Below are 121,896 nucleotides of genomic sequence, written 5' to 3'. Positions count from 1 at the left end.
CTCGAGTGTGTTTTCCTTTAGGAGCTTCTCCACCTAGATGTCATCTGTTTGGGTCTGTACACCCATCTCACGCTTTAACAGACGTCACGGTGACATACCTGGTCATGAGGACCCAACTCCCTCAGTGCTGCCTCCAGCCTGGTCGTTTTGACCTCATCATAATTCATCTTGATAACATCTCACTAACTAAAACATTCTCTCTTCTTGGATCCTAGACAGATTGCAGTCAAAAGGTCCCTGTTCCTGTAATTATTTTTTCTTCATTTTGCAATAAAATCATTACACATTTATCTCCTTTCTCAGTGTGTTTCTGAATGTGGAATTAAAAAAACTCAACCCAAACACGACAAGCATTTTTTTAAGGGGGGTGCATTTAACTGATTCTGTATCTCGCATATAAAATTAAATTATAAAATTGTCCATTGATAATTATCTGCTTTTCTGGGGTTTTATATAATGCTCAGTAAAATTCAAGCAGAAATCAGCAAAATAAATGGCTTATTGTGCTCCCCATACTTTCTGTCAGACATTTTTTGGGGGGAGATTGTTATAATACAGTTATGTTTGTCTTGATTGTTTCGTGTAGTTTTTCTTATCTGATTTTATGATCTGATTTATTCAGAAAACACTGAAGGGATCTGAGTTGTTCGGTGTTTGGCTGATTCAGTGTGGTGTGTTTGTGTGCCCTGACATGTGACAGGAGTAGGAGGAGGAGTGAAGCAGGGCAAAGGAAAGCTATGAACGACACACAGCGAGAGAGAGGGGGAAGAAGGGAGGGATTACCACTTAACTTTACTTATTTACATAGAATATAGTAGTAAACAATTTTTTTTTCATGTTTACACTTTATCCTCCTGGCTGCAACACGAAGGCCCAACTCTGTCTTAAGTTTATGTTAGTTAGCTGTCCTGACATTAGCTCTTGTTTATTAGCCTTCAAACAACTTGTCAACAGCCGATCGATCCGAGGACTGCGCTGCTCTCCCTGCTGGTTTACTTTAGCTGACTGCCGTAGCGGGAACATCCCCAGAACCAGAGGCGCTACAGTGGGGAAGGTAAGCCAACACGGTAGCCAGAAAATGCTGTCTACCGCAGCGGAATGTGAGCTAACTGCTAACAGCTAGCCAGCAGTACTCAGTCAATATCAAGGTTAGGAGCTAACTAGCTGAGATGGCTAATAGAAGCAAACCGAGAGACTAGTTCTGAGGGTAATGTAGTTTGTTGTTGGACATTTTAAACCTGGTCAGACGCGTCTATCCTATTTTTCATTATTTCTCAGTCGCCTGTATCCGATTACAGTCGTGGTAGTGACTCAGTGCTCAGTAAGTTAGCAAATACTTCCGAGAACCAGTGTGACAGGTTGTCTGCGCGAAAACCGGGAGTGTGGACTCAGCTCCACACGCCCGGTGTTTAATTTCTGGAAACCTGACAGAAACCTTTGTATGCCATTGACCCTCAGTGTATCCGCTTTGTCTGTTGACTTCTAATAAACAATGTGTTTTTCAATCACGGCTCAAAAAGCTACGAACACTGATGGTTTCATCCGCTAGGGGGCTCGGGAGGTAAAAATACTACCTCCCCTTAAAGCTCCTCTGTTCCTCCCTCTCCTCCGGCCCATAAGAGCAGCGCAGTGTGTACATAGTGCATGCACCCTTTCCCCTTAAAGCAGCTCAAAGACACACTGTGCACCCTGCCAAGCGGCTGAGGCAAACAATAATACAGATGTTGCCATGCAGCAGCAGAGAGAGCAAGCTTTGACACAGAGGAGGAAAATGAGACATGTGCAGGATGCAAACAGAAACTGGGTGGTTTGCTGATCCTTTGAGATTTATACATCTAAAGTCTGGTTATTATTTCGTAGACATGTTGTCTTATTCCTGTTGCTTAGCCACTCCTGAACCAGAGACGATGTCATTAGTGTCTTTTTTTTTTTTATAGGAAATTATGGACCCCGAGTTTGGAGGTAACAAATCAGAGAGACACATTATCCAAGCTTGAAGTTTCCACAGTGAGTAATGATTTGAGGAGCCATGTCACCTGCTGGGGCTGGTCCTCTTTCTGAATTGTGGGAACGTTCTTTCAGCTAGCTGAAAAGCAATCTGCAGTAGTAGCTGGGGGAGAGACTCATAGCCAGATATCTGTGGTCACCCCAATTTTTTTTCCTGGCGTCTTTTAACCCCAATATCTGTATGATGGAAACCTGTAATAGTTCTGAAACCATAGCTCTTTTAAACTCTTGGATGCATCTCTGAAACTAGCAACGAGGCCCCTTCATGGCTTATACTCGTGCTGTTATTTAGTTATTTCAAGCTGGATTTAATGTGGTGAAGACCTTGCTTGTGTCTTAAATGTTCTGTAAATCTGGATGTAATCTCACAACATGTCCATCAGCATCTTGAGCTCTTCAAACAACAACAAAAAAAAGTAGTGATAAAGAGACGGCACTAAATACATAACGAGGGATTACAAGATCGCTCAAAGCGTTTTTCAGATACCTTACCAAGATAATGTGAGTCTAGAATTGCTTACAGTGTTTTTACCTGCATATTTATACATAAAACAGAAATTAAGAGGACTGTTTTGGGTCTGCTGCATGTCATGCTTAAAATCACAATGTTAACCCCTCACGTCCTGGATATTACATCGACAGCTAGTTGATACGCAGGCATGTGGAGCCACTTAAATGTTGGCAGCTGTACATTCTTGCTCTGTATATAGTCCACATGAAACATACATGCGGTTATTTTTGTACTGAAACATAACAAGTGACTTTGTTTTTAGAACGTCAAGCTGTGATGGCTACGTGACATGAGATGAGCCGCCGAGTCAGCTTCAACAGGAACCATGGACGGGTTTCAGCAAACGGCCACAGAGCAGCACAGCAGGGTGAATGGCTACTGCGAGGCCAAGTCTCCTCGGGACAAGGCGGACGCCAGGTGGACGCCTCCGGAGGTGGAGTCGGCAGGCTCGGACAGCTGCGGGGCCGCCAGCGCGTCGGAGACGACGGACCTCAGAGAGGTGAAGACCAGGGAGAGTGAAGACGAGGAGGACAAGGAGGAGAAGGGGGAGGCGCTTCCTTCCAGAGGCCGGAAAGGGGAACAGAGGAAAAAACAGAAGGACGGTGAAAATCAGGATAGCAGTCACAGCAAGGACAACGGCGCATCATCAAGCTACACAGGTGAAAACACAGAAAGAAGGCGGCGAAAAGAATATGCGGAAACAAAATTCACGAGCTATAACTTTCCTGCTTTCTAAAAACGGCAGATCTTTCCCAAACGTCTTCGCCGTCACTATCGGAGCAGCTTCGTCTTGGCAGAGAAGACAACGCGGCTTCTGGGATCAGCGTGGAGTGCAAGGTCTGTGGGGACAAGGCGTCTGGCTTCCATTACGGAGTACACGCCTGTGAGGGCTGCAAGGTAACAGTTTAACCGTCTCAGCAGGAAACATTGCAGGCTTACAAATATCGATAACAATGTTTTCTTTGTGTGTGTGTGTGTGTGTGCAGAAAGTTGTAGTTGTTAAGCCGGTTGCATTGTCTCTGACTCAGGGCTTTTTCCGACGGACCGTGCGGATGAAACTGGAATACGAGCGCTGTGAGCGTTCTTGCAAGATTCAGAAGAAGAATCGCAACAAGTGCCAATATTGTCGCTTCCAGAAGTGCCTGTCTTTGGGAATGTCCCACGATGGTGAGAGGGGAAGAGCATTCAAGGCTAAATAACAATTGTGTTCATCGAAGACTTAAAACATTTAAAACTGCAGTGTGTAACTTTTACAAGACGATGTTGTTTTTGAACATATTTGTTAAAACTCTCACCATGTCGTGACAGTTTAATATGAGACAGATGATCTGTGAAAAGATTGATCCTCCTCCACCTCCTCCCTGAGCTGCTGTTGCTGTTTGAAGAAATGCACCAAAAACAACCAATCAGAACCAAGAGGAAGGTCTTAGTGCTGCCAGTCATGCTTGTGTACATGCTGCTAAATGTACTATTGATGGAAAAACAACTTACTGTTCCAGAAAAGCTGTTTATCCACCGTCATTGGTGGCCTTGCTAACTAGCCTTAGCGTCAGGCTAAGTTGTGGTGAACCAGCTGACAGAGCAAGGAGGGGGCGAGGAGTGAGCACCAGAGTGATTGACGGCGCTAAGACCCTATTCCTGGCTCTGATTGGTTATTTTGGACTCTGGAAGAAGGCAAAAGAACTTGATTTTTCTCACAGGTTACCTGTCATGCTATACTGCCACGTCATAATGATGATTTTAACAAATATGTAAAAAGCATATATTTTCATAAAAGTTACATACTGCAGCTCTAACATGGCATTTTCTTAAATAAAACCTGACTTTGACTGATTTGTAATTGTGATATCCATGTGTGCGTGTTTCCTCAGCAATCCGATACGGACGCATGCCTGAGGCGGAGAGGAAGAAGCTGGTGGCGGGCCTGCTTGCAGAGGAGCTGAACCTCAGCAAACCGGGCGGCTCCGACCTGAAGACGTTGGCCAAACAAGTGAACACAGCCTACCTGAAGAACCTCAGCATGACCAAGAAGAGGGCCCGCAACATCTTGACTGGCAAAACCAGCAGCACCGCAGTACGTTTTGGTTTTAGGCGGAAAAACGCATTAAATTCAGTAACAGCTAAAACTTTCATCAGACTTTGTCTGTTCTCGGCACTGTGAGTTGAAACTGTTGCTTCTAATTTTGATTTTACTCAAATCTAAAGGATGGTGCACATTTCTGCCGTTGGCAAAAATGTAAATTATTTAAATAAGGTCAACTTTATTTACTTTTTGTATCAACATTTTCTATCCATAAATAGTTTCTACAAAGTCTGAAAAAGCACGGAATTCGATCTAAGTATTTTCCAGCCTTGAATGAGTTTGTATAAAGAAAATATTTGTAATTCCAGGTTTTGTTCTGCCCATTCATTCGTACATCCATTCTGACATTTAACTTAGGAGAAGTGTGAAATTTGACTTGGAAAATGGGGGAATCCTGAGTGTCTTTTTGTTTCCTATATGCCACATATCGCTCCCTTATTATTGTGCCAGAACTTGGCTCAAAAATATTAATTTAGATTAAATTTTTCAAAATATTTCAAAATATTTTATGTTATACAATTGGTAGTTGTGTGAAGTCATGTCACTGTGAGTTAACTAATGAATGCATATGTTGCAAGTCCAAGCAAAGAAAGGGAAAATTCACCCATCATAGGAGATAGAGCAAAATTATCATGTGTTTTAATGCGTCCATGGAAAATAGCAGCTTTCCTGACATCATTTTAATTTGTGAGTGAGTTTTTACAGAGTAGAATAAGCTTCTTTTGCTCTCTGGGTGCTTTGAGGCCTGTGGTTTTACATAGTATTTTAATTATTTGTTTTTAATTTTTGGATAAAATGCTAAACCTGTGATTTTAGAAATATTATAATTACTGAAAAGATTAAGCGGTCTGGCATTTGGTAAGGATGCCTCCCTGGTGAGGCGTCTCTGGCCACATTTCACTGGTAGGAGACCCAGGACATGCTGGAGGAGCTGGCACAAGTGGCTGGGCAGAGGGAAGTCTCTGTTTCTCCGCCTAGGCTGCTGCCCCTACCACCTGACCTGACCCCAGATAATAGATGGATGGATTGAGAAAAATTAAGATTAAGTCATTTTTTATTATTATAAATGTCAGTGCACAGAGGTGCATGCATAATATACTGTATAATGCTCAAATAAAAAATGGTCAACAATGTTGGGTAAGCTTCATTTGAAAAAGAAAAGACCCAGAGAGTGATTTAAATGCAGGTGCATAATTCTTGTATTTATTGTACACTCTAAGCTGGTATTTCTTAGAGGTGGTTTCTGACATTGTTTTTGTCCATGGCAGCCATTTGTGATCTACGACGTGGACACGCTCTGGAAGGCAGAAAGCGGGTTGGTGTGGAGCCAGCTGGTTCCAGGCGCACCGCTGACCAAGGAGATCGGCGTTCATGTGTTCTACCGCTGTCAGTGCACCACGGTGGAGACGGTGCGAGAGCTCACGGAGTTTGCCAAGAGCATTCCAGGATTCGTGGACCTCTTCCTCAATGACCAGGTGAGTCACTGTCTCCTCGCTTTTCTGAAACAACGGGCAGGCTTGTTTTCGGATGCGCAGAAAGCACAAATGGACACCTGTGCGTGGCTCTCTGCAGGTGACGCTGCTCAAATATGGTGTTCACGAGGCTATTTTCGCCATGCTGCCGTCTCTCATGAACAAGGATGGACTTTTGGTGGCCAACGGGAAAGGCTTTGTGACGAGGGAGTTTCTACGCAGCTTACGGAAGCCCTTCAGTGAGATCATGGAGCCAAAGTTTGAGTTTGCTGTCAAGTTCAATGCTCTGGAGTTGGATGACAGTGACCTGGCCCTGTTTGTTGCTGCCATTATTCTCTGTGGAGGTGAGATGGAGAGTTGGTGGGTGATGTGTGGTGCAGGTAGTATTTTCTTATTTATTTTTTTTTTACACCTTAATTTTCAAAGAAAAAAAAGAACACATATTTCCACCCATGTCTGCCTTTAGTCTGACTTTAAAGAGTCTGACCAACCACAGTCTGTAATTTTGGCTCTTTTTGGTGCTTGTCAAAACCAAACATGCAGTTTATTTCATTAGTGGTCTGTGCCTTATATCAACACAAAGTAGAGTAGAATTACTCCTGGAGAGAAGCATTGTACTCCCATCTGCCAGTGTAGGTTTACAGCCACGTCTGGTAGGGGTGCAGTTCTGTCACATTCATCTCATTAATTTAACAGTGCTTCCTTAGATGTCCAAAGTGCCAGATTTTGTTTTATTACCGACCTGTGCAGATTATTTCCTGACCTATCTGCTGTGCTCCTTGGTTTTCACGATGGCATTTGTTCTCTAATGTTCTCCAACAAACCTCTGAATTTATACCGAGGTTACATGACACCCAGGAGAACTCTGTTTACTAATTAAGACACTTCTTAAAGAAATAGTTTGGATTTTATTTAGGTGTAGCAAAGTAAAGGGGCTGAATATATTTGCATTACTGAAAATTCAGATTTTTCTTTCATAAAAAAGCAAAAGCCGTGTTTTTTTTTTCTTCTTCTACAATTAGACCCTATTCTGTGTTGGTGTTGCCCCAGCACAAAAAAAATCTCAAGCAAGACAATAAATCTGAGATTGTTTTTGAGGGAAAATGTGGAAAAGTTCAAGGAATGTAAATACTTCTACAAGGCCATGTTCTTGGTGTCTAGTTGCGGGCTGGCTGATGTAAGCCTGATGATGAATGCTAATAACATTGTTTCTTAGCACTTCAAATGCCCCCGAAGTTCACTCAAATCTGTATTTGCTTAGATAAAAAGCTTGTTATAAATGTTTAAAATTCTTCTACATGTCCTTTTCAATCCCAAACAGTATTAGCATCTCTTTCAAGAGTTTGAGTGGGCCCCAATATTGTTTTTGATTAAAACACCAGTTCTTACTACAGTACAAAGGTTCTTGGCCGTGATGTTGGCAGTCCTAAGCTCTTGACTTTGCCCTACTTCGCTGTGGTCCCTCCTCTATCTTCCTTTGGTGGCAAGCCATCAACGTTGTTGTTGAGTAAGGCAGCTGTTTTTTATAAAGTCAACAAAGAGCCTCAGTGTGTGTTTTTAACTGTGACATCCACGCTGAATGACCTAAACCACTTCCACGCTTCCTCTCAGAAGCATTGGCATCGTTTCTCTGTGTCTGGTTCTGGACAGATTTGCCCGTCGGATCTCTCGATTCCTGTAAGAATAAATGCAACACCAGTTCAGATTTTGACCTTTCTGCCGCTATATAAAAATGAAGTGTCTTGGAAAAGAGTTTCTGGCATGAGAGTGAAAAGAAATAAAAAAGTGGCCGACACAGCATTTGACTAGAGCAACACAATTTCTGCATCCTGAATCCACCCTATTTCTGGTCAAAAAAACACATACGAAAGCAGTTATGTTCTGTCAGCCAGGATGTATAAAATATGTCAGGAAGGCAAAACTGTTCAAACCCCTGTGATGTTAACATCATAGCTGCTCCTTGTGCTTATATGGCATACATAAATATTAGTAAATGATGATCCAGGATCACTTTTCTGCGTATCTTAGCTAAGCCAGATTGCCATGGATCTTTCTACATGGCAAACTATTCTTCCAGCTATGCTATTCTTGATAATGTTAATACATTCACTTTTAGGAAAAAAAAAAGTAAAAAAATCAGCATCTACACTGTCCGGTATTCCATCCAGACATTCAGAAATGCAGTAACAAATGTTGCACCAGCAGGTGGCGATACTGTCTTCAAAATTCAAACAAAACCGATTTCTAGCATGACTAAAGCAGTGCAAGGCTAACGATTCTCAGAAAACAGTCGTAGCTTCTGTTTTCTCTGAAACGGACTACGCCTTCCCTCACTTATTTTCTTCTTCAGATCATTTCAGACTTAATAAAAACAGAATGAGAGCAATGAGTCGGGGGGAGGGGCGAATTGCTCCACTATTGTTATGGTTTTTAGCACCAAAAGTTGTAATGAGGATGTGAGCGTCTACATCATTACGAATTATCTCTCGATAAACAGATTACACGTAAGCCCCGAATAATTCATACTACTAACACATTTAGATTTGAAGTAATCTATTAATTTTAAGAACAAACTGTTTATGTTTTGAAGTGGCCCAACTTGAATTCCGTGGGTTAATTAGGTTGATGGCTAGGAGGCCTTCCAACCTTAAAGAAATAGAAATCATTGCAAAATATGCATTATTACCAGTGAAAAAAATTTTCTTCTAAGGAGTATTTGTTTGCTCTAATGTCAATGTAAATTGATTATTTAGGGTGTAAATAATTTTTAACATGCAATATTTTCATGCAATGTAATGTTATTTAAAAATGTATAATGACGTTATATTATTACATTTAAAAGATACCATCTCTAATATAATTTTCTTCTTGGTTGAATGAAACGTTTATTAATAATATTCAACAAAGATCTTGATCTGATAAGTGTGTATACTACAGCCTTCAAATCAAACTAACTCATCAAAATGTGAATTGAGCTTTATTCACAATTAATTTATGAAGACAAAGTTGATGCCAGAAAGTGACATTTAAACATTAAACAGTGTTACTTTGCTGTCTTCAGATGTCTTTAAATACATTTTGTATCATTCATTATTAGATCCAGATAAATACAAAGAAAAAATGTGATACTGGAAAATTGTTTGAATAGCAGAAGGCTACTAATGCCTAATAAGAGCAGTAGGTTTTCTTATATTAAATTAACATGATTTTATATTTGATTTGCCACATTACAGCTTGATTCAAATATTTTTCCCATTTATATTTTAACTGTTTTACTTACAGATTGAAGTCTAATTCAGAAAGCAAATAGAAGGGCAAGTTCACTACCTGGTTGGTTAAAATAACTAAAGTTCAGCAGTTTCTTTGGAATTTCTCTAAACAGCTTTTATTTACCAAGTTCACAAACATTGCTAAAAATAACCTGTATTTAGTTTAGGATCTTCCATTTCTATTTTTTTCAAGTCCACTAGTTTGTAACAGAGAGCTGTTGCATGTTAGTGGAGATGCCACAAAAACAGCGAAACAATCCTTTATTGCAGTACAAAGTAATTTTGTTGGTTCATTACTTGAAGAACCTACGGATCATAAGACAAAGTTAGTTGTTCTTAAATGTCCAGAAAATATTATAAAAATTGGAGTCTGGAAAGTTGATGCATGCTTGGTTTGTTACGACTTCACGTTCCATACCAATTATCCCCGCATAAACTGAATCGTGAACTAAAAGCTGCTCAGATGGGAGTCTATATTGATTTCTTTCACACTGACAGAAATGTCTAAAAAAAAATAATTAAAGGATCTCATGGTGTGACTTGCAACAGAATTCATGCAGGATTGTGTTATTTCATAAGTATTTTGTAGCCTGGGCAGCCAAAGAGAAGCAGATGCACTTGAGTCAAAACGTGCAACTTCTGTTCTCCAAATTAGGTTTTAATGTCATATAATCTCTGCTTTATCTGTATCATTATTGTAGTCTTAGGTTGTTGATTACTGTAAAATATCTTCCTGTTCTTTTAGATCGTCCCGGTCTAATGAACGTGAAGCAGGTGGAGCAAAGTCAGGACAGCATCCTCCAGGCCCTGGACCTCCACCTCCAAGCGAACCACTCTGACTCTCTCTACCTCTTCCCCAAGCTGCTTCAGAAGATGGCCGATCTTCGCCAGTTAGTCACGGAGAACGCTCAGCTCGTCCAAAAGATCAAAAAGACTGAGTCGGAGACCTCGCTCCACCCTCTACTACAGGAGATCTACAAAGACATGTATTAGAGAAATCTCCAGCACAGAGTGATTTTGAAGCAATACTGTTACAAACAGAATCGTTCGGTTATATAATAACACACTGCATTCAGTGCAAGCACTGTTTTCCATACGTTGGCATGGATTTGAACTCACAGATGAAGCAGATTCACTTTGTTAGGGCTATCACAATCAGAAAAAGTCCCACAGTATCAGCATTGCTCTCCCCGTGCGATGAGCATCTGGAATCATTTGCTGCAAAGCCTTAGTTTCCCACAATGGCCACCTAACAGGAAGAGTGATATGTTTTCTTAAAGAGGCTGCTCCTGTTTCATCCTCATAGCAAAGCTGACCCCAGAGCAGTGTTTTGGGAACGAGAGAGAGAACTTCTCCTCGCTCATCCATGCTTTGCGTTTCGCTGCAAAGGGAAAACATTTCATGTTCCTACGCCAGTGGTACAGCTGAAATGGAAGAGGGAAATCAGGGTCTTTTTTCTTTTTAGAAAGAGTGATTGTAATTATTGTCAGAATTGTATTACAACCGAAGATGCACAAATTGGTATTTGTTTACAACATCATCACCATCATCATCATCATTAACCCTTCCACCTTGCCATTTGGTTTGAAGAACACAAACTGGGCTGGCTCCAGCAGTGTAGAGCTCTCTTAGTGTCTGTGCAATATCATTTCTGTTTGTCAATAAATGTGAAATCCAAGTCATTTAGGTTTTGTCTTAAAAGCCATTAATCCAAGTGAAAATAGTTCAACTTAGCTGACACTATAAACATGTGACTTCCAAAAGTACGAGAGACGACAAGCTTTCTTTCATTTGTGCGGGAAACTGAACTTGCCATTTTCTGGTTTTGTTAGCGCATTTCTCTGTGATTATGTTACAAATTATTTGTGTTTGTTGACGATATTGTTAGAGCAAATGATGAATTACGCCATTTCATGGATTTAAGTATATTTGTATATCCATGCCTACCTGTTTAGATTAGGTTTTACCAAATATATCATCATGCAAACCAACAAACTTTTCTTGAACATGAACATGTTGAATTCCATGGTGCAGGAGGACTTTATAGGAAACCGGCATACAGAACCATTATATTGTGACTGGCAGATTCTATCATAATTGAAAGTCTAACTCAGTTTCTGAACCTTTGTATTCAAGATATACACAACCCCAAAGTACTGTTCACTTTTGTGTGTCTGATTTATGTTGCAGCTTGACAGTTTTGACTTTTTCCTACCAGTTCTGATTTATGCAATTCACCTTTCAGTAGTCTCTTGTGCTTTTGTCTTTATCCCCATCTACCTCCAAATGTATGAATATTTCACTGTCTTATCGAATATTTGACATTTATTTTTGCCTTAATCCCTATTATTAATGCACCTTGCAAAATTTTGTATCATCGGCTCACGTCAAGTGTGCTATGCAAAGCAAAGGATGTTGGTTGGGTCTGTGCACGTCATGGTAACTGGATTTTCTCACCAGAAAACAGTAATGGGGGGCGGAGGGAATGAGGAGTTATTTGATTTTTGTTTTAAAATGCGAATTATTCAATGCAACCAATTTTTGCTATCGTTGTGGTCAAAAAAAAGAAGGAAGTTTTTGTTATATTTAAGATGGCGAAATAGTTTTTAAAATATGCTAATTTTCCTCACCTTCCACATCTTAACGTGAGAGAAATATGCGTCACTGCGTGATGTCATTTCCTCTAGGGATGAATGAGGCTCAACAGTTGTTTTTTAAACACGTATTCTCATCCAAACCCTTCAAAATTTTATATATCGTTTCTTTTCATATGTTCGTGTCCATTCCTGTTTGCTTGTGGTGATAAGCTAAGTGGAACAATACCTGTGAGTTGTAAGATGCAGCACCTCCGAAAATCACTGCAGCAGTCGCACGTTTAGGTGCCTGTTAGGAAATTTTAAAACTTTATTTTTGGTTTGTTTGTTTTTTGACCACACAAAAACACAAACAAAACAAAACAAAAAAACAGGCACATTTTAAAATAAAAATATAATACACACATGCTCTTTTTTTGGAGTTGTTTTTTGATTACTGGTTTCTAATAAGAAAATCCATTTACCGCGGACATCTGATAAAGCAAGAAATTACACCAAAAAGTGTAAACAAAAAAAAAGAAAAGCTACCTCTGTAAATGATGGGTTGAATAATTTGTTTGCAGAAAGCATGTAGTAGAACTTGAAATATTTTCCTATTGTAACATGTATAACCTATATTCACTTTTTAGTTTAGTGATTTCTCACATATAAAATAGAAATGACAACACTGATTTTTCTCTCGTTTCTAACGGCGCGTGCATGGCAAGCCTAGCGCGTGCGCTTAATGCCTTACCGGAACTGTTATGACTGACGCATGCGTCGGCCAATGAAGTGTTGCGCACATGACGTAGAACCGCCCAGTTCAAATTCCCATTGGTCGGTTGCCATGGTAATTAGTGAGTAAAACAGCTGTTAGCTATTTAGAGAGAAAGAAGGAGGTTGTCTCGGTTGGCGGCTAGCTTAAAAAAAAAAAAGGCAGAAAAACGCGTTGACAGGATGGACTCGGTTCGTAGTGGAAACATTTGTAGGTAAGCAGATGAAATCACATAATGGACAAAAAAAATAAAAAATATTAAAGGTTAATTTGCACTTTAGAAGTGGTTGTAAGTAACAACTTTTACCGGACATTCAGTTCAAAACTGAGTGACATTTAAAGCTGTTTGAATTGTTAAACTCTGCGTGTTTCTTGCTACCTTGTCCTTACATTGAGACAATTTTTTAAATGTATATCAAACCGTTTAAACATTTTATATTTGCTGGCCGTTATTGTTTCCATGACACCGATATTCTGTCCGTGCAAGCGTCGAATGTTTAGGTTTAAAATTAGATCAAATACCGGGGGAAATACTTAATTGGGTTAATTGATCTTTTTTTTTTTTTTTTTTTTTGTGGGTACGTTCATTTAAAACTGCGCGCCAATTAAAACATAATCCTAAACGACTTCTTTCTGGAACGAAAATGAATATCAAAACGCTACATGACTGCTGATGGGGAACATGTTTTAGTGTTTAAAAGTATTTGCAGAACAACGTTTTCCCTTAAAAACACAGTTTGATGGGGTCAAGACTGCGTACATCAGGAGGACGGCTCCTGTTAAATGTTTTGGAGATGAAGGCCAGACTGAGAGTTTGGGCAAGAGGAGACCTGATTCTATCTAAACGTTTTAGCCTCGGGGCAGGAGGGGCAGAGGAAGCCCAAAAAGGAGATTTATTGATGTTGAAAGAGACCGTTAAGTTGGTTGGTGTGAGGATGCACTAATTACTGTAAACTGAGATGCACAACTGGCCTTTCAGTTTCTGCAGCCCGTTTGAGACCAGATGTTCTACAAATTGAGTTTTTGTACGTAGCCTGGGTAATGTCACAGAGGTGACCACGGTCATATAGTGTGATAAATTAACTGCATATAACAGATAAAATGCATAGTAAGAAATTCATCTATAAAACTGTGGAGATTTCAGAGAAAACATCTGCACATCATGAATCAATGAATGGGACACAAGGGACATTAGATCCAAACCTCTTCTGCGTCTTACTGCAGTAGTTTTTGTTGCCGGTAGGTGAAAATGGAAAAAGCCGTTTCTGTTTGGCTTGAGATTAGGAAATGAAGTCAGTTCTGATAAACCATTATATTTGGACATTGCTGTCGCAACTTTATTTTTCTATTTTATTTTTATGTAGCTAACTCGTGCATTTATAACTTGTGGTCATAAATGCCAAATTTACTGTTTTCTTTTTATTGCTTCACACTTCTATTTGATCACACAGTTGCATTACATCTTAGTTCCTCCAACTGTAAATTGCTGCTATAATTTATTAATATTTTTTGTTATCTTGCACAGGCGCTTCATAAATGGCTCTTGCAGATTTGGCCGAAGGTGCAAGTACAGACATGAGTTCACCCCTATACCTGCATCCCAGATATGTCGGTACTTTCAGAAAGGTGGCTGCTGGTATGGTGAACGGTGCAGGTAACCCCCACCCAACACACTCGCACACAAGTTAGAATTTGTATGTTTTTATTTTGTCTGAACTTTTAAAGGACTATGAAGCTCATTTATTTCCCACCACTAGGTTCTTTCATGTCCTTCTGCCTCAAGTTGGACCAGTGTTTCCAGGAAGAAGGGGTTCAGTGCCTGTAGCCTCCCCCTCTGGTATGCCCCACTACTCTGAAAGAAGAGGGTCAGAACCATCTCTTTGGCGCTTTAATGTCCCATCCAGGCACAGATGCAGTGGATCACAGTCAGCAATTTATCCCTTCAATCTTCAGCAAGAAACTGGGAATCTGCCAGAATATGTTTTGGAGGAACTGTCACAAGGTACAGGAGGTTAATACAAGAAACTGAGTTATTAGTTAACATTTTAATACTGTTCCCTAATTTCTCTTGGCAGAAAATTATTTGGAGTCAGCCCCAAGTTCAGGAATTGCTGAAGCAAGTGCATGGCAGGGAAGATATGAGGTTGGTACTGGATTTGATGGCTTAATTGTAAATGGGGATCCTTCTCTATACCACGAATCTAAAAAAGGCTTAATTGGTGGTGACTATTTTCTGTTTGTGCATATAGAGAGCCTCTAAATCCGAAACATGTGAAGATGGAGCTGCAGCAGCTTGCAATGAAAAAAGTGAAGAAACTTTGGCTTTCCTGCAGAGCAAAAATGTGGTCTGTGGGATCTGTATGGACAAAGTCTATGAAAAGGAGAATCAGAGAGACCGGGTCTTTGGGATTTTGCCAAACTGCAATCATCCCTTTTGTTTAGACTGCATCGCAACCTGGAGGAAAACAAAAGACATCGGACTTGATGTCGTAAGGTAGGTCTTTGCTATGACAGCAAGTTAAAGTTGCATTCACAAGTGTTTTGACCTTTGTGTATTTGCAGGGCTTGTCCTCAGTGTCGAGTCAGGTCTGCTTTTTATGTGCCAAATAAATACTGGGTGGAAGGTCAAGAGAAGGAAACTGTAATTGGTGCTTTCAAGAAAAAATTTGGGTAAGATGCTGTTTTGATTGCACTCAAAGTAATTAACCAGTTTACACAACTGCAATGTAACCTTTTGACCAGCTTTAAGTGTCTGCAATATATTTAAGTTTATAGTTGTCTAGTTCCTGCCTATAAACCCTTATGAGCCTATTGTACTTTTTATTTTCTTTTTATTTTTTATTTTCTTGATGGCATTTCTCCAGATGGATTTAAAAATGGATACTAGGTACCATAGTTGTATTTTAAATGTTTGAAAATGGGACATTTATTAGACATACTAAAAGTTAATGGTCTTTGAGTGGCCATTAAATGCAGATGCATTTGGAAACACAAAGTAACTGTGTATTATACCTGGGCTTCATTTGTAGTGAGTTGAAAGTACAGACAGTAAAACTTAAAAACTAAGCTTTATTTATTTTTTTTTAGTCAATGAAAACGGTAACTGATCAGTCTGATTAACATGTGTTGAAGTTATTGACATATTTTTTTCCAGTAAGAAGAGATGCTGCTTCTATGACCGATATGGATGCTGTCCCTTCAAAAAGGAGTGTCTCTATCGGCATGTTGGAGATTCTACTAACAGTCCAGTGTTTTCAGTAAGCGCACAATGCTTTAATATGCTTTAGGTCACAGGTGTCAAACTCCATTCCTGGAGGGCCACTTTTAGATGTGCCTCTGCTGCACCACACCTGAATAGAATAATTAGGTCATTAGCAAGACTCTGGGGAACTTATCTACACAACAAGGAGGTAATTAAGCCATTTCATTCCAGTGTTTTGAAGCTGTGGCACATCTAAAAACTGCAGAACACCGGCCCTTGAGGACTGGAGTTTGACACCCCTGCTTTAGGTGCTTTCCATGGTGGTGTATTTATGTTCCTTCTTTGCCTCCTCACAGTACCTCTCAGAGGAAGAGGATGACAATTTTACTGATCTGCTTGGTTTTTTCATAAGCATGAGCCTTCTTGGTGGTGAAGAAGCGGACGAAGAACTTCTCTTTTGCCTCACTGAAGATTACGGGTTTTAAGCATTTTTTTTCTTTTTTTTTTTTTTCTTGGTAGTCTAAAATACAGAGTCAATCCACCTTTGACCACTGCCTCTGTTGTAGTCTGTACTAAGCCAGCTTTGGAGTAGCCTTCTGTCAGGATTGGGAATTAGGGCTGTGAATCTGTGACTTGACTTGATCACAGAAACCAAGTTATTTAGGATTTTGAAACAAATGAAGGGGAAAAATATCAGCAATAATTGTATTGGTGTATGCACATGTCCAGTAGAGTCTGATGTGGGTCTAAGAATAATTGAAAGTGTCTTTAGGTTTTTTTTTGTGATCTTGTAGACATTGGTTTTTGGGTTGAGGATTTTTTTTTTTACCCTCTCAAAGCTTTGATTCATGTGCATGTTTAGCCCTCCCCCTTCCCTAACCTCAGCCTCTTTTCCTTAACCTCTCCCAACAATTTAAATTTGTTCCACTCACTGAAGGCAATCTTGATATTTTAAAACATTGTGTGGTTGGTTTTAATTGTCAAAGTAAAAATTGTGCCAATATACATCTTCAATTGTGGTGCCAACCTCAAGATTTGTTGTTTCCTAGTTTTTGGCAAGAACATAACATGTTTGGCTTTTATTACTTTTTAAAAAAAAAAAAGTGCACTGAAAATAAAAAATTCTCACCTGTCTCACTGAAAATGTGCCTTGTTGTTTTTAAGTCGCCAATAATTAGCGGTAAATGGTTTACTTTGAAATACCATCCAAGTAATGAAGGGGAAAATTTTATTAAGAATTCTACTCCAGGACGGTAGGTGGCGCTATGCAATTATACAGTGAAATATGTAAACAAATGGTTGAGTTGTCATGGCGGGGAGACAGCGTTTCTGTGGACAGGGATTATTTATTCAAGCTACTACTGGTGTGAACACCAGTACGCTGCTGGGCCGGTTTGACGGACAGTCCAGGCTGCTGCTCACTACATTGATGTCCGGAGTTTCCGGGGCCAAAGCCGCACTGACTGTCTTCCAGAGACAGCAGCGGGCTAACTCAGAGTCTACCCTAACTAACTTCATACTGACTCTATGCAGAGACGAAATTGCCTCATCAGCTGAAGCTCTGACACTTTCAGTGTAAGTACACGGCACTGCTCCCTATAAACTCAAAAAGAATAAATATTTCCTACATGCGTCTAACAGACTGTCTGCTTTGTCGTTCATGTCAGTCCTGCTGGTGTTGCTGCACAACATGACATTTGTACAGGTTTTTGAGGAAGCTGAAGCCAGACTTGATTTCAGACGATCCCTGTCTGGGCTAAGTTGTCTAAAAAAAAAAAAAAAAAGTCAATCTATAAGTTGCTGGTAGAAATATTTTGAAAGACTTGAGCTCTAATCGCAGTAAAAGATGTTTCTGCTTTATTTTGGCCTATATCAGGGATATTAAATCTTTAAAATTACAAAGAGCCACGTTTCCCCTTAGTCCAGCTAAATAAAACTCGTTCAGAGTCACGCCCATACATACATACGAATCTACGTCAAATACGTGACTGTTTGGGGGAAAACAAAAAAAGAACACCAGGCCTAAAAATAGATCTTCATTCTACTATTGGTGTCATCTTATTTGGGAAAATCTAAAACCAAAATCCTAGAGGTGGAAAAAAAAAAATACCCGGATTAAAAATCTTTAAAAACAAATGTTTCGTTGAAAGTCCGAAGTAAGCTGCAGAAGAGTGGTTGTACTCTGACAGATGAAAATGTTTTAAGGATTATGAATACTTTTGCAGTACACTGTATACAGAACAATGTGCTTAATTCAAGAATCAATGGAAACTAACCTTTTCCTACAGTTTGCAGTTTTGAAACGAGATTTAGAGCTGCAATCCTTGCACAACTTGTATTCTTGTTTCATTCTGTTTTGTTTTAATAACGTATTATAAATATACAGAGAACTAATTGCCTCCTAACTCAGAAAGAAAAGGTTGCATGTGGGTTCATCACAATTAACATCGTAATACTTGTGCAAGAAATGTTTTTCTTAGATTTTGCAACCGTCATTAAAACATCTCTTAAACTCCACTGCTCTAGTAATTCATGTATATTTTCCATTTCTGCTTTTAAAATCTTTTCTAGCAAACCACTCGTCTGCCTGTTTCCACCAGTGTTTAAACAGAACCTGCTGATCTTCCTCTACTTGGTGAATTCTGCTATTCCTGGGCCCACCGTCCTGCTGCTGCTCAGATGTCTTGCTCAGGACTCCAATCCAACCCCCTGGGTGAGAGCTCTGGGCAGACAGCTGGAGAGGAAACTGGAGATGAACGTCAAGGATCCTCTGTACTCTGAACATTGCAGGCAGAAACTGAAGCAGCTATCGGAGAATTTGGGAGGTTCTAGTGAGGCTGGAGGTTGGGCTGGATGCTTCAACAGTCAAAAAGAGGAATCTGAATCCTATTGTAGACTTGATTTGCTCGAGCATGGGACACAGCGGAAAAGACGGGCCAGTTTTGATGCGGACGTGGATGCAGACGGAGAGGAAGCAGTGCAGGAGAGTAAAAGGTTGAAGATGGACATGCATGTTGATGAGCCAGTAGATGCAGAAGACGAAAAAGTGAGGATGGACACACAAGGGGGATCTGCAAGTGCTGCTGAAACACCTGCAGACAGACCGCATGATGGTCTACCTGAATACATCAGGGTAAACATTGTGAGGAGAGGGAGGCTTTACATTTTTCTTCAGTTTGCATTTTTAAAATAATAATCACGATCTATTTAAAGAAACCAGACCAAATCATATTCAGTTGCCTTTTTTTTTTTGCTCACATAGGGCTCTGTTCTTCACATGAAAGAGTTACTGGAAGGTCAGGCTGAGGTAAGAACAATGTTTTCTCCCTCATGGAGTTGATGTGAAATTTAGTGCAGCTGTAAGCATTTAGTGTATTTTCTGTTTTCAGTGGGACCAGAGCGCCACAGATGTGTTCAAAGTGTTAAACGAATGCAACCCAACCCAAGTATGTCCAGAAAGATTTCATTTTTTTATACCTATTTTTTACTTTTTCTATAAATTGCTGCAGATTTTATCCATCTCAGTTGTTCTGTTCACAAATGGAGTCAATATAACATTGCCAAAGCACCAAGTACGTGCGAGGTGTAATATAGCTAAATGATAAATTTAAATTTTTTTTCTTTACTTGCTACATTCATAACCGTATAAATACTTTTTTAAGGCTGAAGGGCCTTCAGATGATTATTTGTTCTTCTTAGGTGGAGATGTTGTGTGAGACACTGAACTTTCCCATCTTACCTGAACACACCCTGCCTAAGCTGTGCAACAGCATTTTGTCCCTCTCTCCTGATCTGAGCTACAGTACTGCAGCATCCCTCATTAGGAGCATCCTGCTGCAGAAGGTAAATCCCTGAATGTGCAAGGCAGATGTGTATATGTTCCTGCAGCACTCAGAATTAAATGTATTTATTATATGTATATATATCTTTCAGGTCTCGTCCCTGTCAGAGCCGGCATCCAGGTGTTTGGTAACGGCGGTAACTTCACTGTGCAGCCGCTATCCCCGGCCAATGTGCCATGCAGTAATCGAACCAGTTCTGGAGGACAGGAATATAGGTGAGATACTGGTGGTGCTGCTTATTTCAGTGAGCTGGCATGGATATGCAGCAAAAGCTAGCACAAAAATCTGCTCCAGTGTTTTGGCTGCAGATGTGTTGACCATTAGCACTGATACAACAAACATTTTCCATAAGTTTTCTGGCACAAAATAAGTGACCTGATCTGCAGCTGGTAGCATTTGGAGATGGTTGAGTGTAGACTGTGTTTCAGGCAGTATCCTGGTTTGCGTACACATTAACTGAGCTGATACCGCTGGTATCAGCTTTCATGTCAATAACCTTTTTACTCAGTGTTTGGCCTCAAAATAAGCGGATCCTGCTTGAACTTTGTGTTGTTTTCAGGGCCACCTCAGACAGAGCTGCTGAACAGACTGATAGAAAGCTGCCTGGATTCACACTACAGACTGCTGATGCTTCAGTGAGACCAATTACATAAAAACTACTTTAAATAGTAAATAAGCATCCAGTGTGTAGAATACATTATATCTATTCATATATGTATTTTTTTTTATTTTTAGAATGACATTCAGGATTCCTTGGAGTGAAGCAGTCCTCTCCATTATCCACAGCTTGCTTGACTCCAAGGTACTTGGTGGACTTATAATAGAAACCATATATTCACATACACTGTCTAAAAATACACACTCAGAAATTATTGGCGAGTGTAAGCAGCTGAAACTAAAATTGAAGTGGTTGGCCACAGTAATCAAAATGGGAAAAGTCTGTAACTGTGAGAACACCAACCCAAGTGTGAAGTATGAGGTGGCAGCTTCATGGTGTGTGGATGTTTTGCCACTGAAAGGACTGGTAAATTTCACAAAATAGATAACGTTATGAGGAAAGAATAATCTGTGAAAATATTGAAGCAACACCTCAAAACATCAGTCAGGGTGTTAAAGCTTGGGCACAATTTAAAACGGACGAAGACCCTCATCATACCTACAAATTACTTACAAAATGCCTTAAGGACAACAACTCAATGTTTCGGAGTGGTGGCTATCATAAATTCCCACTTTCATTTTTGATAAGGTTTATTTGAGCAACAAGTTCAACAAACCTGACTCAGTTTTATTCGGTGGAATGGTCCAAGATTTCAGCAAACTATTGCGAGAAACTTATAGAAAGAGACCCAACACGTTTGGTTTCCTGAGTGTTCTGCCAAATACTTAGGAAATGTATGTACACCTCTAAATATGAAGAACGTAATAGTTGTCCATAGAGAAATGAGACTTTCAGTATTTATTCGACAATAAAAATATTTTTGTATTCTAATTAAGTAATTAAGCTAAAATAAGACAGGATATTGTCCAATTTAAAATTAGACAGTAGGAGGAAAGAGTTTGTATTTTTACAGTGAATGCAAACATCTGCTTTCAGTTGATGATAATTATTATTGTTAATGTGTTTTTTATTTTTTGCTTTTTTAATGTGTTTGTTCTGCAGCTGCTCTTGAATGAAGAAGTTTTCACACAACTCACAGAGGAGCTTATCAGCCAGGGACCTCACTTCACCAAATCTGTGAAATTTGCCAAAATGATGTTAACAGTTCTCACCAAACACAGCAGCCACGTACGTCTATAAGCCTCTTGTTCCGTACTACACTGATAAAAGTGGTATTTGAAATGCACTATTAGTAAATCTATGTTTTCCAGGTGACTACTGCACAGAAACATTCTCTGACGAGCTGCCTGAATTCAAATGAGACATTCCTGAAGAAATCACTTCAAGCTTCTTTGAAACGAATCCCAGACGCATGACTCCAGATTTGACTTTATTGTCAATAACCACCAAAATAAATCAAATCCAAAAAGATAACATACATTGTCAGATTATGTTCCAACTCATCCATCGCTAGACATGAACTGCCTGGAAGTTTTCTTGCTGTATTTATTAATATATGCAAAAGCGACATAAGAAGGAGCATGTAAGCAGATACAACCAGAAAACAGTATTTAATTTGAATTACTTTTACTTATAAAAATAATCGAGCAGGGTTTTTCCAAAGAGCTACAGAGGGGAAGAATGTTTCCCTCTCAAGTTTAAAAAATATTGTTGTGGGTACTTATTTTCCTATTTATGGGTTTTTCAAGTATGATCCCTGCAAACATCCCAATACCTCAACTAATTTTTACTGATAGATAAAACAAGTAACACCTGGATACTTACAGTTAGCATTAAAGTTCAGCTTTGCCAGAATTTGAATTCAGATGAAATTCTTGTTAAACTACAATGAATATCTTTATCTGAAATATCTAAAACATAAAACATTTAAGTTGGTTAAAAAAAGCTATTTTTTTCCACTGAACTGTATAGAAAAGGAAAAACATATATATATATATATATATATATATATATATATATATATATATATATATATATATATATAAATAATTTGATTATTTGACACCATTTTCAGTGTTCAACTGTCAATACTCATATTTTTACAGGTGGCACGATCTAATTAATTAGAAAAAATAAAATTACATGATGTTGAACTTTATTATTCACTAATATCTAACTATTTACTGTTGTGTTTTTAAATAAATATTAAGTACGAAACCTGTGTAATATTGTACTGTTTGAATAAAGTTTACTTAAAAAAAAGCGCTCTCTGAATGACGTAGCTCGTCTTTATTTTGCGTAACTTCCTCCAGCACTTCCTTTTTCAGCGTAGCGCGACGTCGGGGACAAGCCGCTAAAATGAGGTTAGCATGATTTAACCAACTAACATGTTAAACAGAGATTATACGTTTGTAATAATGCAGCCGAATTAGTTGTATGGGGTTTACAAACTTATTAAAGTGTGAAAGTTTTGTTTTTGTTCGGTATTTTTTCTTCTAATGATCTAAATCTTGGAACATGCGACCGGTGAACCCGAAGGAAACGTCACTCGTCTTTTTTAACAAACATCCAAATCCATCTGCAGGGTGTCGAGCATTTTTTCACTACCTTTTGGGGTTTTATAGTTTCATCGCTCATTTCAGATTATATCCATCTGATTTTTACCGCACTTTGAAGCCGTTTGAAGAGTTTTAGCGTCATATCTTTGCAGCGACCCACGATTAGCTCATACCGAATGTATTAGTACAGATCATTTCATATACCACGTTATATTCACTTTAACACCTGGGTTTTCATCCTAACAATCAGTGTGTTTGTTGCTCCCTCCACCCCAAATATATATATATTTACAAATATAAACCATACATCTGTTCTATAATAAATGTTAGCTGCGTTTTTTTACTAGTTAGAAAAGGTTTAATTACTAAATTGACAATAGTCCATTATTATTCCTAAAAGTCGGGCTTGTTATAGTAGAAAACAACATTTTCACTATTTAAATAGTGACACTTGATGGCACATGAAACAAAAGGGCATTTGTGAGTTAGTTTGCCCCGGTTGCTTACACACATATTCTTTAAATCGTAGAATGTTACTCAAATGCCAGAAAGAAATTGAAAGATTTTATTATTGTGCACATGGTCGATTGTCCTGCTCAAACATCTCACTAAAGTGTAATTATACCAATTATCTACTTTTGAAAAGAATGCAATCTGAATGCCTTTGTTTCAAGGGAGAATATTTGTTAATGATGAAAACATAATATTAAGAAAAAATGTTTGAAATGTTTGCAGACATACCTGCTCATCCTAAAAATGAAGTATGTCAAACTGTAATTTTCTAGAGTCGGCATGTCTTGCTGGGTTTCTGTATCTTGGGTGAAACTGAAGACTCATAGACTTTCTGGTATTTTTTTTGCACAGTAAGGTTTCCAGGGATACGTTGTATGAAGCGGTGAAGGAGGTCCTGCAGGGCTCCGTGGCCAAGCCAAGGAAGTAAGTACATGCTTCTGAAGTTAGAGTTTGTACTTTTGTAAAATGTACTTAAAAATAAAGAAAAATTTAATACTTGATATTTGTTGTTAGGTTCGTGGAGAGCGTGGAGCTGCAGATCAGCCTTAAAAACTACGATCCTCAGAAGGACAAGCGTTTCTCCGGCACTGTCAGGTTCGGCACTTCACTGTTTCACCCAACCTTTTCCCTGTTTGCTTCCAACCCTGTCTGAGGTCAGATTTAGCCGTTTTTCTAAATGCGGAAAACAAAAGGGTAAATTCTCGAAAGCCCAGACAGGACAGGAACAAGCATGGATAAGTAGCTGGGTAGTCTGACTGAGCCCACTCAGTTTCGGCTGGTGTCGGCGAAGCAGACGGACCCCCACCCTGGGTCTTAAAACATGAGGGGAGGCTTTGAGTGGCTGCACGCCCTCATGCCGACCATGTTACTGTTACCATGAGGGTCAGCAGGACACCAACCACTGCAGTGGTTTGGGTAAGACTTTCTCTTTATTACAGAAAAAAATCAGGGAGGTGAATCTTGGAAATGACATTTGTTCCCTGCAGTTTGTCACTCCGCAATCTGTCCCCGACGCTCCATCCTGTACCGCTAGTTCATTTGCTAACAAAAAAAATATTTCCTGATCATTACAAGAGAAAAGAAAAGTAGATCTACAAAGCAGAACATTTATGGCATTAAGTAAAATATTACTTCACACATCAGTTTTTTTTTTGTTCTTTTTTATATGCTTTTTCCTACATGTTCTCTTAAGGATATGATAAGCTAATAAATTAGTATTGTGTTAATATGCTGCTGTTTTATAGTGTAGTCAGAATCCAGTTTAAACTTTGAAGTAAAATGCACCTGGTGGGGATGTTGTGCGCTCCATGGATGTCCTCCCAACATCAAATCCATATTTTACGATATTGGTAATTAATCTGTAGTCAATTACGGGTATGCAGTATGGTATGTAAGTATATCACGAATATCTAGATGAAGAAACCAGCTTTTGAATAGGGGAGGTGATTGCTGTGCATGAATGGTTTAAAAGATAATTGCACTTTTCACAACACTTCGGTTTCTTGTACAGCAAAATAAGTGATGTTTGATGGATCTATTTGACTATAATTTTAGAGATACATGTTAGATGCTTTCTTTCAGAAGATTGGAAGATGCAATCAGTGTTGCTGCCGTTCAGTGTCCTTGTGTTTTGGTTTATCCTGTGGTTCACTGTGGTTGACATGCAGGCTGAAGACCCTCCCCAGGCCCAAGTTCTCTGTGTGCGTCCTGGGAGACCAGCAGCACTGCGATGAAGCCAAGGCCGCAGATCTTCCCCACATGGACATTGAGGCTCTCAAAAAGCTCAACAAGAACAAAAAGCTGGTCAAGAAACTCGGTAGGTTCAGTCAGCTGAATGACAAACTTGATCAGTTTGAGGTCAGATTGAAACTTCATAGTTACGTTTTTTTTTTTTTTTTTCGTTCCCTCAGCCAAGAAGTACGACGCCTTCCTGGCCTCCGAGTCTCTGATCAAGCAGATTCCTCGTATCTTGGGTCCTGGACTGAACAAGGCTGGCAAATTCCCTTCCCTTCTCACCCACAACGAGAACATGAACACAAAAGTGGACGAGGTCAAATCCACCATCAAGTTCCAGATGAAGAAGGTACCGTCAGCAGCTCTTCTAGCAGCTTCGGTGAAGCATTTAAAGTCCTGTTGGATGCCGTTACTCTAACGTTGGCTGTGTTGTAGGTGCTCTGTCTGGCTGTGGCTGTCGGACACGTGAAGATGACTGAAGACGAACTCGTCTACAACATCCACTTGGCCGTCAACTTCTTGGTGTCTTTGCTGAAGAAGAACTGGCAGAACGTGCGCGCCCTGTACATTAAGAGCACCATGGGCAAACCGCAGCGCCTCTATTAAACGCTCGTTTTTCTATGAATAAAAGCAGAGAAACTCCAATATGTTGCTCAATTTGATTTATTCACTTATTTTAGGGGTGTAGTTGCTTTTCAGTTTAACACTGTGTTTTATTTCTATCTTTTGTGCTTCAATGTTAAGTCCACTTGTAAAATCTTTCTGTGCACAAGGTCAAAAGGATATATTCAATTTTGTGTATCTTTGCATGTAGCCTAGCGTAGCGCCACGTAGCTTACTGCAGGGATGTCCAAAGTGATGTCCATTACTCCAGTGCCAGTCTTCTGCATGTTTTCTTTCCTTCCCTGGTTCAACACACCTGAGTCAAACAAAGGTTCATTAGCAGACCTGCAGAAGCTTTCCATGCAGGGAGACTCATCTAAAACTGTCAGGGCAGCAACACCTTACTGCATTTGAAAATAGGTGGGTTTGAATCGTTCTGCTGTTGCTGGTCAAAGCATTTTTCTCATCTCTAACTGTAAGCGAACAAGTTGACATTGAAAACCTAAAATTTGACCTCAAGAGTGTAGAGGTATAGTGGAAACTCGGACCTTGTTCACACCACAGGTCTTTGTGCTCAATTCAGATTTTCTTTTATTTCTAAAGTAAGATTTTGTACTAATTAAGTACAGCTACAACCAGACTTGAGTGTGAACGGTTTAAAGCGACCCGCATGCGCAGAAGAAAGTTGACGTCACAGGGCAGCGCACTGTTTACGGAAGTAATGGAAGTCAGTCTATGGCTGACGGTATTGTCATAACATGGAAGAAAGTGAATTTAAAAAAAAGCACAACTAGAGAGATGGTACTTAGTAGAGCATTAACTGTAACTTTTGTAGAGAAGTTACAGTTTGTTTGGATGTATAATCAGACCCAGAAGTGGTGGGTTAGGATGTGATGCACTTTAAGTTGAGAAGTTTCATAATTAAACGAGTTTCTAAAGCCATCATTTACACCATGGTCATTTTCACACCTACCGAAAGTTAATTATTGCTTTTAAGTATATTGGTGTGTTTGTTTCCTCCAGCTCTTAACGCACATAAACATTTAGACAGCTGAGAAAGTGTGTGTGAGCAAGGAGGCTCACATCTAACCCAGTTCTGTCAGGAGGAATGAACCAACATCTGAGAAATCCGTGGAAGCAAACCAAACACATTTAACCCAAATCTTGCAGTGTAAAAGGTAATTCTACAAAGATTTATATTTTGTAGAATTATTTAAAGAAAACCTTATGTTTTGAAGAGCTTCACCATTTCTTAAAACCAGGTTAGAAAAAAGGGGCATTTCTTAACTATGCTTTTTCAAGACTGAAACGATAAATTATGAACAACCTCTTTATTTAACGGTTGTATAACAGTGTCTGCAGTCAGAGCCTTCTTCAAATTTGTTGTAACACAGGCTGCTACAGGAAATCGTCTTCCCTCTCCCTGTCCACAGCCATCAGCTTCCACAAGAGAATTGTGTAATATGATTTAAAATAACATTTACTAACCCTTTGGGATTAGTAAAGTATTATTGAATGGAATAAAACACCAACTTCAGTTTTAAAATCAGGAAGTTGGCACCTAAAGCTGGTTCGCACTCTTTTTGTAGCCATCACATAGCTTTAGGCACAACTCGGGCTGGATGTTTCACCACAGTCGTGTTCAACAAGTATGAAACACAGCTTCCCATGAGCCTCTTGGGTGAGTGATCCTGCTCTCCTTTGACTGTGGATCTCTTAATGGGATTATCTATTCTCAGGGCAGGAGAAATGCAGAGTGAGGAATGTATCGAGGGCAGACGTCTGATAGTAAACCTCGCACCCTGACACGCGAAATCAGCTGATGCAGACCTTTTACTCTTGTGTACACGGCAATGATGAGCGTGGAGGTGAGTCGAATTATCTACCATCAGCTGCCACATTTATATCTATACACACACACACACATGTTTATATCTAATACCTCTAACTGCGTTTCTGTAGGGCTTTGCACCTGACGCAGAGACAAACGGACACAATTTTTCCACCATGCCTGACAGCAATGATAGTGAGGAAGGTAGAAGCTGAAAGACAGATGAATAAAAGGGTCAGTGGGTGATCTGGCTCTTATGTTCAACCTGGGTTCATGTTTCTGACAGAAAGCAGTCAGGAGGAGCCACCGGTGCCCTGCTGGAGCGAGCTGTCCATCATAGAGCGTGTAGGCCTCAACAGGTGAGACACATAATGACGGTATACTGCACATAAATTAGTTCAAACCTATTATTAAACTTTTGCCTGTTTTTTTTTTTTTTTTTTTTTTTTTTAACAGTGTGGACATGACAGAAAAGGACTTGGAGGTAAAACTTTTACAAACAAGTTATTTAACATTTTCATCAGCCTGATTGTATTTGATTTGTTGTATTAAGTTTCTTATTATGTTAAATACATTCTAAGCACTGAAAGCTGTGTATGTGCCCAGACGGCCTTCTCTCAGATCTCCCTGGCCTTCCGCTGCGATCAGTACACCCTGAAACAGAGGCTGCAGTCGGAGGAACACGCACGCAACCTGGCCGAGGAGAACATCCACCTGGAGCTCAGCCGAGGCAGGGAGACCCTGGAGGTACGCTGTGTGGATGTGATCAAGATGCTCGCAGTTTTCTAAAATGTTTCGCAAAAATGCTCACACCTCTTGGAGTTTTTCTTTAAGTCACAGCCACAAAATTCAGTGGCATTTTGAAATGCCGACAGGACGTAGAGGCTTGTTGTGAGGTTGAACCAAGCGTGCATTTGTAAACTTTTGCCCATATTTCTGCCCAAAAATACCTCAAACTCAGTCAGAATAAATGGTGAGCCTCTGGGAACATTAACTATCGAGTGTTGCCACAGATTCTCAGTTGGATTAAGGTCTGAACTTTGACTAGGGCTTTCTAACTCATGAATATGCTTTGGTCTAAACCGCTCCATTGTTGTTCTTGTTGTATGTTTGGGTTTGTTCTGTTGGAAGGTTGAAGTTTGGATCACAACCTTTTGCTTCTAACAGGTTTACTTCTGTGATCGGCCTGGATTTAGCTCCAAAAATGAAAAAATAGGTCTTACATGACCAGAGCAACTTTTTTCTCATTTCTCTTATGAATTTTCTGTTACAGGCAGATTTGTGGAGTGCATGACTCATTGGTGTCTTGTCAACAGATTCTCATACCTGAGTTGTGTATCTCTGCGTCTGCTGCAGAGATACCAAAGTCTTCTTGGTTGCTTCTCTGATTGTTTTTGATGGTTGATGTTTACATGTGTTTATGAAGGCATATGGATGAACTGGGTTTATTACTGGTATCAGATTAAAGGGGGTTGAATATAAGTGAATATCATACTCTTCAAATGTTTTTTTTCCCCTAAATTTTCTTCTGCTTCACAATTCTCTATTACTGTGGGTCTAAACAGCTTTAAAAGTTTCTAAGAGTGTGAATACATTTACATAAACTGTAGCCGAGCTCACATAAGAACAGCTTAAACTAAGCTGAAAACTTTACTTTGGGAATGTAAGAGTTGAACTCAATCAGAGGAAGTAGACGTGATTGTGTGTGTTTACAGACATTGAAGGGTCTGTGTTTGGACACTAAACGCAGCAGCATCCTGCAGAGGCTGGAGCTTTCTCTGGACATCCTCGGAGGGACAGTAGAGCGGATCTCCAGCACAGCCGAGGTGCTCGGTGCCGTCCACCAGGTACATGAAGGTTATGTTTATTACTGTTAAACAGCATTAAAGGGGACCAATGATGATTCTTGCCTGTTTTGAGCTCCCTTCAGAATGAGATGTTTTTGGGCCTCCTGTCTCTTTACATCTGCTGCTGGCCACGCCCTCCATTTCAATGCTTACATTGTATACAAGTGAAAATGGTGTAAATAGATGCAACCGTGCATCTTTGACCCTTAAACAGAAGACGTAGCGTCTCCTCAACCATCAGAACGCAGCAATAACAAGTCGACAACAAAACTCTTGTCTTTTCATTGTACGTACAGCAGTAAAACTAGCTGATCAAACCTGCGTGAGTTCATCTTGGGTTGCTAGGTTAGCCTCTGCTAGAGTTGCCAGGCGAGTGGCTCAGCTCGACTGGAGTTGCTAGGTAACGGGATGCCTGGCGATTGCAACTTAATAATCGAGAGATTTTTGAAACGGTTAATTTTAAAGACGGCAAAAACACATCAAGTTATTGCCAGAATATGGCCGGGTAGTCTTTTTTAAGCACTTGCATTGTTTCTAGAAGTAGTTGAGGCCTGAAAGGAAGTACACAAGTAGTTGTAAAAAGTGAATTACTCATAATAGGTCCACTTTTAAAGAAACAATATAATGTGAATCTCCTTCACTGAATTACAGTTGTTTAAGATTATTAGTTTTTAAGTGATTTATCTACAGAGATATAAAATCTTTTTCCCCTCATAGCTTCAAATTGTTGTAACTTGTGGTTTATTTTCACCACGACTGGATGTTTAACTTTCATAGGAGGCTCGGGTGAGTCGGGCTGTGGAGCTCATGGTGGCTCACGTGGAGAGTCTGAGGAGGCGTCATGACCGAAATTTAGCAGAGCTGGAAGAAGCCAAAAACAATCTGCAGCAGCAGCAGCAGCTGAACTCCAGCAGACACAGCATTCATCCCAGAACCACCCCAGGTTCGTGGCGTTTCTGTTCATCCACTAGTGTTTTGATGCTGTCTAAATAATGCCTGGCCATTTCTCTCTTACAGTTGAACCAGAAAGACAGGAGGACAGGAAGAGGAGAAACTCTAATCAGGTATGCAGGTTTCAGCTTACCGAAGAATGGATCTCCTAATTAGATCCGCCTTCTTACTCCAGTGGTCTGTTTCTTCCAGAGCATCTTACGAAGGAGAGTCAGCGCATCAATCATTTCCAGCCCAAATCTGGTAAGAAGGTTTCCTTGGTGAACTCTCCTAATGTCTTGCTGCCATAATTAGCATAATTTCCTTCCAAACAGGAGAAGAAGAGAGATTCAAGGAAGAGAACCTCTTCCTGGAAGAAACACTCTCCTCCACACTTGTCTCCATCCCTGAGCTTAGATTCTTGTAGCTTTGTGTTTACCCAAGAGGACAGCCACCTAATGAATGAAAGGTACACTGTGAAATAAACGTTCTGCTTTCATCTGGACCACATGTTTGCAATTTTCTTTTAACAAGTTTTGTTTTCAGACAACCAGACCCAGATCCACCAGGGGATTGTCTTCTGGACCTTTCTGCTCCCAGCCCAGAGAGCCATCCGACAGAGGAAGTGATTCCTTCAAATACGCAGAACAGAAAGTATGGGATTCTCTCAGTAGCCATAATAATCTAATTAGAGGTTGTAGTTAAATTTTTCTTATGAATGATGCCCTGCTCCTGCTCTGGAAACTAAAAAAAATTCTCTAAAGCAATTATTTTAAAAATGTTTTTTAAGATACCAAAGAGCTTTTAATTTGCTTTTGCATATTGGTTCCATTTCCCAATTTATTGAGATCAACAAACACCTGCTCTACTTGAAATTAATTTAAGATGATATAAGTTCTTGTATTACTGATTAAACATTTGCAAACAGACTGAGCAACTGAAAAAGTGAAACATAGCAATAATAAAACTGTTAGTTGTATTTTTTTTCTAAGAATTTTTTGGCGTGACAGTAATTCTGGCATGAATATTTAAAATAAATCATAAATTTTCCCCAGCTAATTTCAAACTAAAGTTTGGATTTGTTTTTCCAGTGTGGGATTACACTACTGCAATAGAAGTTACATTTAAGGCTTTTCACAAATTTTTTTTTCAATTATCCCAGTAAGTATACTTGAACTTATGTTTTTGTTAAATATTTTACTTGAAGCTTTTGCTTTACTCGGTTTTCACTTTACATACAGCCTTTTGTCCCTGAGATGGGCATTTGGTTTACTTTTTTAACTGGTTCCCTTCTTGTCCATAAAAGGGGCTTAAGCAAATAGGTAGTAAGGGTTTTTGTGGTTATTTTTGCGTAACTTGAGCAAACATTACATCGTTTTAATAGCAAGCCTTTGTGGCTTTGCTGCAGCCTCTCTCTGGAATCTCTGCGACAAAGACAGAAAGCCAAAGCAGCTGCATTGACCAAAGCGAAGGAAAGAAAAACAACAATCCAGAGACAAATCTCCATTGGCACGTAAGTAAATGCGACATCGCTTTAAAAAAATTAAAAAAAATAAATTAATAGGTGATAGCGATCGTTTTATGTGGACAAACAATGAATGTCTGCCTCCTTCAGGTATGGGTCTCCATGCAAGCAGCATCCTCTGCTGGTCCGGCTGCACCGCTGCCGATGGGCGTGGATCTGCACCAACCTGTTTGTGCTTTTCTGCGTCGTAGTGCTGACTTGCATCATGTGGAAGATTCACGAAGGAGAGGCTGAGCCATGATCCGTAAACACTTCGGGATACTTCATCCTCTTCAAGGGTTTAGCTTACAGAATAAAACCGTTTTCCATCACTTGTTTTAAATGTTTTATTATAAATATACAAAAAAGAATTCTCAACACTCACACAATCATGCGGTTAGTTAGAGCACGGCATACTGCAGTTAAAACATTCATCAAACCACTCTAAAAGGTGTCAGCAAGTCATAAAAATAAAAATAAACCATTTAGGTAGGTCCAATAAGGTTTGAAAATTGTTATAAATCTATTTTGCAAGGGAAAAACTTTTTAAATAAATATAGTCAAAATTTATATTAATGTGAAAACCTATATGATGGCTAAAGGAGGTGATGTTTGTGTATAGAAATGTGTGCCAGCCAACAAAAAAACAATCTATGGTCCATTTAACAAATCTTTAAGATTGCATGAGCCTTGCTTTAGCTACAGTCTAATATGAGAGGACCTAAAATAAATAAAGCTGGCGTTCCACCTTACGTTAAATTATAAATAATTACCATACTGGTACCAACAGGTCCGCCTTCTTTGCACCGTGTCAACAATCTCACAGAGAGTCTAAAGTCTCAATAAATACAGAGATAAATAAACGGGAACAAGCTGGACAGGTGCAGGTTACACCTGGCTCACGATTTCAGCATCCTCGGCCACAAACCACTGGACTGGAGTCCCGTCTGAGGCTCTCTGGAGGACCAGGTTACCCGAACCCTGAGGAAAAGGCCATCACATCAGTGACACACACTCAGCAGATGCTGTACGCTGTTTCGTTTATCATGTTATGATATGATACAGATGTTCATGCACCGTGTTTTTGTGATTTTCTTATGTTACTACCACATCATCTATGTAGTTTTAGAGGATCTTATGTGATGGATGAACCCAAGCAGACGGATAATTATACAAAACACTCAGGTGGGAGAATCTGTCAACATTATCTGTGTGACATTTCTGGATGTGCAGCAAACTGCGCAGTTTACTACAAGCCAAGTAGATACAGCGTGGGAAAAGGTCTTCTGGACCAAGATTTAACGACTTGGCTAACATGCTAAACACTATGTGTAGCAGAAAGTTAACACACCCATCATCCTGAATACCTGACACCCACAGTGAAACATGGTAGTCGCAGAGTTATGCTGTGGGGATATTTTTCTTCAGCCGGGACAGAGAAGCTGGTCAGAGTTGTTGACAGAGAACCCCTCCCTCACACTTTCACCACCCAGCTCCACTAGACTAGCAGCAGCAACAATTAGCAAACACCTGGTGGAAATGCGCACCTGCTGAGTCCATCGTACGGACTACTTCTCAGTCTCACTCTTCTAAGTACAGTTGTAAATTACATAATGAAAAGCAGAGTTGTGATGACGCGCTGAAGGTAGAGTGACAGAAAAAGTAGGAGCTTCTTAAAGAGACAGACCAATTTCAAGACATTAAATTACTTAGATTTATTTTATAGGTATTAAAGGTGCCTTAATTTTTAATGAATAACACTCCGGTAATTAAAAATCCAATTAGAATTTAACAGTGGTTGCTACTTTATAGACCCAGAAATGTAGCATAAATCTATGCCATGTGGTTTTTATGCAAAACTGTAAATTAATTAAATTTAGTACGGGTATGTACCAATTTCCCTATAATTACAAAACAGAGATTTTTAGCTCTGCAGACGCAATGGATGGCTACTTATTCCTGTCAGTCACACAGATGTTAACGGTACCAGTGCTTGTTCAGTACCGACCTGTTCAAAGGGGGGCAGGTGAGGAGAGGTCGGGCTCATCACGCTCTGATGTTCTCCACAGCTCGGCCAGAACTTCTGCAGCTGATTCCTCTGGTGCCAGGACTTCAGCTCCTCTGACACGATCTCTCGGGGCAGCAGCCTGACGCTGTGGTTCGGGTAGTCTTTCAGCGAAGGCGTTCGGACCAGCCTGGTGTACGGTGGGGGGGGCTTCAGGATGCTCCTCTGGCACGGAGTTCCTCTTTGCAGATTGTGGACCCCTTGAGTTGCAGTCGGGAAGTCCCTACCCATGTCCGTATCTCGAGGCGACAGAGGCCCGTTTCCTGGTGTGGGTCTGACCTGTCCGGGGCTTTTGTGGGGGCCGCGGAAACAGGACAGCTCCTTCGTCTGGGCCCTGAAGTGGAATCCGTAAGGCGGGGGGCAGAGCTTGGGTATATCGGTGGGTCTGTCCCTTCCAGGAGAGCAGATGAAGGAGGAGGATGAGGAGTGCTCTGAGCTGCTGTCCTCTGAGCTGCACTGGTACGGCCGTGGAGGGGAGAACTCTGGAGAGCGCACCGTGGTTTGTGGGCCGCACCGCTGCAGAGGCGGGCGGACCTGGCCGCTCTCTGAGCCGAGCCGCTCCATGTCGACAGTCAGCTTCTTTTTGGGAAGTCTGTGGAGACATAAGACAATCATTAACTGTAAAAGTACCAGCATAACAAATATGGCAAGCCAGTTTATGACAGTTACACATTGTTTTGAGTATCTATTTTTTTTTTATTCAGTTGTTAATTTTTAGTCTGAGAATGTTCCTCAAACCAGCTGTTCCTCAAACCAGCAATTCACAGTTTTTATTATTTGACTTTGAGTTCTCTTACTTCTGATCTAGCTGAAAATGCTTCGTTTTCATAAATGATAAAAAAAATTATTAATGGATAAAACTTTGTTCATCTGCTCGGCTTTTCATTCAGCAACAAAAGCTGACTTCCTCTCTACCGCCGATTACAGATGCACTTCTCTGATTTTGTAGATAAACCTTCTAACATCTACCTAACTATGAGTGCACTTCCTAACACAGCCATAAAATTACATCCATTGCAGAGACACAGGCTTTGTGAAGTAGAAATGGCAGAAAATGCTTTTTGTGTGTTATGTATTCACATCACATTAAATGTGATATCGGAGAATGTCTTTTTAAAATTTCTCCTTCACGAGATTTGACAAAAAAATCCATTCCAAATGAACCCTACGTCTGCTAAAACCTGTCCAGTCATTACATGTTAAAACATATGAGCATCTCAGACTTCATTATCAATTTAATTCTGACTTGTAAGAATGCTATTTACTCATAACTCAAATATAAAGCATACTATAGGAGCCTGCTGCAGTGCACATGTTGTTAGGCTCTTTTACTTTGGACATGAATGGTCTGTTCACCTGAAGGACTGGGAGTACTGTCGGCGTACGAGCAGCTCTGGAGTGGAGGGGGCGCTGGTGGAGTGGTTGTTTCGTAAAGCAGAGTTCCTGACGAACTGAGTCAGAGGAATCCTGCAGCTCTCTGCAGACACCGGAGCTCCTGCTGGACTACTGCACGCAATAAAGCAGGAACACTCAGAAAGTCAACGGATGCTGTTAAAAATCGCAACCATGTTCACAGTATAAAGCAGGATGTTGTTTTGCTCCAACGTACTTTAAAAACTAACTTTAAAAACCCTGAAAACATTAAATCAGTACGTCTCAAACCTCTCTAACCTGGATCTGCTTCTGCTAGCTGTTTGAGGTTTTGTTGATCTCTGGTAAGGCTGGTCCAGACTGGATTCTTTCCACGGGGAGTTCTGGATTGGAGAGCGTTCATGCTCCACTGCAGGCTGGCCTGGAGACTGATGAGGCAACTGCAGGGGGTCTGAATCTGAGGTGTCCAACACTGGAGGTGAGAGTGGGCAAGACGAATCTACATCTGGAGAGAACAGCAAAACACAAGAAAGAAAATGCTTTTCTCTTACAGAGTCTAACAAGGAAATTTATTTAAAAAAAATAAAACATTTTAAAAGGTCATATTCTGTCTATTTCAGAGTCTGTTTTACAGTGTGATTTTACCTCGGTAACAGATGTGTAAAACTCACCATCATCCAGAGCCACCACATCAGAAAGGGAGCTGTCATCAGACGTATCTGCAGAGAAGATGACACATCTTCGTCACACTCCCTGCATTACGCGGATCGTCCTCCAGGGGGCAGCAGCGTCACTCACCTTTACTCGGGCTCCTTGAGATGGAGATGCATGGTGAATTGCACTCACTCTTGGTCCTGTGCTGGAAAACGGCCTCCTGCAGATCCTTCACTTTCTTCTCTTCCCTTTTGCACTGCTGGAGTCGGCTCTTCTTCTGTGGTTTGCTGAGGTTCTCTTCGAGGGAGAGTTTTCGGGCTGCCTCGTAAATCTGCCGCTGGACTGCCAAGTCAGTTTCCAGAGCTTGTAACTCTGAATCCTGGGATAAAGCGAAACATGGAAACTTATTTCACCCCCCTGCTTATTCTCTTTGCCCATCCACAGCGAGAACCGGCGAGGTGGCGTTTGGTACCTGCTGGTCCTGATGGATCAGACCTTCGTCCAGTTTGAAAGACGCTCCGATCCTCCTCCTAACCCGAGGCGGCTTCTCATCGGGCAGCAGAGGAAAGTCTGAGGGGATTGAGCCAGTCAGTTCCTGTGGAGGCAAATGAGAACGTCGAACGACGGGACAAGAATAAGTCTCACAATAAGAAGTTAAATATTTTGTGTCTGTTTAGAGAGAATGTTAGCTAAAACATTGAACTATCTCCTATGTTTCCAGGGGGTCACCTACCGCCTCCCTGATGCAGAGTTTTCGAAGCTCCAGCAGGCAGAGCTCCAGACGCTCTTCCAGAGATTGATGCTTCAGTTTCAGGGCTCTGGTGTGAGTGGTCGGGTCCTTCAACGGAGAGGTGGGGCTGTCTGGGCCTGCAGCAAATTACAAACACAACATCTTGACTAGCATGGCACCGGCAAACCGATTTCCACGAGTGTTTCTTGGTTTTCATGATGCTGTTTGTTCAATAATGTTCTCCAGAAAACCCGAGGCATTCACAGAACAGCTGTTTTTTTCTTATTATTAACTGAGATTAAATGACACAGAGGTGGACTGTTTTTACTAATTAGTTGCACTCGACTTTAATTAGAGATATTTGAGTAAAGAATGCTCATCCCAAACCGTGAGACAGATGGCCATTCTGTTCACACTAGTTTGTAATAAAGATGTTAAAAACCATGGATCATTCTCCTTCTACTCTACACTTCTATGCTACCTTAACTTGTACTATAAAATATGACTATTGTAGTTTTAATTTGACACAATGTGAAAAAGTAAAATTCCCTAGCAGTAGTGACTTAATCTTGATTTAATCATGTGAACTATGCTGATATTGGATTCCTCTTCAGTGTTGTCTTTACCAGAGTGCAAGATAATCCCACTGTCTGTGTCGCTGATCTCTTCTTTGCTCTCCATGGCTGTCATCTTGACTATCAGTTCTCAAGTTGATCACCTGTTGAGTTAAGCAAAGCGAAAGAGAAAAATAAGACAGCTCACTTAAGAGAATCTTCCTGTGTTTTCCTGCCACATGGCTTCAATCCTCCTCCCTCTGCTGCTTTACTTAACAAAAGTGAATGACTGGTGGGTGTTCTTTTTACACCCTTGTCTCCGTCTCCCACCTCCCCCTCCTCTTCATTTTCTCTCCCATGGCCGGTCACAAAAGATGCAGACCCCCGTGGCTGACTCGGCACATGTGCAGGGGTCAATCTGAATTGTGGCGCCATGGTTACAGGGCACGGGGCGACTGGCCACGGGAGCGTGTCAGCGCGAGTCGTTTCACGGGGCGTTTAAAGAACCTCACAACCAAAACAGAAAGCAAATGGCAGCGGGAGTGACCCCCGAAACCCCCCACTCCCTCCCTTTCTGCACCTGTTCTCCCTCTCTGCACCCCTCCCTTGGTTTCTATTCAACCAGTGTCCCCAGAATCCTCTGGGGGGCTTTGAAGTGGAAGAATGTCCTCGAACACGCAGCATCTCATCACAAGATCCCTGCACGGCGCGAAGCTTCGCTGTTTCACCCAAACACTCTGCAGAGCTGCCGTTCATGTCCTGCTCGGCTGCATCGCTGCTCCTCAGAGAGCATGTGACGGGTAATCAGCAAGAAGAGGCTGCTGAGCGAGGCAACAACAGGAGGAAAACAGGAAGAACAACAAGATATTTTTCTGTAGAGCTGAAACAATTACAGGAGGGTGTGAAAGGATCAGAGAGAAGATGTGCTCTTCATTTTCTTTTTACTTTTATTTCTTTTAAACCAGTAGTTCCCAAACCTTTCAGCTTTTCATCCTCAAAAGTCACCGGGGAGGAGATTGCAACCCTGATTTTCCACAGAGTTAGTTAAGTAATGGCAGCCAATATATCACTTTCATCTCAAAGTATTACTCTCAGATTTAAGCTTTGAAGACTCCACACGTTCCGAATCGTGACCCCAAATGGGGGTGGAAGACAAATTTTGGACCCGCTGAGTTAAACTATTCAAATGAGTTAATAAAGCTAAACATAAGCATGTTTCAAAGTAGCTTCAAAGAATAAGTAAAATTTTAGGATAATTTGGACCTCCAAGCCAAAAGGGGGCTTAAAAATCTGTCAAGGACAAGTTTTCTACAAAGATTTCTGACATTTCTTAAAACTATTTAGGAATCCTACAAAATTCTTCTTTAAAACTTGATTCAAAATTAGGATTTAACAATGGTGGCAGCATTATGTTTCAAAGTTTGTGTAATTATGACATTTTATGTTCACAGTTTGCAAAAAATCTCAAACTACTGATGGTGTTCTGTTTTTTGTAAACACAATGACTTAACGTTCCTCCTTCACCTAGTCTGAAAAAGCTGCAGAAAACCAAAGGTGTAAACCAGAGAATTAAACTTGTCACTACAACATTAGTTGTTTTTTTTAATAGAGAATGCCAAGTGGCTATTTTTAAGCTTAGTGAAAACAAATTTTGTGATTTGGAAAATTTAATTGGCGGCTTACGATTAAACCATGAAACTAGGGGAGTAAATGGACAATAAAACAACGTTAGAAGATCTTTGGTGGTTTACTGATGGGCTCAACAGGAAGAGGGCCCCAGATCATCCTGAGCTCGAGGCCTTGAAAAATCTTGTGTTTTAAAGCATGCCTTTTGTTTTCCTATTAATACCGAGCACAAAGCAGCCTCTGTGTTAATATCAAGTAAACAAACCCTCCAGTGGACAGAAATACAGGATGGGAGGAGGGTTGACATAAAGTCAGACAGCATGCAGACTGTCGCTGAAGCTTTAGCGTCTAATCCCCAACTCCTGTCTGAACTGCTGTGTTTGGAGATTGATATCAGGCCCTTTCCTGTAGCTATGAGGAAGACTCATAGCCCGTGTGAATCAGGACCCTCTGTGACAGGATATTATTGTGCGTCCCACTGCTCTGACCCATTCATTACGGCAGCTCATGTGAACTGACGCAGCCGGCGATCACAATGAGGCAAATGCTCGGCAGCGTGAGTCAGTAAAACAACTTGGCAACAAAAGACCCGTATCAGCCGACCGGGGCCCTCGGAAATCTGCTGCCGCCGCAGTATCTGCTGACAGCTCCGGCTCGTTGGGAAGGAGAGCTGTGTGGAGCTTTAGGCGCGGGGATTTTGGGGGGAATGTTGCTCTCGCAGACACATGGCTCCATGTTGCAGCAATCTGAAAGCTGAAGACATCAACATGAATCAAGCCACAGGCTGGGTAGTGTGGGATTTACCCCACTTACACCTCATAAGTGTCTGAAGAGTTTCATAAGAGTTTGTGGTTGCTCAGCGAGTGAATGGCTGAGTGGGTGGATGGGTTTGGGGTTAGAGTTGCATCTTATTGCCAAAATGCTGATTTGTCATAGAGTTTGTAGAAACCTGAAGCTGTAGGAGTGTTGAAATCTTTCTGGGAGTCAGAGCCAAAAAAAAAAAACCTAGTCGGGATCCTGGTGATAGCAGTGCCTCCACCCTGCAGACCCCACTGATGGAGTCACAAACATCTTAATTGGTGGGACAGTGCCGTCTTCGCTAATGATGACTATCTGTAAACACGTGGAAGGATGAAAGCCACCCCCATCCTCACTGTTCACTGGCCCGCGACGGCATAACATCCACGGAAGTTGATGTTTAGGACAAGACATCATGATGCGTATTTACTGTCTCCCAGACTTCCCACACCGCCCTTTCCCATGAGCCCCTCGGAGCTGCGGGCCGCTGGATTGCAGCCACCACAACTCTGCTCATTACCACTGTGGTCGGGCCTGGAATTACCAACGGGGACCAGTCTCAACTGAGGAAGCAGCGAGGCTCGCATGAAACCAGATCCGGGCCATGCTGGAACCCTATAATTAAGATTTTCCTGCTGAATGCTGATACTATGCGAGAAAACCCAAACGACTTTACAGCTCGCTTTTATTTCAGCCTGACGGAAAGCCAAAATCCATCCAGCAAAAAAAGGGGATCAGCTCCATGCGAAGCACGGGCCGCTGGAGGAGAGAAGTGCACGGATATGGTGGAGCGACAGAGAAAAGGGAGGAGGTGCTGGATTACGAAAGGAGGCACAAGAAAGACAGACGTTTGCAGAGATATCGAAGGAAAATTCAGCAAGGAGGCCGTAAAGACAAGTAGTTCACAAACTGTTCCTGTGAGCAGCCAACAGCAGTAATAATTAAGCACCGTGCCAGCCTCCTCCCAGTCACCGAAGGCCATATGCTGTCCAGACCTCTGTCACAGCCCAATGACAAGAACCAATAAGAGACCGGCGTCATTGTTCTCCAGAGGCTGAAGGATTGAACACTGTACCTCAGTGTCCTTTCTGAGGCCTCTGACAGAGCGACCACTTCAGGTCACCGGTTGGATGGAGTTACAGCTCAAGCACAGTCACAAAAAAAAAGACAAAAGAGGCAGGGCGCTTCAGTGGCAATAATAAAAGCACAGAGGTGTTGGGGGGACAACACTTCCCGTCTGTTAACATGTGGAATAGAGGAGATCTTGTTTATTCTGCTGCTGAGGAGACAAGCAGGCACAAACAAAACCGCCTGTTGCTCCACAGGAGTCCTAGAGAGTGAAAACATCCAAGTTTCATTCAGCAGACAGCAAACTGTGACTAACTCGCATCTATTTACAGCATAATTTGACCATGCTGCTTTATTTTTATTGCTTTTAGCTGATTTAACTGTTCCAAACCGGATTTAAAAAAATATTAAAATCCTTCGATGGGCGTAGATTATACAAACAAGATGAGTAGGATGGAGTGAGAAATAACTTGGGTGTGCCTGTGCATGTAATTTATTGACTAATAGCTGCACAAACTTGTTTCTTAAAGTTTTTGCACACTTTTAATAGTTTGCTCTTTGGCATCCGTTTTTGTGCGGATGCCACAAAAAGCACAGACGTTTTCTAAATAATGCACTGTTGTAAATATGTATTTCAAGGCTGTTGTATGATGTTTTCTGCCATTCTGAACAAATTACCCAAAAAGTGTTAGAACTGATGTTTTAATATAAATCTTAATAACAACAAAAAAGTGCTGCATTCAAAACTCAGCGTTTAAAATAATCAAAAGTCAACATAAATACACAACATGACATGAATCCAATGTAGATCCAGTGTTAACGTACCAAGAGGAGACATTATATAGACTTCTAGCGATTGCAATCCACTTTGTGGAGTTAAAAATGGCTATGAAATGTAAATCACGGCTGTTAGCCTTCATTTAGACACATTGCATGTTGTTAAAAGTTCAATGTTAGTAGGCTCGTTGTGTGAAAGTTTATTTCTCAGATATAAAAAGTTCTTACACCCCCGGCTTCCAAGACAGAGCTTTACTTTCCTTTACTTTCCATTAAGCTGCTTAAACAGCTCAAACTTTACCCTCCTCGTCCTTTTCATGGATTCTTCCGCTCGTACCGTTTAGACGTTGTTATTAAGCTACAGAAAACAGTTTTTTCCCTACCAGGTAGTTGGTGTTGTTCTCCTCTACAGCATCCTTTCTGCAGCCGCAGCAGCTTTAAAGACTTTCTCCGTTTGGATGTGAGGAGCGCCTGGGACATCTGCTCAGGCAGGACAACTCCACTCCCCACGAAGGGGGCAATAATCCGAACTGATATTTAAGCAAATAATAGTTACTAAAAAGCGACTATTACAAACATAGCGTCCTCTTTTACTATTTTTGAAAAACTTTATTTTATAATTTCAGGTGCTTTGAATTATCTGTGCATATATTTTTGTTTTAACCACACCCTCCCCCCTACTGTTGTTGGAAATGGTTTCGTCCAGCTCCGATGACTTCCCAGGCACGCGTCTGTCTACAGAGAAGAGGAGGGGGCTTTTAATTGAAAAGAGGCACAAAAGAATAAGAGTGGCTCTGAGGTAGACACTGGTTTCACTGAAACACGAACAGCTGACGAGTAAGTAGTGGGAAATAATAAAGCACTAACCTCGTTTCTTTACCGTGGCGGTGAAAGGTCGTCACTGGATTTAAGTTACTTTACGTAAACAAATGAAGCGCAAATCGCTCGACTCCAACATTTAATTGAGATAATATAAATAATTATAATAAAACCAAAATCAACTTAAAACACATTTACGAATTTTTTTTTTTTTCGTCTACAGAAGTTAGTGGACCAGTTTTCTTTTCAGACATTTATTTCCAGGACGTAACAAATGCAACTAAAAGCTGTGCGTCAAAGTGTAACTTTGTGCTTTGTCACGAAAGAGTAAGACTTTATAAAAGTAAGAGGATCCAGAGCAGAACAGCATAAAGAGGTTCAATGTCATTTCCTTAAGCATCTATCTCTGCTAAACAGCCCAACAAAACATGATCGCTGTGGATAGACTTGTTTTACTTTCAGATTTATTGCAACGAGGAGCAGTTTTAAATAAAATAAGATGTATACAAACAGACCAGATTTCATCTTTTCACCCCACTGATCTTCTTTTCCCTTCAAGATATCAGAGAAAGCATATTTGTAGTCATAACTTTTGAGTCCCTGAATCTTTAAAATGAGATTTTTTTTTAAACAATAAAAAATCTGTTGTCTGAATACATATAAATGCATGTCAAAGCTACTCTTATATGAAGAGTCTTATTCTAATTTATAAAATTAGAAAACTTTCACTAGGCCATAATCAATTCACTGGCCACAACTTTAAGTATCAATTAATGCTTTAAGTCCTAAGTGTAGGTATTTTTTAAATAGGAGTTCATTTCTGTCACTTGAAAGAAGACAAATAAAATGGAACTCTATGACTGAGTTTTCATTATGTAATAATTTAAACTTTCAAAGTCATAATTACAAGATTCAGTCATATACATCTTATTGCTAACTATTCGATTCAAAGTTAAATTTCAGTGTTTAAAGTCATACTATCAGATTCAGTCATGATTATGAGGTTCAATGAATTATGTCTTGAATTTGCCGCTGAAATGCTCCAAGAAATAACTCTACAAGGTCGATTTGAGCCCTCAGCTGGAGCCGTCTGTGACCATCCAGAATGTCTCCAGTGCTTTAACCAGACCCTGGGGCGTTCCCAGCTTACACGTTCCTGAAAGCCTCCAGCAGATGGCCTGTTCTTTCTCCTCTCAGCCCACGATGGAATGAAAAGATTAGCTAATTAAACGAAGTCCCACATCCCTGTGAAAGAACCATGAGCGTCCTGAGGGACAAGAGCTGCCTGCAAATCAATGCTTCTTTCAATAGCTCTGGTACAGAAACGCATCAGTCCAAACCATAAAATTTTTTATTTCCACAGCACTCTCTCTCTCTCTCACACACACACACACACACACACACACAGAGACAAACTAAAAATCAAAAAGCCATGACAGAAACAAGTAAACAAACTTGTAGTTTTTGTAATGTGGGGAGGTTCGTCTTACTAATATAAAACAGTGCTGTTGAAAATATTTCTTTTAATACTTACATTGTAAAGGATCTGACATAACACGACATGATGATATTAGGACTGAAACAGAAAACTGAGGATGGAACAGGCATAAAAAACATTCAGAATCAGAACATTGTTGCCTTCATTCAGCCAATAATAATCCATGAGTTTTAGTAAAAAAAAAAAAAAGAAAAACAACTGAGCACTTCACCCCTCACCAAGAACAAAACTGTGACTGAGTTGGGTTTTTTTTTTAAACAAAAAATATTCCTTTGAAAGGTGGACAAAGTTTTAGCCTCCAGAAATAAATTTCTCATTACAATTAACAGCGAATTAGCAAATGTTAAATTACGCCGGTGTCTCTGGTTTGTTGTTGCAGCTAGGCAGGCTGTGTGCAGAAAATATTTTTAGGGCCACAACGGTGAGAGGCCGCACTGGCTGATGGGAGCAGATCAGGACTGATCGAACGTCTGTGTGCGCCTCAGGTTCTCTCTGACGCGAACAAACTCTGGGATCTTGTTCTGGTTTTCCCGCTGCCTTATCTCCTCCTGCTCATACTGTAGAAACAGGTTGAGTTGGACACAGAAAAAAAAAACAACAACTTTGACATGAAATTTTGTTAAGAAATTCCACAAATTTCAATGTTTTTTGATACAGAGATTACGTGGGATAGACAAACACAAAGTCGGACAGGATTGTGAAGTGGAAGGAAAATAATATGTGAGTTTCAATATTATTTATTTGCTTTTTTAAGTAACAACATCTGCAACTATTTAGCTTTATGTCTCAAATATCATTCACTTTTAAGTGTTAGCAGAGATTCTCCATTGAAGCTACACTTTGACTTTCCTAACACATGATTAAACTTTGATCTTGTTTTTCTTCCAGTGTTGCAAATCAACTCGTGTCGATTCAGCTCTCTATACCAATCATCTTACTGTGTTTGCTGTTGTTCATTTTTCTAGGATGATGAATTGAACGATTCTCCACGAGGTGTTCAAAGCTTGGAATATTGTTTTATGACCCAACCACAATTGGTTTATGCTAAGTTACAGTAGGGCTGACTTTCTGTTTATTAAACAAGTGGCTTTGGAAATAATTTTGATCTAATCAGACTTAAGAGTGGTGAATTAAAATGCACACCACAGTTTCCAGGCTTTAATTTGGAAAAAACATTGCCACTTCCACTTCACAATTGGATTCTTCTTTGGTTTGGACGTTCATTTAAAGTCTCAATAAATTAAACATATTTTGTGCGCCGCTGTGGGGATTAATAGTCTGGGGAATCACGTCTCGGCGGTCTCTGAGTTCCTGACCTCTTGTAGCTTCTGCTGCCTCTTTCGGAGCTCCGTCTCCAGGTCGGAGGGCCGTCGTTGGGCCATCTCCTCCTCCCTGTGCAGCTCCAGTCTGCGCTGCTCCAGAACCCGCTTCAGTTCTGGCTTCTCCTCCAGCAGCAGGCCTCTGAGCAGCCACAACCGTAGAGCGCTCACTCAGACAAGAAACAACCAGACACTCTAACAACAACGTGCAGTCGGTGTTTGACCGAGGGCCGGCCCACGATGTAACCAAATTTGAAGGCAGATTAGGGCAGTTTCTGGCATGAGAGCCCAGAAATAAATTGGAATTAACACAAGACAGGTTGACAAACACGCCACTGACACACATGCTAAGAGAAAACTTCATAGTTGGAAAGTTATGTTGACAGTCCAACATCAACACATTATTTAAAGGTATTTATTCACAAATTTTTCACGTCATCTAAGGCAAAGTGACTGATGTGATAACCAGGCAGTACAGATTTTATTGTTTTTACTGCCATTGTTGGCTCACTGGCACGACTTGGCTGGTTTTACTTCACTTACCGTTTGTGGCTGAGCAGCAGCTCCCGGTGGAGGTGCTGGTAGCTCGGCGTCTCTGCTGAGGAGCCGTTGATTTTTCTGAGCTGAATGATTTCAGATCCGCTGCCGTCGACTGCAGAATTATGAGCCAGAGACAAAGGTCCAACGGGCATCTCTAAGGAACAGTTGAGAAGATGTCAAAGTTAGCGCTTAGACAACTTGGAAATGTTAAAACCATGCTTAGTTTGACTGTGCACTATAATAAACTTGCGGATTGGTAAATAATAAATAATTGGTAAAATTGAATAGAAAGTGTTCTGATTAAGTAGTAAATGATAAAGATAACTTTATCTATTACCAGTCTAACACCCACCATGTTTTATTGCTAGATTAGTTAATTTGCTCAGTCCATGCCTCAAATCCACTACATAATAAAAATGAAATAAATAAATAAAATTGTCACCTAAATTTTGATTCCTCTGTCAATTTCTTTTAGTATCAGCCAAATACTTTCCCCCAACTGTGTCATTTTTAGGGCCAAAAAGATTAATCAGATTGATTACTGAAATAGCTAATTGTTAGCTAATTGATTAATTGTTAACTGGACTTTATAGACTCAGAAAGAGGACATTTGGTGAAAGAACAACATATTCAGAGCAGTAATTAATACAAAACTGTACGACTACATGTACATTTAATATTAAAAAAAACTTCATTTGTAAATATTTTACACCCAGAAGCAGCAGTTTTAGCATTTCATATTCTGTAATGAAATTCTCCAGTTAAGGGTCTTCATTAATTGGTTAATGCAAAATATAATCAGCCCTACATTGTACTGATATTAAGTTGATCAGAAAGGGCCGAACTTTTCACATGTTGATGTTAAAAGTATTTTCTTTAGTATACTTTAGCATTTTAATAACTCTAGATGCGCTAAATGATGTTACTGTATTTTAGGCAATAACATTTTTACTTTTTTACTTAAAAGAGGAATTAAATTATTTGTTTGCATTTTTTAACTGTTTTTGATACTATATGAAAGAAGCTTATTTAATTCTACAGATTAGATGAAAAATCTGTAGAATTTGCCAAAAATTTATAGCCAATTAATCAGTAGAATAATCAATAGAGTGATTGATAACTAAAACAGTTATGGCCCGACTCATATTTACACTGCTTAACAGTTTCTTTTGTTTTTTTACATACTTAAACTAATTTTTCTCCTTTATCGTGTGGCGATTTTCAATGTTCATCACTAACTCCACAGTCTGCCAAATATTACAACAACATAATAAACAAAGCCCCCCTCCACAGACACAGGAGCACTTTTATATTCAACATATATGGGAATTTAAGAGAGGCTAAAGCAGGTTTCTAATTTAGTCTAAAATTTATTTGTGCCCATGCATGTTTTCTCCTTAATAGTGTGCCAATTTTGCAACACTTTTTGCATTAAAAACATTCTGATATGGCTTTTAGTTGTTGTTCACCACCCCAAGACAACCAGTGGCCCCCCTATTTGGCCCTTTGAAAATACTTTGCACCCTCTTTCCCCCCCTGTGCTCGTGCTTTATGATACCTCTTTTGTGATTTCCATATCCTGGTTTCTGTGAAAATTGAAATGAGAGAGAGAGAGAGAAAACAATCGGGTTAATAATATTTCTGGTAAATTATTTTTTAAAATTTTCTTTTTACAATCTAACAGGGTGTAAAGCATGGCTCTGCTCTCCTGAGCCAGAAGGGTTGAGTTAAATCATCTCTGTTTCGTGCATCTTCTTGGATAAAAGATATAATTAGATAAAGGCTAAAAAAGACAGTGGCTGCCGTGCTGCTTAAGCAGGTCAGCTTTGTTTACAGAGGTGATATAACAGCCCCCGTCACAGGCGCGTGTCGCTTTGGTCCGACAGTCTTCATACAAAGCAAGAATATAGTTTACATATTCCTCGTGTATTTCAGTGCAAACAAAGCAGCATACCGTATAAAAGCCTCTGTTACAAATCACACAGTGACCCCGAGCCCGTGCACTGAAATCAGATAACCTGAAGGAAGAGGATCATGCCAAGCGGACGGCAGATGGTACTTACTGTCTGAGCAGCCAGCTTCAAAGTCGGAGCAACCAATTGGTTTTTTTGTTGAAGAAGTTTCTGTGGAAAACTGCCCCGTTGCTGAGCATAATAATCCTCTGGCTTTTTGTCTCCAGGGATTGTGCCTTTCACTTTTTCTGTCGCGGACACACACACAGTAACCCTCCCTATCCTGTTTCTCCCCGGGGCCCGCTGCAAGAAAGCTGAGCTGAGAGATAAAGTGTCAGGTGTCTGATCTGATAGAAGTCATTGTTCCAAGTCAAACCTGCAGATCTGACGAGAAACTCCCACAGATAAACTAGTCCATCTGATTTACATCTTTTGATGACAGGGAAACATTGCAGTGGAGCAAACTAATTTAATTTAACAAAAGAAAAAGCAGAACTGGGCAGAGTAACACATCCAGTGGGTTTTGGTTCAGTAGATAAGCATGCGATGTAGCTGAAAAGCTGAAATTTAAATGCATTTGTTTATTTTAAAAACCTAAAAAAGGAAACATCCTGGCGTGCAGTTGCAATGCCATAGCGACAGCCTCATTATGTAATCATTTTCAGTAGGTTAAATATAAAGTTAGGTTTGCAATGTTTTTTATGTTAAATTACTAGCATAACTCCTACTAGTATAAGTGTGGATTATTAAAAGGACAATACACATCAAATTTTTTGGATATTGATTAAAAACAGCAGCACAGACTGTACTATTCAAACATATAACACTACATAAGGAACAGATGTAATATTTTCTATCATCCTTTTCTCAGTAACAAAAGTTTCTGCACAGATATCAATCTAAACCATTTCTGCAACTCAATGTGAGCCGACCAAAATTCAGCCAAACGTCAGGTAGATGGCCACCAGACCAGACGCTGACCTCTCTCTTTCCTCCACGACTGCGATCTAAGAAAACAGTCAGCAGTAACTCACTTTTTTAACACCTGATCCATCCATGGCAGGATGATGGAGCTCCACTGTTTTCCCCGTCCCAGTCACGGTGCTTCAGGTTCAATCCATCATTAAAAGGAGTCCCACGACCTCGCTCAGTCTGATCTGTTTCTTTCCTCCATTCAAGGTCACCATGTCGTTGTTGGTGAGGGACCTAAAGGTTCGGTGTGCTGCTAGCAGCATTCGGTGGCAGTAGGCTCTCAAATCTTATTATGCCATTCAAGATTACCTCACAACCCCCCACAGGGCTCACAATCCTAGATAAGTTAATTACCTCAGACGCAAATACAGCTTAAAACTAATGTGGGGCTGGGCTATTATCAGTTGACTCCTCTCTCAAAGAACAACAGTGGTTACCTGGTAAATGTGGCTTTTGGGCTGGAACAATTAACCTCCCCCTTAAGTCCCTACACCAAGTTAAAGATGGTAAAATCCTTTCTAACGTGGCGGTTCTGTTGCAAATCCAAAACGTTTTGGTATGTTCTGTGTTAAAGTTGAATTGATGATGTTTTTTCTCAAACTGAATTAAAAATACTGATAAGAGGAAAATGATTGAGCAGATGTAATTTGTGTTGACATCTAGTCAGGTCTGTTTTCCATATCTGTTGACTGATATTATCTATAGCAAACAACTAAGGAAATTATTCCATCATCTAAAGCATTATTATATTTAACTACATACATGTATGGTGCTATGTATTTGTCATTATGTTGTTGCTTCTTTTTAAAAATATATATACATATTTAAAAAGACATAATTTGTAGATAGAACAGTTTTCTAATTTTCTTTCTTTATTATAATAGTTATTCCCAAATAATTAGCCCAAATACTTGTAACTAGTTGCTGTTTATATACTTTTGCATTTTGATAGTTTTTGTGCCTTTTTATTAATAAAGAAAAAAAATTCTGTTTTATTTTTAATTATTCTTTCTCCCATTAAGTTTTGCCTTTTCACATATTTTGTATATCAATGTCCTTTGCAAACGCTGATATAAAGTCAGAAATTAAATGTTTACACCAATAAAGAAATAAAAGTTTTACGTTTCATTGTGGTTGGATGTGCTGTCATGCACTTTTTTTCGTTTTTACTTTCTATAGAACTAAAAAATTCTTAGTTAATTCTTTTTAAGTAAACAAAATAATTAAAACGAAATTAAATTAGGTTGTTGTTCTCATCAATGACCACAAGAGGGCAATGTCCCACAGTTTGTTACTTATGTCCCATAATTCCACGCGGCCGTTACCTTTTAATCCGGATGCGGAAGTGCGTAATCCCCACAGTGTGAATGGAGAGCGCGTGTGTGAGTGTATGATGAGTGTGTGTCTGTCTTTCTGTTATAACCTACACAGTGATCTTATTTGATCCGACCCGAGTTGGGCTCTGCTCCGGTCGGAGATGATAGGAAACGCGCTCTGCAGCCTCCGTGGCGGTGAGCAGCCGGCGAGAAACAACCCTCACAGGCCCCCCACGCTTCGTGCTGTGGTCAGAAGTGATGAATTGATCAGATATACTAGTTCTGGTTGGGCCCGAGCTTTGCTTCGGGCCTCACGATGGACAATGAGTCCAGAGGCGATTCTGATCTCACCACAGCCGAGGAAAAGCGAGGAAACCTGGACACGGTTCCCAAAGCCGGGAAAAGATGACTGACTTTAGTTTCAGTGTCGTCCAGGCCTGATTAAGTCTAGATAAAGAAAACAACGCCATATAAGCCTGTTTTCAGCATTCCTGCCCCGCACCTCATGCTCTAGTTGTTCCCTCCCTCGTGTAAGGAGCCTTGGGGCTCCTGCGTCTCTGCCTTTACATCTGCCATTTTCTTTGTTCACTCCTAAAGTCCTCCCTCTCTTCTTCTTTCGTTTTTTATTGGCGGCTGGCATCCAACTTAAGGTGCATTTACCGCCACCTACCAGACTGGAGTGTGGTCATCAGAGATCTCAGAGGGAATTAAATCCACCTCAATGATGTGTAGGATGTGCAAATTCACATCCTAACACACTCATTAATACCTGAATTAATGCATGAGCATACACTGGCATACACACAAATACGACTCATTAACCCAGTGTTATTTAAGAACCTAAATAAGAGATTTCTAACATAACTTGATTTATTATCTAATAGACTAATCATAGACAGTCCTATATTCTTTCTACTTAGTAACGACTTTAAAATCTGGCGTTCCTCTGAGTATTTATCACATTCTAACAAGACTCCTCCCTCTCTTTCTTTACTTTCTGGTGTTATACACTGCTCAAAAAAATAAAGGGAACACTTAAACAGGTGTTTCACACTTAAAGTGTTCCCTTTATTTTTTTGAGCAGTATACATCCCTCCCTTCTTCCATTGTATCCTCCTCTCCTTTCCTCATTGTGTTTTCTGCATAGTTTTTTTTTAATGGGATAGTAACTTTACCCCATAAATGTCCTTCATTGAAGAAATTCAGGTGTGAGCAAAGTGACAAGCAAATCGAATCGTGCAGTTGTGTAAAAGTATACAATTAGAAGTAACATACTAAACAAGGGCAAAGTTACAATAAGAAAAGGCTAGTTTTTAAAAATGGCAAATAGTCTAATTCGAAGAAATGCACAACTGAGTAGGATAACTACAAGCATAAACATGGACATGTATATTTGTAAAAAAAAAAAAAAAAACAGACTATAAGAAGTGAGGGGAGGAAAAAACTCAAATTGGAATGTGCAAATGACAACAGAAATCCACCTATCCGTTATCCAACATGCTTATCCTCTGAGGGATCACCTGCCTGCCTGATTGATTGATTGATTTGGGTGCTAAAAAGAGCATGTTGGTAGTGATATTATGTCAGATATTGAAGCTGTGTAATAGTTTATATGAAGCATATAGTATCATTTCAGGTGCACAGCGACCTGCGCAATCCGGTGGACACATTGTGTTACAAATACCTCTGTATTTAAAATATTTTTTTAAAGGTAGGATATTCTCATAAAAGGATTAGCGCAAACATCTGCGATTGCTTTTCATTTTAAATGGATAGGATATTCTGATGAAGGAAGTGATATTTTTGCGTTTTGTATGTACAGTGAACCCTCATTTTTCGCGGGGGTTACGTTCCCAAAAGAACCCGAGATAGGCGAAATCCGCGAAGTAGTAACCTTTATTTTTTTTATGTATAATTATTATACAATGAAATACTCCATAATACATTGAAAACAAAGAACAAAACCTTTTTACAGGCCCAAACATTTGTTTAACAAATAAAAAGTACTGTATAAACTTTTTTTTTTTTTTTTTACAAATAACTACTGTACTGTAAAATAATTTTAATACGAACTGAAGGCGGATTCCACTGCCCGAATTGCGGAGAACATGACCTACATCATCCAAAAAAAAATCCTGATTTTTCTCCACGGTGCAGATAAAAAAAAAATCACCAATCATGAACCATATCTGAATAGGAATGGTTGTTAACGGCATAATGGAGGAGCTTTGTTGTGATGACGTGCGAAAGAAAGAGGGCAAGTTCAAGGCGCCAAATTTCAAAGTCGATTGTTTTTAAGCTATGTTTGATATGCAGCATTTTTTAAAGAAGTGAAGGTAACATAGGTCCTTCACTGTGCTATGAAATCTCCCTGGAAAATACACGTTACCATAATGCCGCCACTTAAAATAAAAATAAGTAAAAACACTATGGGTTCGCGCTTTACGAACTACAACTCCCACGTGTAGAGCGTTTCCTTTGACGTCATAATTTGTATATACACGTGACCTTAATGGTCCAATCGCGTTTCTTGAAAAACTTAGCAGGACGCGGGAGTGCGGCTGCTCTCCGAATCTCGTCCTGTTTCCTTCCAAATTCCTTTTCTTTTTCTCGTTATGGCGGAGCCCAGTAAAAGACAGCGGCTTAGCCTCGTCTCCAGCGGCTCACAAACGGTTTCTGCGAGCTCATCCAGGGGCCCCGAAGGAGCAGGAGAGGCTGGCTCCTTCGTGGAGGGCTCCATACTTCGCATCACGATGAAAAGCTTCCTGTAAGTCGTGCTTCCTACGCTGTCAGCCAGCTGCTGAGACCAACGGCTGTGAGCTTAAACTGCCGCTGGAAGAAAAAAAACAAACAAAAACCTTTTAGTTACATTGACACAGAGGGCTGCCAGGCTACCCGCTAACACATTAGCTGCGGCTAATGTTTGAAGTTTATGAAACTTTCATAAACTCTTTAGATATGAACAAGTCTGAATGTCGTGGCCATTTATGCTAAGGTTTTGTAATTTATAATTTCTACCAATTTTGTTTTGTTCTTTGGGTAGTTGGAATATATTGAAGTTAATTTAGAATCAACATTTGTAATTAATTTTTATATTTGGAATTGTTTAGATTACGTTAATTGTCAGACCCGCCCACCAATTTGAGTAATTAAGAACACACCGGGTGCTTGGTGCTGTGTGGATTGTTTGGTAGATGTCTGGTGTGGACGGGAGGTTTGGTAGAATGATTTTTTTTGACCACTTGAACACTTATTTACACTTGTTTTGTTTACACCTTCAAACATTAAATTGAGATTATTTTTCATTTCAACTAACTTACAAGACCTTTTTTTCTACCTTTACAATAAATGAATCAAGTCAAAGTGCGTACAAATCCCAAACCACCTGTTACCACCCACAGCCTTTATTGGAGTTTTATTTTTTTTTGCTTTTTTGGAACGAAAGGCTGCGACACTGAAATGAGCGACAACAAACCAACAGGCTCCACAGCAGGCACTAACGAACTAAGCTCGCTAACTCTGGCTCATAGTCAGGGCACTAGCTTTTATTTACAAACTACTCATACATGTTGAAGTCTTTTATTAAATCTGTCACGTGATTTTGGGAAGGTTAGCTGTATTTTGTATGTGTTTTATGTGATGGACTGTTACTACGGATGTAGAATATATTATTAAGTAGAAGTAAAGAAGATTGATACTTGGATTTCAAATTATTTTACTAGTTAAAATCTAAAAACTATCTAATACATTTATATTCAACCCCCTTTCACTTCTGAATAAAATAAAGCGACATGCATTCAAATGTCTCATAATTTGTAAATACAGTTCCCTTTTGTGTAATTTAATCTCAGTTTAAATCCAGCTGTTCTGCAGAGGCATCACGTTTACTAGTGATAATAAATCATGAAGCACACCAAACATCTTAAAGTTGCAGAGAGGTTATAGAACAGATTTGAACATCACATTTAGCGTTGTTCGGTTGACCTTTTCTAAATTAAATTAGTATAGCAACTCTGTTAAACCATCAAGATGAGGCTGTCCACCTTCACTGGCAGACGAAGGAAAGGAGAGCAACAATCAGAGAAGCAACCAAGACACTTACAGTAAACCAGGAACTGCAGAAATCCACAGCTCAGGTGGGAGAATCTGTTTTTCAGGAGATTAGTTGTACACGCCACCAATATACCCGTCCGATAAAACAGAAGGATTCCACTGTTTAAGTAGGTAGAGAGAAGCCTCTTTTATATTAGCAAAAATCCATACAGTGAACACAATAAACATGTGAGAGCAGGTGCTTTGATCAGATGGGACCAAAATGTAAATCTTTGGACCAGATGCAAATAAACTAACACAGAGCAGTCTGCTCTTCACTCTAAACACCCCCACCCCCACGGTGAAATGGCACACTGTAGGGAGGATGTTCAATAGCGCCGCAGAAGACACAAGACTGACTTATATATTCACTTTGTAGCAAGACAGTGAAGCTAAACATATTGCCAGAGAAAGAAGGCGGTGGTTTAGATGGAAGCCAGTGTATCTATTCAAATGGCTCAGTCAAAGCCTAGATTTAAAATCGAATCTAAAACTTGTGGAAGGACTTGAAAATTGCTGTTCACTGGGCCTCTAAATCCAGTCTGACTAGTAATTAGTTGTTTTGCAAGAAAAAGTGGTTATAAAACCGCAAACTAGGTCGTTGAGAATCTCTTTTAATTGCATTTGAAAGAGATTTATTAAGGCATGTATTTTATCATATAAAACCCAAATGCAATACATAACTTGGAAGCTGTAACATGAGAAAGTTCAAGGGGCTTCCATTCATTTGTCAAGGATTTGTAAGATTCACTTTAATACAAATACAATCACAAGATGTTACCATCATTATTCATATTTTGCATGTTAGATGCTTTAATCTGGTTAAAACCTTGTTAAAAAGTTTGCACAATCTTATAATTGGGGCCGCTTGCTTTCCATTGTATGCCAGCAGAATTAGAATAGTGGCTGGAATATTTTCTTCATCTAAAACTAACGGAACAGAACCGGACAGAGAGAAAGAGCCCAACACATCATCAGTCTGAAATTAAACTGATAATCAAGGTTGATTATCAGTTTGATTTTTCACTTGTGCTCTGAAATACAGCAGGACAAACTTAGATGTGTCCTTTTGTGCACTGACAGGACATACGACTACTCTGTGGTGCGTCCTGGGCCGAATCTGAACATGATTGTTGGAGCCAACGGAACCGGAAAGTCCAGCATTGTGTGCGCCATATGCCTGGTTCTGGCTGGCCGGACTGTAACTCTGGGCAGAGGAGACAAGGTAAAAAGTAGAATCCCAACCAAGGCTTCACGCATGATAAATCTATTTTGATCTTTATTTTTAAATATGTGTTAGACAGCTGATGTAAATGATGCAGATATTAAATATTTTTGGCAATTAGCTGTTGGAAGTTAATATTGTTTGATCTGTGTCTTATAAAAAAATTACATATAAATGTAAAGGTCAGTATGGAGCCCAGCTTCGTGGAATCCACTAAACTAGTGACAGAGTTTGTATTATTTCCACTTTACCCTCCTTTGTCTAAAGAAAGAACTATAATGTCAATATTATTAAAAACACATTAGCATTTACGGATTAAAACTACACATTCGCCTTTCTATTTTGCACCTGTCATTTTTTTTTGTAGTTCATGATTATTAACAGATTTGTTTGTGTGTTTAGGTTGGGCTTTATGTGAAACGTGGCTGTCAAAAAGGTTTTGTTGAGATAGAGCTGTAAGTGATAGTCAACGCTTTCATTTTACGAACACCTTAAGTTTTTAAGAAAGTTCCAGTGTATAGTCTTGTTACTAGATTATTAATCTTTTATGTGGCCAAAATGTAACTTTTCATTGTGTAAATTCACAAAGGTTTAAAAATGGAGGTAATTTGGTAATTAGCCGAGAGATCCATGTGGAGAACAATCAGTCGCTGTGGATGATAAATGGTGGAATCAGCAACCAGAAAAAAGTGGAGGAGGAGGTGAAAGCTCTCCAGATCCAAGTCAGCAACCTCTGCCAGTTTCTACCTCAGGTAGGTTGATGCAGAGTATGATTAAATAGCTTTAAAAAAAAGCCTTCCATCCCCTTAGACTGTTTTATGTATTATTATATTATAGTTTGAGTTCTTAATGTATTTTATTGGCAGTTTGATGTGACCGTAAGTGTGAAGTGAAAGTAAAGTGATACATTGTTTTCATAACCTTTTACAAAATCCAAGAAGTAGGGTGTATATTTCTATTCAACAATGATGCCCCAAAATAAAATCGAACATAACCAAAGCCTTCAGATGTGGTAAATAAAGTTTTGAATGTCCCCCCCCCCCCTTCCCCCCCCCACACACACACACATTAATATCAGACCGTTCCTTGATCCTTTGCAGGAAAAAGTTGGAGAGTTTGCAAAGATGTCCAAAATTGAACTTCTCGAGGCAACTGAGAAGTCAGTTGGGCCACCAGAAATGTACGAGTACCACTGCGAGCTCAAAAACTTCCGCAACAAAGAGCGAGAACTGGAGGTAAGAAAGAGAAGATTAGATAATCCTCTAATTTCTGTATACAAGGTGTCATGATCAGCTACACTGTAGTGTTACTGGATGTAAGTTTAGTGTTAGTTCTTGTGAAAGTTACAACGTTGGGTCGGGTTCCTGATGGCGTGGGTTGTTTTTCTGTAGAATGTTGTGAAGGAGAAGGCGAGCTTCCTAGAAAAGGCCAAGCAGAGGAACGAGAGGAACAAGATCGACGTAAACCGTTATTACGAAAAGAAAAGGCACCTGGATGTCATTGAGTTGCTAGAAAAGAAGAAGCCGTGGGTGGTGAGTTGTTGAGACGATGCACACAACACAAGAGGGAAGGGAAATTCAGTCCAGTCGTGAAATAACTGTACTCTTTTGGCCGTGGGACTAGGAGTATGAGACCGCACGTAAGGAGCTGGAGGGCTTGAAGATGGAGCGGGAAGAGGCCAAAAAGCAGCTGTCTGCCCTGAGGCAGGCGCAGGCGCCCATGTTGAAGAAGATCCAGCAGATTGACGACCAGCTGAAGCCCAACGAGTCGCAAATGAAGGCCAAGGTGACAAAGTTATCATGAATATAATGATACCTTTTCTGTTACATTTACTTTCTGTAACTTCTTGCTACAAGTGATTTATATTAGAAAATTAAAGTAACTTAATTACAATGTTTTAAACATACTAAAGTTGGAAGGATATATGGAAAAATAATTGAAATGTTATGCTTCATATCCTATCCCGTTCTGTTAAACATCCATCCACCCTTCTGTCATCCATTTGTTTTTCTACCCAGGTATTAGTACTTAACTTTCTATAATCTTTGATTATCATTAAAATGAGGCTTGTTTTTCAGACTGCAGCAATCAAAGAGGCCTCTGTGAAGTGCAAACAGAAACAAGATCAGCTGGATCGGAAACACAAAGAGGCAAGACTGATTCTCCGACAAGAAACGTCACTTGTTTGATCTTTAAAAAAAAAAAAAAAGAGATTTCAACAAAACAGAAAAACACAGGCATGAAGTAACGTTCCGCGCGGCTCACTGTCCTCTACAGATCGACGACATTAAACAGAACCTGCGACTGAAGCAGACCGAAGAGGAGGACCACCAGAAGCGGATCAATAACACCAGACTGACCATCGAGGACCTGAAGTCGGAGCTGGCCAAAATCAGTGACCAGCCGGACGTGACACCACAGATCAACGCCGTCAACATGGAGCTGAGGCGCATCCAGGTGGAGAGAGCAAAGATCGAAGGAGAGAGGGCGGACCTGCGCAGGGAGGGCGACAACATCAGCGCCGAGTCGAAAAGTCAGATTTCAAGTTTGATCTAGACAAAAAAAAATTGCAGGAACTTTTTTTTTTTTTTAAAGCTGCACAATTTGCAATCTTTGCAATTTGTGCAAAGATTGCAAACAAACAACATGTTTTTATTTTTTTTGCTTATTTGTAGTGTTGGTAAGGAAGCTTAAGGACATGAACAACATAATGAACGCCAAAGAAGAGAAGCTGCGAGGACGCCACAAGGATACACACGCTGCCCTCCAGTGGCTGAGGAAGAACCGAGAGCTCTTTGAAGGAAATGTCCATGAACCCATGATGCTGGTGGTGAGTCCCACTCATATAGTGTAGAAAAGATGGTTTATATTTAGGAAAAGTCAAAGAAAAGTGCTGATTTCATACTAAACTGAGAAGCTGAATTTGATCAAAAATGGCTGCATTATTATTTGTGATCTTTGCTTTTGGGCTTCAATTGTAACTCTTCCTTCTGTCCCACAGGTGAATGTAAAGAATCCCGAATTTGCCAAGTATGTGGAGAGCCACATCTCCTTCCACGACCTGCGGGCGTTCGTTTTCCAGAGGAAGGACGACATGGAGAAGTTTATGACCGAGGTCCGGGTTGTGCTCACTGTCTAACCTGCGGCTTCGACATTTCCTCTGACTGACTCTAAAAGCAAAATTTGCTTTGCGACCACTCCTTGTCCACAGGTCCGTGACAAAATGAACTTGAAAGTTAACTCCATTTCTGCTCCACCGGAGTCGTGTTCCAAGCGGGCGCCATCCCGAAACATCGAGTCCCTGAGGTGAGAGATTTTATTTTCCTGAAGGTCAAATTGTGTAATGTATACCGACAGTCTGTAGGCTGTGTCCCAAATAGATTGTATTAAATGTTCCTGAACAGGGACCCTGTGGAACATAACTTTGTTCATTCTTCACACAAGTTTAACAAAAGTGGTCCAAGGTGTGTATGAGATGTCTGTACCATGATTTTGTGAAATATAAAAAAAATACATCACCACACTTTTGTATTTCTAAAGTCAGGAAGGTTTAAGGGACTTGATGACTTCTACAGATTCAAGACAAAGGGCTGGTCTTATGCACACTCCTTACCTCTATTAATATTTTATTAATTAGGGACTTTAATTATGCATTTGATTCCTTCTTTTTCTGGTTGGTCTGATTGTGCAAAGAATTTAAATGAATTTCATCAACAAAGTGCATAATGGGTGGGCATTATATTCAAAACTGTGCACCCAGTTGTTTTCCTACTATTGAACTTGTTTGTATGAACAGATTTCACAGATTAGCATGGAGTTATTATAGTGGTTTAAGAAACGTTTACGTTTGCAGACGTTTTGGCTTCTTCACTTACCTCCGTGAGATGTTTGATGCTCCTGATGAGGTGATGAGTTACCTTTGCTTCCAGTACAAGGTGCACGATGTGCCAGTGGGAAACGAGCAGACCAAAGCTCTCATCAAAACGGTACGGTCCTGTTCTTATTTCTGTCCAATCCTTTATAAGACTTTCAAATAAATCTGGGGAAAATATTTTAATTCCCATATAAGCCCGTCGCAATAAGGAATTAATCAACTAATCACATATAAGTTAAAATAAGCCCAACAATTTCTATTCAGAAATTGAGCTCATTCTATATTTTTTGAAGGGCATTTTTGTTTATGGAGAAATCATAATCCATTTTATTTATTGTTTTTGGTTGTTGTATTTTATTATAAGATTCCTTCCAGTTCCAATGTTAAGTGTTCCTTACAAATTAAAGTACATCGGTCTTTGAGGCGGAGCAAATTTATGAATGTAATGCTCGAAAATGGTCTCAAAACAATATTATCGTTTATCACAATAATTACTTGGACAATTTATCGTCCAGCAAAATTTGTTATTGTGACAGGTCTATTCCAAAAATGTCATTTTAATGTTTTGTAATCAACATGGTGAATTTCTCTAGATTTTTTTTTTTTAAGGAAGCGTTGCCTTTCTTTCAAATTTTTGTTTACATTTTTAGAAAGGTCTCTAACTTATTGTTTTCAATGTTCTCTCAGGTGATTGAGGAGCCCTACCTTAGGGTGTTATACACAACAGATGAGAGGTACAATGTAAAAAGGTCCTTCTATTCCAACAAGATAAGTACCAGCAACTCGGCTTTGCACGCCTCTCAGTACCTCTCAATAACCGTGGATGCTGAGGAGAAACGGCAAGTGGAGCAGCAGATGAAGGTAAGAACTTCATATTAAAGCAAACCTGAAAGCAAAACCCAAACCCTTTTCTTCAGCCATCATGGTTCGGGAATCTTGGTTCAAATACAGAATGTTGGGTTTGTTTCTTAGGACTTCAATCCGTCTTGTTCATCTCTGTTCCAATTAGGCCTGTGAGTCAAGATTGCGAGAGATTGATGAGCAAAAGAAGGCCCTGGAAAAGGAGGCTGCCGCTCTGGATCGCAAAGAAAACGAACTGTTATCAGAGAAGAAGCGTCTCTCTGAGCTAAAGGGGAAGAGGAGACAACTGGAACAGAAAATCAGCACAAAACAGGACAGGTAAGCCTGTGGGGAAAGGACAGAGGGGTGTTTTTTGTAAATATTGACATATTTTCTTACTTTAATGAAAGCACATCTCTTTAAAGTGGCATAGATGGGGCAAATTTAAACTTTAAGAACAATCTAATCCTTTTATTGTATGTTTTTAGTCTGAAGCAGATGGAGCAGAATGTTGTCGATCTGAAAAAAGTTGAAGAGGAAACTAAAGAAAAAATTAAGGCTGTCAATTTCCTGAAGGTCACCATAGCTACAGCAATCGTGGCTCAAATGAAGGTATGAAATATTCAACCTTGAAACAAAACACGTTCAAGATCATCCTGCGTTTCCTGTATGTGGGGGGGTTTAAAGCCCTTAAAGATCTGCCATTTCTATGATGCAATGTGTTCGCATGCTGCAGAGCAACACTACATTCTGCACTGCGCATTAACACTTCCACCATCTTCTCATCGTCTGCAGCTGAGAGCCAAGCTGACGATGGAGAAGGTGCATCTGGCTTTGGAGATGGCGGGGTTAACAGCAGAGAAGAACAAGCTGGAAAACGACTGCAGAGACAGTGCCTCTGAATTTAAAACCATGGAAGTAAGCTGAGCAACGCACCGCTGGATTGCTGCCGCGTTTCTACCGAGGATCTGATGGCAAGGCCTTCATTTACCTTCTCATTGCAGCAAAGATGCAGCCGTCTGGAGCTGAGGAAGCTCCAGCTGACTGAACAGTGCAAAGGCCTGCTGAAGAGGGCGAAGTCCAACTGTCGGATGCAGCCAGACGAGGCATTATCAGAAGACCTGCGCCATGTTAGTCTTCATTCTCCATCTTCATATCTTCCGACAGAATATCGTTCTGGTCATATGGCGTGAAAGCCTTTTGTGGCTGATGTATATTTATTAGCTGTTATGTTATTGCAGGCTTTCAGCAAACTGCCTGACACGCTGGATGAGGTCGATGCCATGCTGAACGAGGAACGCTCCAGAGCCGAGTGCTTCACTGGTCTCAGTGAAAGCGTAAGAGAGTCAAAAACTTGTTTAACTTGGCTACTTGTAAGAAAACCGCAAGTAAAAACAGGGATTTTGTCACTAATGAAGAAACCTAAGCTTATTATTGTGATTATTTCCCTGCAAAAACCCAAAACCTTAACTAGTAGTTTGGTCTAGTGAAAATGTCTTGGTACACTTGAAATAAGACAAAACTAACTTACACATGACTTTCCGGCAAGATGTATCAGTTTGTTTTAAGTAAATGATTCCTGTTAATTAAAAGAAGTACTAGGTACACTGGCAAATTATTTCACATATGACATGGGGAAAATGTCTTATTAGTGAAATAATCCACCAGTGTAACTATTACTTTTTCAATCAATATTAAGGAATTACGTACTTAAAACAAGCTCCGATAGCTTGCTGAAGTTACTTTTAAGTTAGTTTTGTCTTTTTTCATGTGAATGACGATATTTTTACGAGAAAGTAGACCAAAAGGAATTTGTTTATTTGCAGTTTTCTTGTGTTGGAGTGTAAACATTTGTCCTGTTTGACCCTGTGGTGAAGGTTGTTGAGGAGTACAACAGGAGAGAGCAGGAGATCAAACATCTGGAGAAAGAGCTTCAAAATAAGACAGACTCCTTGAATGCCTACAGGCAGAATATATCTGAGGTGCATTATGTTATGAGCAACAGTTCTATTGAATTCGTATTGTCTGTAGTTTTTCTAACAGTGATGTGTGTGTGTGGGGGTGTGTGTGTGTGTTACAGGCGAAGGAACGCTGGCTGAACCCTCTGAAGCAACTGGTGGAACAGATAAATGACAAGTTCAGTGACTTCTTCCGCTCCATGGAGTGTGCAGGAGAGGTGGATTTGCACTCAGAGAATGAGGTAAAAAACAATCAGGGGCAACACAAAGTACAGAGATAAATCATAAGTGGGATTGATCATTAGAATCAATTATTATGTATGTAGATTGAACCATATTTTCAATAAAAAGGTAAATATTCTCAGATATTTTCCTTTAGCGCTTTTAAAACATCTTGCACAAACCTTGTTGATTGCTTGACTTTTGCCTACTCTCAAATCTCTTTCGGTGGAATTGTTTCATATTTGCTGTTGTGCTTTCCTTCAGGAGGAATACGACAAGTACGGGATTCGCATTCGTGTGAAGTTCCACAGCAGCACGCAGCTTCACGAGCTCACGCCGCACCATCAGAGCGGAGGAGAGCGCAGCGTCTCCACCATGCTTTATCTGATGGCCTTGCAGGAGCTGAACCGCTGCCCCTTCAGAGTGGTGGATGAGATCAACCAGGTACACTTTGTTCTTAATTATACTTTTATTTACAGTATAAATGACAGCCCGATGTGAAGTCGATCTAAAAGGTGCGGCAGAAAGAAATGCAGCTGGAGTACGTTTTTTAAAAAAAAAATTTTTAGGTGAATATCTGTGTCTGTGTGTGTTTTGTTTCCTAGGGAATGGATCCTGTAAATGAAAGGAGAGTGTTTGACATTGTGGTCCGGACCGCCTGCAAAGAGACGACGTCTCAGTACTTCTTCATCACGCCAAAAGTAAGTATGTCTACTTGATTGACCGCAGTTGGTGTCACTTCCTGCTCCGCAGAGCAGCTTTTGTGAAATACTCAACCACTAAAGTTAGTTTATCTGTCTTTTTTTTTTTTTAATTATTTAGCTCATGACCCTTTTGTGTTTTAACTTAATATTTCTTGCCTCTAAATAAAAATCTTTGCATCTCAACGGTTCTTGGATAAAAAACCTGTTGTTTTCTGTTTTGGCACCCATCAGAGGAAGTTGTATTTTTTTTTTCTTCTCTCAGGTTCTGAACTCTTAGTATTTTTGTTTCTTTTTTGTCGGTAGCTGCTGCAGAATCTTCAGTACGCCGAGGAGATGACCATTCTCTGCATCCATAACGGGCCTCACATGCTTCCTCCCAATGAATGGGACACAGCGGCTTTCATCCTACGCCGCTGCCAAAGAAAAGCCAGGGCATAAACCCAACAGGGCTAAACATTTCAAAACTGGCACTGAGATATTTCACACAGGGTTTAAAATTGGAAGTTTAGTTTTTCATATCAATACCCCACTTACATCTTTGACTTTACATTTTATTTTCATGGTTAACTAGACAGAGATTTAAAGTCACTATTTACTATTTGCACATTTCCACTTTCTGTTCAGCATGTTTTGAAGCAAAAAACGTAAGATAGTGTGATAATATGTCTAAATAAATTGTTTTGTGAGTTGGTGTGTTACTCTTTTATATAAAGTAGACAGAAATGTCCAAAACCACTTTTTATATGCTGTCTTGGAAAGACTGGAAGCACTGAAAAATTTAAATTGAGGATAAAAGAGAATAAAAGAAAAATCAGAATTTCTGGAAAGCTAAAGGGGGATGACACTGATTTACATTTAGATGATGATCTCCATTTTTGGTGAGATTTTCTAGCTACTTAATTGAACACAACTGAATACAAATGGTAGTTAAACATTTTTTGACTAGTTAATTTTGCTTTTTGAAACAAAACTTAACGTCCTTGAACTACGTTCAGTTTTGCATTGTAATCGCCATTTTTTTCTTAGACATATTATGAAATTCAGGCATTAATCTACAAGTTCTTTTTAAGTCATGAGTATTTAAAGCGTCTCTGTTTTCTTAGGATAAACCGGCCCAGATTTTTTTAGTTTTATAGATATGGACTGATCAAAGTTTGTCCAAAAAAAAAACCCCACTGAATTTGTTCTTTACTGCACTGCCAAATTAAAAGCAGCTTCAACTCTCTTCTTTTGTCTGCTTGGCGAATGTTTAATATTCACCAAGCCAAAAGAAAAACATTTAGAGTATCGAGTATGAAAATGATACTACTTTACACTACATTGTTCTGTTTTTGGTTTGTTCACGCACCGGCAAAACAAAAAACACTGACAGGACTGTTTTATTGTCAGGACGTCCTGGTTAGCAGCAGCAGTAGTTGGTAGTTCTTGAAGCCTCCTCCAAAGCTGAAGTTCTAATTGTTGAGAAAGCAGAGCGCCTGACAATATTTTCCTGTGGAAAATATTCACGTGTTCAAATAAAATGACTTGTTTACTTACTTTTCAGAATGAGTTGATGTTTAATCAAGTATTAGCTGCTCTATACGCTGGTTTCATTACAACATTTTACCCAGATTTTACCCGTCATGTCAGGTAGTGGTAGGTGTTCCTCTTTGGGTCGATCCAAACTCTAATGCCCTCCTCTTGCTCTTGTTGTAGCATGAGCTGCTTCTCCAAGTTTTTTCTGTTCCTTCTGATAAAAAAAAAAAAGAAAGAATTACACGTGTTGAACTGCCTGAAACTCCCCTGACACATCATCCCTCTCACCCACCGTTTGCCAACACTGATGGTTTCTCTCTGGCACACCATTTGATTCTTGCTCCAGAATAAGTCCGTGCCGTGGTCGTAGATCGTATTCAGTTTGAAATCCAGGCTGTCCCTTGGAGCCTGAGGACGACAAAGAAGAAATTTTCTCCTTTGAGATGTGAACTGGTAGCTACTGTAGGTGGCTTTCTCTGCACAAACAGAGCAGCAAAGAATTTTTTAATAAACAAGAAGTGCAACGCTGCACTTGTATCAGTGTAAAAGGACTAATATGTCCAGCCTTTTAGGTTATTTGAATAAATATGGTTTCCTGATGGTGGAATTTGTCAAGTGTAATTCATCTGCCATCACAATGTAAATTATGTCTATGCCCAGTGTAGGATGTCCTTTTGTTTTTTAACTCATTGTGAACCTTGGGACATTTTACCCAACAAACCTCAACATATAGCTACATGAACATTATCATTTAAATGTTTTTACACAATAGCGGGGCTGCTAAAATACACATTTTTTATGAGAATATAAAAATTGGATTTAACTGCACTATAACACCGTTTTACTGTTTGAAATTATTGAATTACTGTGCAATAAACATTTATTTATTTGGACAAAAGGGTAAGGCCTGCAAAAACTGTAGCTTCTATATAATTTGGTTTTAAAGTATTTTTTATTTTAACTATGTTTAATAATTTACACATTAAATTACAAGACTCTAGAGGTGGACGATAGACTGAAACCTCGAAAGTCATCACGGTTGCTCAAACTCTGCAACAAATTGACGACAGAGTGAAGAAAATGATTTAGGGCTCCACCTTGTCAGTACCACCCACACCTCTGGAAAAGCATTTATTCACAAGAAAGCCCCTTTTAAAAATGTGAAACATAAATAAATGGGTGAATCACTTTCTTTTAATACCATGTTTTAACTAAAACATTTAGTTGAAAAGCAAACCGCATTACCGCCGTCACCTGTGGAGTAACAACACTCCGTGTTAACTCGCTCAAAGCTTAGCCCACCTGCCGATGGCTGAACTCGTCCCCCAGTTTTGGAGAAGATGGGTTCGGATCCCCCTTCGACATACTGAATGGGTAAACTGGACCTTAAACTGGCCCCTAAACCTTCGTTGCTGCAACCAGAGACGGTGTTGCGAACTCCAACGTTGCGTAGCAACCTGGTTTCCGGTTCGCTTAGAAGAAATGCGGGGATTTTTACACCGTCTGTTCTAAAGTTATGAATTAAGCTATTTTCCTTCTCAATGAAAAAAGCCCCCCTTTGCCAAAATTATCTTTAAGATAATTAAAATGTAGACGTCATATTTGTAATACTGCATTATATTTTCACAAATCCATGAATAAAATTCATGTTTTCCTTAATTTTCAAAATCATAAAATAAAGATTGGATATTTCTACTGACATTTAAACTTATTTACTCCGGAAATAAATGTTGTTTTTTTTTCTTTTATCCTTGTCAAGTAAATATCTAGACGTAACACTTTTAACTGTTTTATTTTAGAAAAAAAAATGAGGGGGGAAGAGTGAACTCTTGAATGTTTGGCATTAAAAGCTTAATAGAGACGAAAACGAAAGGGATCTTTCTTTTTCGTTCCCTTGGGTGAAGCAAAATGTGATGGGTGATAGAGTGGAACTCCTTTTGCATCATCCAGCAGAACATCTGGGCCAATTGCCTCTTCCTGTTTGCTCCCAGTAAACCACACCTCTCACAGTCATGCACCAGGCACCTGAGGGCCCAGGTCAACACTGCTGCATCACTTCAGCGCTGCCGGAGCTGAGATGGGGCACCTGAGGATCTACGCTCTTTCTGCTGTTTTATCGTGGCTGCCTTTTGCACACTCCTCTGCAGATTTGCCCATGTGCAAAGGGGTGAGAAGATTTACACTATTGTTATCATCAGTTACTTTTTTTCTCCCCCCTTGTTGATGTTGTGAGCTGAGACAGATGGTGGGGTCATGAAATGCTGAAAGATGCTACAGTATGTTTGGATAATTTTATAACTAGCAGAAATATTCAACTAGCACCAAATTAAATATAATGCAAGAAGTGGAAGTAAGAATTTATGATACATTAACGTAAAGAAATGCATCCATTTATTTAAGAAGGGGCTTTTGGAAGCTGTAGCAACATTTTGGCCTTCCTGATGTACTATGTGTGCGGGAGGGAAATGTTCATAGCAAGGGGTTTGTATTGCAATCTGCTTCCATCTGTTGTTATGGTTATTAAACACTTGTTTTACTACAATGTCCATATGCTGCAGGGTGCTCTGCGCTCACACCACCCTCCCTTATCTGTTTTCGGTTTGCATCAGAGCAGTTAATTTTCCTACCAGCCAAAACCGTTCTTCTATCAGCCTACTCTGAGCCACAGTGCACTACGAGCAGCTTTAAAGTTCTACTGGGTTTCTGTTATTTATTAAAAGATACATTTACAAGTAAGCCTGGACAGGTGAGTCTGTTTCCATGCCAGTTTCTTTGACCATGAAGAACAGCTGTCACGTTGACCTGTTGCCTTGGTTTCCCTCATGTTTGTTCATTGGAGGTGATTAAGTTAAGACCCATCTCCAGTTTGCTGCATTTTTACATTAGACACCCCCACTCAAACACGCTAATTCCCTAAGGTCGGCTAATGCCAGGGCTTTAACAGAAAGACAGAGGCAGAGGAGTGCTGGTGCTGCTGTTTCTGTTAACTATTAATCCCACAAAGCAGCAATTGGTCCCCCGAGTGACCTTACCTGGACGATTACACCTTGTTGTTGACCAGAGACCAGATCTACAGATTATGCAGAGCTCAGTACTCGTGGATTGGCTGGGGTGGTGTCATGTCCCAAAATATATCCCTTTGGGTGTGATCGGTTGAGCATAACTAAAACTTTGTCCCTGCGCTGCTGCTGGTTCAAACAGCACTCTAATATTTGTTTACTGAAGGATTGTAAGGATCAGCCTTTCTTCCTTCAGCTCAGCAAATAATCCCTGAAAACCCGCAGAGCATCCTTGATAGGTTTAACAGTCAAAATGGCCCCATAGCAAATATTAGCCTATCCTTTTATTTATTTAGGAGGCTGGCCTGGATAGAAGATTGAAATACCAGAAGTACATAATGACCCAGTGATCTCATTTTTACCAACTGTATTATTTTTTTCTTTTCATTCTTGGTTGAAAACATCTGTATTGTTTTACTCCCAAGTGACTGGCTTCAAGCTGTTTTCTTTTTTCAAAATGATTTTTTTCCCCAGAAATATTTGCATCCTTTTATAAACACACTTTATGACTCTCTGTGTGAAAGTCACACCTGTGTTTTGCCTCTGCAGTCTGATTATCACTTTGAGTATACAGAGTGTGACGTACTCGGGTCAAGGTGGAGGGTAGCGATTCCCAACAAAGCAGAGACATGCACAGGCCTCCCGGATCCAGTCAAAGGGACTCTCTGCAGTAAGTTACCACAGTGGTCTGGAAACCTATTTTACACATTTACTGTCCTGTACATGTTCAGTATATAGTGCTTGCAAAAATATATCAATAACTGTTGATATATTTGTTATAATCCCAAATGCATTTTGGGGTGATTTCATCTAGCTGATTGACAAAAAGTACTGAAGCACTGTGAAGTGGAAGGACAATTTTTTACATTGGTTTTCGAAATATTTTAAAAGTGTCATTCATGTATATTTAGCTCGCTTCACAGTAAAAGTGTGCAAAGGTTTATAGTAGAGGGTAGTTTTAAAATGATATTTAAAACTTTTGAGAAATTCATGGAGCACTTTTCAGTTCCTCATCTGAAAATGGAAAGCTTACCAAACTTCAAGCCTACCAAAGTATGACTGTCCACCTAAACTGAGTATTTATCAGAGTAGGAGCCAAGGTAAGTCTAGAGGAGCTGCAGGAATCCACAGCTCACGTGGGACAATCCTCATGTTGTGGAGGTGCTTTTCTAAACAGGGAAGCTATTCAGATTTGACGAGAAGATGGCTGCAGCGTCCGGCCTTCAGATATTCTGGTGAACCATTGATTAAGACCACTTTAAAGAAGTTCAATAAACTGGTAGATCACATTTAAATGAATTAGAGAGGGTTTAGACATTTGTAACAGCACTGCTTGTCTACATTATCTTCATGTTTTCTTGTTTTTCCTGTGTTTAGCATTTTCTTGCAGTGAAGGAGAGTTCCTCGACATGCAGTCGCAGCAGTGCCAGAAGTGCGCTGCAGGCACCTACTCATTGGGAACCAGCGTTGCCTTTGACGAGTGGGACATCCTACCAACGGGCTTTATTACTCATGGGATGACGACAAGTGAGGGGAATGCCTTCATAAACTGTTCCAAGTGGGTATAAACAGTAACTGGTTGTAATATAAAATATTATTTATGGTTTAAAGCTTTCAATAAACTGTTTCTGTTCTTGCAGCTCTACCTGGACACCAAAGGGTGAATATGCAGCCTCCAACACAGATGAGTGCACTGCAACACTCTCTTATGCTGTGAGCCTGAAGACACCTGGAGCCTTGTCCTTTGAATATTTCTACCCGGACAGCAGCATCTACTTTGAGTTCTTTGTAAGTGCAGCTGTTGTGTTACAGCTTCTGGTGTGCAAAAGGAAAATTGGGGTAAAGGTTCCTGCTCCTCTTTAGGTTCAGAACGACCAGTGTCAGGCCACAGATTCTGACAGCCGCTGGATGAGGATTTCAGAGAGAAACTGGAGCCACTACAAGGTTCGTCCACTTCAACGCAATTCCTCATCTGTCTTCTTATAGACAAAAAGCAGACCCCCCCTTCACATTTCTTCTCTACAGATAGAGCTGAGCACAGGCAACAATGTTCTGTACTGGAGAACCACAACATTTTCTCTACTGGGTAGTGCTGTCAAGCCTGTGCTGTTAAGAAACATCCAGGTCTCAGGTACATTGAAGCTTCCCATTTGTGTGTGCAGGGAGAATGAACGTTTAGTTTTCTTCCCCCGACATCCTTTGTCTGTTAATGATTAATTGCTGATTGATCTTTTTCCTACAGGGGTTGCCTACACATCTGAGTGTTTCCACTGTAAGCCAGGCACACACAGCTCGACAGCAGGATCCGCCCGCTGCGCCCCCTGCCCTGCAGATACGTACTCCAACAAGGGGGCCACCATTTGCCACGACTGTGAATCAGACAGCTATGCTGGTACACGTTTTTTTTAATTTTATTTATTTATTTATTTTTACTTCTCTTCTACACACCTTTATATACTTACTTATTTGCACTTAAACAATGTTGCCAGCATGCAAAGTAGAACATTTGGTGCCCAGGAGGTGACTGAGAGTTCTTATCGCAAAATCTTAATGTGAGTTTTATTCTCTTTCACGTCTGTTAGCTCGGTTTTTACTTGTGTGTTTTGCCACCAGCACCTGGCTCAGGGAGCTGCAAGCCAAGGCCTGCATGCACGGAAAATGACTACTTTTACACCCACACCCCCTGTGACTCTGAGGGAAAGGTAATTATGGAAAATTGCCTTGTTTTGTGGGGCAAGCAGCTTTAGAGAGGATATTTTTTTGTAACCCACATTCAATGTAATTACATTTAACTGGCTGTTTGGAGTGATTAGGACAAATATTCATAACCAATTAACTTTTCCCCATTTTGCCACATTAGTCTTGGTTATGGTCTTCAAATTTTGAAAGACAATGGTGGCTTGCATTTGCATTTGGGCCCCTTTCAATCTTGTATCCTAGTGAAACTAAGAGGTAAATAGAGTCCATCTGAGTGTAATATGATACCAGCATAAATAAAGATATTCTTCAGCATCCCACTCTGCAAACATATCAAATGCTGGGCAGATCATGTTTCATATGAAAAACTGTGTGCGACAGAAAGTGTATCACACGTCACCCAAACTAAAACGCCATCAAACAATATTCATATTTGTATCTTAAAATGGTCCAATCAAAATGCAAACCTAATCCAACTGAGAATCTATGACAAGATTTTAAAGCCATGTTTACAGATAGTTTTTGCCCAACTTGACTGAGCTCAAGCTATTTCGTCAAACATTTAGGTTCTAGGTGTATAAAGCTGGTATACACCCCAAAAGATTTGTAGCTTTAATTACAGCAGACAATCTACTGTTTCAGAGGGTTTTGAATACATACACACAACACACTTTGATTTTTGGAAAACCAAATGTCACTCTGCTTGACATTTATGAACTGCTTTGTGATGACGTATGTCATATTAATCAAATTTGTGGCCGAATGCAAAAGGCTAAACATATTTAAATGCTTTTGTAAAACACTCTGACCTGACCATCTCAAATGTCCTGTATCCATGTGTGTCTCAGACTCAGCTCAGGTACAAATGGATCGAACCAAAGATTTGCAGTGAGACTGTCGAAGGAGCGGTGAAGCTGCCAGCGTCAGGGAAGAAGCAGACGTGCCCACCGTGCAACCCGGGCTTCTTTGTGACTAACTCCTCAGCGTGTGAGCCCTGCAGCAACGATTCCTACTCAGATGGAAAAGGTTCATAATCAGTACTAACTTTTTATTTTACTGTGACGCTAATGCAAATGTTCTCATACTGCAAAACCAAGCTAAATCAGAAAATCATATCTCATTAGACATGTGACTGTATCAATCCACATGTGACTGTCTTTGTGGATTGTTGTTTTATGTGCTGCATGGAGACTATGTGTGCTACCGTATGCTAACACAAAATGTTTTTAGTGTGCATCTGTTAATTGCTTCCAAATAAGTCAAGCAACCTAAGTTCATAATACATATATCATCTACAAATAATTGTATTTCCACACTGATTTCTGAAGATGCCAGAGTCTGGTTTAAGGATTCTAGTGTGTATGTTTCGTGTAGCTAGGAAGGTTTTGCCATCAATTAACAAAAAAACATCTTGAAAATGGATTATTCAAAACCAAGTGATTAATAAAACAGGCTCGAAGTTGATATAATTATTTTGCAAAGCTACACCATGTGGTATTTAACAAAGATATTACATATTACTAAAAATGTCACAAATTTCATCTAAACACTCATACAGAAGAACTGGCAGTACTACCATGTCCTGACTATGCAGCTTTGTTTGTTCACAGTTTGTGAGAAGTGCCCTGTTGGCACAGAGCCACTGCTGGAATTTGAGTACAAATGGTGGACCACCATGCCGAGGAACATGGAGAGCTCCGTCCTCCACCAGGAGTTCAGCAACTCAGACCGGAGAACCGGTGAGAGAGCAGATCCTGGTCCAGGGATATTTGAATTACTCACAAAAGAGACAGTGTGTTAATGGATGAAACAACAAGAAGCAGAAGAATAGTAGTGAAGCAAAACTTAAACATGCAGAAAGAAGAATATAACTGCTCTGAAGCTGAGACTGTTTTGAAAATGTCAAAACTTAGTAAAAGCTCCTAAAATTTAACAAGAATTTTACAAGATATGATTGGGACAAAATGACCTGGGCAGACTCCAACGTAAGGTTTCTTTCTTCTTGGCTTTAGTCACAATTAGTTTGGGGTTGGGACGGTCAGGGTTTGAGTGTTGTTACTGTTGTTGCTGCTAATATAGTAAGTCTGTAATGGCAGCATGGGAAGTGGCTGGAGAGTACATCTACACCACACCGGGGGTTCAGGACACCGACTACCTGACGCTGACCCTCAATGTTCCTGGATACAGGTGAGAATTTCCCAAATTAATTAGCATTTTATAAGATGGGCCAACTTCAAGTAGTGCACAGTTGTAAAGTGATAGAAAAATGGTGTGCAGCTTTTGGTTTTAATGAGATCTTTTAATGAAACAATTCCAGGCATATGGATGATTTACGAGGCATTGTATGTAAAGTCTAATAAATTGTTTCTTGACTCTATAAGGGCTCAGACCACGGGTAAAGACAATGAAATGAGTGAACTGTCTCGCATCACCTTCGTATTTGAAACCCTCTGTACGGCTGACTGCAAATTTTACTTCCTAGTGGTATGTAAAGTTGTTGTTTTTTTCCTGCATTTGTTAGGAATTAATGTACAGCAAGCATAAATTAATAACGTGGAAATATTTCTCTGCAGGGCTACAATAAGTGGAATAATTATTTGGTGGAGCAGTGGAAAGGCAGAAACAGTAAGCAGTCGTACTCCTACTTGATCCAGAGTAACAACACTGTCAGCTTCACCTGGACCTTTCAACGCACTGAGGAATTCAGCATAGTGAGACACATCACACACCTTAATAATGACAGCTCACCTGCCAACTTACAAACATTTCTGCCAGCTGTTATCAAGCATAAATCGTTCATCCTGTTGAAGTTCAGAGCTGACTATAAAGCCTAGGGAGTAAATCCTGATACTGATGGGTCCCATCTAGACATATTCAAGATGAAATATTCAAATTGAAAACACAGTAACATAATGTTCTCTACCAATTTTCCCCCAAAATCTTGTAACTTTTAGATGAACGTCTATGCCAACACACCTAAATCAAATAAATGGCTCATTACCAGGCTTCTCCAGCTCTTGATAGCACGCTGAGATGATAATTTAGCCATTTTATCCTGGTGCCTCTCGAGGACTGAAATCAGAGACTTTGTCACAAATTATTAAAATGCGTTTTTTGTCTGTCTCCTTTAGTTTTGAAAGTGTATATTAATGCAAAGGTAGGATTTTATCTCATTAAAAGGCCTTTGTGAAGATCAAAGGAGCTGATTTATTTACAGATTTTCCTCATTTTAACTGGAAAACATTTTCAAATATCTGAGAAAGATGGGTTCAGAAAGAGGAATGTTTATGCTTTTTCAAGAAAGACAATAATTCAGCCACCAAACCTATAATGTTGCTGTAGCCTGCTTTGAAAAGATGCGTATATGAAAATTTATTAGATGCAGCATCCAATATTCCAGTAAGATAAAGCATATTTAAGAGTGCTACCGCTGTACAGTTAGATATGCGAATGCAAAAAACCATTTTCAAATGTCTTGTACAACTGCTTTTACAAGCAGCTTCAATTCTCTATAGAAATAATGTCTTTATTCCCTTAATTCGGTGTTCAACTCTAGATGGCAGCCTGGAGCTGCATGGAAATCATACTCTCTACTCCTTCTGTCTTAATTGTATAAGATTTGCCTTTTAGAGATAGGCTTTGAATTGCATTATTTTCTGCAGAAATGAATACCACTTAGTGAGAAACTGCATTTCTGGTTCTCAGGACAGGAACCTTAGCACCGATTCTGCAAAGATCTACTCCATCCACATCACCAATGTGATTGGAGGAGTGGCCTCTCAGTGTCGCCGCTGTGCTGTGACGCCTGATAAGACCGACTCCTCCTGTGTTCCCTGCCCACCTGGACACTACATGGTCAATGTCACAGGAGCGTGTGAGAGCTGTCCGCCAAACACCTACATCAGATCCATTCAGCCCGTTGGAGAGGCAGCGTGTGTCCAGTGTGGACCAAACACAGAGAGAAACAGGGTAACATACTGTATTTTGGAGGGCATTTAAAGGCCCACGCCTTTACTTTTCTTCTTTTTCTTCCCAAACTTATGTTATCAGACTTACTTGTCAAATTAAACTCTAACCACAACTGTATAGGATTCCATAATTTTATTGCTACCAAGCAGAGGTGAAATCTGGAAAACATATTTAAGTGTAAAAATAGTTTTTGCACAAATATAAGTCTTCCAACAATGAAACTCCTTTTCTATTAAAATGTTAACTAGTGTGACGTCAAAGAATAATGATACTGTGTATGAATTTACATTTTTACACGTCTGCACGATGTTAGTCCCCTTTACTTTGATTCCTTTAAATAAAACACAGTGCAACAAAAAGCTTTTAGAGATCACCTAACAATCACCAAAACATGAACATTCACATCCTGAGAGGGAGAGAAGGTGAGCATTAATCAAAGAAGAAGCCAATATGCTCATGGTAACTCTGGAGGAGCTGCAGGGATCCTCAGCTCAGGTGGGAGAATCTGTTGACAGGACAGCTTTTAGTCATAAACTCCACCAATTTGTCTTCATGGAAAGTCTGCCAAGAAGAAAACCGTTGCAGAAAAAAAGCCACAAGAAGTCCACTTTGCAGTTTACCTCAAGCTATAGAGACAGAAGAAACGTGTTGAAGAGAGGAAGTTGAGTTCTGGGTGGGGGTTCACTTTTTCAGAATGGCAGCTTTGCTAAAAATCAGAACTGCAATAAAATGGTATGGATCAAACCATATTAAGTTAGACTCCAGCCTTAAATCCGATGGGAATCTGTGGCCAGGCTTGAAAATATAGAATTACAGATGTAACCATGTAACATTTTCCACTATTTTAGCTGATGTTTCTCTACTCTGTTTTATTTCTGGCTTTCCACTTAATCACAGATAAAGTGCATACATGTAGATGTACATGTACTAGCCATAACTCTGACTTCTGATCTGCAGGCCTACACAACTTGTCTCAGCGACTGCACGTTCAGGGTTCAAAGCAGTGGAAAGGCTGTGCAGACCTACGATTTCTCTCTGCTGTCTAACGTCACCAGCTTCACCGGCAGTCCACGTTTCACCAACAGAGGCCTGCGGTATTTTCATCACTTTAATGTGAATCTGTGTGGGAGAGAGGTAAGAAAGTGACCCTAAAGATCTTTATTGCTAAAAGTTGTTGTGTGATTTGAGAGTGTTGCTCCCACAGAGTCGAGTGCCAGCCTCCTGTGTGGACAACGTAACGGAGAGTGGGAAAGTGGTCAAAGGCTATGTCTGTCAGTCCACTGTGGTTCCTTCTGACATCCGCAGTCAGAGCATGGTGTCCTCACAGCCATTCGTCATTGGTGACACACTCATTGGTATGGAGCTAATCTATGGTTTTCAACTGATCAAATTAAATAAACATGTTTGTAGCATATTTTATTTCAAGCTAAAAACAAATTAGGCATTTTGCTGTCTCTATAAGAAAGGGGAGATAGATGAAGTTTTAGACTGTGGAGACAAACAGGCTACAGATCAAAGTAACCGAAAATAGCTAAATAGAGAAAAAAGAAAGAAAAGTAGACAAATGTCACTGTATGGGATACCATATGTGGCAAAAACATGTTATAACCCACATATAGGCAGGAATTTTTTATGCTGGTTTGTAGGGAAAAAGCACTGTGAGTTTCCACCTGTGTGGTTTGAATAGTTTGAAGTGTAGAAAACGGCTGTTTATTTGTGTCAAAGAATTAAAATCTGACAATTTATGTCAAAGTTTACAAAAAAAAGAAAAAGAAAAGCTTAGAATTTAGATATAATTTCCTTTTGAGTTTTCCAGCTACCAGTTTTAGTTTTAATGTGATGGGGGATTTTATTTACTAATGTTTGATATGGCTTTTTATTTTTAATTTTTTTAATTGTCAATTATCAAATGTCAGTACAATGACATTGACCAGAACAGCTTAGTAATATGTAAGACAGAGCACTCCTCCATCCAACATTAGACTTACTTTGTGTTCTGGAGTTACTAGAACAGAAAATGTTGAAGCATTTGGATTGTGTGCATGTGATCAAACTGGTAAAAATGTTTGTGTTTCATTTTGAAGGTGTGACCACCGAGACGACTCTGGGAGGCATCTCCTCTCCATCATGGATGTTTCCCTCAGCTTCACTTCAGCTGCCAGATGTCATATTCTATTACAAGTAAACAAAATGACAAATATTCACTTTATTGGAACTTAATGCCATTATCATACAAAGATAATATTTAGAAATGTTCTTGTTTGCTTAACTACTTTGGGTGAAGTTAGGACCTAATATCCACAGTACGTTTTCAGATTTACTTTACAAACAAAAAGATTCTATCAAGTCTATACAGTAAAAGATTCATTTTAGATTATATATAGATATATTTTTCACTCAATTTAGTACAATTTAAAATTTGTTCCATGCTGGATTCCATCAACATTATGCCTCTGATCTTTGCAGGTCCAGTGATACAACCCAAGCTTGCAAACAGGGCAGGTCAGCCACTGTCAGACTTCGATGCAACCCCACAGCCAACATTGAAGACCTCATCACGCTGCCCAGGTGCTGCACAAATTACCAGAGCTCAACTTCTGACCTTTAATTTACACACTCATAGTCTAACAGCCACATTATTCACCATCATTTGACATATTAACCTCACCGACGCCGACCTGCGTTAAAGGGACACTTTGAAGAGCCTGTGATTTTATCTCTGACCTTGTTTCCTTCACAGTAAATGTTCTGAGGGGACGTGTGATGGTTGCACTTTTCACTTCCTGTGGGAGAGCCAGCACGCATGCCCGCTGTGCACCACAGATCACTACCGAGAGATTGTCAGCGCTTGCATCCAGGGGATCCAGGTATCAAACTCGACTCATCAGTCAAAGCGTATTCATGTGTCAAGACGGCACAGTCAAAGTCCAAATTGCACTTTAATCAAGAATTTGTGGTAAAACCTCAAATTTTTAGATACATTGGAGTTTGTGATATGATAAAACTGCATAAAGTCCAAATGTTTGGCACCTTTTTAACTAGAGCTGACTTTAAATGTGAGGAGATCTGACTATTTGTGTCTTTCAGAGAATAACCTATGTGTGGCAGCAGCCTCTGCAGTGTTATGGAGGAGAATCCCTGCCACCACAAAAAGTCAGTGCTTGTGTGACTATGGATGTCTGGCTCAAGCTTGGCGTTTCCATAGGACTGACTGCTGCTCTGCTTCTCATCAGCCTCAGTTGTTATTTTTGGAAGAAGACACGCAAGTTAGACTAAGACTTTTTAAACATCCTCTCACATCTTATGACATATAATGTGCGCAAGGACGTTAGCATATGCAGACCATGACCAAATCCTTTGTAATAGATGTTATCTGATTATTTCAATTTGTCAGGCTGCAGTATCAATACTCCAGGCTGATGATGAGCTCTGAAGGTAAAGAGTGTGAGCTACCGACTGCTGACAGCTGTGCGATAATGGAGGGAGAGGACGCTGAGGATGACCTCATGGATCTTACTCATAAATCCTTCTTTACCAAAATAAAGTCTTTCTCACGAGAGGTCAGTGACTATCCCATGTACATTTAAATGTACATAATGTTCAATATCACCTTTAATATCATCATTGTTTCCACAGAGAACATCAGATGGATTTGACTCAGTTCCACTCAAATCTTCTTACAAGCACCAACAAGAGGATGAAGAGGAGGAGGACTGATGATGCTGAAAGAGGATGATAAGTAGCTCTTTGAACACTGAACAAGCCTTCAGTTTTAGAGTTTCAATGTCTGTGCATATGTTAAGAGTTTTTGTAAAGTAAAACAGGGTGCTTAACTGTTTTACTTTAATTTTTATTTGAAACTAAAAAATATTAGTTTCAAATATTTTTTCTTACAAGTTTCACTGAGAATGTTTATTTTCTATTCTATATCGCATGATAAAATTCTAAATCTGAAGTTAAAATTCAAAATGTCTACATAGGTATTCACTGTGATTTTTAAACAGAATTGAAACCTGAATGTAGTTACGTTTAATGGATTTGTAAAGCCAATTATTTTAAGGTATTCAAGATGGAGATACATTTATTTGCCCTCCTTTCATTATTTCATTTTATCAGTTTGCTTTAAAAAGCAAACTGATGCTGGCAAAAGCAAAACGTTTTGCCAGCATGTGAAATTGATTTTGTATTAATGTTCCATGTACCTTGTAATGTAAATTCTTTATTGTTAAATACAATAAAGAAGGACATTGTAAGAATCAACAACAGTTGATATGACCACTTATTCAGCCTTCTTGTTCTCATTGTCGGCCCAGATAATCTAATAAAATGTTTTGTTTAAAGTTTTTTCACCCATTATTGAGACATACTTTTACTTATATTTTTACTTCAGTTACTTTTTACTGCTGTGGATAATATAAAAACTGAACAGATTGAAATGGAGATTGTATTTGGTGTCTCATGCAACTCCAACTCTGAGTTTGAGATGCAAGATGTATATGAGAAGGATTTACTGTATCCTTCAACATCAGAGATTTCCCCCCGTCTGGATGAGTTGTCATTATTTTTAACAGTTATTCATAATATTGAATGTGGTTATATTATTTCATTTGTTTTTAAATCAGGTTAAACTCCTTATTCAGTCAAGTTTGTTTTAGCATTATATGAATTTATTTAGTTTTTACTGCTGCCTTCTACATTATCACATAAAAAAAATATATAATCAGCAGTTAAATTGAAAATGTATGCTTCCTTCAAGTGCTTATTTTACAATGTGTTATTTGATGGATTCAGCTAATAAATATTGTCTTTTAAACCCATTTCAATATTTTTTTATCTGCTTATTTTTCTATTCTTCTTGTCTGTTGAGAAAACCAAAATGAGGAGGAAACTCCACCCAGCAGGATTTGCGGAGGCTAAGTCTGAAGAAAAAGTTTACAAGGGGGTTTTACTGTATTTTTAAACATCATCTTTTCGTTTTGTTATAATCCTCATCTCATTCTTTGCAACATTTCCCAATGTGGGTTGCATGATAGCGCTGTGGTTAACATTGTTTCTGGTGACTTGTCCACGTTGCATCCCAAAGACTGCATGGTTCAGTGGGTATAGAAAAGGGATGGTTTTCATACTTTAAAATATCACTTTTCATTTATCTATTATATTTTTTTTGTTGAAAACTAAATAATTGGAATGGAAAATTATATTTAATCTATAGTGACATTCCAAATGTACCATTGATAGCTTTTTTGTTTTATTTCGTTTCATCATATTAGTATGTCCGTACAGGCTTGTGAAATGGAATATTTAATTTGTTGGATCTAAATGACATCCTGGGAATTTTTCCCCAATTTCCCCACTTTCTAAAATTATGTTAGATATGATTATTTTCTCTCTGTAAGTGAGGATCTACATCACGATTGCACTTCCAGTAGTTTGACAAATATTATTTTTTCTGTATTTTTTGGGCCAAAATAAAATTAACAAATATTTTGAACAAAATTATATTTTCATTCTGAACATTATAGGACTCACTTTTCAGATGATGTTAAAGCTATTGTTAGATAAAAATCGATTTTTCTATTGTCCTTTTAATATTCAGTAATTAATAACATTTATGTAAACTGTAATTTTTTTAAATTAAATTCTTCCTTTTTTCCCCACACTTAAAAATAACAGATTTTTTTTTTTCTCCCAGTTAGTATTGGTTTCAGTTTGCGACTCTTCTAAAAGCTGTGTGGTATGGAACCGACTTCTCGCGAGACTACACCTAGAGACCTCAGGAACAGTATCTGCTACTGGAAGAGAGAGGAACAAATGAAAGTGGAGAGTTAAAAGTGTGTGCACGCAACAGGCGGTGATTCTGCAACTTTGTGTTAAGAAAACAACTTGAAGATCTCCAGCTGCGCGTAGATCTCCAGCCTGCGTGGGGCCGCCTGCGTGATCTCCTGCTGCTGTTGTTTGCGTGGCGCAGCTCTTCTCGGCTCGGGGTGAAAGAAGCAGCACGGGGCAGAAAGAGACGGTTGGTGGTCGACGGTTGGTTCTGCAGGAATGTCGCAGAAAGAAAGATCCGGATTTTACCTGCAGGAGGTCAATAAAACCATATGGGAAGTCCCGCGGCGGTACCGGGACCTGTCTCCGGTGGGCTCTGGCGCCTATGGATCGGTTTGGTAAATCACGTTTTCTGTAAAAGTAGAAGTGTGCAGAGTTGAGGCGACTAACTTCTCCATTCATTGAGACAAGGCCTGCAGAGGCACAAGCTAAACTTAGGTTAGCAAGGTGGAGCCAGAATGGCTCTGTCAGCATATATCAAGTTATATTCTGATACCTTCAGTTGATTTAAGATTATTTTCGATCTATCAACAAATCCCACGCTAAAGAGCAACATTGTCATGAACTTTTTTTTGCAGAAAGCGACTACTCTTATTTTGTCATTGGATCAGTCCCAAGAATGACTGACTGTCTCGATCACATACTTCACATAGTGATCCGATTCCTTCTCGGTTAAATGGTTCCATAGGACAAGTACGGTACTAATAGTAATGTTTTTTTCCTCGATTAATTGCTTAATCAGTTGCGGTTGTTTACTTGCTCTAGCAGTTCGAATGTGAAAAGTCGCTGGCAGATTTTCTTTTTTGCATTTAAAGAGCTATGGTTAACCATGCATTGCAAAAGTACATAATGAACAATTGAAACTGCAGTGAAATGTGTGACTTTTAGGTCTACTGCTTTCCTAATAATAGAAACAGCTTGTTTCTTTGGCAGCTCCATAGCAAATGCACACTGATAATGAAACAAATCTGATTATCAGAAGCATTCTCATTTCTAAAGTAGTCTATTTTATGCAAGGGTTGAGCTTTTTCATTTAGTTAATGAGTAGAATGGGATATATGGACTTTGAATGTTATATTTTATTTATTGTGATGATAAAATGGTGAAAACAAGCATTTTAGAAATGTTTTCAGAATGTTTGCCTGTACTTGTTTCTTTTGTTCCAATAAAACTTTCTCATCAAACAGGTTATTTCAGTACTTCAGTTACATTAGGCAACAACAGCATGCAATAGTTGTTCTCAAACATATTTTCAGATGTATTATTTGATGCACTTATGAAACTTACAGTAGGAAAAAAAACTTAATAATGAATCAAATTTAACAAAATCACACCTCCCGATTCTTTCAATTTATTGGGGTTTGCAGACACAATCAACTAGAGTTTACTGTTCTAATGAAAAATTACATTTCTTATCACACTACTCATTTTTTCCTCACAGGGATTAAGACTATGATCATCTTTACATAGCAGTTATTGCATTGTTTATTGTATAGTAAAATATAATTTTAGGATTTATTGAGGTCTGTTTGATATGCAACATTTTGGGTGCCACTCCTTAAGAGTTTTAGCATCTCAGTCACACGACTCTTAGATCATGTACAGAGGCACAGCATAGTTTAAAGTCTTTTCACCTGGCTCATTGTGTTGGCATGCGTAATGTGTACGCAAGGGACTTGAAATATAACATCGTTTCAGACGTTACTTCCAAGTATTCCTTTCCATAGTTGTGTTGATGTTGATTATTTCAATTCAGCTCTTAAAGTCTAATCGAGAATATTTGGAAACCTCAAAGACTGAAAGTATTATTTTGTATTACTTTTTCCATACGAATGTATGATTGATCGCAATTATTGCGTATGCTATTTGACTGTTGATAACAAACTATTTAGACTATTTGTAGTTGACCAACATTTTTGTCTCAGCTTGCTTTCTGTCTTCCAAGTGGTCCTGTCACTTTTCATGAGCTCTTACATCTCAGTCACTAAAGTCTGTGTCTGGGTTGGGCTTTGAAAACAGAGAGAGCCCTTTTTGTCTGGCGAAGTATATTGTTTGCATGCAGAACATTAATGAAGGGCATGTGCGGAACATTGTGTTACAATATGTTGTGCAACTCTGCTTTTCCTGCTATCTTAGTGAAACATGACACAGGTAGGGAGCAGATGTTTGTTTTGCAAATAGAAACAGGCATGTGTGCCAGGCGATGAGGTAATCTGTCTCTGTTTGGGTTAATGACCTCACCTTGTTATTTTTTTTCTTTTTCCCTTTAATAAATCAAGCAGTTTTATAGTGATGCATACAATCGATAGATTTCATTTTATCCTGATGCATTTAAGGGCGGAGGGCACCATGGCCGACAATCGAGTTCAGTGTTTAACATTTGAGCATGTCAGGGATTGATCGGGCCAGTCTTCATTTTACTAATATCCTGTCCTTGTAATAAAACCACCCTAATGTTTGTACTTTGTCAATAAAGCAGGAAATGGGCCATAATTAACGACACAGACATAACCTATAATATAATTTCAAATGCTGTAAATTTGGGAGTCACAAGGATTTTCTTTCCTATTATTTTAGACAAATGGCAGACATGTTTAATTCATAATCGCAAAGATGCATTTTAAAGTAGTAATGCAACTGTAGTCCAGTGATCAAAGTTGTCAAATTTTCCCTTACAATATTTGACAGGTGAGATGCAATTCTAAATTCAAAAACATCTTTTTTTTTGTTTTAGTTTAAGTTTTACCAAATACACCAGAACTGAGAATCTCAAAATGCAGCTAACGGTTACAAACGTGAGCTTTGATGCATAAATGGAGTCGTCTTGAAATCCCTTCTTTTTCCTGATGGTTTCAAAACCATTTCCTCTGTCAAAGAAGCTGCAGCACATTTTATTCTGTAACATTTAGTAGTTGATATGAAACAAAGCCTTTATGTGCTACGGATAAATTCAACAAGTAATGTTGCTGTCGGTAAACAGTCGAGCTTTAAGTGAAATGAGGAACCGCTACAGGGTACAGTAATTATAATTTTTTTTGCTCATTTCGCTTCATCTCAGTTGAAAGCTGGTTTCTGCCTGCAGCAGCTTTTACAGTAAGATGGAGGAATCTTGGTTTTGGTCGGAGGCAGCCAGCTGGCAAGGTGGAGGATATATTACTGTCAGAGACTGGTCCCAATCTGCTGAGTGGTGACATTTTCTGCTGATGCCGCCCATTTCTCAGCCTTCAGTTCAATTCACTACACCTAATTTTGTTTTGAGAGCAAACTCAGCCGTAGGAGCCGTCTGAAATCTGCTTTATCAGCCTTAATTGAAGAAGCTCGCTTTGCTGAATTTAATACCTATAACCGAATAAAAAAAAAAGTTACAGTGCAGTCATATATTCTTTTGGTTTTCTTTTAAGGTTAAATGTTTTTTTTTTCTTTTTCACTCAACAGTTCTGCATTTGATGAGAAACTTGGTTTGAAGGTCGCTGTGAAGAAGCTTTCCCGACCTTTCCAGTCCATCATCCACGCCAAAAGAACCTACAGAGAGCTGCGGCTGCTTAAACACATGAAGCATGAAAATGTGAGTGGGCTGCTTTCTGCCGTTTGTTTCTTCCTGGAGGCAAACGGGCTTAAAAACCAAATACTTATTCACTGCTTAATATTGTTTGTTTGAAGAAATCTGTGTCTCAGTGAAGGTTATATTTTCTGCTCTCTGTATTTTTAATTTCAGTGTTGCTTTCTTTTTTTTTTTTTTATAGGTCATTGGGCTCTTGGATGTTTTCAGTCCTGCTACAAGTCTAAAAGAATTCAAAGACGTGTAAGTTTGTTTGTTTTAGATAATTGCATGTTTTGTGTTAAAATAAGTATATCTGTATAATTTAACCAGAGTGAAGGTAGCATAACTTGTAGCTTCTGGACAGCAGTCAGTCCGAACTCAGGTTGGAAAACCCCTGGAGTTTGGCCAGCAGACTAATTACATTGGCACACTTTTTTTTTTTTTTAGAGGATAGTCTGTTGCTTTCTTTACTGTGTGGCTGCTACAAAACATTTAATCACCGGCTTCCTTCCTTATTTTGTAGAAATGTAGACATTTTGAAAATTTTTTGCTTCTACTTGCAAATATATTATTTTGAAATTGGAAGTGCAGTGCTCCTGTTGCAATCTAAAGTCGACATACACTAGTAGTGGTGTGAGTGTAATTTACTTATAATTATGTACAGCAACAATTGATTTTTCTTTTTTCAAAGCAACTTACTACCTCAGACATTTAAAAAACAGGAATTAAACAGGAATATGTTTAAATGTATTTAATTCACAGCGGGTGAAGATTATAGTTATGTAGACTAAAGTTGCTCAATATACCTGTAGTCGTATCGGCAATATTAACATATTCAGATTGCGTGCTACATTTTGTAAGGTTGTTTTTCTGGTGTTCTGCGTACAAATTCTGCATGTCAATAATATTTTTGGCCTGTTGGAAAGACTCACATCTCCCACAGTGCTGCTCATACGAAGCACATATCTTTATGTGCTTCATGATCTTAGTGATGGGAACATTATGATGAAGGAAAAAGTATTGAAGTTACTTTCTTTTCTAAAATTGTGCAACCAAATATGTACATCCTACACTCATATTGGGTTAAATGTGTCTTGGTCTATTGCACAGACCACCTTTTTTGTTTTTTTTATTTGTTTTTGTTAAGTTCCTGGTATATTTTCATTTTGTTCCTGTCAGTTTTTAGTTTTCCTAATCAGATGGACCCTGAGGAAAAAATGTGGTGCGTTTTCCTGCTTCTGCAGGCGGTTTCACTTTGCATCCTTTAACTGTGCCACACTTGTTCCACAAGATATTATCTCTTGCACTTTGTTATAGTTATGGGTTTTGACTACCTTCTGAAGTTGTTCAGGATTATGTAACTATGGTGACTTCAACCAACCCCTCGTTTATGTTGGGACATTTCCATGGACTATGTTGTCTAAAGAAGACTTTGATCACTGAACGAAGGGTTTATCTACATGGAGATGAAGTCTAGCTGAAATATATTTAAGGTAGTTCTTGTTCTTTATTTGTAACTGTTGACTCAAACCATGTGACATGATGCTACCACCACCATGCTTACCAACAGGTCAGTGTTATTGGGTTTCAGCCCTCACTCTGGCTGCTCCAAATTCTAATCTCATCATTGTGGCTCAACAGTTGAGTCTTTGTCTCATCTGACCATATTTGTTTTCACCAGAAAACATTTTGGCTAGACCATGTGAGCGACAGATACTTCAGTCAAGCTTGACTGTGTTTACTTTCTTGGTCAGCGGCATCTCGGTTCATGTTAGTAATTTGGCTTCACTGTGGATGGTGATGCTGGTGTTCCAGTTAATGATTGGCTTGAGCCTGGCTCATTCCTCGGTTGTTCCTGGACAACCCAGACATTGACTTATCCATAATTGCTTGAACCTATGACCCAGTAGTCTTCAGTTGTCTAGAAATGCCTCTAAATGGCTTTCACAGTGTATATTTAATATTTCAGTGGCTGCTGTCAAACAAATTCTTTTATACTTTCAAATACCAGCTATAATCAATGATGCCTGATGAGAAGCTGATAGGCCATGGACTTCCTACTCTGACACTTCCTAGAGGTGAATGAAATTTTGTATTTAGCAAATATGCTAAATACAGGCTATATTTGAGCCTGTATTTAGCATGTTCATCTAAATATATATTTATACTTGTTCATCTAAATCTGTTTCTTAGGAAGCGTACACAAAAGCTTGAAGAGCATCCAAAATCAAATTGCCAGAAACTAGGCTCTGAAAGAAAGCAAATGATGGATGTTAACATCAAAAGTAGCGATAGAAGAAATGTATAGTTTTGGCAAAAGGAAACTTAACTCTAATAACTTATTCTCTGACTTTTTTCTGTTGAAAACTAATAAATAAATATTGTCAAGCAATCAGAGTTTAGAATTTCTCACAGGTCAATTTTAGCTTTGGGCGGTCTTTTTAGATGCAGACACGCCCATTTGTGGATCCCTTCAGTTGCTTCCTAAGCATCTAAACGGCATCTTAAAGTCATTATTTGATAACATCTTTGTGTGTAATAGTGCAAGTTGGAAGCTTCATTCAGGCACAATTAATCATGAGACAGTTCATTCTGTTTATCCGTTTGTAGACAGGACTCTGAAGTGGCAAGTCCTGTTTGTTGACTGAGCTCTAAGCTTTCTACACTCTGCTGGTATGATTGATAGAAAATACTTCTTTGTTCCTGTTTTTATTTAAAGTGGGCTTTTTGTGTGACTGTAGATGTATTAAAGGAAGCAACCTGCCCTGTTTGGCAGTGTTTCCTGTTGCATAAAAATGGTCACACAGTTCCTTGCTGCATAGACAGTGCATGAAATGCAGCAGATGTGCTTCTCAGGCTTCATTCACCCTGGAGTCCATGTCTGTGTCTGTGTCACTTCACCACAGAGGTATTTATATGGATGCCAGTTCCAGCTTCTGCAGAGTGGATTGTGGGTTTCTACAGACCTGCTTCAATTACCAGAGACTCTAGCAATCCACATTAGAGAGAAAAGATTTCTGATAGATTTGATCTGATCCAGATCTCGCCTTAAAAACCAGATTTGTTTCTTTGAATTTATTTTTAGAGCAGCAGTGACATCTTCAATAATAATTTTAGAGAAAGACGATGAATGAATAAACTATCTTGAGCATGCTATGCTAGTAATTGCTGTAGTTAGGATAATTGAATGTAAACTGCCATGGAAACTGTGTATCCATTTTCGCTGCATATCTCCAAAGGTTACCAAATTCAGAATCTACAGTGACAGAAAGAGATTCAGAGCTCAAAATAATTCAGCTGAGAACTTTGGTGTAACACGTTCCACCTTTCTACTATCTGGACTAGTTTGCTCCTTGGCCAATTCAACAGAATATTCCTAAAGCGCAATGTATACACTGTAGTAAAGGACTCACTTTTGTCCCTGAGAAAGTCTGATTGGAAACAACCAAAACTGCTAAAGAGTGAAATGACAAGTTGCTATTGAAATGAACACCTTTTGTGCGTTCTCTGAATTCAGTTTTAAACACCTCACTAAACTGCAATTGGTGTTTGTTTTTTCACACGATAGTAGCTTCCACACTGAAGAGTGTTGTACTTCGCATGACTTGCCACCTCCTGTGTGTGACTGGAAATAAATGGGATGTATGAATTTCCAACCTGCTGAAAATAACCTGATTCTCATGACCAGTGGACCTTTGTCTGTGTTGCAGAGATGCTGCTGTTGCCAGGTCAAAAACAAGCAAGTTAAAAGTTGGTATGATTTGAGAGGTTGGCAAAACCCTGCTTTATTAGAAAGCAAGTTTGAAACCAGACAACAGCAGCAGTCTTGTAATTTTTTTTTCCATAACAATCAACTCCACCATGCTATAAATCTTTGTCTAAATCAACCTCTGAATCTTCCAAAGCTTTAGGATGAATAAAGGAGCAGAATACTTTCATAACTCTTGATTTTTCATTTTAATATCAAAGTTCTCTGACGGCTCAAGCAGGCGCTCCTGGGCTGAACCCTCTGCAGTGTAAAGAAAACTGGTGCATTTATATGAGACGTCACTAAAGGCCAAACCTCACATTTGCAATGCATTTTAGCTTAATTTTGGTAGAAGTGTTTTGAAAAGGAAGACTTGTGACACTTTCATTATTTCATAATTGTGGTTTTTATCTTATATTATTACCACTGTGGTGCAGTGGTGTTGATATAAATAAAAATATAGTTGCAATGCTTCTGGTTTGCTATTGCACTAGACTTAAAAGGTTCACGTTGGTTTAACTTTTGAAGCAATAAAATAGGACTTGAAATGCAATTTCAAAGAAAACTTGTTTAAAAAATATTTACGGAAGTTTGGATTACTCCAAAAAAAAAAAAAAAATATGAAGAGATTGATTCTCTTCGGTTCTCCTGCCACGCTTCTTTCTTATAGGAGAGTGGAAAAACAGAGGTCACTATTTATATGCTGTTTTTCCAAGGCGGGCGAACCTCTCTGTCTGTGTATCTGATCTGTGTGTGCCGCTGAGAACAAGTCCCAACATTGAAATGTGCTATTTTAAGCCCTTGTTCCCCACACTCTGTGAGAATAGAATAGTATTTATGAAACCAATATTTGTTTAGCAACAGACTGACGAAGCAGCAGCACACTCATTTGTTAGTTTTTGCTCCCATATCGCCTCTCAAGCAGTGACGCTCACTCAGTCTTTAAGAGCTTTTGATTCATTTTAAACAGTTCTAGGATTGGATTTAAAGTATCCGTTGATGCCATTAAGCTCATTTATCCAGTGTGCTTGTCAAGTGATATTACATTTGCAAAGGGCTTGACCTTTCAGTGTCCCAAGAGAGAAGTGAAAAGAAGTAGCTGCAAAACTGGTTTAAGCTTTTATTGCCATGTGGGAAATAAAGCTGCAGGCTCCAAACTGGCCTTCCAAAATTAGATTCAAAGAGCAAATTTATTTATTTCAAGCCCCTCTGACTTCTTTTGAGTTTGGAAGTTATTGAGATTTCTTGTTTCAACTCTGACGACAATCTTTTACGACCGGCAGGTATCTTGTGACTCACCTAATGGGAGCAGATCTGAACAACATTGTCAAATGTCAGAAACTCTCAGACGACCACGTGCAGTTCCTCATATACCAGATCCTCCGAGGACTGAAGGTGAGGTCATTCAGGAAGAGCATGTTTCCACATCGTTTTTTTTATTTTATATTATGCCATCTTTTTAGGGAAGTGCACTAAAACACCCACACACACACCATGATGCTGCCATCGTCATGCTTCACAGTTGGTTTGGTGTTCTAAGGCTCACAAGCTTCCCCCACCCCCCTTTTTATTTACATCAATTATAATGAGGGTTGTTATTATCAAATTCAAATTTTAGTTCCATCAGCCCACAGGACTCCAAAAATGATTTTTTCGTTTGAGTCCATTGATAATCTATAATTTGTCTTTTTATGCTGTTTCTTGATAAAAGACTAATTTCACTGTGACTAATAGATGCCGTTTTCTCATCATCTCCTTGAGAAATATACCTTCAAATACACACAGGCATCAGAAGCTTACACAGCCATGACATTATCATCTGGGATTTACTTAGTAGCCAAAAGGCAGAATAATCTTAGTCTATTTTAACCTTCTGAATTTAACAAAGTAATAAAACGTCATCTCCTCTGGCATTAAGGAAGTGTAAATAATTTTAGTAATTTCAACTGAGCTAAAATAAAAAGTCTGAGTTAAAGTCTCACAGATAACAAAAACAGCTTTATTTTATTCACAATGATAAATTTAACAGGCTATAATGTTTAAGGCTCAACACAGATGTATAATCTATGAGATAGATGGAATTAAAGGAAGCAGGTTTGTTTATTTTGTTGTTAAAATACCCTACATATTCAGCTTATGGTAAAACTGTTTCTTCTGCTAAAACCTCAAAAATGTAGGACTAAGTTAATAATAAAATAGTAATACATTTATAAAGAAGTAATTAACTCAAATATTTGTATTATAGAAAATGTTTGTGTTTTTTCTTTTCTCTATTTTAGGCTTTCTTGATCCTCATTTCCATTTTTTTTATTTTACTTTACATTTATTCTTGTCCGGAAGCGATGATTAATTTTTCACTTTCTACACTTAGTTTTTAAAACTGACTTATTTGTGTATTTATTTAGTGCAATACTTCATGTGTTCCTGCTTTATTATGGAGTGGTAGTCATAGCCTGTTAATCACACTATCAGTGAGATTTGATCGACAGCTTTGAAATAAATACTGATTGATGGAAGATGTTTGTATTTTAACATTTGAGTATTTAAATTAGATTTATATTTAGTCTCCATTTAGGTAGTTTTAGTCCTTCATAATAATGAATGCTGTACATCTTGAAAGCTGAGTCTAATTATTCTTAAGGGTTTATGATGCTACATTCTGTTTTTTCCAGGACTAATCAGTTTCTCAGGTTAAAACCGATGTTTCTCTCAAATGAAACTTTGGCGTTTAGTTTCATTTCTTGGTATTATACATACTTTCAATGCAAGTCCTGTTTCATTGTTCACTAATCGGCTTCTAATGTGTGTAACTGTTGAAGCTTGTCTGTTTCTTCCTCCCCAGCTCCTTAACTATTGGAGGTTTTTGTTGCTGTGAAAGCTACGTGTTAACTAGTAGGTGGAGAGTTATTCAAGTAAACAAGTTCTTTCAGTAAAAGTACTGGTTATACAGGTACTCTACATACATACACAGGCTTTTCTTGCAAGGACTTGCGTCGTGGATTAATTTGAGTTTCCAATTTGTCCTTAGGAATGATGATGTGTACATGAATGATTGTTTGTGTGATGAACTGGGGCCTGTGCTATTCCATATCTCTCCACCTTTTGTTTTTAATCTTCATGAGCTCGGATCTACTAAAATCTCTGCTGTGATATTTTGTTGAAGTTTCATGGCATTACTTTTATTATGGATGTTATTTTTTAATGAAAATGATTATTTGAGCAAAGCATAAATTAACTAATTTTTCTGAACAACAATCTTTATTATTCCAATTTGTGGAATTTATTATTCCAATTAAAACTTGAGATGAATCAGTGGTTCCAAAATTCTGTCAGATTTTCTAAAATTTGTATTTTTTTCTGTTTGTAGTACATCCACTCAGCGGGCATCATTCATAGAGTAAGTGTTAAGTTCAACCTCTGTCTCACCAATATTACTGTCTGAATTTGGGAAAAGTAGAAGTTGTGATCATTAGTCTTAGCATAGACTGTGCAATTTCTAGATGGCTAACATTTTTTATTGTAAGACGAGTTAAACATTCATGACAATTATTTTTAAAATAGAAAAATACATTTACTGTCTCGACTGGACGATCAAAATTTCACATTCATTACTTTTCAACCTCGCAGGATTTGAAACCTGGCAACCTTGCTGTAAACGAAGACTGTGAGCTAAAGGTCAGTAAGCTCTCTAACTCACACCATTTTACCTAAAACATTTTAAGGATGCTAATATTTGCCTGTTTCATCTCAGATATTGGACTTTGGCTTGGCGCGGCACACCGATGATGAGATGACTGGCTATGTGGCCACGCGCTGGTATCGTGCTCCAGAGATCATGTTGAACTGGATGCACTACAACATGACAGGTTGAGTCCCTGTTACTGATTCCTTATTGAGAACCTGTCGATTAGGTAAATTCTTATATTTGTGTTTGTTTTAGTGGATATTTGGTCAGTGGGATGCATCATGGCAGAACTTCTAACTGGGAAAACTCTGTTTCCTGGCTCAGACCGTATCCTTACAATGAGGTGGAGCGCAGTTAAAGGAACATTCCCTCTACTGGATGTTTTTCATTGTCAGATGAGTCTATTTTGTCTTCATGCTGGTTCCAGCTTCTTTGTGAAGCTGTCCTATTTAAATTATTATTTTTTTGTTCAGGCTATATTAAAATTCTTTGCTTTTGTAATATTTGTGACATTTCAGCATTCTGTTGTAGAAAAAGTTATGCTGCATCGGCCGTGATTTTCTCCTTGACACAAGCTTTCTAGACATAAACCAGCTTCAGCAGATAATGCGTCTGACAGGAACACCCCCAGCAGCGCTAATCAACAGGATGCCCAGCCATGAGGTGAGAACGACCCACACTTTGCTTTCTTGGCAAAGAACAGGAGGAGGTTGACGGAAGATGTTTGCTGCACAGCTCTCTTATTAACACTCTGCATTTTATCACAACACAATAGCTCAAAAATATACCTTCACAATATCAGTGTGTGCAGTGCTAATGTTGCAAGAGACTGTATGGAATACATTATTTTTGGGAGGTTAAATTCTAATTGTTGTGAATTTCAATACGATATTCAGCCTCTTAGATGTCCAAATCTAACATATGTGGTGGGAAACAAGATACAGATGTGTGAGAAATAAGTTTTTTTTTTGTTTTTTTTTTTTTTACAAATGATCTATGTTCATTGCAAAATTTAATGATAAACGTTGCAAAGGTTTTTGTTTCAGCAAAAGCTTTAGAGACATAATAGTAAAATAGATGGCTTCGTCAATTGTTTGCAGTTAATAGCAATTATACCTACCTAAATATTCATAATACTGAATTAAAAAATTTTAGAAAAATACAACTTATTTCTCAATATCAACTTTTTGAGGAAAAACTAAAATGTATATTCCATTTTTTTTAGTTCTTAATCTTTTTAGTTTTCATATTTGATGGAAACACAGTGCTGTAAAGTATATACTCTCTTAATCACAACAGGTCCATGTTTATTGGAAAATCAAACAAGTGTAAAACTGTGGCCATGGCTCAGAAATTAGACTCCCAAACAGTGTTGGGTTTATGTAGATGGAAACAGAAACAGTCTGCACTGACATGCTGCTACTTGTGGAGTCTGACACTTTATTTTCTGTCTTGATGTGTTTACCCAGGCCAGGAATTATGTCAGCTCTTTGCCTCCTATGCCCAAGAGGAACTTTGCTCATGTTTTTATTGGTGCTAATCCACAAGGTAACAAACAGAAACAAGATTTTTTTTTTTGCCCCTTGAAGCATAGACTGAGATTCAGCTTTATTAACTTGTTGGCCTTTTCTCTCTTAAGCGGTGGACCTCCTGGAGAAGATGCTGGTTCTGGATTCAGACAAGAGGATAACAGCCACTGAAGCTCTGGAACACCCCTACTTCTCCCAGTACCATGACCCAGAAGACGAGCCCGAGGCCGAGCCTTACGACCAGAGCTTTGAAAGTAGAGAACTGGAAATCGATGAGTGGAAACGTATGTTTCTGCATCCTGACATCTTGTTTATGGAAAAAAAATCAGAGGAATTTTGATCTTGTTTTCAGTTTTGTAACATTTCCTCATTTCTTGCAGGTTTGACCTATGAGGAGGTGTGTAGTTTTGTGCCACCTGTTTACATGGAGGATTGAGATGAGCTGCAGCCACAACATGTGCATTAATGTTAAAGCCTTCAGGCACACAGTACCAGCTATTTCTGAGTCTTTATTTCGGAAATCTTAGAGATCACCTTTAGGGAGATTACTACTTTGATATGAAAATGCAAGAACTGGACCAGCAATAATCATTATTTATGTACCACTGATATTGTTTGGTTTTTTTGTTGTTGAGGAATTTCACTTTTGCCAATATTTTTTAAAATGTATGTATTTAAATGTTTTGCTTTTAATTGTTTTTAATTTAAACTTCAACTCAACTGTGACTTCTGAGGTGATGAGACAACGGACCTACAGCTCTGCTGATTTGTTGAGTAATTTATAAATAAGCTGTTTTCTATTAATTATAAAGAAAACACGCTCATCTACAATCCAGCTGGTCGATCTATGGTGCAATTTTTGTTTTACCACAATTACTCTTATGCCTAAAAAGAGAAATCTTTGAACATTTCAGTGAATTTCAAAACACCAGCCTATTTTTTTTTCTTTTAATGCTTGTTCAACCCTCCCAGCTGAATTTAAAGACTTTAACATGTAATTTCTCTAGATACTGTGAGATCTTTCACAAGTATATCTGAGCCTTTTCTGGTTAAATCTAGGCAACATGCCCAAAATATGTAAATATGTGTCAGTCATAAATGTTTTATCTGGTTCTAAAGCATCCAATGTTAGCATGTACATGAAGGCATTGTGTGGTGTTGACTTTGGGTTATGATTTTTAATTATTATGCTTTAATCTGTAACTGCTAAACAGTGTAAAACGGGGAGTTGTATTCGTTCTATGTGGAGTAGGTATTTAAGAGCAACAATCGGTCTGCAGTTTACTTGATATCTCCAGTTCTTTAAGAAATTAAAGACTTATTTTTTAAGAGACTAATGTGTTTTGTGTTCTAGTTTCCAAACGGATTAGATTGTCAATAAAGGTATTTATTGTGGGATATGTATTAACGAAATTTCATAAACCTTATGGTAAGTTTTGTGCTGGGGAAAAAAACGAATTTCATTTGGTTTAGTTTATTTTTTATTCCATTGTGTTTCTCACAATACCCAAAACCCAATTCCCAAAACCCTCCATGTAGTTCTTTGAGTATATAGCTGCCTGCAAATGGAGGTAATCTAACCAATGATCTTCTGGTTGAAAGATGAATGCTAAACCTACTTGATATGCTTGTTTATACAGTATAAGCTTGAAAGGTCCTTCCTGAAGTACTTGTATCCCTTGAACGTTTTTCATACAAGTTAATCAGATTAGATGGGGTTTTTTTTGTGATAGACCAACACTAGTGGCTACAAACTTGCAGTGAGAAAGGAAAGTGATACATCTGAAATGTAATGTGTTTCTGTTCAACAACTTTAGCTCTTGATGCCTCGAGATTAAGTTCAAATCATGGGAAGACTTACAATTGAATGTTCACAAATCCCCCATACGTTCTAAGTGTTGCAAAGAAGAATAGGCAAATATTTTAGTCTGTTGGCCTATTAAGCTGATAGAAATATCCAAAAAAGACCTGCAAGTGGAATTGCATTCAGATTAATGTGAAAAAAAAATATGAAAGTTGTGTCATTTTCCTTTTTATTCATAATTATTCTCTAGTTTGTGTTGGTCTACCACATACACTAACAACAAAACATTGAGGTTTGTGGTCCTAACGTGAATTTATATGAAGAAATTTGATGGATATATGAATATTTTGCAAGGCACAGTTGTGGACCTTACTGTCTAGTCTCTGCACTTAGCACTGGAATTGGTATGAACATGAAATTGTTCATACAAGTGGGTGATAGAGGGAATATCAATTGAAAATTTTTTTTTTCTTGGACAACATATACATGAAATTAACCTGCAACAAAATTGGCATAAAAATCTGTTATCAGTCTGGATCTTATAAAGAACGTTTAAGCTATGAATCACAGACGAAAAAAATATTTATAAGCCTCATTCATATTCAACTCTAGTATCTGGCACAAACCATACTGTAACATTTATTTTGTCAATGGCGCAAACCATCTAACCACCCCGTCCTGCAGAACTGCCTGGCAGCGTCACTGAAGCCTTTTTTCACAAATAACAAACAGCCATGAGATTGAGGCACGAACACGGACACCTATTAGTGTCATCGCCTGCAGCTTCAAGCGAGAGAAATTCATGAAAAAGGTTTAAAGCTCAGGTTCGGACGTCACTAGGGAACCTCTGCTTGGGGCAAAACCAGCCAGTGCGCATGCGTGGAACATTCGATCACTGGTGGCGTAGCTAGCTGCTAGGCTACGAATCCAGCCACCATGGAGAGGAAAGGTAAATCTTTACGCGACGCCCTGCAGACCGTTTCAACTGAGTTAGGCCATGCATGTGATTACTCTGTAGCTGATGTCGCTATTGCTGCTACACAACGTAAAATGCGGTCAAGCTGTCGTTGTGAATATATGTGGCTTATTTCGCCGCGTCTGTCGCGCACTGCGCCGGAGCGAGCTTCGTTAGCTTCAATTAGCTTTAGCGTCAGGATTAGCGTTGTACTTTTAGCTTTCCAGCTCTCTCTATATTTAACACAACCTAAACCTCTGACGGTGTGGTATATTTATGGTATGGCGTGTGATATTACTTCATGCCATAGTGGCGTGTTGTTGCGGTGCGGTTGCCTTGGTTGGTAGCCCGGTGATGTTATTTAACGGGGTTTGTGCATACACTGAGGGGGGTGCACCCATAGATTATTTTTGTGTGTGTGTGTGTGTGTGTGTGTAAATAAAGTCTGACGGCTGTCGGTAGCCATAAAGACGACACAATTCAATGCACAATGAAGTAGAGCAGAGCCTATAATGGTAATTAAGTTTAAACTGATCTTCTTTGTTTCATGCCTTTTTGTCTCAAGTGTCAGCTGCAGATCAAAAGACAAACAATGGCAACAGGATTTCTTTATCTTCTCTTTTCAGTTCTGGCACTCCAGGCAAGGAAGAAGAGGGCCAAGGCGAAAAAGACCAACAAAAAGTGAGGTTTATTGTCGTTTTATATCGTGTCCTATTTTATTATTGAGCCAAAGAACATCATATTGACATGCGTCTTGTCAGCTGAGTTTAGTTAAAGGGTGCTGCGTCCTGCGGTTTCACACTTTTCCTGTCACTAGCTGGCTCTGACGTTAACGGCATGTTTGACGGTGGTGTGGGTAATTTAACAAATGCAACTCATTGTCTCAACTCATAACAATGGATCTCATGGCTCACTTCCACAGCTTTCTGAGTTTTGCATCTTGTCTTTGGATGTATTGGCTGTTGACGGCTCTTCTGATAATATCCTAGTAGGGCTTTATGTTTTGTGAAAATTGAGAAATTGCAGTGTAGTTATTGAATATTGCAATGACGGTATTTTCATTTCTGTCACCTGCCACTGATGTCTTGAGTTTCAGCATCTTTATCACTAGGATCTAAAAGAGAATGAAAGTTAATCTAGCTTCAAAAATATGACTGGCAAGACAGATTTCCAATGCATAACATTTAAAATGTATTCATCCACCAAAGTAATTTGCCATTGCAATACCCCACATAAATATTGTGCATCTCTATAGGTTTTTGTTCACTATGTTCTGCTTGAAGTAATTATTTGGAAAAAAATTTAAAGGTGCTGTATCAAAACAAGTCAAACTAAAACAGCATTAAGATTTTTTTTTAATATACACCAATATATTGTATATAGGTTGAAAATTAAGATGATTGCAAGGCTTTAAAAGGTTAAATTCAGGGACATTTTATTTCCCTCTAATTTGAAACTTGCAAACTTGTGACCTAACACCATAAAAAATGCTTACTTAATTAAAAAAAAAAATGATGTGTTCAACAACTGATCCTTGAGAAATGATCTGCCTTTTAATTTGTTAGAACAAATGACAGCTAATAGTCTCTTATTCAGATGAAAAGCCACACACACTGTAGAAAATATAACAGCAACAGTATATTTTGCCTCAAAACAAAAATATGTTTATCTTAAAAAATAATTTCTAAAAATGGGGTTAAAATGATTTCCAATTTTTGATGAACTGTGGAATCTGCACAGGATAACTAAACAAATACTTGGATTTTAAATGAGTAATTTAGACTTTCAACAGACCATTTAGTTAATTATGTTGTCTTCAGGTAATTCAAATATGGTTTTGTGCAACTAAAACACCAAAAGTTAACCTCAGCAATGTTGCAACCATGAAGGGATAGAGGAAAAAAAAAACTCCTTAGTTTTATTTTACGTGATCCCTGGGAATTGCCAAAACTGCAACCATTTTTGGAGAGGATGGCATATCTAGTAGTGATGGTACAAATCAACCTTGATTACCGAAGTCTGAGAGTTGGTCTCACATGGCTTGTTTCTATAACTTTCAATTGTGTTTATGAGCATGAAGTGGTCCTGGATAGCAGCTGTCCCACATTTAGGCCATCGTTTTGCACACACTGTACAATATAATTGGGCTGAAATAAATCAACAATGTCCCTTACTGATAAAATGGCCAGGATGTGATACAGTTTAACAAAGCATCACTTGTAGTTGAAAATGAACTGTTGACATGGACATGTCGAACTGATTGTTTTGTTGCATCTTACGATGTAATAGTCCTAACGGCACCAGTGACATCCTACAGAGTGTTATGTAACAGCCTGAGCTATATTTAAAACTAGAGAATGAAGAAGCCCACATCAGCCCACTGAAGCATGGCGTTTCTCTGAAAACGGTCCGCTTAGAAATACTTCTCTCCAGACAACTTGCTGGCATGTCATTACAGCAAAGCTGCCATGAAGAACTATTTGAAAAAAAACAAAAAAAAAAACTTTTAGACAACTGCTTCATTTGATCTAAATAACAATTTGATTTTCAGAAATCAAAAGATGTTTTATGATTTAGTTTTTGTTAAGTTTATGGTTAGATAAGTATGGTTAGATAGCTGTAAAATGCAAACCAAAGTTGACAAAAGCAAATAATTTGAGAACCTTTTGATTTGTATCTTTCTGTGTAGGATGTTGTGCAAGTCAAATGTGCTGAAGTTGAAGAATTGGTGTACCTCAAAAGGAAAAACAAAATATATTTTCATGAATTACTTTTGTTAAAGTTAGTGTTAGGTTTTAATGTTTCCAGGGAACATACAAATGATTTGTAATTTTGAATTTTATTACTTAGGTAGAAATGGATTGGATGGGTTAAATAAACCCTACATGTTGAAAACAAATGTTTGGTCTAAACGTGTCTTAAACCTTGACTAGAAAAGTAGCAGGGGGACAATGTGAGTGAATCCAGCAGCTTAGGGTGAGCTTGTGTTTTTTGTTGGCTCATCATTGATCCCTGAGTATTTTCTCGTTACTCAAAACTTTAGATTCTTTCTGCTTTTGGAAACTTCTCAAATATTTCTGGATCCAGCGCCTTCATTCCTGAAATGGATGCTATTTTGTACCTTGATTGGTTTGAAACTATATCTGGTAGCAATATGAATATTGACTGGATGATACGTTGTGAACGTATTGTCACAATATAAGGGTGCAATGTAGATTTAGTGGAGAAGTATATAATTAATGAATTCCATATATTTTAAAAGTTTAAAATCACATTATTGCAAATATCTTACAAGGAAAACTGTCAAGGGTAAAAAGTGTTGGTGTGTGGCATGTATCAATATTTATTGTTTTTAATTAAGACAGAACATCCGTCTGCTGACATGGAATCCAATAGTCTTTTTCAGTCTGGTTCTGTTTAATTTTCACACTACTGAACGCTCCTTGTTGAAATTTTTCTCAAAAAACTATTTATCTGAATGTAGGCTTTTATGTTCATAAATACTAAATTAAAAACAATGTAGAACATGCAAAAATGTAGGTAAAGACAAACTAAATGACAATCAAAATCAATGTAAGCTAGAAGTTTATTTCTCAAGTGTGCTGATGTTCAAGAACTCTAATCTACCGTAAAATCATATCCATGTATTTTATGTATTTGTTACATAAACTCCAGTTACTTTCTATATTTACTGATCATAGATCACCTGTTTTAAATTTCAGGTTGACTTGATTTGTTGTATGTAATCTTGCACATCATGCCTTTGGGTGGGTGTTTCCACACAAATGAACACTGTGTGCTACCACTGCTCCTCTTTTACAGCCTTTACTTGTGCTGATTCTTTCAAACGTGACAGCACATGTTTCAGGGCAGCTGTTTAAAGAAAACCAAGTTTAAATGTTTAAATGCTGTTTACTTGCGGTCCTCTGCACACAAACACCACAACACCCCAATGAACATTAACCTACAAGGGATCAAGAGTTCAGCGATATACGTATAAAGCCATGATTGTTACTCTTTTCTGTTAAAGGCTGGAGGTTGTTCTCGAATGCCTTTAAACACAGACCTTAGAGCACAGTCTGGTTCAATTTATTTTGTTATATTTTAGACACTTGAAGCCAAGGCACAGCACTTTAAGAAAAGGTGCCATGCAGTTTATATATATTATTTTATGCTCGAGACCAACAAAGTCGTGGAGAACTGTGAAGTGAAGTATACTTAAGTATTTTAATTGTCAAACTTCAGAACAGCACAACAAGGAAAAACATTTAAGTGTTCCTTACCATGAAAAACTTTTTTATTTATAAAAAGAAAATTGCAACTCTACTTAGGTTTGCAAAGCTGAATTTGAATGAACCACAAGATGATGCCAGAGACCAAAGTAGATGGCAAAAACCTAGCAGCATCTCAGTAAACATACCTCAAACTCGCTGTCAAGCACGATGAAAGAGGGACAATGATGATGATGCGAGCTGGTTTTGTAGCCACAGTAGCTGTGTCCAACTACATGAGTTCATTTTCCACAAATGTACTCATCATGTGGAAAACTCAGATTGCTGCATAAATTAGCTCAAATGTTTCCTATAGATTTCTGATGATGATGTTTGAATGTCATTGTGTATATTGATGTAAAAGATCACATGATGCATTTCATATTGAAAGTAAATAAAATGCAAAACCTCATCATAAACGTTAAATCTGTGACCCACATGATCGGTACTTCTTGTACAGCTCCTGTTGCTCCTCCAACTTTGCCCTGTTTTGGATAAGCAGAACTCCCAGTAAACAAAGATTTGCTTTGTGGTTTAGGTAAACCAGGTGTTAAAAATAGCTAATGTTTCAGTGCATTTGTTTCTTGTGCTTTCCACTTGTGCTGCTTTAGCGTCTGTTTTATGATCTGTTCTCTTTTGAAGTTTATTTACCACTTTTTAAAATCTTTGTTGTGGTTTAAAACATCTAAGGCGACAAAGCAGGACTCATGTTTATATCACTGTAGGTCCACAGGTATTTTTATCCCGTTGCATAATAAAAACAGACTTTATGGGTCATTTAAATATCACCAGTGCAAATTATGTTGGTTTTGATTTTCAACTTGTGATTTTATTTTAAAGTTAATTGATTGCATGATGTTTTAGATCGGTACAGATTATAGTTAAATCCATCTTTGTTTGGAATTAAGGACAAACCAACACTACAGTAAACGCTCTACACTAAAACTTTGTCTATTTTTCAAAGGAGAAAATTCAGAATTATCCAGCACAGGCTCAGCAGTCTGGTCTCTGGCTGCTTTGATCATGATACATCAAAGCTAAGCTCTTAGCATCTGCTTTCAGTTGGCAATAAATCAAATTTTAAGAATTTATTACTAACTTTTACAATAACAAATTGTGGGAGTTCTGATTCATTTATCCATTTTGATTTTCATACGATTTGAACATTATGTTAAATTAATTTTTAGGTTTAACCGTGTGTTACTCCAGCATTTAATGTTTACTGTTGATATTTTATCGACATATAATTTTAAGCTCTTTCAATTAGTGCAACCCTGTAATGGAAAAAAGAAAATCACGTTTGTTTTTGACAAAACTGGAAATTAATGTTTAACATTTTGACTCGTTGACTTTGGGAAAACCTTTTTATTTATCTCTTACAATAAAATAGGACTGCGCTGATAAACTGAAATGTGGCAAAAAAAGAGAATAGTTTGTTTTTGTGACCAGATTTTAAAAATGTTACTAATGCTCTCAAAATCAATGTATTTTTGACTAACGTTGTACAGGGCTTTAAAAATTATTTTTGGGAGGTAAAACACAAATTACAGAAGAAGCCTTATTCCTAATGTGTTTTTTTTTTTTTTTTTTTTTTTGTCCGCCCATCAGACAGCCACCAAATGTTCGATCTCGACAGCCACCACAACAAGAGACCTCGCCCCAGGAGCCGGAGGAACCTGAGGAGATTCTGGGCTCGGACGATGAGGAGCAGGAAGACCCCAACGACTACTGCAAAGGTGTGCGTCCTGTGTTTAAGCATTACATTTCAATTGCTCTGGAAAAGAAGAAATGAATGTAAATACTTAATGAAGTCATCAGTATGTTTTTCAGGCCACAGATCCACACAGCAGTGTTGGTTGCTTATTAACTCAGTGAGGGAAGTTGGGTTGTGGAGAAGCTTATATGACTCAGACATAATCCAAACTGTTGTTAATTTATAACCAGAGATTGCACTGCATGCACATGAGCTTCGTCTCTTTTCTGGTATCTGTTGAACTGTTCCATCAGAGGTATTTTCTTCTCTTCCAGGTGGCTACCATCATGTAAAAGTAGGAGACCTTTACAATGGGAAATACCATGTAATCCGTAAACTAGGATGGGGACATTTCTCAACCGTATGGCTCGCCTGGGACATCCAGTATGACAAAATATTTTCACCTTACTTTCAACGCAGGCTTCTCTTTTTTTCTTAAGATCCTGTATTTTTTATACTTGCTTTATTAAGTGTTTCTACCTCAATTCTTTTTAGCAAATATCACTTGTTTTTTTATTTCAGGGTTAAAAGATTTGTTGCGATGAAAGTTGTGAAGAGCGCAGAGCACTACACTGAGACGGCAGTGGATGAGATCAAACTCCTTAGATCTGTAAGTTGCAGGGTTAACTGCACAAATGAACTCTTGAATGCAAAGACCGCAATTAATGTTCAGCAGAATTTTGAAGTAACTTGTAAAAACAGGGAGAAATCGGCACACAGACTTTGAATCAAGTGTGATCCGTTTTAGAGACGAATGGATTCTTGTTTGTGTTCCGGTGAAGTTGGAAAGTTGGACAAATTGTTCTTCCTACCATCAATGACTCCTAAACAACCTGTTTTGAAATCAGAAACGTCACTTCTCTTTGCTCTCAGAGTAGTAGCGAATACATTACAGACAAATTTTAATCACAGATGGGTGCTGCTTTAAGCTGGATTATGGTTTAGGGACAATCTACAGTACAGAGGACACTGGGGGTTTAAATCCATTTGGATTGTTACAACATAAATCTTCCTTCAGATGAGCGCTTGGAAATGTTGAAACACCTGTCGTACCTCTTGATATCCAAACAGCAGGAGAGGTTCCTTAGAAATCAGTGAATCCCCTAATCAGTGTATCTAATACTTATTTTCCCTACTGTAAACTTCAGAGGCAATATACGCATATTTGTGCATATTTGTCTATGTACACCTATTTTTTTCAAATAAATTAATTTTGTTTCACAGCACAGTAACTGATTACTCAGGCTGTCAGGGTTCATTGCGTTTATCAGACAGCCTGAGGGAAGAAGCTGTCTCTGTGGCGGCTGATTTATTTATTTTTTTGCAAATGGCACTCTGCAGCGGTGAGCACGTAACGTGAGTGAAAATGTGAGTCCTGATTGTTTTCCTTTGCATGGTGACGTTTCCTTATCTTCAGGTGAGAAACTCAGACCCCGATGACCCAAAGCGCGAAATGGTGGTCCAGCTGCTCGACGACTTCAAGATCTCTGGGGTCAACGGGACTCGTATCCTTCACAGCAGAATGTCGCATCCTGTTTTTTTTTTGTTTGTTATCGTGTGAAAGCACTTCCTAGAGATGAAACTTTACTTCCCAAAAATATGTTGTGAGGAATATAGAGTTACAAAGCGTAACAGCTTTAAACGGCAGAGCATGGGTGTAACAAATATATCTATGTGTGACCCAAAGGGATCTCTAGATATCATAGCAGTCTGACTAAGTAAGATCTGCTGAATGCTGCAGCTGTAATCCGAGAGCCCCTTGTTCTGCATAACTAATGCTCCACCTTACGTATGCTCACATGCTCCCTAAACTGTTTTTCTTTCAGTTTTTTCCTCTCCCAGTGTTACTGTCTTAACTACTGTCCTCCAGATGTCTGTATGGTGTTTGAGGTGTTGGGACATCACTTGTTAAAATGGATTATAAAGTCAAATTACCAAGGGCTGCCCCTGCCTTGTGTGAAGAGCATCATTAAGCAGGTAATATGAGAGCCTCAGTCTCACCTTTTTAAAGCTGATGAGTCACCATGAAGGCTCAGCCTGTGTGAAGGGTGGAAACCAGTCAGGGCAGAGCATGTCGTGGTAACTGAGCGGGTAAACTGTTAAATACTCCTGTCGTGTTTTACAGGAGATCTTTGCCATAGTCATAAATGACTTATTCAGCCAGAATATATAAAAGAATCAGTGTAATTCTTTTTGAGTAATCAGAAATGTTGCCTGTGTGCTTCAGTGTGCAGGTTATAGCAAAAGGTGGATGTAGTAATTCCAAAAAACTGAGAAAAATAACGTTCTTGACCACATTTAGGGTTTGGTCATTCAGAGCAACATGTTTTGACTCGTTCTGTAATCCTTATTGCCTTATTACTGTTTTTTGGAAATGTTCTTGCTTTGGAACAGGAGTTTATAACTCCAGTGATTTAGTGCCATTGTCCTGCAGCTTTTAGATTCATTCCTCCTCTAACTGACCTGAATCAAATTAATGTTTAAAGGCCGGATTGTTGCAAAACCTGCTGACACACCAATCAAAAGGTAATTATGCCTTTTGACTCAGCTGTGTTGAAGTCACTATTTTACACTATTTTTTTCCCCATTGCTCCTTAATAAAATTGTTTATTCTCTCTACTTCTGATTTTGAAAGAAGTTTTTTGGTTTTGTCAACCACTTTACGCTGGAACTGTGAAACCATTTTACCCTGTAGTTCCTTTTCTGTATTATTAATGATTCTATTAGCTTCTAAGCGGCACTGCTTCCCCCAATAGGTCAGTTGTGAAACTTAAATACTGTTGTTCTGTTTAAATTGCAATCCTGCTACTTCAGGAATTTACCTGCATTTGTTAATTGGTGGGTGCAAACCCAACACCCCTGACTTTGTCTTGAATTGGTTCCAAAACGTAAACATCTTGGAATCAGAGATTCTGACACTTCATCACTAAATATGTTGGAGCTTTTAGAGTTTACTGAGAAAAAAGACTGGGAATCAAGGAGGACAGGATTGAGGAGTGGAACTTGAGAGATTTCTTAGGGTCAGTGTGTACAGCAAAAAAAAAAACATTTAGTGAAAAACTTCAAGAAATAAAACATGCTAATTTTACCTTGACAATACAGAAAAACTCCCACTTTTCTGTTTTTGTTTACAAATGATGTCTCAAAATACAGTGTTTGTTTTATTTGGAGCAAATATTATTTTCAGGATATCTGTGCCTCTTTGTCAATGTAGAAAATTGACAGAAGTGGTTTCATGAATACAGGAAAATAACTTTGCAACAGCCAACTTTGAAAAAGGAACGTTGAACATGTGGCACTGATGCATATTATAAAAGTTTAATGATCTAACATAACTTTTGGAGGTAAATAATCATTTTTCTCTGGTTTAATTTTGAGGTTCTGCAAGGTTTGGACTACCTGCACACAAAGTGTCAGATTATCCACACGGATATAAAACCAGAGAATATTCTGATGAGCGTTGATGAGCCCTACGTCCGAAAGCTTGCAGCTGAAGCTACAGAATGGCAGCGAGCCGGAGCGCCTCCCCCCTCCGGCTCAGCAAGTATGACTGACACTCAAACAATAAAATCAAAGAACATTTAAAGGTTTAACCTGAAATTAATAAGATTTTACGCTCACTCAATGTTGTCTTTGCAGTAAGCACAGCACCAGCCCCAAAACAGGTATACATTTTATTTTTCTGCACAGAAATCGGCCTCCCCCATTTTTACCTCCAAAACAAACGTGTAACTTTTGCCGTGGTGTTTTTTTTTCCTGTGTTTCTCTTAGACTGTGAAAATGTCCAAGAACAAAAAGAAGAAGTTAAAAAAGAAACAGAAGCGTCAGGCAGAGCTACTGGAAAAATGCATTATGGACATGGAGGAGATGGAGAAGACCACAGAGACACGCAAGGATGACGAGGAAGACAAAGAGCCACAGTCTCCCAAGGGACGAGCCTGCGCTCCTCTCAGACACGTCTCTGTTGAGGAGTTCAGAAGTGATGAACCAGCTGGTAAGAAGCCAACAGCACTGGAAGTCTGTTTTTTTTATTTTTTTTAATGAATCTAAAAAAATCATACTGGTCCAAAACCAGGCATCATAGCTGTATAAGTGAGTCTCTAGAATCCTACAACGGTCAAAAACTCGTTCTTAAGTTATTGTCTTTAATAAACCGTCAGAGACTCCAGATAACATGAGAGTGGGACCAGACGAGCCGCCAGAGGCAAACTGCAACGGCCATGCAGAGGTGGAGGAGAGGAAGTCCAGCTGTTCAAATGAAGACCAACACAACGGGAACGCCGAGTCTCCGGAGGAGCTACATAAAGAGTCCCCAGTCCACACCCTGTGCAACGGTGTGGAGTCTACAGATTTCAATGAGCTGTACTGCGAGATGGACGGCAGGGAGGCTCACAGCAGTGGAGTCAGTCAGAGACGCCTTCGCTCAGGGCGAGGAGAGCTTGAACGAAGTATTTTGCAAGATGACGATGAACAGGACGAGACTGAGGGCCATTACAGAATCCATGAAGGCCTGAGAAACGGTCAGTCAAATGTTTTTACATGTGCGTGATCTTTGAGCCTGTGTTCTGCTAGTTAGAACTTTGAATTATTGATTAGAAAATATGTTCTTGCCTTTGTGCTTCCATTTCTGCTCTGATGTAGACAAGTTAACAGCGGGATCCCTTTTAGTTAACCCTCTTGAGCCAGGCAATGCAGAGAAGATCAAGGTCAAGATTGCAGACCTGGGAAATGCTTGCTGGGTGGTGAGTAGCTAACAATCACAGAGATTTCCTGATTAGGGATGAAATCTTGAAAGGTGATATAAACAAGTCTGTGTATCACAAAATGTTCTGGATTTGCCTTTATTGACAGTCCTTGACAGATGTACAATTCTTATGTCTAATTCTTAAAATTTTATATTTTTCGTTTTGTAAATGTTGAAAATAGTTTGCACTTTTTAAGGACATGTTTCTTTGTTTTTCTCCCAGCATAAGCACTTTACAGAAGACATCCAGACTCGACAGTACCGATCCTTAGAGGTGCTCATCGGTGCAGGATACAGCACACCAGCTGACATATGGAGCACAGCCTGCATGGTGAGAGGCTGCAAGTGTGTAAACGTATTGTGAAATGTGGTTCACCTTTTTGTTTTACCTGGATAAGAAAGAGGAACATGTGCAACGCACATATTTTCAGATGCATCTTAAAAGAAAAAAAAAAGTAATGTTGCGTAAAAGTGCAATATTTCTAGCTAATCATCTCAGAAAGTGAAATTGTCATTTTATAGAGATTTACCACACATAGAGTAAAATATTTCACTTTTATTTATTTTAAATTTTCACCATCCATTTTGTAAACTTTGTATTTTCATATTTTTTTCATAATGGACTCATAATTCTTATAACTCATAGAGAATTAAATAAAAAATATTAAGCAAAATTTAGTTTTTACTATATAAGGTTTGGATTTATTTTTGTAGCTAACAATTATTGTATTTAATTATCAAAGGATAGTGAGTCATAAAGAAAATAGCAACGCTCATCTGTATCTTGCTCTTTTTTTTTTTCTTTTATTGTTTTTATGTGAGGGTTTAAAGCCGAGTCCAGCTGACCTGTGGTTTCCATAAGTTAATTTACTGGAAAAGTAGTTTCTGACTTCAAGTCTGACAAAAGGAGATTCCTTAACTGGTTGTAACATGAGGCTCTATTGGAGCAAAACGTAACTTTTTAATAAAGCCAGTCTAAATTACGACTGTAGTAATGACACACTATTAAATATCTGTTTATGTCATAGATTTGTTTTGGTGTTTTTTTTTTTTTTTACTGAAGCAAAAATACTTTTGCAGTTCTAGCTCTGAAATAGTTTTGTAATAAAATGATAAAAGAAATCTATACAGAATTTGAAAATGCATCAGTGAATTTATCAGAGAGTTGACAGTGTGCAGCGTCTCCTTCATGTGATGATGGTGATTCTCTTGTTTGTTCAGGCCTTTGAGCTCGCCACTGGTGATTATCTGTTTGAACCTCATTCTGGTGAAGATTATTCCAGGGATGAAGGTAATGTTTGAATTTTCTCTTCCTGTCCGTTCTCCTTTCTTTATTCATTTGTAACCTTGCAGCATTACTGCTAAAGCTGCTTTATCTGGTTGCACTTTTAAAACCTGCTTCACTGCTGAAACATTTTGTCGGCAGAAGTTTTGCTTCTGCAAAAGCCCTCACAGTGTTATACCTAGTTTATTAGCTCTGATTTGTTTGCTGCCATTATTTTAATAATAATAAAAAAAAGTCTCCAATTTTGGAGTTTCACTGCTAATTATTGTGCAGTTTGCACAGTATTTTGCAGTGAAATTGGCATAGATATTTACATTGTTAACATTTAAACAAAAGTTCATGTCATGAATTAATAATGTTTTGAAGAAACATTCCTGAGTTTAATTTCCCACCCTCTAAAACCTTTTTAGTTACCCTGGAAATGGGGCACATCTCTTCCATCTCCTTGTTGTCATCGATCATTCCTCATGCTTCCTTGACGTCTTTTGCACCGTCTGTATGTAAATGTCAGTGCGCTGCTTTGCTTGAACTTTCTGTGCCGAAGTGGTTCTTCTCTGAAATGTCGGATCTGTGCTGATGCTCGGGCTTCAGGCAGCTGTGAATGAGCCTCTTACACATTTAGCACATTAAACATTTATCCACCTGGCTTTTTATCACCGCTTGTTGTTGCCTGACATGTATTTTGTGGTGAAATATGTTGTTTTATTAATCTGTTTTTGTCCTGTTTCATCATTTTACTAGAATATTTAAGTTTTTCCATGTTTGCTTGTGATCAAGCTGTCCATCATCATCATCATCCATTGTTCCTAATTGATTGTTGCCATCCTCCTCCTCCTCCACCTCTCCTCTCCTGCCCTTTCCCTCCCGTGACGTGCCTCATTTCCAGACCACCTCGCTCTTATGATTGAGTTACTTGGTAAAATCCCTCGCCACTATGCACTGAGTGGGAAATACTCGCAGGAATACTTCACCAAGAGAGGTATGCCACCCCTCTGTCTGTGGCTCACTCTGGGTAAGGTGGACAGGAGGACCAAAGGAGAACGATCTTGACGGCACTCTTTATATGCATTGGAGAAGTATACAAAATGATTTAAAAACATGGAAAAGTGTTTCCTTAAATCTAAACATGGCATTGGAAAGAAATGAAACCAACATTCAGACATAATTACCGATTGGTCTCCAGCAGATGTTTGCTGTTTCTCTCCAACATGTAATTTCATCCTCTCACTAACATTTATTACTTGTAAGCAAAAATATACTGAAATGCAATGGCTTTAGTTAATCAAAAAAAGTATTTTTATGAACCGCTGTACAGCTATAGCAACCTAATGCTAAAATGATTTAAAATACTGAAAGACTGAAATGACCACTTCATTAAAAATCTGTTGTCTGAACAGTTTAGTTTTAGTTACTTCTGTTGTAGAAGAACTTATGTTCTCAATAAATGTGTTTCAAAAAGGCTCTGAAGAGACATGCAAGAGTCCTGTCCCATCTTTACTTTAACTTCACACTGTACTCAATATGGGCATGCCTCCTGGAAAATTCAATTCAGTTTATAGAGCGCCAGTTCAGAACGCATGTCATCACGGCACTTTAAAAAAAGAAAAAGTCCAGCCATAATTACATTTGTATTGATTGTAGTTATCAAACAATCCGGTCAAGTTCAGTTTGTTATTCAAATTAGTGGAAACGTTTTCTCAGGATTAGATCGAGTCATTGTCTCACAGCATGCAGCGACTGTAGACGGTCACAACCCCTCCTACTGAGCATGCATGTAGTGACAGTGGAGAGGGAAAAACTCTCCAACAGGAAAAAACCTCCAGTAGAACCTGGACTTTAACTAGACATTCTGCACTGTGGGTTTTCAACATCAACCATAAATCTGCTGATATGCTTATAGAAGAACTAAAGCATTAAGCCAGCAGAGACCATTAGGGCAGCTTAATGCTTAATAGTCAGTCTAATCCAAATTTGTGACAAAATGTCTATTTTCTTTTTTTTACCATTTCAAGATGGAGTTAAAAAGTATAGATTTTCTAAATATTTTAAGTTACATTTGTCTTGTACATAGCCCAGCAGCAGTTTGAACTTGATGGGAGTCGGGTTCGTCGGTGGTCGACTCGGCCTCTCATGATCGTTTTCATCCAAACTTCTACACTGGAGCAGAAAAATGTCCCAGAACAAAAATCCTAAAAAAATTGCTTCTGGTTGTGAGGTTACAAGTGTGCAGGATCTTGAGTTCCTCTTCATAAATTAAACTAAATAGCAAAACACAATGATAATATACATTTATTCTGTAGATGTTTAGAAGAGATGGGGGTGGGAAAAGAAGCTGTATTTGGAAATAAATCAAAGCAATCTTAATGGCCGTTCATGTTATTTCCCCCTGGTAGAAATCCTGGTACACTTCCTTGTGCTTTGTTAATTTATGTGTTGGGACCTGAAAGAAATTAGGAATCACAGTCCACAGTCCCTCAGATCACCTCTGAAAGTGGCCTGAGGGAAACTGAATACAGTTTGGTGCTATTACACCAGTATTTTGGTCTCAGATCAATTTACCCAAGACAGATGTTAGTGCCTGATGGGAAATGCTTCATCTCTTAAGTAATGAGATTGTTGCCATTACAACAGTTTGGTGTGTGATTAGCCTCTTTTTTTCCCCTTAAAGATGCTGCTGCTATTTATTTATTGAGCAGCAAAGAAATGCTGGAGAGCTGTTCAAATGTCTGTTAGTTTAATCAGTAAACTCTGACGTGCTGTCGGTCGGACTCGAACTCCTTCAACCCTCCACCCACACACCCAGAGTGGGCCCGACTGAGACACACTCTGATCAATATGTTGTTTGTCTTCTTCCTTTTCTGCTACCCACTGGGGTGTAGACCACATAGCGCTGATCATTGAGCTGCTGGGGAGTGTCCCACGCAAACTCATAATGAGCGGCAAATATTCCAAGGATTTTTTCACCAAGAAAGGTAAAAAGAAAGTGTCAAGATTCACGTCCTTTCTCTTTCTGTATTATTAAATGTTCTTTGGCTCAAACTGGTACCATGTATTTAAAAAAAAAAAAAAAAGCTCATTATTTTTGGAGTGGGTAAGCAGAAAGTTGTAGCTACTAATGTTATATATTATAATATAATTCACAACAAGTATAGTGTCTTGGTAAAATGTTTGTACCTTTGGATGTTTTTGCATTACAAACCCAAAACTGGGTGATAATTGTGAAGAGTCCATGGATTTCCACCTTATTTGGGGAAAACATCTGAAAAGCAAGTTTTACATTTCGTATTATGCATCCATTGTAGCTCTGGCTGCGTGTCTGGGGTCTGTTTCCTGCTGGAACATGAACCTCTGCCCCAGTCAAGTGTTTTGTTGCCTCTCACTGGTTTTCTTTCATTGTTCAGCTTCAAATGTTCTCCCATCGAATCCAGTCAAATTATTTGGTGGGGCGAATGCACCCACTGCGATGGAGTCTTAAAGCTGATAGAAGAAAAAATAATATGCTAAAGAAGGAGTAAATTTCCACGCCAGTCTAAAAATTCTTGATTTTAAAGTCAGTAAAATTATGAATATTTTTTATTTCAAATGTCTGACTTTACAGTATCAGAGAATATCTTAGTTTGAATTTATGCATTTAATTGTGGAAAATTGCATTTTTTTGTTCTTGCAAATTTACAAGTTAAATTTTCTACATTTTTTTTTCTCTGAAATGAGTTTTGAGCTCACGTTTACTCCTCTGTAACCGCACTTTGTTTTTCTTTTATCCGCTATTGCCCTAATATTCTTTCGTAAGCCACAATATTCCAGTCTTTATTAATATATTTTTTAAATCATTCTTTTACAATTATATACTACATTTTGTTGGGCTTATAAATACAATAAAGCACAAAATTTAAATAAAATTGGTTTGTGGTTAAACATGCCAAAGTACATTCAAGACTTTTTCAAGGCTCTGTCCCTTTTTTTTATTTTATTTTTTTAGTAGCCTCCCATCTGATGCAGCGTTGCTTGTGCCGTTTGTCTGCAGGTGAGTTGAAACACATCACCAAACTGAAGCCGTGGGGTTTGCTGGAGGTCCTGGTGGAGAAATACGAGTGGCCCCGCGAGGAAGCAGAGTGTTTCTCCGACTTCCTACTTCCCATGCTGGAGCTGGTCCCAGAGAAAAGAGCCACGGCTGCAGAATGCTTGTGCCACGCCTGGCTCGCCCTCTAGTGGACATGTTCAGGCGTTGCACCTCCCCTCCCTCCCAATTCCTTAAGAGACTGCAACAGATCACTTTCCACTTTGGGCATATCAAATGAATATTTATTTCTCTTTTTTTTGTTGTTGTTTTATTGTTTTGGATTTCTTATGTTCTTGTTCAGCTTTTGCTTCTGTGTACGTTTGCTTTGTGTTTGTCCGTTCTCCTCTCGGCGTGACGTCAGGAATCCGGTGGATTTATTATTTGATGTCGGCTCCAGCTGCTGGGCTCCGTTTAACCCACCCAACCAAGAGCAAAAGTCTCAATGTTCTGCTAGTGAAAGCATCCTTGTTTGTTACACTCCTGCACTAAAACTCAAAACAAGTCAAGGATATGTAGCCTTTTTTTCTTTTCTCTGTTCCCTCAAAAGGACTTACTTTCGCTTACATTTTCATTAGTGCTGTTACTTTTTATAAAAATGATTTTTTTCCCCTTTTATCTCTCTGGGGGTATAAAGTTTGTATTTGTAAAGTAGGTTGAGAAAGTTGCACACTGGGCTGACATTTACACTGACTGTGGTTTATTTTTTAAGGCCCCCTAGAGTCTTTCTGACACTATCATTAAGTAGGTCATATTTAGCCATAACAAACCTAATGTCACCTGGTATTTGGAAAGTATGTAATAAAAAAAATTAGATTGATTGTTCTCATGGGAGGCTGGTATTCTCATACACCTATTACAATTCAGGTTTAGGGGGGTAAAAGGTTTCAGTGAGAGAAAATGTTAAAGCCCAATTAAATGGAGGGAAAAAAAAGAAAATAAACTGTATATATCTGTACCAAAGAGTTTGCCTTTATGTATATTACAGTTATGTACAGTTTTTAACAAATCTTATATCTTAGCTAAAATGATTTAGCTGGGTAGCTGTGTTTTAATAAAGTGTATGGAAGATGTGTTTGAGCTCGGTTGTATGTATGGCCAACTGTTGAGTAATAATTTACCTGTTTTTAAATATAGAGTCGGTGAGATCTGATGTTTTGTGATGGTGTAGCGAACCGATCATATCAAAGTAAGCTATGTTATCTGCTGAGACCTAAAGGTAAAAACGTACAATTTACATTAGCGTCACATTCAAAAACATAGACTGTTTTTGTTGTTTAAAGACGAACATGTAAAACACACCATTCAATAAAAGAACAGATCTTCATGCAGTACGGAATAACTGTGTACATGTGTTTATTTGGTGAAATGTTAAATAACCAGAAGACTATCACTACAACTTAAGGGGAAAATAACAGCTTGGTTTTGCTCCAGCTGGGATCTTCATTGTCCTTCCATTTTGAATAAATATGTTCACGAGTTTTCTGTAAAAGAAAAAAGTGCCATTTAAGCTCATGTAGATTTTAAAAAACACCGCCGGCTCCCAACCAGCTCAGAAAAAAGTAAGAGTAGTAATGAAAGAGTAATTTTAGTTATCTGTACAATATGAATTGGAAACTTACTTTTTTTAGCATGAAATATTTCAAACATGTTGAAACTGAGAAACTGAGCAGCAACTTTGAGGGAAAAGAAGCCAGGAATATTGAGCCATCTTACTCCCTAAAGAATTTCTGTCAAACAGTCCAAGTTGTCCTTGTGTAACAATTATTTTCAGGACTTCAATGAAACTATTTGATACTGAGCTTGTTTCATAAATTCATCTGCACCGTCTCCAGTAATCGCCCGACCAGCTCAGACGGACAGTCAGCTGTTTGCAACATTAATTTGACATTCTGACATGCAAAGTAATGTGAACATAAACTGTTATCAGTGATGCTTTTGTTTTGGTTGTTGGCTTCTTGTCTGTTCTCTTTATTTGTTTTAATTGCATTTTGCACTGTGAAACTCTGCAATTCAGAACAGGTTTGCTGGTCTCCCCTGTAAAACGGATTTTGTTTTATACATTTTCTCAATCTGGAATTAAATTTTGCTCAGACAGCTTTTAAATGAATGTCATGTTTGCACAAGATTTCAAAATTCGTCTTCATAAGACTCACATTCTTTGTAGCTTTAATAACAAGTATAAATTGCTCTGTAGCATGACTTCTTAACTCACCTGACTTCCCTTTTAAATTTTTATATTGAATGAGTAAAGAGCTTCATAAAATCCCTTTACTCAATGTTCCTGTCCTAATCAGATTAGCAAAATTTAAACACATTATCTACTTTTAAATCTTCTCCAATATTTTTAATGAACTTGAGGGGAAAAAAAATTACCTGCCAAGGTAAAACCATGTTTTTGTTTTTTTTATTGGATGACTGCCTTGATCGAATTATGCAAGTAAACTAACACCCTCTGAACTAATTAATCTAAATGAAATACATCTGTTTCTAATGTTTTAATCCAGTGGTGCGCTCACCTGCTCCCTCCACCTCGAAGCCATCCGGCAACAGATTGTCCTGCCGATTACCAAGAGTGAAGGACAGCAGAGCCAGGAGGACGGCGTCCAGAATGCAGATGATGGCCAGGATGTAGGACCAGCGCACGGTGCAGTTTCCCAGAGTGTACTTATCGGTCCTCTGGCCACACATCCTCTTTACCTCCGCTGCGTTCCAGCCGTCAGGGTAGATCATGCAGCCCATCGCCATCAACACGGCTAGAGAAGGGATTCAGACATTACAAACAATTTCCAGTCGCTCGCTGTTGGGCATAATTTCATCTGCGATATGGATTCTGTTTTATTCATTTCTAAATATCACATCCCCATCCTCTTGTACATTTCTTTCCCCTCCACCGCTTATGCAGCTACCACATAATAAAAGGTTATAGTTTAATATTGCCAGGGTTTTAAACTCCGGTTGGCTTGTTGTGCAGTTTAAGACCAGTTTGCGGCTCATCGACATCTTATCCTGTTATGTGAAACCAGATCCGCCTTCAGAGGTGTCAGAGTCTATTCTGACACCAGAAACCGAGCCGTCCTCCACAGTGAAGAACAACACACGAGCACACGCTTCACACCTGCAACCAGAGAGGTGTGATGTTGGCAGATGATACAATGACTTTATCATGTCGCACAGACACACAGCTGAGTCTCAGGGTTTAGGCAGGTAGGGGGAAGCATGGGAGCGTGACCTTTAACTCTGGACAATACTCCGTTTTTCAGGCTTTTACTGCTTTTTCATATTTTCTATTGAGTCGTGGCACATGACAGCGAGCTATTGTGGAATGAGTGCTTCCAAATGAGGAAATTTAACAAATGGAATTGAAGGCGTTTCAGACAGCACCTAAAGGAAGGCGTCTCAAACATAACAATAGAATCTGAAATTCTTGTCTGAATGAAACAGAAACAAAATGCTGCAAAGACCTGAAACAAGAACAGAGAGACAACATCCTTCACCTAACCTTTACTTTAAACTGCAGCAAAGGTTCAAAAGCTTAAATCTCTAGGATTCAACTGTTTCCATTTAAAAAATGGAAACATATCACAAGTTGCTTGTGGCAAAGTGCCTAAAGACTAATTTTTCACTGGAATCGTTTCATTTTAAGCCTCTTTGTCTGTCCAAAATATTTCTGTGACCTTGTTTTACGTCATGCAGATCCAGTTTAATTTTATTGTTTTTCTTTTTTAAAAAAGGGACAAACATGTCAAGCCACCAGGTTGTGTTACTTTCTTTCAACTCTGATGCAAAGATTACAAAAGCTGGTCAATCCCAAAAGCAGCAAATTAATGAAGACAAACAATGGACCTGGAGGACCATTGTCTGTCTAGACAACCAGTGGAAAAGTCCAAATAAAAAACAAAACAAAACAGGAGTAGCAACCAAATCAACTGAACCCAGAAACAAAAACACCTTAAAATATGACTCTAGATGACTAGAAAGTCAATGAATACAGATGACCAACAATTACAATGACTCAAGACTTTAGTTTATGTTCTATTACATTATAGCTTCATCATACTGACATAATCAGCTATCATTATTTTCTTGCTATATTCAAAATTAATTCTGTTTCCTGTACATTTCCATTAAAGGTCATCAATCTGCTGACCTGAGGCTAGCTGCATCCACGCACAGATCTTGTAGACGTTCCCTGCGTTGCAGAAGAAGAACAAGCTGAAAGCCACCATGGTGCCCACCACCAGCAGCATGGAGGTCCCCACGAAGAACATGGCCGTCCTGAAGGCCGGCGACGGGATGGAGTTGAAGTCGAAGACGCTGCCCTTGCAGGTGAGCTCCGAGGTGAGCGCGTTCCCGATGCAGTAGTGGAAAAGGCCGAAGTATCCGGCCTGCGGCGTGTTGACACTGTCCCCGATCCAGTAGGGCTGGATGAAGACCACCATGGTGATGATGGAGAAGCAGATGGTGAACACGGCCCACATGACGCCGATGGCCCGGGAGTTCCTCACATAGTTGGTGTGGTAAATTTTCGCTGCCTCCTGGGCTGGAAGCAGGTCCATGATGGAGGAGAAAAAGAAAAGGTTACTTCAGATTTTAAGAACCTTTAGCAAATACCAAGTTATTCAAAAAATTGTCTCCAGTGGGTGTAAAAGAGTATCCTTATATGACTCTTCATGTTTCCTTTACAAAGAACCAAGGCTTCTGCTCCGGTTTCTCCCGATTACCAGTCTGACGTTTCAGCACCCTGGACAGCTCCTCCACCCTGCGCAGTGTGAGGCAGCGCCGACGTCACACGCTCACCTGTTCCCCCGGAGGCGTTCACATTACACCTGTAATATTTGTAAGTTACCTGTTTCAGAAATGTCACAGCAGTGAAAATAAATAGCGGACTAAATTTTTTAGGATCCTTGTCGAAACAAATTGACTTGCTTTTGTTTTGTTTCGTGAAAACAAGCAAACAGAAGAGTATTAATTTTTCTGTATTCACCAAGTGAAACTTTTGTAAGAAGAGATGCAGAAAAATATGGAAAAGAAAATGAATCAGGCATCTATAAATATCAACAAGCAAAATATTTTATAAATAAGTGATAAGTTAACGTAATAAAATTTGCCCTAATGTGTTACTTTGTTGAATCCGTCCGTCCGTCCGTCCGTCCATCCATCCATCCATCCATCCGTCCGTCCATCCATCCATCCATCCATCCATCCAATCAATAATTAATTAATGAATTAATCACGAGGTGAGTTGGACTGACGATTAGAAATATAGGTGTTTGTGTAGAAAACAAAAAACTAAACCTCCATCTATGTAAATCTTCATTTCTTATGTAAATGACTTTTAAAAAAATTATTCCAAGTTATTGTTGCCATGATAGTTTCCATCTTTCAATAAATGTTTGTCTTAATTGGTCATATATTTTTAAAGGGATTTTCCCCTGAAACTGGAAGCGATGTGTATCGATTGTAGGCTTTTTTTGTTGATGATATGGAGAGTTAAACTGAATCATAAAGTATTAAGCAACGGAGTTGACACATAAAATGTTCATTTTGCCATAAGCAGGAGGTTGGTGTCGCCCAGAGCCAAAGCAGAAATTATTTTAACACCACCAGGTTCGGGCTGATTATGTCTTTCCCTTTACGGCGCGTCTTCAGGCTTATTTTTCCATTTGAATTTCTCCTCTGGAACCTCGTAAGTCACCCTATGCAACACTTCCCTGTTTCAGCAGTTTTCTTTATTACTAGTGCCACATCTAGTTTGAGATAATGACTTTGGTTGGAAGCTGACAGAAGAAGCACCATCTGTGCTTCTCTTCCTCTGGTTGGTGCTGGTTACAAGGAGGTTCGAAGCCTGTGTGCCTTGTAAGGAATAACAAAATCAGCAGATCCGAAGGATGCTAAGGAGGGAAACACCAGCTCTGCTTAAAAAACAACAGCAGAAAAAGATAAAGAGGAGACAATTTTTATATAAGAGACCAGATGAATATTTATTTAATGAATCAAATCAAGAAAAACACCTTATTGAGGCTCATTTTTCTCTTGTGCAGACCATGGCAACTACGTCTTTTTCTCCTAAGTGAAAACAAAACACTCTATATTGTGGTTTGTTGAGTCAGATGTTTTCAATTGTAACCCGAGTTTGACAGCAACCCTTTCTTTTTCAAGCCTAATTTAAATAGACAGCTGCAGACTGTGGGACAGGGTTCATTTTCTCATTATATTATGCTCGGCAAATCTTTAATTACAGATACATTACTGAATAAATGCAGCATTCCTCCTCCGTTTGGGAGTCTGACTCATTGTTTGCATTGGCTTTGTGGTCCTTTTGCTGTGTGTCACTCCAAAGGATTTAAGCTCATTTTGCGCTCTGAAGAACAGGAGGAAGCTTTGTTTGCTCTGACAAAATAATCTTTTTCTTCTGCAAATATCTGGCAGCAACACTGGAGATAAAATAAACTGTATACACGACGCTGGAGATGGTCCAATCAGAAGATGCAGACAGGACTGATGTTTTACTGTGAAACCCTCCATCTGTCTGGGTTTGGGCTCAGCTAAACCCGGTTCAATGGTTAGTTAAATGAGTATGAAAACCAGGTGACTGGACTAAAGGAGGAACCAAACCCAAAGCTTTGGTAAATACTTATATTACTTAAATAATTAAATAATTTTAAATCTACTTTTTCTATGCCAACATCTGGTTTAAGTATATGCAAGGTGAGTGGGGGATCTATCTTGACTTAATGTCATATAATACCATAAGAAAAGTCATAAAAATAAGTTAAAAAGAAACATCTTCAGTTCTACTTATTACAGAAAAAAGTTCTATAAAAAATTCTTAAAAATTAAAAGAAATAAGTTCCCCACTGAGCGATTGCATTTAAAAAAGGCTAAATGACAGATTATGCTTCTGCGATGACAAAATAAATCTTTAAAAGGCTGTTTCCACAGTTTTACCATTGAGTGGGGGCTGTATGTGCTGCACCTTTGACCTGTGAATGTCTCGCCATGACCTCTGCAACATGTGGCCGAACTGCGGCGCTCTTTAACGGATCCCTGGGCAATTTTCATAGTGCTCAGAAACACGCTGCAGATTGTCATTGCAGCAGGAATTAATGTGAATGAATGAACTTAGTCACAAGCTATTAAGCCTCCCATGGTCCTTTGTAAATGGGCAAGCTCCACTTCCTAGCTTCACCATATTTCTCTCCATAATCCATTATAAGGTGTGTGAGCCAATATAAAATGGCCTGTGGCACTTCTAATAACCTTGTCAGCTTTATTACATTTATGGCCGACTTTTATCAAATAAGCGACATGCTTATTCCTTCATGTGATTACAGTGGGCTGTTGAGACAGGGACCCGGGTCTAATGTTTCCTAGGAATCTTGACGCTTTATCACCATTCTTGTTCTTCTCCAGCTGTGCAGTGTTATGTGTCTCATCTTCTCTTGCGTGCCTGTAAAGAAATAATCTTTTTATGGGTTAAATTCACACCAGTGCTCGGCCCCGTTCCTGCAGCTTTATCCGCTGCTGTCAAGTGAGTAGTGAAGATTATTTCATCTGAATATCAGCAGTCTTTAAACTCTGGCTGTAATTTCTTTGAAGAGTGGCCCTCAGGAAAGGGTCCATTGATGAGGAAAATAATAAGATCTAGTTAGAGCTCCACTTGGTATTCAGTTTAATAAACCCCTCGAATCGGCATGCAGGAGCCGTGATACAGCAGGGCAAGCTGTCTCTGAGAGTATTTTTCAACCTCTCTTAATTTTTTGTCATTCTTAATCTCTCTCGGTTCATGCATATTGTAATGATCCCTAAGCACTCTTTGTGTTGCAGCAGAATTCCCAGCCCGGCTGCATTGTGGGTTTGTCTCCCTGCAGGAACGCTGTGTAACGATAACGAGACTTTCTCACTCCTGGCTCGGTGTTTTGTTCAGAGACGCGAGCATCCGCATTTTTTCAATTCTCTCACAGAAACATGTTTTTTTTTCTGTTCGTGAAGCCACCGGCCCGTGCATCTTCCCCTCCCTGACTGACGCCTGACCCTGTGGTAATGTTGTCACCCCCTCATTAGACTGCGGCTGCCTCATGGATCCTCGTCCAGCCGGCCCTCAGGCCAATTTTCCCGCTCAGTCTTTGTTAGAAGCTCTGGAGTTTGCCAACAGAAAGCAAGTGGTGGTCCAAACCTGAGCAAGATGCGTGTTGTCATTTCAGGCAAATAAAAAGGAGAAGCAGGCGCCGCTCTCACCAGCAACAATATGGGATGTGTGAGAGTAATGAGACACTTGGCTGTGTTGCAACAAAGCAAGAAATGAAAACAGAGAGGGCGCCTCTGAAGGGATTTTCCTCTGATGAAATTGCCTTTAATGATCCAAAATCATCCAAGAGGGGGCAGTATGACATTTAACTGAGCTAAGTCAGCTCGTTACAATTTTTGCAGAGGATTGTTTTCAAAGCATCCTTCAACCAGACAACAAACAGATCGTCTTCATAGTAATGCATTTCACTCTAAATTACCCACTAAGGACAAAAGATCTATTTATGTGAAAATATTCCTGCGATGTTTTCATAGCTGTGCATTCCTTTTGATGTTTATGGGGAGCCCCATTGTGTGTTAAATCCTCGGTGGTGTGAAGTTCTTTGAAGAGCTCCAACTCCAAAGTTTATATGTATACAGTAACTTGCAAAAGTATTTAGTCTTCCCAAGAAGCCTCTTATTTTGGCTCCATCAATCCTCCTATTGACTCAGATCAGCTTCCCCACAGCATAATGTGACCACCACCATGTGTCACCATGGGGATGAGGGTATGTGCAGTGTTAGTTTTACATTGCATTGTGTTTTTTATGTAGGTCAGAAAGTGTAGTTTTGTTTTGATGCCAGCTGACCAGAACACCTTCCTCTATTTCTTTAGGGAGTCCATAAACCGTAAAGCAGACTACTGATGACTTTCTTCTTACCATTCTTCCAGATAATTCTGCATAACTAATAACTTTCTTGTCAACACATTCTGCCACTCTTCCTCAGAGTTGCATAGGTTTCTTGGTTGCTTTGCAGAGGAATCGTCTCCTCATCCTGTCGTTCCAGATTCTTTGAATCATCGCCCGCGAGACGTTCACAGCTCTGCTGTATAACTTAACTCAAACTTCTCCTCAACTTTCTCCCTGACATGTCTGCAGTGTTCCTATTTGTGTTTGTATATGATGCTGTTTGTTCATTAATGTTCTCTCTCAATCCTCTGGGAACGTCACTGAACATCTGGATTTCTAACGAGATTAAGCAACACTCAAAGTTCTTACCAAATGTGTGACTTCGTCTATGAGTATCAGCGTAAACAAAGCTAAGCACAAATGCTACGACACTTTCTGGATTTCATTTGCAAAAACTTTGAAAGCAATGTATCCTGTTCCTTCCATTTACCTATTAAACACACCCATTCCCTGTAGAACCAGTGGTGTCTATGGTTTAAATTAGACAAAACCTAAAAGAATAATAAAAAAGATTAAGGGTTGCAGCTATTTCTCCAACGTGCTGTAACACACGCACTCCTCAGTCATCTTTATGTCCAAACCCCACCTTCAAAACTGATCCCCTTACTGCCTCCTTCACTGCCGGCCGGCCTCATTAAGCCCCAGATTTATTCCCTGAACCTCACGCAGAAGCCTGTCTTTTTGTTTTCAGAATTGAAGCGCTGTGTGTGAACAGGATATAAAGTGTGAGATGGAGGTCATCACTCAGCCCTCCTGACAGACTGAATCCCTGTGAAAACACCGCCACCGCCTGCCTCTCCCAGCACAGCTGTTATTGGTGCAGTGACACCTCTGAGCTCACACACGCTGCATGAGATATCAGGTACGGGGTTGAAGTTATGCAAGGGCATGTGTGACAAAGGAAGCCATTTTATCTCAAAGGTGAATCTCATCGCTATTCCTTGCACTCTGTTGGGTGCAAAGACCCGAATCTCCACTCCTTTGCTTGAGTGACCTGCAACTTGTCTCAATTAGAAGCCCCTCCGGTGGTTAATAAAAACACATCTGCGATTTTTAGTCATAGATGTGCGGTGTTTCTTTCAAAAGGCTGCCATTAATATGTCTGTTAAACCCCAGAATGGAGCACAGGGCACCCACCAGGCAGAAAAATGTCGTCTTTTATAGCTTGTAATTATTTATGGTTGCAACAATCAGTCATTTACTTCCAGCTGCATGTGTGTGAGTGATGTTCTAGTTGTTATATAACCTTATGGCAGAAAGAGGAGGACGGTAGATCCACCCTCTTGACATTAAAATTTGGCAAGGCGGTGCATGAAGAGCTGAGGGGAGATTCTTGCTGATAATTGGACTGTGAAGAATTTTTTTTGGTCATTTTTATGCCGCAGACTCAGCCCACTCCCTCTCCGTGTCTCACTTCTTCTCTCTTAGATGATGAAGGTGCTTCCCTTTACTGCTTGTTTATGATTCCTTCTTGTTTTCCTGCCAGAATAAGTACTATGAAATATTTATTTATATGCTGATTTTTCATAGTGATAAATAAATGAGTGAAAAAAATAGGAAACATAAAAGAAAAACACAGGCACAAGCTATTTATATGATTATTTGTGAATCAGAAATAATCCCTTCATGTTGGTTTGATTCCAGTTTTTAAAATTAAATTATGTGTAACGTGAAATATTCAAGGATTCAT

The 121,896-nt window shown here is 39.1% G+C and overlaps 12 protein-coding genes, 1 long non-coding RNA gene and 1 other non-coding gene across 23 annotated transcripts; 10 read left to right on the top strand and 4 right to left on the bottom strand.

Annotated features, from left to right (window-relative positions):
* The first annotated feature begins 702 nt into the window (after nt 1–702).
* Nucleotides 703–12,601, top strand: ppardb (peroxisome proliferator-activated receptor delta b). Of its 2 annotated transcripts, XM_028022015.1 has the most exons (9): nt 703–1,054; nt 1,938–2,007; nt 2,781–3,177; nt 3,264–3,415; nt 3,547–3,685; nt 4,390–4,592; nt 5,870–6,076; nt 6,174–6,417; nt 10,088–12,601. In XM_028022015.1, the coding sequence occupies exons 3-9, from the start codon at nt 2,844–2,846 to the stop codon at nt 10,333–10,335; spliced, it is 1,527 nt and encodes a 508-aa protein (XP_027877816.1). In that variant the 5' UTR covers nt 703–1,054; nt 1,938–2,007; nt 2,781–2,843; the 3' UTR covers nt 10,336–12,601. The 2 variants fall into 2 exon arrangements, with proteins under 2 accessions (XP_027877816.1, XP_027877807.1); XM_028022006.1 differs by lacking the exon at nt 1,938–2,007.
* A 145-nt stretch (nt 12,602–12,746) lies between these two features.
* Nucleotides 12,747–16,982, top strand: mkrn4 (makorin, ring finger protein, 4). The gene is made up of 8 exons (XM_028022058.1): nt 12,747–12,904; nt 14,216–14,344; nt 14,448–14,692; nt 14,766–14,833; nt 14,940–15,184; nt 15,253–15,360; nt 15,845–15,947; nt 16,249–16,982. The coding sequence occupies exons 1-8, from the start codon at nt 12,873–12,875 to the stop codon at nt 16,375–16,377; spliced, it is 1,059 nt and encodes a 352-aa protein (XP_027877859.1). The 5' UTR covers nt 12,747–12,872; the 3' UTR covers nt 16,378–16,982.
* A 179-nt stretch (nt 16,983–17,161) lies between these two features.
* fance (FA complementation group E) lies at nt 17,162–21,761 on the top strand. Of its 2 annotated transcripts, none has more exons than XM_028021988.1 (10): nt 17,162–17,467; nt 18,464–19,034; nt 19,155–19,199; nt 19,282–19,338; nt 19,592–19,735; nt 19,826–19,949; nt 20,294–20,369; nt 20,470–20,536; nt 21,395–21,520; nt 21,604–21,761. In XM_028021988.1, exons 1-10 carry the CDS (start codon nt 17,202–17,204, stop codon nt 21,706–21,708), a joined length of 1,581 nt encoding a protein of 526 aa, XP_027877789.1. In that variant the 5' UTR covers nt 17,162–17,201; the 3' UTR covers nt 21,709–21,761. The 2 variants fall into 2 exon arrangements, with proteins under 2 accessions (XP_027877789.1, XP_027877797.1); XM_028021996.1 differs by having other exon boundaries at nt 17,163–17,467; nt 18,464–19,025.
* Nucleotides 21,762–22,556: 795 nt separating this feature from the next.
* On the top strand, nt 22,557–25,743 carry rpl10a (ribosomal protein L10a). The gene is made up of 6 exons (XM_028022066.1): nt 22,557–22,656; nt 23,716–23,787; nt 23,878–23,958; nt 25,032–25,180; nt 25,275–25,447; nt 25,534–25,743. The coding sequence occupies exons 1-6, from the start codon at nt 22,652–22,654 to the stop codon at nt 25,702–25,704; spliced, it is 651 nt and encodes a 216-aa protein (XP_027877867.1). The 5' UTR covers nt 22,557–22,651; the 3' UTR covers nt 25,705–25,743.
* Nucleotides 25,744–25,856: 113 nt separating this feature from the next.
* Nucleotides 25,857–32,145, top strand: LOC114147545 (lymphoid-restricted membrane protein). 4 transcript variants are annotated; one of them, XM_028022035.1, is made up of 14 exons: nt 25,857–26,879; nt 27,441–27,569; nt 27,664–27,736; nt 27,819–27,891; nt 27,989–28,016; nt 28,139–28,279; nt 29,248–29,379; nt 30,157–30,322; nt 30,397–30,443; nt 30,523–30,573; nt 30,645–30,778; nt 30,844–30,963; nt 31,718–31,822; nt 31,925–32,145. In XM_028022035.1, exons 2-14 carry the CDS (start codon nt 27,555–27,557, stop codon nt 32,073–32,075), a joined length of 1,236 nt encoding a protein of 411 aa, XP_027877836.1. In that variant the 5' UTR covers nt 25,857–26,879; nt 27,441–27,554; the 3' UTR covers nt 32,076–32,145. The 4 variants fall into 4 exon arrangements, with proteins under 4 accessions (XP_027877836.1, XP_027877843.1, XP_027877828.1 ...); XM_028022042.1 differs by lacking the exon at nt 25,857–26,879 and adding an exon at nt 26,891–27,350; XM_028022027.1 differs by lacking the exon at nt 25,857–26,879 and having other exon boundaries at nt 26,891–27,569.
* Nucleotide 32,146: 1 nt separating this feature from the next.
* On the bottom strand, nt 32,147–41,925 carry inavaa (innate immunity activator a). 2 transcript variants are annotated; one of them, XM_028021929.1, is made up of 10 exons: nt 41,840–41,925; nt 37,260–37,351; nt 36,637–36,770; nt 36,376–36,498; nt 36,048–36,282; nt 35,921–35,968; nt 35,541–35,754; nt 35,235–35,384; nt 33,822–34,470; nt 32,147–32,794 (listed from the first exon to the last, which is right to left on the bottom strand). In XM_028021929.1, the coding sequence occupies exons 2-10, from the start codon at nt 37,321–37,323 to the stop codon at nt 32,702–32,704; spliced, it is 1,710 nt and encodes a 569-aa protein (XP_027877730.1). In that variant the 5' UTR covers nt 37,324–37,351; nt 41,840–41,925; the 3' UTR covers nt 32,147–32,701. The 2 variants fall into 2 exon arrangements, with proteins under 2 accessions (XP_027877730.1, XP_027877736.1); XM_028021935.1 differs by having other exon boundaries at nt 35,550–35,754.
* Nucleotides 41,926–43,611: 1,686 nt separating this feature from the next.
* Nucleotides 43,612–49,480, bottom strand: LOC114147497 (protein FAM107B). Of its 2 annotated transcripts, none has more exons than XM_028021946.1 (5): nt 48,619–49,480; nt 47,191–47,218; nt 45,636–45,786; nt 45,090–45,234; nt 43,612–44,330 (listed from the first exon to the last, which is right to left on the bottom strand). In XM_028021946.1, the coding sequence occupies exons 1-5, from the start codon at nt 48,640–48,642 to the stop codon at nt 44,226–44,228; spliced, it is 453 nt and encodes a 150-aa protein (XP_027877747.1). In that variant the 5' UTR covers nt 48,643–49,480; the 3' UTR covers nt 43,612–44,225. The 2 variants fall into 2 exon arrangements, with proteins under 2 accessions (XP_027877747.1, XP_027877756.1); XM_028021955.1 differs by lacking the exon at nt 48,619–49,480 and adding an exon at nt 47,696–48,604.
* A 434-nt stretch (nt 49,481–49,914) lies between these two features.
* On the top strand, nt 49,915–50,222 carry LOC114149549 (small Cajal body-specific RNA 2). The gene has a single exon (XR_003596533.1).
* On the bottom strand, nt 49,971–50,484 carry LOC114147509 (uncharacterized). The gene is made up of 2 exons (XR_003596068.1): nt 50,224–50,484; nt 49,971–50,115 (listed from the first exon to the last, which is right to left on the bottom strand). It is a non-coding gene; the product is annotated as an uncharacterized LOC114147509 (long non-coding RNA).
* Nucleotides 50,485–52,384: 1,900 nt separating this feature from the next.
* Nucleotides 52,385–63,478, top strand: smc5 (structural maintenance of chromosomes 5). The gene is made up of 24 exons (XM_028021574.1): nt 52,385–52,639; nt 55,048–55,189; nt 55,592–55,644; nt 55,779–55,941; nt 56,290–56,424; nt 56,581–56,721; nt 56,813–56,974; nt 57,268–57,339; nt 57,467–57,722; nt 57,865–58,019; nt 58,191–58,304; nt 58,401–58,495; nt 59,043–59,175; nt 59,751–59,924; nt 60,073–60,242; nt 60,392–60,515; nt 60,699–60,821; nt 60,908–61,033; nt 61,145–61,240; nt 61,781–61,885; nt 61,984–62,103; nt 62,348–62,527; nt 62,689–62,784; nt 63,091–63,478. The coding sequence occupies exons 1-24, from the start codon at nt 52,488–52,490 to the stop codon at nt 63,223–63,225; spliced, it is 3,222 nt and encodes a 1,073-aa protein (XP_027877375.1). The 5' UTR covers nt 52,385–52,487; the 3' UTR covers nt 63,226–63,478.
* Nucleotides 63,479–66,319: 2,841 nt separating this feature from the next.
* elapor1 (endosome-lysosome associated apoptosis and autophagy regulator 1) lies at nt 66,320–77,860 on the top strand. The gene is made up of 22 exons (XM_028017679.1): nt 66,320–66,469; nt 67,911–68,031; nt 68,739–68,919; nt 69,002–69,149; nt 69,225–69,305; nt 69,387–69,492; nt 69,604–69,753; nt 69,975–70,063; nt 70,907–71,084; nt 71,669–71,797; nt 72,155–72,245; nt 72,440–72,542; nt 72,632–72,769; nt 73,764–74,027; nt 74,985–75,161; nt 75,232–75,382; nt 76,112–76,208; nt 76,494–76,595; nt 76,768–76,894; nt 77,115–77,293; nt 77,422–77,587; nt 77,664–77,860. Exons 1-22 carry the CDS (start codon nt 66,380–66,382, stop codon nt 77,742–77,744), a joined length of 2,949 nt encoding a protein of 982 aa, XP_027873480.1. The 5' UTR covers nt 66,320–66,379; the 3' UTR covers nt 77,745–77,860.
* A 1,937-nt stretch (nt 77,861–79,797) lies between these two features.
* mapk14a (mitogen-activated protein kinase 14a) lies at nt 79,798–93,689 on the top strand. Its single transcript, XM_028017692.1, has 12 exons — nt 79,798–80,191; nt 83,289–83,418; nt 83,597–83,655; nt 88,426–88,537; nt 90,510–90,539; nt 90,770–90,817; nt 90,894–91,008; nt 91,083–91,154; nt 91,411–91,490; nt 92,297–92,375; nt 92,467–92,640; nt 92,737–93,689. Exons 1-12 carry the CDS (start codon nt 80,073–80,075, stop codon nt 92,790–92,792), a joined length of 1,074 nt encoding a protein of 357 aa, XP_027873493.1. The 5' UTR covers nt 79,798–80,072; the 3' UTR covers nt 92,793–93,689.
* Nucleotides 93,690–94,937: 1,248 nt separating this feature from the next.
* Nucleotides 94,938–112,564, top strand: srpk1a (SRSF protein kinase 1a). 3 transcript variants are annotated; one of them, XM_028017635.1, is made up of 17 exons: nt 94,938–95,109; nt 95,742–95,796; nt 100,995–101,122; nt 101,415–101,523; nt 101,662–101,749; nt 102,557–102,644; nt 103,010–103,116; nt 104,518–104,683; nt 104,779–104,804; nt 104,911–105,133; nt 105,300–105,659; nt 105,781–105,881; nt 106,107–106,214; nt 107,105–107,174; nt 108,055–108,147; nt 110,048–110,140; nt 111,193–112,562. In XM_028017635.1, exons 1-17 carry the CDS (start codon nt 95,097–95,099, stop codon nt 111,375–111,377), a joined length of 2,013 nt encoding a protein of 670 aa, XP_027873436.1. In that variant the 5' UTR covers nt 94,938–95,096; the 3' UTR covers nt 111,378–112,562. The 3 variants fall into 3 exon arrangements, with proteins under 3 accessions (XP_027873436.1, XP_027873454.1, XP_027873445.1); XM_028017653.1 differs by lacking the exon at nt 110,048–110,140 and having other exon boundaries at nt 94,940–95,109; XM_028017644.1 differs by lacking the exon at nt 108,055–108,147 and having other exon boundaries at nt 94,946–95,109; nt 111,193–112,564.
* Nucleotides 111,721–115,918, bottom strand: lhfpl5b (LHFPL tetraspan subfamily member 5b). Its single transcript, XM_028017666.1, has 3 exons — nt 115,376–115,918; nt 113,745–113,981; nt 111,721–112,709 (listed from the first exon to the last, which is right to left on the bottom strand). The coding sequence occupies exons 1-3, from the start codon at nt 115,782–115,784 to the stop codon at nt 112,699–112,701; spliced, it is 657 nt and encodes a 218-aa protein (XP_027873467.1). The 5' UTR covers nt 115,785–115,918; the 3' UTR covers nt 111,721–112,698.
* Between the last annotated feature and the right edge of the window lie 5,978 nt (nt 115,919–121,896).

The sequence above is a fragment of the Xiphophorus couchianus genome, chromosome 1, assembly GCF_001444195.1.
Source record: "Xiphophorus couchianus chromosome 1, X_couchianus-1.0, whole genome shotgun sequence".
In the NCBI taxonomy this organism is placed as follows: domain Eukaryota; kingdom Metazoa; phylum Chordata; class Actinopteri; order Cyprinodontiformes; family Poeciliidae; genus Xiphophorus; species Xiphophorus couchianus.
Note: the sequence above shows the minus strand (reverse complement) of the source record. Positions and strands in the feature narration are given on the sequence as shown.

What these genes read in the sequence shown, in the direction of transcription:
- srpk1a (XM_028017635.1), top strand. An exon ending in CAGCACCAGCCCCAAAACAG is followed by an intron (nt 104,805 to 104,910) that starts GTATACATTTTA and finishes TGTTTCTCTTAG; the next exon opens with ACTGTGAAAATGTCCAAGAA. An exon ending in GGATTTTTTCACCAAGAAAG is followed by an intron (nt 110,141 to 111,192) that starts GTAAAAAGAAAG and finishes GTTTGTCTGCAG; the next exon opens with GTGAGTTGAAACACATCACC.
- LOC114147545 (XM_028022035.1), top strand. An exon ending in CAGCAATGATAGTGAGGAAG is followed by an intron (nt 27,737 to 27,818) that starts GTAGAAGCTGAA and finishes TGTTTCTGACAG; the next exon opens with AAAGCAGTCAGGAGGAGCCA. An exon ending in TCAAATACGCAGAACAGAAA is followed by an intron (nt 30,964 to 31,717) that starts GTATGGGATTCT and finishes GCTTTGCTGCAG; the next exon opens with CCTCTCTCTGGAATCTCTGC.
- mapk14a (XM_028017692.1), top strand. Translation starts at nt 80,073, where the DNA reads ATGTCGCAGAAAGAAAGATCCGGATTTTACCTGCAGGAGGTCAATAAA. An exon ending in GGCGCCTATGGATCGGTTTG is followed by an intron (nt 80,192 to 83,288) that starts GTAAATCACGTT and finishes TTCACTCAACAG; the next exon opens with TTCTGCATTTGATGAGAAAC. An exon ending in CTAAAAGAATTCAAAGACGT is followed by an intron (nt 83,656 to 88,425) that starts GTAAGTTTGTTT and finishes TACGACCGGCAG; the next exon opens with GTATCTTGTGACTCACCTAA.
- elapor1 (XM_028017679.1), top strand. Translation starts at nt 66,380, where the DNA reads ATGGGGCACCTGAGGATCTACGCTCTTTCTGCTGTTTTATCGTGGCTG. An exon ending in TTCCTACTCAGATGGAAAAG is followed by an intron (nt 71,085 to 71,668) that starts GTTCATAATCAG and finishes GTTTGTTCACAG; the next exon opens with TTTGTGAGAAGTGCCCTGTT. An exon ending in CAACTCAGACCGGAGAACCG is followed by an intron (nt 71,798 to 72,154) that starts GTGAGAGAGCAG and finishes CTGTAATGGCAG; the next exon opens with CATGGGAAGTGGCTGGAGAG.
- ppardb (XM_028022006.1), top strand. Translation starts at nt 2,844, where the DNA reads ATGGACGGGTTTCAGCAAACGGCCACAGAGCAGCACAGCAGGGTGAAT. An exon ending in CGCATCATCAAGCTACACAG is followed by an intron (nt 3,178 to 3,263) that starts GTGAAAACACAG and finishes TAAAAACGGCAG; the next exon opens with ATCTTTCCCAAACGTCTTCG. An exon ending in TGCCATTATTCTCTGTGGAG is followed by an intron (nt 6,418 to 10,087) that starts GTGAGATGGAGA and finishes CTGTTCTTTTAG; the next exon opens with ATCGTCCCGGTCTAATGAAC.
- smc5 (XM_028021574.1), top strand. Translation starts at nt 52,488, where the DNA reads ATGGCGGAGCCCAGTAAAAGACAGCGGCTTAGCCTCGTCTCCAGCGGC. An exon ending in ATCAGCACAAAACAGGACAG is followed by an intron (nt 60,243 to 60,391) that starts GTAAGCCTGTGG and finishes GTATGTTTTTAG; the next exon opens with TCTGAAGCAGATGGAGCAGA. An exon ending in TGGTGGATGAGATCAACCAG is followed by an intron (nt 62,528 to 62,688) that starts GTACACTTTGTT and finishes TTTGTTTCCTAG; the next exon opens with GGAATGGATCCTGTAAATGA.
- mkrn4 (XM_028022058.1), top strand. Translation starts at nt 12,873, where the DNA reads ATGGACTCGGTTCGTAGTGGAAACATTTGTAG. An exon ending in ATCGGACTTGATGTCGTAAG is followed by an intron (nt 15,185 to 15,252) that starts GTAGGTCTTTGC and finishes GTGTATTTGCAG; the next exon opens with GGCTTGTCCTCAGTGTCGAG. An exon ending in CTAACAGTCCAGTGTTTTCA is followed by an intron (nt 15,948 to 16,248) that starts GTAAGCGCACAA and finishes GCCTCCTCACAG; the next exon opens with TACCTCTCAGAGGAAGAGGA.
- lhfpl5b (XM_028017666.1), bottom strand. Translation starts at nt 115,784, where the DNA reads ATGGACCTGCTTCCAGCCCAGGAGGCAGCGAAAATTTACCACACCAAC. An exon ending in GTGGATGCAGCTAGCCTCAG is followed by an intron (nt 113,982 to 115,375) that starts GTCAGCAGATTG and finishes TCCCTTCTCTAG; the next exon opens with CCGTGTTGATGGCGATGGGC.
- rpl10a (XM_028022066.1), top strand. An exon ending in TCCGTGGCCAAGCCAAGGAA is followed by an intron (nt 23,788 to 23,877) that starts GTAAGTACATGC and finishes ATTTGTTGTTAG; the next exon opens with GTTCGTGGAGAGCGTGGAGC. An exon ending in TCAAGTTCCAGATGAAGAAG is followed by an intron (nt 25,448 to 25,533) that starts GTACCGTCAGCA and finishes GCTGTGTTGTAG; the next exon opens with GTGCTCTGTCTGGCTGTGGC.
- fance (XM_028021988.1), top strand. Translation starts at nt 17,202, where the DNA reads ATGGCGGGGAGACAGCGTTTCTGTGGACAGGGATTATTTATTCAAGCT. An exon ending in GAAGCTCTGACACTTTCAGT is followed by an intron (nt 17,468 to 18,463) that starts GTAAGTACACGG and finishes AATCTTTTCTAG; the next exon opens with CAAACCACTCGTCTGCCTGT. An exon ending in TACAGACTGCTGATGCTTCA is followed by an intron (nt 20,370 to 20,469) that starts GTGAGACCAATT and finishes TTTTATTTTTAG; the next exon opens with AATGACATTCAGGATTCCTT.
- inavaa (XM_028021929.1), bottom strand. Translation starts at nt 37,323, where the DNA reads ATGACAGCCATGGAGAGCAAAGAAGAGATCAGCGACACAGACAGTGGG. An exon ending in TGGGATTATCTTGCACTCTG is followed by an intron (nt 36,771 to 37,259) that starts GTAAAGACAACA and finishes AATTTGCTGCAG; the next exon opens with GCCCAGACAGCCCCACCTCT. An exon ending in CTCAAGGAGCCCGAGTAAAG is followed by an intron (nt 35,969 to 36,047) that starts GTGAGTGACGCT and finishes TCTTCTCTGCAG; the next exon opens with ATACGTCTGATGACAGCTCC.
- LOC114147497 (XM_028021946.1), bottom strand. Translation starts at nt 48,642, where the DNA reads ATGGATGGATCAGGTGTTAAAAAA. An exon ending in CTGCTGCTCAGCCACAAACG is followed by an intron (nt 45,235 to 45,635) that starts GTAAGTGAAGTA and finishes GTGGCTGCTCAG; the next exon opens with AGGCCTGCTGCTGGAGGAGA. An exon ending in GGCAGCAGAAGCTACAAGAG is followed by an intron (nt 44,331 to 45,089) that starts GTCAGGAACTCA and finishes CTGTTTCTACAG; the next exon opens with TATGAGCAGGAGGAGATAAG.